Source organism: Vicia villosa, linkage group LG5, assembly GCF_029867415.1.
Source record: "Vicia villosa cultivar HV-30 ecotype Madison, WI linkage group LG5, Vvil1.0, whole genome shotgun sequence".
Taxonomy (NCBI): domain Eukaryota; kingdom Viridiplantae; phylum Streptophyta; class Magnoliopsida; order Fabales; family Fabaceae; genus Vicia; species Vicia villosa.
The window spans coordinates 152593974-152738152 of NC_081184.1; the positions used below are offsets into that span (position 1 = coordinate 152593974).

General features: G+C 34.2%; 3 protein-coding genes, 3 long non-coding RNA genes, 3 other non-coding genes and 2 pseudogenes across 18 annotated transcripts in view; 8 read left to right on the forward strand and 3 right to left on the reverse strand.

The window, feature by feature from the left end:
• The first annotated feature begins 36629 nt into the window (after nt 1-36629).
• Nucleotides 36630-37741, forward strand: LOC131607815 (E3 ubiquitin-protein ligase RING1-like). Its single transcript, XM_058879771.1, has one exon. The coding sequence runs from the start codon at nt 36812-36814 to the stop codon at nt 37619-37621; it is 810 nt and encodes a 269-aa protein (XP_058735754.1). The 5' UTR covers nt 36630-36811; the 3' UTR covers nt 37622-37741.
• Nucleotides 37742-37927: 186 nt separating this feature from the next.
• Nucleotides 37928-37999, forward strand: TRNAQ-UUG (transfer RNA glutamine (anticodon UUG)). Its single transcript has one exon. It is a non-coding gene; the product is annotated as a tRNA-Gln (tRNA).
• Nucleotides 38000-38086: 87 nt separating this feature from the next.
• Nucleotides 38087-38166, forward strand: TRNAL-CAG (transfer RNA leucine (anticodon CAG)). The gene has a single exon. It is a non-coding gene; the product is annotated as a tRNA-Leu (tRNA).
• A 161-nt stretch (nt 38167-38327) lies between these two features.
• Nucleotides 38328-43086, reverse strand: LOC131603260 (uncharacterized). The gene is made up of 7 exons (XM_058875562.1): nt 42734-43086; nt 42538-42654; nt 41839-42065; nt 41527-41738; nt 41301-41403; nt 40192-40562; nt 38328-40001 (listed from the first exon to the last, which is right to left on the reverse strand). The coding sequence occupies exons 1-7, from the start codon at nt 42897-42899 to the stop codon at nt 38366-38368; spliced, it is 2832 nt and encodes a 943-aa protein (XP_058731545.1). The 5' UTR covers nt 42900-43086; the 3' UTR covers nt 38328-38365.
• A 2377-nt stretch (nt 43087-45463) lies between these two features.
• Nucleotides 45464-46153, reverse strand: LOC131607816 (protein MIZU-KUSSEI 1-like; annotated as a pseudogene).
• Nucleotides 46154-56185: 10032 nt separating this feature from the next.
• LOC131607817 (uncharacterized) lies at nt 56186-56678 on the forward strand. Its single transcript, XR_009285419.1, has 3 exons — nt 56186-56313; nt 56394-56466; nt 56555-56678. It is a non-coding gene; the product is annotated as an uncharacterized LOC131607817 (long non-coding RNA).
• A 13873-nt stretch (nt 56679-70551) lies between these two features.
• LOC131605757 (uncharacterized) lies at nt 70552-76102 on the forward strand (annotated as a pseudogene).
• Nucleotides 76103-115397: 39295 nt separating this feature from the next.
• LOC131603261 (putative clathrin assembly protein At4g40080) lies at nt 115398-116554 on the forward strand. Its single transcript, XM_058875563.1, has one exon. The coding sequence runs from the start codon at nt 115503-115505 to the stop codon at nt 116508-116510; it is 1008 nt and encodes a 335-aa protein (XP_058731546.1). The 5' UTR covers nt 115398-115502; the 3' UTR covers nt 116511-116554.
• A 9971-nt stretch (nt 116555-126525) lies between these two features.
• On the forward strand, nt 126526-134992 carry LOC131603263 (uncharacterized). 3 transcript variants are annotated; one of them, XR_009284274.1, is made up of 3 exons: nt 126526-129166; nt 129376-130052; nt 130231-134992. It is a non-coding gene; the product is annotated as an uncharacterized LOC131603263 (long non-coding RNA). The 3 variants fall into 3 exon arrangements; XR_009284272.1 differs by lacking the exon at nt 130231-134992 and having other exon boundaries at nt 126526-127382; nt 129104-129166; nt 129376-129592; XR_009284273.1 differs by lacking the exon at nt 130231-134992 and having other exon boundaries at nt 126526-126917; nt 127267-129166; nt 129376-129592.
• Nucleotides 128787-128982, forward strand: LOC131608289 (U2 spliceosomal RNA). The gene has a single exon (XR_009285564.1). It is a non-coding gene; the product is annotated as a U2 spliceosomal RNA (small nuclear RNA).
• Nucleotides 134993-143011: 8019 nt separating the features above from the next.
• The window catches only part of LOC131603264 (uncharacterized), a 3269-nt gene continuing 2101 nt past the window's right edge, over nt 143012-144179 (reverse strand). For 4 of the 8 annotated variants that reach the window (XR_009284278.1, XR_009284276.1, XR_009284277.1 and 1 more), the window contains one exon: nt 143014-144179. This exon is cut by the window's right edge and continues 49 nt beyond it. This is a non-coding gene — a long non-coding RNA (uncharacterized LOC131603264). The other 4 variants (XR_009284279.1, XR_009284281.1, XR_009284282.1 and 1 more) reach the window with 3 other exon arrangements.

Below are 144179 nucleotides of genomic sequence, written 5' to 3' on the forward strand. Positions count from 1 at the left end.
GAACCTGCAAGGTGACGAACCATCATCCGACATCTTCTTCACACCGTACGTCCAAAACGACGATGAGTTAAAGGAAGGAGACAAGTTTCCTTCTAATGAGGCATGTCTTAGAACAATAAAAAAATGGCATATGGCGCACAACGTTGATTTTGAAGTAGATCGTTCAAACTTGGAACGGTATGTAATCACTTGTAAAAATCCAGAGTGTGGCTTCAGACTGTTGGCTTCTTATAGGAATAGAAGTAATGCATGGAAAATAGGGTCGATTACGCAACAACACACATGTGTCAACCCTAACACTTCCCAGGATCATACGAAACTCAGTGGCGTTCTCATCTGTCAGGAGATCTTGCCTCTCATAAGCTCTGATCCGTCTTTGAAGGTCAAAAATATTATCTCGCATATCGTTACAACCTTCAACTACACTCCATCTTACAGAAAGGCGTAGGTTGCAAAAACAAAGACAATTGAGATAGTCTACGGCAACTGGGAGGAGTCATACAAAATTCTTCCCCGCTACCTTACCGCGCTACAAAGTTACGCACCTGGCACTGTTACTATTCTAGAGACACTGCCTGCGCATGCCCTAGATGGAAACCCTGTCCAAGGAAACGGAATATTCCATCGGCTTTTTTGGGCGTTCAAACCTTGCGTACGAGGGTTTGCACATTGTAAACCCATACTTCAAATTGATGGAACATGGTTATACGGCAAATACAAAGGAACCATGCTTATGGCGGTTGCACAGGACGGGAACAACAACATTTTTCAAGTGGCGTTCGCAATTGTTGAAGGTGAAACTGCTGCGGCTTGGAGTTTCTTTCTAAGGAACCTCCGAGAACATGTTGCTCCTCAGCCGGACATCTGTTTAATCTCTGATAGGCACGCTTGATCAGTGCATATTTATGCACGTTCTCCTATATTTTTACTTAGGCATTTCTTTACTTTACCTTGGTTATTTTTCTATTTTAATGTGTTTTTATAAATTAGTTTATTTTTGCCTTTATTTGATTTTCGTACTTATTTTTCAGCTTTAGCAGTCTGCGCAAAAATGATCATAACTGGAGTTTCAGGAATCCGATTGAGGCGTTCTAATAATCGCCGGAAAGCTAAGAGAAAGAGCTACAACTTTTATGTTGGAGTCAAAGTCAGATTCGGAGCGCATATTTTCCAGATTTTCGTTTTAAGTTGCAGCCTTAGTTTATTTTAATTTTGGGTCATTAGTTTTGGGTCTGGGTTATGTTTGTTTGACCCAGTTGGGTTATGACCCGAATTCTTGTTTCTCTCTAGTACCTAGGTTTGGATGTACAATGGAGATTGACGATCACTATTCACGAAAAATATTGAAAGCTTTTGTACGATCATGTAATGGAGAACTAATCCTAAGGGCTAATCTGCCGAATTCGAATTCCACAAAACTTTGAGGTTATTATTACTTTCAATTTAATTCAGTTCCTTTTCAATTTGTTATATGATTTCGTTTGCTTAATTCGTTCTTATATAATATATTGGATTTAATTCGATTGATGCATGTTCCTTACTTTAATCGCGTTTAAACTTAGCTTATTCGTTAATTCGCGCTATCGATAACCGTTTGCTTAATTCGGTGAACCGTTTGCTTAATTCGGTGATTAGGAACATAACTCGTGTAGTATTGTCGACGCTTGTTTCATCAATATTGCAATCGAATAGGAATTGGTACCGCTTAGGGAATTGAAATTGTAATAATCAATGATAAGTTGGAAGTAGAACCGGTAGATTAACCTGTTATAATCACTTATTTCAAAACAACTTATTTTCAGAATCACTTATTTTTAGCGCTTTTTCTAAATCGAACCCAAACCAATCCCCCCAATTTCGACTTTGCTTTTAGTTAATAAAATCAAGAATCCTTTTGAGAACGATATTTCGAGTCAACTGTCGCTGTACTGCTTTTATACAAAATAACTCGTTTTTGACCAGCGCGCGACAGCGGATCAAATTGGCGCCGTTGCCGGGGATTCTTTTTATTATTAATCGTTTTTAGAGTCATAGGTTTAGTGTTCCCGCGTTTAGGCTGTAGTTTCCTCACGGTTTCAGCCAATTCGCGTTTAGAGTCGAAAAATTCAGTTTTTGAAAAAAATTGTGTTTGATTGTAAAAAGTTTTTACCTACTGGAAGTAGAAAAATCGTGCGATCAATACTCCCCTACTCTAGAAGAGTAATGGAAATCGACCCAAAATTGCCAAATTCCCCTTTTTTCTATTTTTAATAAATTATTTACTGTTTTGTCAGTTTTGAAAAAATCCAAAAAAATTCCCAAAATTCTTATTTGTCTTAATTAGTTTAAATTTTGTGTTTTAATATTTTTCTAAACTTATTTTAATCGTTTTACTTCTTTCTATCTCTTTCTGCCTATATGGGACATAATTGGTGTTTCTGTGTTTAATGAAACCATGGCTGAACAAAGAACTTTGACGCAGTTGGTTGTCCCTAATGTGAACTATAATGGTTTATGTATTGACTATCCTGCGGCCGATGCACCTTTTTAATTGGAATATGGTTTAACACATTTGTTGCCTAGGTTTAATGGTTTTGCAGGTGAGGATCCGCATAAGCATCTGAATGAATTTCAGGTTGTGTGCTCTGCACCTTCCGAATCTTCACTAGAGGATATTGTCAAACAAATGGCTGCAAATAATCTTCAGTATCAACAACAAATAGATTCTACTCTTCAGACTTTGCAAACACAAATCGGACAACTTGCCACTTTATTGAATGCCATGCAGCAAGCTCAAGGATCAAATCAACAACCCTTGGAAGAGCATTCTGTTTTTCAAATAGAGTTGCTTTATGAAACTGTTGATGATACTTGTACTGATTTGTTTGCATATGATTTTCCATCACTGTCTGATTTTGATGATGTTTACTCATGTTTTGATTGTACTGACACTAACATTTGTGTTGTATGTGCTGAGATTGATGCTGCCTTACAGGGTAACATATTTACTACAGGTGAAGTTCTTATCGATGAAGTTGTTCATGCAGCTGATACTCTTGACATCCCGACTGCCCCAAGCACTCCTTCCATTGAGCAGCCACCTTCCCCCGAGCTGAAGCAACTTCCTGAAAATTTGAAATACGCTTATTTAGAGAGTAATGAAAAACTCTCGGTTATAATTTCTTCTAACCTTGATTTTGATCAAGAAAATAAGCTTTTGCAGGTTTTGAAGAAGCAAAAGAAGGCAATTGGGTGGACATTGGCCGACATTTCCGATATTAGCCCGTCCATGATTTTGCATAGAGTCTCAATTGAAGGGGAAGATGAAACAAAAGTAGTGGGGCAGCCCCTCAATCTTTTGATCTCTGATGTTGTGGAAAAGAAGATCACGTGCTCATTCGACACTTTTACTTATCGAAGATTCTTCTTTGATCCTGGAATAAAAGGCGAAGGCACTAATAAAAATTTCAAGTTCAATGAACATTACCCAAAGCTACTCCATGAGAGCCCCACTTTGGAAGAAGAAAATGTAGAAGATATCTCTTTGAGAAAGGATGCTTATGTGATCACCTATCCTCCTTGACTACTCGGGTGTGTTCTTTCCTCTCTCTCCCCTCTTATATTTTATGTTTGTTTCTTTCATTGAGGATAATGCATGTTTTAAGTGTGGGGGAGGGAATCATTTATTTTTCTTTGTTTTTGTTCTTTGTTTTATTTTGTTTTTAGTTATTATATTAAAAAAATTCTTTGTTTTTGTTCTTTGTTTTATTTTGTTTTTAGTTATTATATTAAAAAATGCATCTTTTTGAAAGTTCTAAGCTATAGACTAATTTGAGATTAGTTTGCGGAAACTTGGTAAAAATTCACAAGATCGTTATCGTCTTAACACCGTAAGTCTCCTGCATGTGGAAATTGATTTGAATTTTTTATTATGTTTTAGCCTTAAATTCTCATCCTCTGACAACTCTTGAGTAGTTTATTTCAGCAGTCGGCACCATCTCTCACACACTTTACGCAGGGAAGCCGATGAATATAAGTGAATGTTCCGAAAAGAAAAAAAAAGAAAATAAAAAGGTAATACACCTTCTAAGTTTGGTGACCCTCACCCGGTCACTTAACCCAACGGTTGTGGAACCTTCAAAAGAAAAAGTTGAAAGCAAGATTCTTTGTTAGTTGGTTCAGCGGTTTCTGGTGCTGAACTTGGTAGGGAGGATTACGGTCCGATCCCCCGCAACTACAACTGAGTAAACAAAGGGTTATGCCACGTAAGTACCAGAACCCTATGCAAAAAAGGATCAGAGTCACTAACCGGTTTGCTTGCTATAAGTGTGTGGAGATAACGGGCTTAATGTGATTGCGCCTGAATGAAAAAGAGCAAAAAGGATGAGTAAGTTAGGCTATGGTATAATAATATGATTTGAATTGGTTTGTGTATTTCGGAGGCTTATATCTGCACAATTGTGGATTAGTGTTCCTACAATATCCTTAGTGTGCAAGATTAGTACCTATTGATGCAAACTTAACCGAAGAAGACTTTTAGCCTGGAACGAGTAACTCTTGATGTGTTTGTGCTTTCTTTGTTTTGATTTTATTTTGCTCGGAGTGCAAAAGTTCAAGTGTGGGGGAATTTGATCAGTGCATATTTATGCACGTTCTCCTATATTTTTACTTAGGCATTTCTTTACTTTACCTTGGTTATTTTTCTATTTTAATGTGTTTTTATAAATTAGTTTATTTTTGCCTTTATTTGATTTTCGTACTTATTTTTCAGCTTTAGCAGTCTGCGCAAAAATGATCATAACTGGAGTTTCAGGAATCCGATTGAGGCGTTCTAATAATCGCCGGAAAGCTAAGAGAAAGAGCTACAACTTTTGTGTTGGAGTCAAAGTCAGATTCGGAGCGCATATTTTCCAGATTTTCGTTTTAAGTTGCAGCCTTAGTTTATTTTAATTTTGGGTCATTAGTTTTGGGTCTGGGTTATGTTTGTTTGACCCAGTTGGGTTATGACCCGAATTCTTGTTTCTCTCTAGTACCTAGGTTTGGCCGTACAATGGAGATTGACGATCACTATTCACGAAAAATATTGAAAGCTTTTGTACGATCATGTAATGGAGAACTAATCCTAAGGGCTAATCTGCCGAATTCGAATTCCACAAAACTTTGAGGTTATTATTACTTTCAATTTAATTCAGTTCCTTTTCAATTTGTTATATGATTTCGTTTGCTTAATTCGTTCTTATATAATATATTGGATTTAATTCGATTGATGCATGTTCCTTACTTTAATCGCGTTTAAACTTAGCTTATTCGTTAATTCGCGCTATCGATAACCGTTTGCTTAATTCGGTGAACCGTTTGCTTAATTCGGTGATTAGGAACATAACTCGTGTAGTATTGTCGACGCTTGTTTCATCAATATTGCAATCGAATAGGAATTGGTACCGCTTAGGGAATTGAAATTGTAATAATCAATGATAAGTTGGAAGTAGAACTGGTAGATTAACATGTTATAATCACTTATTTCAAAACAACTTATTTTCAGAATCACTTATTTTTAGCTCTTTTTCTAAATCGAACCCAAACCAATCCCCCCAATTTCGACTTTGCTTTTAGTTAATAAAATCAAGAATCCTTTTGAGAACGGTATTTCGAGTCAACTGTCGCTGTACTGCTTTTATACAAAATAACTCGTTTTTGACCCACGCGCGACAGCGGATCAACGCTTCCATTGAGAGTGCTTATAATAATTCAGCAAACGGATGGCATGACCCGCCATCAAAACACGTCTATTGTATTCGCCACATCGCCCAGAACTTCATGCGGGAGATCAAGGACAGACATCTCAGGAAGGCCCTGGTCAATGCTGGTTATGCATTAACCCAACCCACATTCCAGCATTATCGGAGTGAGATTGTACTGACAAATCCAGATGCAGGAAGTTGGATAGATAACCTTTCTAGGCAGAAATGGACTAGGGCTTATGACAAAGGCGTGCGATGGGGCCATATGGCGACAAATCTGGTGGAATCAATGAATGGAGTTTTCAAAGACATTGGTAACCTTCCTATCACAACACTAGTGGAGGCAACCTACTTTAGGATGGCTTCGCTATTCTCAACGAGAGGCAGGAAATGGGGTGATGTTAGACAATCTGGTCAACTGTAAAGTGATAGTTGCATGAAATTTATGCAACAACAATCGGCAAAAGCAAACACTCATCAAGTAACTTCTTTCGACCGGTTCAACCGCACGTTCAGTGTGCGCGAAACAATTGACCACAATGAGGGTTTGCCAAGACAATAGTATAGGGTTCTGCTGGACGAAGATTGGTGCGACTGTGGAAGGTTTCAAGCTTTTCGTATGCCTTGCTCACATGTCATAGCTGCATGTGCGTTTGCGCACCGCGAAACAAAATCACTACTGTCTCCAATTTACAAGACTCAGACATTGCTCCGAGTTTACAGTGTTGCGTTTTCAATGTAGCCAAGGAGGATTACTGGCCTGAGTATGATGGGGAGGTAGTTTGGCATAACGATGCAATGCGGCGAAAGAAAAAGGGTCGTCCCAATAGTACGCGGATTAGAACCGAAATGGAGGTCCACGACAAAATGGAAAGAAAACGCAGCATTTGTCGTCGGGTGGGGCACAATAGAAAAAGATGCCCTAATCGTGGCTCAACCTCGTCGCAAGTTTAATCTACTCTGTATTTTATTTTACGACAATGTATCAATTTCGCTTACCACCTCTTGTTACCTTTCCTCAGTCTTTCATCAATAAATTGTGCTTTAGTGAATAACTGAAATCGCCAACGCAAACATTATTCAAGGTTACTACGCATTTTCTGAAATCGATTTATCAGACATTTTTCTGAAATTAATAGACCGGAATCAAAAATGGTGCGCGAAAATACACAAAGGGTGTTTTTTTTTTTTAAAATAATCCAACACATAGGAGCCAGATGAAATGGCGCCTATGTGTGGGATGTTGGCCTTATGCGCCATTTGAAATGGCTAAATTTTTTTTGCCCTAAATTTTCCATGTTTGCGCCATTGGGTTTGGCTAGTTCCTTAAGTATGCGCCATTTGGTTTGGCGCATCCACTTATAAGGGGTCCAAAACCTAGACATTTTGGTAAATACCCCGAAAACATGGTTTTTTTTGGTAATTTTTTTATTAAACGTGGTTATTTAAATTTTTTTCTCATTTTTGACTAAAAAATATTTCGATCATAAATATCATTTTTCGTATATAAAAAAAATATCAATAATAGATTTTTTTGTGGAATAAAGAAGTTAGAAAGTAATGAAAGCGAAAACAAAATAGAGAATAGAGAGAGATTTGATAAGTTTGATAAAATATAAGAGTCGTATTATTTTAATAATAAAATTAAGAACTTTATGGTGCAAAGACAAAAAAACCACAATTTTAACGTGGTAGATAAAAATTAAATAAGGGTATTTTTGACTTTTCCACAACTATTAATTTTGTTTTATCATAGATGCTGCATTTGCAGGCGACTGCCGCATCAACGATGTAAAGCTAATTATTGTCATAAATTTGCTTTTGGCAATTGTTTTTTTCTTTTCAATTTGCTACATTTAAATTTGTCAACTATGTTACGTAATTAGAATTTTTTACCAAGATAACATAGTTGAATGTGAACTAAAAATATTAAATATTTACACTGATATAAGTTTTTAGATGTACATTGTCAAATTATATCAATTCAATTATCTATCTTTGCACTTATTTCAAATTCAAATTTCTTTTTTTCCCTCTACACTCTTTATTACACTCTAAATAAAAAAAATTTAAGAGTCGGTTTTCCATAAAATAGAAAGAACGCATTGGAATATGATTGATTTTTGAGTTAATATTTTATAAGGAATTAGATAAGAATGTTTAAAAATTATCTGCAAAGTTTCATGATATTTAGAATAAGTCTCGATTTATTTTGATTTTTCAATCGAAACACATATATGTGTTTTGATCAAAAAATCAAAATAAATCGAGACTTATTCGAAATGCTATGAAACTTCACAGATACTTTATATATGTCATCCTATAACTCCCTACAAAATAATAGCTTAAAACTCAATCATATAATAACTTTTCCTTGTTTCCGTTTTATAGGAAATTGACTCTTAAAATAATTCATATTTAAAAGAGTGTCGCTAGCACAAGCCAAAGACCTCAAAGAACTAGAGTTCCTCCATCAATGCTTCAAGACTATGAAGTGACTGGTGATGATGAAGTCACACAAGATGGAGAATTAGTTCATATTGCTTTACTTGCAGGTGTTGAACTAATCAACTATAACGAGGCTTTAAAGAATAAATAATGGAAGTCAGCTATGGTGGAAGAGTTACAAACAATCAAATGAATCAACACATGAGAGTTAATCGAATTGCCAGCACATACAAAAGCTATCAAATTGAAGTGGGTGTTCAAACAAATTGTCGGATCTCTGAGGTATGTGTGCAACCATCGACCTGATATGGGTTTCTTAGTCATATTAGTGAGCAGATACATGAGTGAACCAAGAGTGTCACACATGAAGGCTGCAAGAAGAATCTTTAGATACTTAAGAGGATCGATAAATTGTAGAATTCTACTTCCAAGAAGTTCTGAAGGCAAAGAAGTTGTGATTAATTGTTATTCAAATGTCGATTGATTTGAACATAAGGAAGATCGAAGAAGCACAACTGATTATTTCTTTCAAGTATTTGGTGCCCCAATCTTATGGTGTTCGAGAAAGCAACATGTGGTGGCATTGTCATCGTGTGAGGCTGAATATATAGTAGGATCCTATGATGTGTGTCAAGCAATTTGGATTAGATCTGTGCTAAAAGAGATGGAGGTCGAAGTAAAGAAACCTCTGGTGCCGCAGATCGACGATAAGTCAGCCATAAATCTTGCAAAGAATTCAGTTCTACATTGAAGGAGTAAGCGCGTTGAGACCATGAAGAACTTGAAGTGCTACATTGCTTGAGTGAAGCACAATTGACCGATATTTTCATCAAAGGATTGAAGATCGACAGATTCTTGAATTTGAGAAAGAAATTAGGAATAGTTCAGATCGACTATGATTAGTTTGTCTTCGACAACTTGGATTATAGGGGGTGTGTTATGATATAATCCAAGTTGTGTAGCCAAACCTCGAGTTAGTTAGGGTTAGGATTTGTTACTTACTATAAAAATTAATTAGTTGTATATAAATAGACATATTGTAATTTAACTCTCTCTCTCTCTCTCTCTCTCTCTCTCTCTCTCTCTCTCTCTCTCTCTCTCTCTCTCTCTCTCTCTCTCTCTCTCTCTCTCTCTCTCTCTCTCTCTCTCTCTCTCTCCTCTCTCTCTCTCTCTCTCTCTCTCTCTCTCAAAAGTGCGAACTTTTAACATTAAACCTTTCTCATTGGATGACAGTTAAGTGCAAACTCTTAACCATTAAACTTTTCTTCTTGGATGACAGCTTAACTGGGATTGGGATCCTCTCCTGCTTCTTTCCTATAGCCAAGCATTCTGCTTAAATTTCAACCATTCATTGATAATTTTTCTCTCTCATACAAACTTTTTATTTTTATTTATTTCCTCCTTGTAAATTTCCAACCCTTAGATTAGCATAGGAGAGGCCGCAACACCATTTCCACAGCAGGTGATCTATTTCCGTTTAACCGAGAAAAAAAAAGACACACTTTTTATGACACATCCTCTTTACTTTACTCTATAAAAAAACTCTTTTTTAACCAAGAAAAAATCACTTCTTCATAACAGACTCACTCTAATTTTTTTTGAAGGTGATGTTGGAAGTTTTTTAATTCTATCACTTTATTATCATTGTAGGTGTCTATATTTTTTCCAATGAAATAATAAAACATAACATTCATGAATCATTGATATGCAATTTTAAACTCAAATGGAATAACAACTTGAACAATGTATATTATTGACTAAAAATGAAATATTTTAGTATATCATTGTTTTAACTTATAATATCGTCACCGGACAACAAGTTGAACAATCTATAGACACATTAAACATGGGGTAAATAGAATCGGAATATATTGCATCAGCAAATCCTCCCAAGTGCATGAGATCCGCACCAACTTTCCCTAAACATGTGGTATATATATGATATATGAATGCTGTCGTTTCCAGCTTCGACTTATGGACAAATCTACACATCATCTCCATTCCATTGTCTCCTATATTTATAGCCCACACAATTTCAAAGGAGTGACAGCCATGCATGGAATGGAGTGGGTGGGATGAGATTTGGAGCTTTCAACACAAAAGTATGTTTGGTCATTGTCAATGTGCCCTGCCGCCATGAATTAATTTAAAAATTCCAAATGCTCTAGTAGTCTTTAGCAACACGTGGGTTAGGTGGGCCAAAAATGTTGGTGATAACCTCTTGTGAAATGCTTAAACCTAATTGACATTGCGATTTGGTAAATTAAAACTAAATAATGTAGATCTTGGTAACATAACCTACATCCATCTGATCCACGTGAATCGGCCTCGGTTTTAATCTAGTGTAAATTCAAATAAGAAGAGTGATAGGAATATAATTTTTTTGACACTCTAACACTCATTCTTATCAAGTAAAACACATATTATTTTATTGAATAACACACTTGTGTGTAGGGGTGGAAATAGGCTAGGTTAGACTTTAGAAAGTCTGAGTCTGACCTACGATAAATTTAAAAGACTTAAGTCTGGCCTATAGTCTATCATAGGCTTAATTTTTGGTCTAACCTGACTTTTTTAAAAGTCTAGTCTAGCTTGAAAGCCTTTATAAAAGCCTGTATCTCATTAAAAATTTCAATTAATCCATATTACTTAAGAAACCTTATAGTTGATTAAAAGTTCTACTTGGGAGTGACTTGGTGAAAAGATCAGCAAGATTATTACATGAACAAATTTGTTGGATGTTTATATCACCATTGTTCTGAAGATCATGAGTGAGAATTTTTTTTGGAGAGATGTGTTTTGTTCGCTCTCCTTTAATGTAACTATCTCTCAATTGAGTGATGCATGCAGTATTATCTTCATATATGATCGTTGTATTTGTTTTTCCAGAAGACAAACCACAAGTATTTTGTATGTGCTGGATTAAGGATCTCAACCAAACGCATTCTCGACTTGCCTCATGTAGTGCTAAAAATTCTGAATGATTAGATGAAGTTGCTGCTACTGTTTATTTCACCGATCTCCATGAAATAACTGTACCACCACATGTAAATAAATAATTTGTTTGTGATCTACCATTGCGATGATCTGACAACTAACTTGCATCTGCATAACTTGTTAGTTCGAGTTTGGATACTTTGGTATAAAACAAACCCATGTTTGTATCAGATATACGACAAGGCACGAAAAGTGTTTGAACCTGTATCAGAATTGCATAGAAGCACAAAGTCTGTATCAAATACATATTCATGCAGGCTGTGTGCTTTAAGTCGTATCATAATAGCATAAATGCATTAAGTCTGTATCGGATACACAATGAGCTCAGAATATGCTAAAATTGTATCGGAATCGTAGAAGTGCATTTTTTCCGTATAGGAAACATATTCATCCATTTTGTTCTCGTTCTCCATTTCGAGATTTCTAGCAGAAATGGATAAAGAATTACACATCAAAGGAAGAAAGAGAGATGCCTACATATATACATATTTTCGTGTTACCAATCAATTGAAGTTTCATAAATAAATGAATAACCGATGGGTGTATAGCCCTCAGCGCTGACTTCGGTGTGGCCGGACGGGGTATGTAGCCTTTGGTTCTTGTCCTTCTCCCTTCGGGGTACTGGGTTGAAGGTGCTTTGAGCTTTGAAGTTTCTCCTTTGATTTGATGGAGTCATATGTACCCAACATTGCGTTTTTTGGCCGGTGTATGTAGTGTTTCCCAGGGATGTGGTTTGAGAGTGACCATAAAAGCTCCTGGCTTGTCGAATTACTCTGCCCACTACATTAGGGAGGCTCTTTTACTTGTCGAGACAGGCGAAACTCCCTAGGATGATAACTATCTGACTCAGGCCTTCCCTTCAAGCTAGTGAGTCTGAGCAACGGTCGAAAGGGGTCGTCTAGATCTGGGGTGCCTTTGCCAAGGACCCATGGCCGTCATATCCTTTCACTTTTGCTGATCTGCAAAGAAAATACTTACTCATCATTTTATCCAAGCCCTGATTGATATCGACATGAATGTTACTTTTACGTTCGGATATCCTTACTCTCTATCCTGTGCTCCTAGTCCGACTTTCATTGATATGACTGGGCCAAGAAATAAGAAGGTAACCGGGTTTGAATTGAGGCCAACTTGTTGAATGTTTGAAGGTCCTCTGGTTCCTTTGGAAGTCGCCCCTGACTCGATCTGCACCAGACATTAACAACAAACTTGCAGTATCTTCTAAGTAGCCACCATAACAATGTCAATTGGGATCAGAAAAACGAGTAGCGTCAAATTAAGTGGAAGAATGCAAGTTTTGAGGGTGACCTTTATGGACATAGATTTTGCTCCCCAGAATACTTCTAAGTCTGACTTTCAGATATCCTTCCTTTTGTCACCCTATGGAAATTTCAGGAAAATTGAAGATTCGGACCTCGGAGAATCGTGATTGAGAAGATGGCCCATCGAATCCGCAATGATATATATATATATATATATATATATATATATATATATATATATATATATTCAAGAAGTAGATATCAAAATTCGTTTCTCTCTTGAATTGGTAACCTATGAAGCTTACAAACTCTCAAATAGGAGATCTAGATATGAACTGCAAGAATCCATATTTGGAATCTCTGCATTTGTTCAAAGACTTTTGTAAAGCTAAGGCGATTTTCATGGGAATTTGCAGGACTCAAAATTCGTTCCCATATACGGCACCACTGTTTATCCAGAATTTTGGTAAACAGCCGTTAGTTTCTTATTAAAGTTTACTTTGCAGGATCAACTAGTAATTCCCAGAACTTCATTGTGCTATATTGTGTTTCTACTATTATTTGACTTGTGTTTAATGCATAAAAAGAGAATATTAAAAAGAACAACACAAAATTTAATGAAATGACAAGAGAAAAAGGTCAAAAGAAAACGACGGGAAATGAAAGTACCAAAAGCAATAAGAATGTCTGTAGAAAACAGAAGAAATCTATTACATAATAATTAAAATGGTACGCATACGTACCTTTCCAGAAAGTAACATTCGTTTCTCATTTTTTGCACAGAGATTTAGAGTATTCTTTTGTAACATAAAAATGCAGACCCTAAAACCTACAAACAACACTGCTTATATAGATTTCTGAAATAATAAATGTCCTAACGGTCGACTAAGCATTTTCCAACACGTGTCTCGATCATGCAGTCTCCGCCTACCAGACTTCCACATGTTCTAAAGAAACAACTGTCAGGTCTTTTCCATTACCTTTGACTTCGACTGATTCTAACAAACACCTGAATATTTCTAAGTCTTTTCTTTCCAAGCACAACACCCATGAAATTTACCCCTTTCGACTACGTACCCATTTTGTCGAAGATAGAGGACCAGATTCAAATGCCTCTAAATTTTATACAAAAATCAGGAGTCAAAATTCAGGGATAACAGCCACTGCCCCATTCAAGATGGATAGCTATTAATCATAGACATAAGCTTCAATCTCCTTTACAGTGACTCGAGGTGGACTTGCATGGTTAGCATTCTAACACCAAAATCAGCTCAAGGTTTTAGATGAGTACAACGAATTGGAGATCAGATATTGTGCCCCTTATCATAGCATGTGAACTTCTTTATATGTTAAGTCGAGTAGAGTGGGCTTGAGACAGATTGAACCTTAGTTAGTTGGGCCTTTGGAAGGTACAAAATAATATTATTAAACAGACTAATTATTCTAAGGACTTTAATTTATTATGTCATATGCAAATAACACAAAAAGTACAATACCTAATAAGTATATATATATATATATATATATATATATATATATATATATACACACACACACACACACACACACACACACACACACACACACACACACACACACACACACCAAGTTCATGATATAAAAGCAAATATAATCAATATTGATTGGCTATTAGGGCTTACTTCAACATTTTTTTATAACTTTTATGGATGATTTTTCACGTTGCACGTGGTTACTTTTAATGAAGAATATGTTTGAATTATTTTCTATTTTTGAAAAAATTTATCAAGAATTTAAAACTCAATTTAGAGTATATATTTGTGCCTTAAGAAGTGATAGTGTCTATAAATACTTAACACAACCACTTAAAAGTTTTATTCCGTCTAATGTAATTCTCCACCAAACATATTTCTGTCAAACACCTCTACCAGATTGGGTTTTCGAACGCAAAAACAACGTCATGTTAAAACCACTAGAAGCCAATTTCTCCATGGTAATGTTCCACTCTATTTTTGGGGGTATGTTATCCTAATGACATTTTAACTTATAAGTTGCATGCCCTCATTTATCCTTAATAATAATATCCCTCTTTAAATCATTTTTCTCATTCTCACATTCACCCAATTTCACCATATATCTCCAGCTCGTTATGTTTTGTTCAAAATCTCTCTCTCTCTCTCTCTCTCTCTCTCTCTCTCTCTCTCACACACACACACACACACACACACACACACACACTCTCTCTCTCTCTCTCTCTCTCATGGTATTGATAAACTAACACCTTGATTAATCACATGTATTTCTTAAGTGTCGTAAATACCAAAAAGTTATCATTACAATACAATGATATCACATATCGTAGATGTCACCTTTTTTAGCGTTTTCATATTATGAGTCCTGAAATCCTTCAACAAAACAACTCGACATCACCAGATCAGAAGTTATCATGAGGAATCCATTATCTACGAGATATCTCATAAGTGTTTTGTCAACAGTAGAGACTATCAAAACCACTGGTAGCTTCGTATTGGAGATCCTTCGTGTTATCTTATTTCTCGAGTATCCTAGTACGCCTCGTTCTCTGTTTCTTGAGTCGTTATCAATAAGCCGTCCGAAAGAGGTGTTTAGATCTTGGATCGCCGCTGGATTTCGCGATGTTGCGGATCTCAGTGATGACGATTGAATACGATAGAATAGAATTAGAATACCTAACAATCCGTATCACAACAATGTGTTATGTGATTCACGATGGTAATCACAATAATCATCAATAACTATGCGTTTGGGATTCCATTTACCTCATCGAGATCTAAGAATCATGGTACCAAACAATATTCGCTTACCATTTGGAGGTTATTCACCATATAGAGGAAGTACTCCAGTATTAGATCTATGTCGGAAGTTGCTATGGTGCGGATCTCACTGGTGACAGATAATTGAGGAGATATGAAATTGAAAGGTTGATCGAGGATCTTCAGTTTTATATTGGAGGTAACTTTCTTCATTTCTCGGTGATTCTGATAGGAATTTGTGTAATTTTTGCGAGAACTAGGAGTCAATTCCTACATACGCCTCCATTATTCCATTCTGAAACTAGAATTAGGTGTATGTTGATGATGAAGAATCCTGAACCGATAATGCTGATCTTTAATGCGGGACACGGGTGAACCTACTATGTTAACATTTTAATGTTCAATTAAATTTAAAATTCAAAATGAATGTAATAAAAAATGTATCTTGAATATCTATATTTCTTAGCATAATATAGGGTGGTATTTTAGCACACTATTCTTAAATTAACAATATTTTATTTACATGTCATTCTTTCTTATTCCCAACATTTTATTCTTAAATTAAGTAAAAATATCGGATGCCACTTTTTACAGAATAGTGTGTGAATTTCTTAATTTACCTCAAATTGTAAGCTCCCTCAAATTATTTCCATAAATAAAATTTAGTTATTTTATCCATACACTATCCTTTTATTGGACGACATTTTGAGTTTTAGCTAATAAATATCAAGTTCAATTTATTATTTATAAAATTCAAGTTTTAGGTGCTAAAAAATATATATATTTACATTTTATTTGATACGTAAACAATTTAAAATAGGCAGATCTAAAATAGGCAGATAAAAAGTAGAGGTGTTTGCGGACCGATTGGATTCAATTTTGAAAGAATCTGATATTTAAACTGATGAAAAATATATGAATTAGTTTGAATTGGATTTGTACATTTTTTCAATAAAACTCAAATCGAACCAAACCGAAAAATAAAAGATTGATTTGTGTTAGATTGGTCGGATACATTAGAAACAAATATACAAAAATATTTTTAATTTATATCAACTAAAATTTTCTATAATAATATAAAAATTTTAATTTTTTTGTTTTTCATATAGATTGTGAATGTCACAAAATGCCGTTCCATTTTTTTTAAAGTTGAATATCTTATATTAATTTCTATAATAATGATGATATAAAATATATGAATTAATATGGTTGGTTAGGGTAGAAGAACTCGCAGGTATAATTTTAAAAATTTGTTGTCCAAATCAATTAATATTGAGTTTCTTTGATTTGGTTTGATTTTTGTTTGAACTAAAAAAATCTCGAACCAAACACCATAATTTAGTTTAGATTCTGATTTGATTCGGATTTGGCCGAACCGATAAACATCTCAAATAAAAAGAATAATAGTAGTAGTAGTAAATATTGCCGTAATTAATCAAACCTCAAACAATATTCTCTATATCAATTGGCCTAAAAAAAATTGTAAAATAGAAATTCTGCTGCAAACAGCAAAACCAGACGAGAACATACACTGAAACAAGCTTGTCTCTTTTCAATTACGCGCAAGAAACACCTTCGTGTTGTGCTGTGGAATAAACAGTAATAATATTTGTATAAAAGACAAGAATCTGATTTGTGATTATTGTAATTAGAAAAATAGAATAGAGCAAAGATATTTATAGGGTTTATTGCATAATTTTCAACACTGAAAAGTCTATATTCACACAAGCAAAAATCCAAACATGATTGTTCTATAATAACACATATAGCTGATTAACATAGGACCCACAACCTTAATAACGCGTTTAAATCCTGTCTACCATATATTCTTTGTGTTTTATTATTTATTTTTGGATCTGGCTAACCAGTATCCTCAGGGCAACGGTTAAACATTCTAAAAAAAAATATATTTTATGAAAAATTTAATATTTTAATTTTTGAGACATTAAATATACATATTATTGAGATAAATTTACTATTTTTAAAGTCTTAAACATTACCCTGATGATACTGGTTAGCATTTTCCTTTATTTTTTAATAAGAAATAAATTGCAGGGTTATTATTACCACTTTTGTCTCTGTCATATAGACCATTTTTGGTTTATCTATTAGAATTTATTTATTTTTAAAAATAATAACATTGTCATTAGAAGATTCTCTTTATCGCACAATTTTATATATCCAACTTGTTCTTATAGATTGGAACTAAAGTGATTTTTCTCCATTCATCCGACACGCGTTTTGACCTCATAATTTCATTAAAGAGTTTGGTGAGTCACTCAATACTATATCTGCAAGAATTTTTCTCACTTCAATAGGTATGTTGTTTGTCCCAACTGCCTTACTGCTACTCATTATATTCAACGATTCCTTTACCTCTTGTTTATGAATTTGACGATAGTAATTATAGTTCTGATCCTCTTCTCTAATGTCGAGTCTGATAGAGTCCGGTGAGATATCATATCTTTCATTAAATAAGTTGTAGAAATACATCTTCCACCTATCTTTTATATCTTTTTTTTGAACTAAGACTTTTCCTTATTCATCCTTAACACACTTCACTTGATCTAAATCTCTAGTCTTTCTTTCTCTTCCCTTAGTAAGCCTATATATGGATTTTTCTTCCTCCTTGATTCCTAGAGATTGGTATAGTCCGTCAAAAACTTGGGTTCTAGCTCAGGGCCGGCCCAAACAATTTAGAGGCCCCGTTCTATTTTTAAATTAACTCTTTAATAGATAAATCACGACAAATTAAAAAAAAATCATACTTTGTTTAAATTGTAAATAAAATTAAATATATAAAGATAAAAATCATAGAGAAATATTTTATTGAAATTTGACTCATCGAAATTTTGATTTTTCATATTTTTCTACTCTTACCATCTTCGGTTTATAGAAAAGTTTATATTATTTAATGAAAGGAAATAATTCTTTAAACAATTTCTCCAATATTAATAACAAAATGTTTTATTTAATTTTGAAATTACAAATTTTTAAGTCTCACAACTACTACTCCAAATTTAATAATATGTTGATTCTGAATAATATAAAATATAAATATTTACAAATTTATATTTTAAAAATTTTCATACATCTATAAAATATAATAATAAAAGAAAAAATTGATTAAGTTAATTATATCATTAAATTTTAAATATAATAAAATTCATTTTATTTAGGTTGTAGGCTGAGAGATAAGATTTATTTTAATACATACTAAATCAATTGCAATATGACAACTTAAAAACGTATGTTTTAAAAACTAAGTTGCAGCGTTTTTTTCTAAAGAAATAGAAAATATACATGACATGAAAAAAGTAAGAATCGAACACGGGGCTAGCAGCTTCAAAATCTGTTTAGCTACCGCTACACTGGACAACAATATATGATAAAAAATGGATTTAAAGCTATATGTTATACATATTTAAATTTATATTAAGCCCATTTTTGAAATTTGAGGCCCTAAAATATTGGGGGCCCTGTGCGGTAGCACTCTTTGCACCCCCACAGGGCCGGCCCTGTTCTAGCTTCACTCACCGCCTTCTTGGTCTCATTCTTAGATTTCTTATACTTTTCTCAAGTTTCAGAATTTTTACTCCTACACTACTATCAAAGCTCTGGTAGCCATTGCTCTATTCTGTTTTCTCTTCTCCGCATACTGTTCCAGTTGCGTTTTTCTTCTTGATTGAATCTTCTTGATTCTTGGTTTCTTTGTCAATGGCCAACCAGAGCTACGCCGATTTTTCCACAAATTCTGCAAATCCTTTCTACCTTCATCCAAATGAAAATCCAGCAATCGTTCTTGTCACTCCTCTTCTCAACGACAAGAGCTATCACACTTGGGCTCGCTCTATGCAAATCTCGCTCATCTCCAAAAACAAGGAAAAGTTCGTTGATGGAACCTTAAAGAAACCTCCTGTTTCAGATCCACTTTACGCTCCATGGATTCGATGCAACACCATGGTTCTCGCGTGGATTCAGCGTTCGATTTCAGAGTTCATCGCCAAATCCGTTCTTTGGATCGATAGTGCAGTTGGTGTATGGTTGAATTTGCAGATTCATTTCTCTCACGGCGACATCTTCCGCATCTCTGACATTCAAGAGGATCTCTACAAGTTTCGCCAAGGTACTCTTGATGTGTCGAACTACTTTACTCAATTGAAGGTTATGTGGGATGAGTTAGAAACCTATCGTCCAGTTCCGGTATGTTCTTGTGCAATTCCATGTTCATGTGGTGCTACTGCCTCTGTTAAGATCTATAGAGAACAAGATTATGTAATTAGATTTCTAAAAGGCTTGAATGAAAAATTTGCTTCATCAAAAACACAAATTATGATGATGAGTCCATTGCCTAGCATTGATAGAGCTTTCTCCCTTGTTATTCAACAAGAACGCGAGATGGATAGTGCAAATTCTCATATAATTGCATCTACACCTTCCACTGATGAAGCACCTTCGATGCAAGCTCCCACTCAGGCACAGGTCAATTATTCTACTAAGAATGGTGGGAACAATTTTCGTTCTAAGCCTCCAAATCAGCAATCTCCAAGAGGTACCAATCGTATTTGCTCACATTGTGGTCGCACTAATCACACAGTTGACACTTGTTTTCAGAAACATGGATTTCCCCCAGGTTATAGAGGTAAACCTAAGATTCAAGGCAATGGCAACACTCCATCTACAACTTCTACGGCTAACAATGCCTCAGAGGCATCTCCTAAGGATTCTAACTCTACTTCATTTGGTTTTACTCAAGAACAGTATAATAGCATTCTAGCATTGCTCCAACAATCAAAGTCTACACCTGCTGTAAATTCTGTCACTACCTCACCTTTTATCCTCAATTCTCACTCCTCTACTGTGAATGGTAAGAATTCAAATCTTTGGATTCTAGATACTGGTGCAACTGATCATTTTTTCTTTCACATTGCATCATTTAGTGATTACAATCATATTGCGCCCATTCATGTTAGCTTGCCTAATGGTGCACAAGTCACTGCATCCATTTCTGGTACGGTAGTATTGTCCCCTAACCTCACTCTTCATAATGTATTATATGTTCCTTCATTTCATGTTAACCTCATATATGTTGCCAAACTTGTTGGTACAAATAGTTGTTCTATACAATTTGATTCTAATGAATGTCATATCCTGCAGAATCATACCAAGGACGTGATTGGTATAGCTAGCTTACGCGGAGGGATCTATGTTCTTGATTCCACACCTTCCCACTCTGCTCATAGTTCCAATAATCACTCTGCTTATAGTTCCAATACTCTTAATACTTGTAATCTGTGGCACTTAAGATTAGGCCACATCTCACACATAGGTTTACAAGTTGTTTCCAAATCCTTTCCTTTTATTAAATGTAATAATACTGAGAATGTACCATGTGATTCATGTCACTATGCTAAACAAAAGAAGTTACCCTTTCCTGTTAGTGTATCTACTTCTTCTTCTCCTTTTGCTATTTTACATGTTGACCTATGGGGTCCATTCTCTACCATCTCTATTTTAGGCTACAGGTATTTTTTGACCCTTGTAGATGACTACTCAAGGCATACTTGGGTCATCTTTCTTAAAACAAAAGATCAAACTAAAACTAGCCTCATTCAGTTTATTGCTTATATAGAAAATCAGTTTAACACAACTCTTAAATGCCTAAGGACTGATAATGGAACAGAATTCCTCACTCTTTCAGATTTCTTACTAGTCAAGGGCATCATTCACCAGAAAACTTGTGTGGAAACTCCACAACAAAATGGGGTGGTGGAGAGAAAGCATCAACACATTCTTAATGTGGCTAGATCTCTCTTTTTCCACTCAAAAATCCCTCTAAACATGTGGAACTTCTGTATCCATCATGCTGTGCATATAATCAACAGATTACCCTCCCCCTTACTTAACTCCAAATGCCCTTATGAACTCTTGTTCAATAGACCCCCTTATCTGTTGCATCTAAAGGTTTTTGGTTGTCTCTCATTTGCTACTTCTTTGCAAGCTCATAGAACAAAGTTTGGTTATAGGGCTAGAAAGTCTGTGTTTATAGGTTACAAAGATGATGTGATGGGCTATATGCTTTATGATCTTCTTACTCATCAAATTTTCATTTCCAGAAATGTGATCTTCTATGAAAATTCCTTCCCCTTTAAATCCAATATTATGTCTGATCACACCTCTGTTCCTGTTAGTACAATCAGTCATTTTTTGGATGATCATCCTTCTATGTCCTCTAATCCTGCTTCACAATCCAGCACTACAGATATCTCTTTTTCTGACATTTCTACTGATGACAGTGGAGCCCTTTCCTCTTTTCCCAATGGTAGCCCTACAAATTCTACTCCCTCTAGTCAGCCTAGTCATTCTGGCCAGCCCACTGATGTTGACATTGTCCATAGTCACACTCTTCCCATCAGTACTTTCCCTGAATTTCCTGATTCACCTTTTACTTTGCAGCCTCACAACTCTCCTTTACCCAATGGTTCATCTTCTTCTAATGACCAACATTACCCTACAGTTAATAACTTCTTACCTGAGCCTTCTCTTCAAAATCATGACATGTCTCAGGTCTCTCAGTCCTTACCCTCTAGACACTCTACTAGAAATTCTCATCCTCCCCATTACTTAAAAGACTATCATTGTTATTCATCTTCATCTCATACATCATCTAACATTTTGTACCCCTTAGCATCTGTTCTTACATATGAGCATTGTGCACCATCTTACAAAAATTTCTGTTTGTCTGTGTCTTCTAACCCTGAGCCTAAAACATTTACACAAGCTGTAAAATTTGCTTGTTGGAAAGATGCTATGAATGCTGAATTGCTTGCTCTTGAAGAAAATCACACATGGAGTATTGTTGAGCTTCCTCCAGGAAAGGTTCCTATTGGGTGCAGGTGGGTATATAAGATCAGATACAAGCCTGATGGTTCCATTGAACGTTAGAAGGCCAGATTAGTAGCTAAGGGCTACACACAAATGGAAGGCATAGACTATTTTGATACCTTCTCTCCTGTGGCTAAGATCACCACTGTTAGAGTCTTATTGGCTGTTGCTGCTATCAAGGGCTGGCACCTGGAGCAATTGGATGTTAACAATGCCTTTTTCCATGGGGATCTTGATGAAGAAGTCTACATGACTCTTCCCCCTGGTCTATCCACTTCTAATCCTTCTCATGTATGCAAGCTTCAGAAATCCTTGTATGGGCTTAAACAAGCAAGTAGACAATGGTACTCTAAGCTTTCATCTTTTTTAGTTTCCTTGGGCTATAATCAATCTCAGGCTGATCACTCCTTGTATGTGAAATCTCATAAAGATGTCAACTCTCACAAGGACTATTTTACTGCCATCTTGTTTATGTGGATGACATTGTTCTTGCTGGCAACTCCCTACATGAGATCCATCAGGTCAAACAGATTTTGGATCAGAAATTCAAAATTAAGGACCTTGGACAACTCGGATTCTTCCTAGGTTTTGAGATTGCTAGATCATCCAAGGGCATCTTCATGAACCAAAGGAAATACTCTCTTGAACTGCTTGAAGACACTGGTTTTTTGGCTGCAAAACCCTCCCCTGTTCCATTTGATCCTAATATCAAATTATCCCCTACTGATGGTACACCTATGGAAGATCCCACTTCCTATAGGAGACTTATGGGTCGACTGATATACTTGACTAATACTAGGCCTGACATTTCTTTTGCAGTGCAGCATCTTAGTCAATTTGTTTCCAAGCCCCTTGATTCACACTACCAGGCTGCCACCAAAGTCTTGAAGTACCTCAAATTTGATCCTGCTAGAGGTATCTTTTTCTCTGCTTTAAGTGCTCTTACTCTCTCTGCCTTTGCAGACTCTGATTGGGCCCGATGCCCTACTACAAGGAAGTCCATCACTGATTTTTGTGTCTTACTTGGATCTTCTCTTATTTGTTGGAAATCAAAGAAACAAAACACAGTGTCTCGTTCATCTACTGAGGCTGAATATAGAGCCTTAGCCTCTCTCACCTGTGAGTTACAGTGGCTGCAATATCTCTTTCATGATCTTATGATTTCCTTTTCCAAACCGGCTTCTGTTTACTGTGATAGCAAATCTGCTATCTACCTTGCTCACAATCCGGCTTTCCATGAACGCAGCAAACATATCGAGTTAGATTGCCATGTGATTCGTGAGAAAATTGGTTCTAAACTGATTCACCTGTTGCCAATCTCCACTACAGCTCAGATAGCTGATGCTTTTACAAAACCTCTTCATTCTCCGACCTTCACTTCCTTCATGGGCAAGTTAGGACTTTGTAGCCTCCATAGTCCAACTTGAGGGGGCATATTAGCTTATATTATTCACCTTTAGTTATTCCATTATCTTCACTTATCATTAGTCATGTAACTTAATAGCTGAGCTGGCATATGCTAATAGGATAGTCACTGCTTGTATATAAACCACACACTTGTAACGATTTCTGTTGAGTTGAATAGAATCTTTTTGCCATTCTCTTATCTGCTTCTTCTTGCATAGCTATGGAAGCTTTATGTTATGGCAGTTACATTCACTATTCAGCCATTGTTGACAACCTATCACAATAACAAAAATTATTTGAATGAACTTGTATTAAGAGTGAATTTTACTTTTAAGGGATGGGTCATAACTATTATAGAGAAATCACATGGCCTAACGATCTTTTAATATTTGGTATTTTTTTAATATCTTTACTATCAATAGGACTATTAACAATACCTTTTTTTAAAGAAAATATTAATAAGTTTCAAATTTATTTTACACTCTAATAGTGTTAGATAAAAATATGAATGGATAAGACGAATTTATATAAGAAAAATGACGAAATTGTTGAATGGTTAAATCTCCTATCACATATGAATGGATAAGACGAATTTATATAAGAAAAATGACTCACATACCTATTATATAAAAATATTTATTTATTTATATTTATTAAACAACCAATATATTTGTTCTATATACATATGATAAGAACACGAGGAAATATCAATTTTACTTATAAATTGAGACTTTTAAATTTTAATTACATATTAAAGGTTTCATAATTATACAATAATTTGTTGTCCCTAACACATCATAGCAGGAGACATGATTAGCCCTTTGTCCCATGTTCAAATTTGACATTTTCTACTTTGTAAAGAAAAAGTTACTTCTAAATTCAAATACTTATTGGTTTATTTTAGCTGCAATTGATCCATTTGGTTTCGGCTTTAATACTCATTTTCTCTATTCTTGGTTTGTTAGATTAATTAGGAATTAGCTATATTTTAAATATTTTTGGTTATCTTCAACCTATTCATATATAGGCATTGTACTGCCCTCATGATTGTAATACAGATGCTTGATCCATGATGAAGAATAGTTTCTTCCAATTTTACTCTCTTGCATATATTATCAACATGGTATCTAATCATACATGTTCTGATAGCCATTTTTTCCTTCATCTTCAACCATTTTTCTACTTTGTTTTCCCCATTTCTTCTTTATCCTTCAATGACAACTAGGATCTATTCTTATTTCTCTACTAAATCCGCAAACCACTGTTATCGTTATCCTAATGAAAACATGTTCTTTTTCTTGTTTCTCCTCATCTCGACGCCAAGAACTACCATATGTGGTTAAGATCGATGGAGATTACCTTACTAATAAAGAACATTTAATTGGTGGAATCCTACTAAAATCCCCTCCCTCTGATTAGTCGCACACTATATGGATTTAATGTAATACGTTGGTTCTCACTTTTTTTTTTTATCAATTTCTAAATCAATCACAATGTATGTGCTCTGGATTGACACTTCTGTTGGTGCTTGGTCAAACTTGCACACACTATTTTCTCATAGCGACGTATTTAAAATCTGATATTTAAGAAGATCTACACATGCTAGTTGTTTCCGATTATTTCACACAACTGGATGTTTGTGATGAATTGGAAGCATTTCACCCTATTACATCATGTTCTTGCTCAATCCCTTGCTCTAGTGAAGTTATTGTATCTTTCAAGCATTATATAGAGCAATACTATGTCACACGATTTCTCAAGGGTCTCAATGAAGAATTCTCATACACCAAGTCTCAAGTTATGATGATGCACCATTTGCGTGATATAGATCACATATTTTCTTTAGTTATACAACAAGAGAGACCTTTAAACCCACCACCTTCATATAAAAATGCCAATGTAAAATTAAAAATAATAATTAAATAAAATATCAAGCCACTTGGGCATTCACATCACCAACAAAAAAAAAAATGTCATGTAATTTTTGGAATTCGTCCCAAATAGCAGAATAAAAATGGTGTTTAACTCTAATTAATATTCATGGTTCAAGAATATAAAACATAATATTATTATTAATTCTAAGAAAAAACTTTACTTAAAATCGAAAACTTAATATTGTGAACTTCCTAAATCTCAAGTTTAAATATCTTCTTCCTCGATGTTAATAATTTTTGTATTGAATTAGTATATATATGTGATTTCAATTTTCTCAAAATAAACAATCGAGTTTTATTATATAAACAAATGATCATACGTTATCGTTTGAATTCTAAATTATTTTGAAGTATCAATAAATTAGAGTTTGACAAATTGAGTTCGATCGGTCATATATATCTTGTCAATTTTTTTTTTCCGGACTTTTACGAATGGAGAAATAATGCTTGTGACCCTACGATAAACTATAGATCATCCAAACCCTATTGAAACTTTCTCTTCTCACGCATAAAAACAAGAGTTCGCAAAAATCACAATTCCACCAAATCAAACCAATCACTTTAATTGCGCAATCACATGGCTTTCATTAAAGTGATTTTATTTAGTAGCTCTAGCTCTAGCTCCAATCCAATGCTTTAAGAAGTGGGAAAGAGAAAGACCTTTTTTTGTTATTTTGTTAGCTCTAACTCTTAGGACCTACAAGAATAGAATCCAACAAATACACACAACAAAGAGAGAAAAACAAACTAAGATCTTAAAATAAATAAAAAAGGAATTGATTAATTGAGAGTGTTTGTATGACAGTGCATAACACCTAGTGGTAGGCAGCATACTTTTTTTGTTATCTTTTCAAACTTTGTTAATGCTTTCCAAAGAATAACACCAACTTAAAGTGAAACAAACAGAATCTTGACTAAGACTTCTTTTTCATTTTCTATTATCATCATCATCATCATCATCATCATCATCATAACTATTTCTCTCTTTTTTCCCATTTGGATCAAGCTTGTTTACATGGATTAACAAATGATTATTCCAAACAACTTGTGATCCCAAATTTATTTTTCTTTTTTAGTATCATTGTCGTAAGACAAAAAAATTATGATATGATTATACCACATGAATAAAATAGAGAAGTGAGTTTTACACACTTTTGATATGATTATATATTTGACCACATGAACAAGAATGATTGTGCATTTTCTCATAACATGTTTCTTTTTTGGATCTATGCCACATCAATTATACTCAGTTATCGGGACAATACTACTATGTAAAATAGGTAAGTACAGTTTTTAGTGGTCTTTTCCCTAACACCATAATTAAAAGTAGATAAGTACATTGGACCACGAGTGACAATAACAAGTAAAACAATACATTAGTGGAGAGGAAAGTGACACATTTACAAGGATGTCATATAACTATTGTAAATTAAGTGACTAATTCACTTATGGAGGTAAAATAAGAGTGATGAAAATAGTTTGTTAATGAATGAAATTTCTTAAGATCTCTCAGCTTTACTTTCTCTAAAGTGAGAGAATTCTAAACATTAGTGATTTTGGCTGGAATTTGTTTGGTGATTACATCATGAAGGCAGACGAGTTTGCCATTTGCATTGTAAGGGTTGATCTAGAGCGATTTTTATCTTCAAGTAGATGTTATGGTGGTGATAATAAAGAACTTTAATATTGTGGTCCTTTATATGTTGTATTAGGCGATGAAGATATACTTGAAAAGACTCTTACTAACAAGTCAGTGACGACAGTAAGTGTGAGGTTTAAGGTTTAAATTTGTGTGTAACTCAAGTCATTGGTCAACCTTTATAGTTGGGGTATTTAGGTCTTATAACATTCTAGGACATGTTTCATAGTCACACGGTATACGGCTCGTTTTCAGAACATGGTACGAATTCGGATATGCAGTTTATAATTTTCAGAAAATTAGATATGTGAAGAGTATACATAGTCATATGCTATTTAAGTTTGTGATACGTTTAAATGTTTAAATGTAATAATCTGATTGTTTTTATTAAAAAAAATTGTTTACCTATAATCAAAATTGACTGGGAGAAACTTCATAGTCCCACATAGACTACTTTATTAACATTGCTTTGAAAAATCAATGATAAATAGCTAGTGTATACTAACCACTCTTTTATCGGCTCACTAAAATTTTAGTTTTAATTAGTATCACTACAAAAAATACTGTCTCCAGCGACATGATAAACACGCTACAAAAATCAATATCACGTCACCCCATTAAATTTGCGACGTGAGAGAATATGTCGCAGGGGGATAGGTGGTAAACTAGTAGTGACATGATTTTCACGTCACTATTTAGTGATATGCAAATCACGTCGCTACATACTACACAGATTCCACAGTCAACGAAGTCAGTTTGTGGCGTGTTTTTCATGTCACTAATTAGTGACGTGGGAATCATGCCACTGAAATACAAATATTTTTCTTATTTTTTGAACCTAGCGACGTGATTTACATATCACAAATGTAATGACATGTAAATCACGTCACTAAGCGTAATTCGTTTTAAAAAAAATTAAGTTAGCGACGTGATTTTCATGTCACTATATTTGTGACATGTAAACCACTTCACTAAACAAAATTCTTTTTAATTAAATATAACTCAAGACATATAATATTTTTTTCAAAAACTTATTTAATAAAATATTCTGTTTTTAATAACTTTTTAAGACATATAATATTCTGTTTTTAATAATTCTTTAAAAAAACTTATTTTTAATAACATTTATAATATATTTTTAATAATCTGTTTTTAATAATATATATCTATAACATATTATATTATATAACATATATAACAAATTACATATAACATATATAACAGACACCACCAAAAATTCATCCATCCATCATACCAATTATATCTTTCATTCATGGTTTCATCAAGCCAATTATATCTTTGTTCATTCAGTTAACAAATTGGACTCAGAATTCATGATTTATATAACATATATATAACATATTATATAATATATAAATATATATTATATATATATATATATATATATATATATATATATATATATATATATGTATATATAACAGATTTATATAACATTAAAGTGTATATAATAAAACAAATTATACCTACAAAAATAAAAAAACTATACCTAATAACACATTAAATAAAATATAAATGCTAAAATACCTCTATCTTCCTCTATAATTTCTTCAAATGTTCCTCTGGAAGCTCCTTTCAATGCAAAAAAAATATCTACAACAAACAGATTTTTGTTAGCAACACACAAATAATATTTTATTAAATGGAATAAGGAATTAAAATGGTTTGGAGATATACCTTAATTGAAATGGTGATGTTGGAAGAGATTGGAGAAGGAAATGGGTTTGAGAGAGTTGAAGAAGAAAATGGGTTTGAGAGAGTTGAAGAGGGAAGGAAATGAGAATGAAATGAAGAAAATGAAGAAGACTGTCTGGGAAGACGAAGCAGATTTGGGAGACTTATAAGATATTTAGCGACGTGATTTACACGTCGCCAGTTTCCCACATGCCAATCACGTCGCAAGCCACAACGGTCATATTTAATTGGAATTAATGCACCTCAACGTCATTAATTCCACGTCGCTAGATACACACGTGGGATTCACGTCGCTAGCATTACAACGGTCAATAAATGGTCTAATCATTGTCTGTTTGAGTCAGACAACTTTATTACTTTCCCAGCTTTATTATTAGCGACGTGGGATCAATGTCGCTAGTTTGAATTTTAAAATTTTCAAACTCCCCCCATTTGAAATCCACCGCCCATTTTAATTTAATTTTTTTTTTCAAATAGCGACGTGATCATAATGGCGCTAATTTTTTTTAAAAATAAATATGCTGACACACACAAATGTATTGTACTTTGTAATATTTTATTAATATAATATGTAGTGACGTGATTATCACGTCGGAACAGCCATAATTTTAACACATGATAATCACGTCACTATATTAAGCAGCTAGGGAGCTTGTTTCTTGTAGTGTATGTTCATTAATATTCACTATTTTCAAATTGATAGAGGCCTTATCACAATTAAAAAAATAGTTAAAAAGTTCTTTTTTAATTTCTAGTTTAATTGACAATTATTGTCTCGTGAAATTAATATTTGGTTTGTGAGTAAATCCTTTTACACGAATTTTAGATGAATTTGTGTGAACTAATGTCCGTGAGAAGTCATTCGTATTAGATCTTATATGTCTTTGGGGAGAGTTCACTCGTATTAGATCTTATGTCTTTTGGGAGAGTTCATAAATGATCTTAGGATTGTTTGCTCACTCCTCATAAATGATCTTAGGATCGCTTGATCTTATATGTCTTTTGGGAAAGTTCATAAATAATCTTAGGATTGTTTGCTCGCTCCTCATAAATGATCTTAGGATCGCTTGTTCACAAATGGATAGGAAATTGGCCTAATTCAAAACATTTATCCCTAAAGTAGGATTGCTTGCTCACAAATTGATAGGAATCTGGCCTGATTCAAAACAGTTATCCCTAAAGTTTTTGCCGATAAAGTTGGATTATAGTTTTATTTTGAGGTTCTTCTTGGTGATAGTCATATTTTTAACCCATTGTAGGATGCAACCTATGAGATATAGGTAGTTAGCCCCACAAAGAGTTCTGATACACATGTCATGGACGTCATATCTATCACTATGGAATTTCTAGACCGAACTTCTCGATAAAATCCAAGTGTTGTAACTACATATGTCTATTGTCACTAGATGATGAGGACTATATTTAAGAAAAAGTAAGTGTTTTTTACATTCCTTTTCATTTCTCATTCCCAATATTTCTAATTACTAAACTACTTATAGAAAAGAAAAAAGCACTATTGCAAACTAACTTAATTATTGGCTCATCAGAACTTCAGTACAAAGTGGTCTCTCTCTCTCTATCTCTCTCTCTCTCTCTCTCTCTCTCTCTCTCTCTCTCTCTCTCTCTCTCTCTCTCTCTCACTCTCTCTCTCTCTCTCTTAATTTTTATTTACTGGTGAGTTTATTTTTTTCTCTGCATTTTCTGCCTTATGCGCCATTTGTGCCTCTCTAACCCTAAGAAATTATTGTTTTGTTTGATTTCATGAACCAAAAGAGAGTTTTTTCTGCAATGGTGAAACTCATAAACCAAACAGAGACTCCTTAAGATAATCCACCAATACAAATAAGGTATTTTAACAAGTTTAGCTCATAATCAAAATATCAACTTCCTATGGAAGAATTATTTAAATAAGATAAAAATTCACTCGAGGTAAATTTACAATTTTCCCTCACCTAGAATAAATATCTTCACTTAGACTCAATAACATTCTTGAAGTACTATGGATAAAATATGTGAGAAAATATGAGAGAGTTAAAAAGGTGATGAGAAAAATAAAAAGTGAATTTTGTCACGGGATTTGAATGTAAAAAAATGATAGAGAAGCTCTATATTTATAGTCCAAGGTGTGGTATAAATTTGGAAACAATTCATGGGCTTATTCAATGTTCTAATTGATTAGGTACCTCAAATAATTGATTGTTGAGGCACAAAATGAAAGGTTTTGATATAGAGCCATTACATATCGTTAAGAGGTTGTCCAAATTAATTATAGACTCAACCAAGCATCATCCAATCGATTAGGTTTATGGTATAATCGGTTAAAAAGTTAGAAAAGCTCCTTAATTTATTGAACACTTCCTTAATCAATTGGATATGCCTCAAAAATAATTTTTCTGTGATTTAATTTAAAAAAGCGAGAGGCATATAAAGAGTTTTTAGTGTGTTTGTGATTTAGCCAAAATGTTTCTAGTAATATCCTAATAATTTTACAAGACAATAGTCACTCTGACGGATACGACAGACAAACTTTAACACTTCCTCTCTTTCACACTCTAATGCTTCAAGTCTTGACATCATTAACATTGGTTTTAGCATCATACAAGAACTTTGAGTTATCTTAATGAGACTTGAGATATCTTTATGTTGAATACCATCATCTGAGAATTTGAATGGTTAAACCATCAATGGTCTTTGAAGCCTAAGTCTTCACTAGAGAGTCGTTGCACTACAATGTTAACTTTAAATAAATGTATGTATCTTGATTCGAGAGGATAACTTGATCAACTATCTAGTGCATCTTTGACCACTTGAGCTATCTTCAGCAGTTGTTTGACCTCAAGTGTTGTCAATATCAAAACTAAGAAGCTACTAGTTGACTTGTATATTTGATGTCCATAGACTTTACCATCTTGGATCAATTCTTAACTATACATGCAAGCACATAGATCCACATAAAGAAAAAAAATTCAATTATTAAATAGGGTAAGACATGATGACCCACTTTCCCCTTTACTCCTCTCCATTGCAGTATATGTCCTTAGTAGAGGCCTTACTAAACTAGCTTTGAAGAATAAGATAAAGCTCATTAGCTACACAAGAAACCTGATGGTGACTTCTCACACTCTTTATGCCGATGAAAGAATGTTCTTCACCAAAGGCAATGCTTCATTAACTATGTTCATTCCAAATCATAAACCCTTCACAATACATAATATATTGGTCTAATGTCACACCAAAGACACATTCACATAATTAACTTGGCTTCAATGTTGATCATTTTACTATCCTTTACCTTGGAGAACCTATATCTAAAGAAAATCCTAAAGCAATATACTTCCATTTCATTATATATCAATTTGGCTACTTGGTAAGCATCCCTGTTGTCAACTGTAGGTAGAATCCAATTAGTTATAGCAGACATACATGGCATGCTAATGCATAGCCTTCTTATTTACTTATTGCCTACATATTTGATTAGTGACATAGAGAGATGGCCAAGAAATTTAATTTGGAGTAAGGATATTAACAAAAGAAACCTTGTCATAGTGGCATGGCATAAGTGCTTTTAGGACACATTTGGGGGGTGGCTTAAGCATAAGGTGCATCTCTATCTTCAACGAAGCCTTCAACCTACTACAATGCTATAACATAGGAAATATATCATTAAGCCATAATTCTCAAACGGAGAACCCTCAAGCATTGTGGATTGGTGGTCACATTAAACATTATTGACTCTTTAATATGGAGTGGCCTAAAAAGCTTTTTCTATGATTTTTCAACAAAACACTTCTTGGCTTATTGGAAATGGAAAGTGTGTTAACTTTTGACTTGATAATTGATGTGGAAAATCTTTGGACCATTTCATACGGATAACTCCCGGTCTCCACTACAACCTTAAATCCACTTTGAATTCCTTCATTCATAATCATAACTTGGTGATACCAGATCCTGCGATTATTGTTTTCCCTCAAATCACCAACAATATCATAGATGTTACAATTGTTTAGGAAATTTCAGAGGATAGAAGAATGTGGTATCCAAATGTAAGTGGTCAATTAACTCAACAATGCCAACACCTTTTAAGCCAACACCTCTCAAGTTAAGCACTAAGGAAAATTATTTTGGAAAATAGTCATCCCTCCTTTTAATACTAAAAATAAGTACTAAACTAACTCTTTTTAATATTTTTAATTTAATAAAAATTAGGGACCAATTTAATGGACTAACTGATAATTTTTAAAAAAATTATAGTGACTGATATGGGAAATTTAGAAATACAAAGACCAACTCATTAAATTTGCAAAATAAATAGAGATTGATGTGCAAAAACTTTTAACATATAAAAAAATATTTACATAATTAAAAAAAAAAAGGTTAAATACGTTTTTAGTCCTTATAAATATGCGACCCTGCAATTTTGGTCTCTGTAAAATTTTTCTTTGAATAATAGTCCCCGCAAACTTTTTCATCCACGATTTTGGTCCCTGCCACTGACGGTTCTATGGCCGAGCCAGCCCGGGCATGCGCCCGGGCTCAACCCCTATGTTCTTTGTACTCTTCCCAAATTAAAGACCAATTTTTAGATAAAATTAGGGGCAAAATTAATAAAAATAGAGTGTGAAAATTAAAACAGATGAATAACCAATGGTCCAGACCCAACCCACTTAATTATTTATGAATCAAAACAAAAATTAAAAAAAAAACTCTCTTAAAACTAAACAATGATTACAAAAGAGGTTCTTACTAACGAGCGTCCTCAGGGCACTCGTTAAGATACTCAATAAAGAATTTTTTTTTTATAAAAGTCAATATTTTAATTTCTAATACATTTTTTATGGATTAAATACACACATTTTTTAAAAAAATTTACCATTTTAATTACTTAAAGAGTGCTCTTGGAGCACTGGTTAATATTTTCCTAATATATAGGACTTGTCTTATATATTCCTTATATATTCCTACGTCAATATTATTTTTTATTATTAGTTATGACTATCATAAAAATAAACATATATGATAATTCTATAACATGAATGTATTGCTTTGTTAAAACATATATAAAAAAAGCCCAAAAAATATTTAATGCATATACTTAAATCCAAATAAATAAAAGCAAAAACAAGTCCCTTTTAGTTTATTAGAATTAATTTATTTAATCTTTTGTCTAATTTACTTAATTTATTTTAGTGTTAAAAATATTTTAAAAAACACAAAAAATGTTTTTTTTTATTATTATTAGATTATTTATTTTATTTAAAAAATAGAAAACATGTAATTTTATTTGATTAGATTTTTATTATTCAATAAATTTTTTATTTAATTTATTTTTGCTACTGTTTGTTTCTTTTTTTTAATTACTTAATTTCTAATAGTTTTATATCCCCTATATAAATTAATTGATAGAACAGTCTACTAAGGATATGAGGTTTGTAAGCTCTTCCTAAGTTAAACAGTTCATTAAGATAAGGTTTGTAAGCTCTCCTTGAGTTCTTTCTTAGTTAAGTTTATTATTAAATTTAAGACAATTAAATTCATTCATAAATTAAATAACTCAGAATCTTCTGAGAGTTCAGGTTCACATGCATTCCAACTGCATCAGTCTCTCCTTAAGTAATATATTAGTCTACAAATTTATTGAGTTCACTTTGATATTACCGGTGTCGACAACATCCGTTGAAAGAGTTTTTTCAGCAATGAGGATTATCAAGTCTAATTTGCTCAACAAAATCAACAATTTGTGGTTCAATGACTTGATGATATGTTACACCGAGCGGGATATATTCAAGTCAATTAAAGATGTTGATATTATTCGAACATTCACCGCAAAGAGGTCTTAGAGAGGGCACTTACCTCCTAATTTTATTTAGCACAATATTCGCATGTTAGGTTTCATCTCTCTTATGTTGCACACTTTATAACTATTTATATATTATGTCACATGTAATTTGCAATTAAATTTTTTGCCCCGGCTATCTAAAATTCCTGACTCCGCCACTGGTCCCTGCCGTCAAGTTTCATTGACGGAAGCTGACGTGGCACAAATGCGGGGGTTTTAAACCTCCGCTAAACTAACCCAGAAAAATATAAAAAAATTAGTCCTGAACTTTTAACAAACACCTTTCAAGCAAGTTTTGCAACAAATATTTTTGCATACTTTCCCATAACAAGTCTTGTCTCAACCATACCACCAATTATCAAATCCAATTCTGCTGATCTTGCTTAAGCCTCCCGTGGTTATGGTATTTGGAGCCCTAAAATGGCACACGAACAAGATCCTCAGGGTAGAAATAACAATTTGCATATGATCATTGTTTCTTTCATATTTTTTAGATGGACTCAAACAGTGAGAGAAAGTGGGATCACAACATAATATGAGGAATTAATTGTATTCTATAATCAGTTAAGCACAGTAGCAGATTTGTACACAAAGCAGAGATTTTGTCCACATGTGACTTCTCTTGCAGCGCATAGTAATGACACCATACTCAAATACATCTATTTTGGAGGAAATGAGGCTTCTCAATGTTTTGCATTCTCCAAATTCAATCCTACAAAGCAAAGGTCACGTCCACACGGTCTTGGCATGCATTTAAAAACTAGCCCTACTTTATTTTCTTATGCAAATTTGAATCATATCATGTTTCACTACTGGGAAAAATTAGCACCAGGTTTATAAACCAGGTCTAAGGTTAAGTTGTCAGACTCAGACGTACCTCCTTCTCTACAATTTTGTTCTATTTTTCAAAATTAATTTTAGAAAAAATGCAATTACAATAAAAAAATGCAAACATTAAAAAACATGTGAAACATGCTGCAATAAATAAGTTTAATATCCCCATGACAAGATTATAAATAAGAGATTATACCTTTTCCAGTTAGTAGCAAATAAAGTTACCACTATCTATTCCAAAACCACCCATTGCTTTCTAGTTATTTCACAATCTCGGTAGCTTAAAGAATGACACACATACTATGCCAATACCTCAATATAATGATAAGGTTTTCCAGCAGCTCTATGCAAAGCAACGAGCATGAATAAAAGCATCAACTTGTTTATGGCAAAACACTACCTTGTCCCTTACTTTCCATATTTGACACACACACAAGCATACCATATTATTGCCACCTCCAAATAATCAAGCAAATTGGATTAGATGGTCTCTGCTATCAATTGGCAGCACATCCAAGAGAGTTTTGAACAAATCAGAACGTGGGGAGATTTAGAGTGCTGAGTTATTGGGATTCCGTATTGATATAAAGTGTGGGGAGATGTTGTGATTCCATATTGATATAAAGTGTGGTGAGATCATGCTAATTCCAAGCAACGTGTTGGTATTTGCTGTCTACAACACACAACTTCATGAATAGGTTCTATTAAAAATTAATATTTTTCTAAAATATTATTTTACTCGTTTAGAGGAGGTTTAAAACCCCCGCAATTCGTTCCACGTCAACTTCTGTCAACAATTGTGGATGAGAAAATTTGCGAGAGCTATTATTCAAAGAAAATTTTTATAGGGACCAAAATTACATGGTCGCGTATTTATAGGGACCCAAGACATATATAACCAAAAAAAAAACTCTATAGAAGTGCATACTAAATTCATAATTTTCAGGCCGTATTTTTTTTTTTAACTTCGACAACATATTTCCTCAAAATCGTTTTCTTAAAATATATGATTCAACTAAAAAAGAAGTTACCTAAAACAATATCTTGAACGAAAAACACACCTTTGTTATTAATTGAAAACATTCATTCACACGTAAATCATAGCACTTTTAGCATAACGCCATAAACCACCCTTTAAAATTTCAACAAAATCACAACGTTGCCAAAAACTGAGGGCTCCACCACCATTAAAATAACGCGTAAACGCATAATCAAAATCAAAATCAAAATCAAAGTAAACTCGTAAGTTTCCTATATTGAATATGAAATTACCCTAAAATTCTAATCAGTGTATCATCACACGTATATCTTCAATGTTCCACTCTTATCACTAGAATTCTCTCAACCAAAATCTCAGCAATGGTTTTTCATCTCTATCATTGCAATGATGGTCCAAATCCTTCTCCTCAACAACCACCATCCTTCCAAACGGATCATCATCATTTCCTTAATATTCAATCTCTTCATATAGCTTTGATTGCCATGGCTTGCTTCGTTACGACGGTGATGCTTTTTTTAACATTTGTCATATTCCTAAGGAGACATAGCCATGATGATGATCACAGTGATAGAAGAAACGTGCCTGTATTGTTTGATGTACATGGTTATAGAGATTCAACTATTTCGGATGATGGTCCCGATGATGATGATGACGATGATGATGATGATGATGATGATGAGAGTGTTGTTGATCACCCGATATGGTTCATACGAACTATCGGCCTTCAACAATCTGTGATAGATTCTATTACGGTATTGAAATATAGAAAAAACGAAGGAGTTGTGGATGGGACGGAGTGTTCTGTTTGTCTTGGTGAGTTTCAAGAGGAAGAGAGTCTCAGGATTTTACCTAAGTGTATCCATGCTTTTCATATTTCTTGTATCGATAGGTGGCTTCGATCGCATCAGAATTGTCCGTTGTGTCGGGCACCTATAGTCAATGATGCTGCTGCAGAGGTGAGTGTTACAGTTACTGGAAGTGATCAGGTTGATTCAAATATTTCTGGAGAGAATCCGAACCAAGAAGGACGGAGAGAAAATTTTGATAATGTTGTTGAGGAAGGATTAGGATTAGGAGAATTTCAGGTTGTTAGAATTGATAATGATGATAATGAGAGTGATTCTGGTGTATCATCTAGTGAAAGATCATATAAAAATCATACTGTTTAGTATGTTAGGAAAAGAATTGGGACAGGAAATAAATCATGTGATGAGTTCTATTTTCAATGAATGGCGTTGTGCTCTAATGTATTTTTATGTTTTCCATTTACAAAAATTAGTCCATTTTTCTAGTTTGAGACTTTCATTATGCTTGTTTTTTTTATATATATTCAGTAGAAATATCGCAACACAATGCATATATAAAAGTTTGAGTCAATTGGTCACATTTGTGACATAATGATCATTAAAAGATACAAGAAAGAACAAACTAGAATAAGTTAATAATTAAAACTACACAAACGCCATTCGTTGCAAGGTTCTATGGTGTAGTGGTTAGCACTCTGGACTTTGAATCCAGCGACCTGGGTTCGACTCCCGGTAGGACCTTTTTTCTCATTCAAATTGTAAATTTAATCTTTTTTAGTAGAAAAATAACGATGATAAATATGTTTAGATGACAACACACAACAACAAGACAGTTTGGCCGAGTGGTCTAAGGCGCTGGAATCAGGCTCCAGTCCGAAAGGGCGTGGGTTCAAATCCCACAGCTGTCAATATTCTTATTTTTTATCATTTTTTTCACTTTACACACCAAATCACAAAGGTCTATTGCTATGTTCACTCTCATCAAACATAAAGTTTGTCTATTGCTATGTTCACTCTCATCAAACATAAAGTTTGTCTATGTATGATGATAACCATTTCAAAACAAACATCACATGAAAAGCATTAACTGTATTAAGAATTTGATATTCAAAGCCATCTCTTATAAACCAATATATAGAGTCTCTTTACAACCTGACCAAGTGTAAAATATCCTAGAAAAATAACAAGCAAAAATCCAAAATAGGAGAGGGGTAAAACTGTGAATCCCATAACCTTCCCAATAGGAGTTAATGGAATTGCAATTCCAATTGCAGATATAACAAGAGTAGAGAAAATCACTGGCCAAGATGCAATAGCTTGTACAAAAGGGATTTTTTCAGTTCTTATCAAATGAACAATCAGAGTCTGCATGAGAAGACCCTCAATGAACCAAGCTGTATGGAAAAATTTCTCATCGTCATAAGCTTTGTAATAGAACAAAAGAAACAAAAGTGTTGCAACATCACAGAAAGTGCAGACGGGTCCATTCCATAATATGAACATTGGTAAGCCTCGTTCCGACCATTTATGAGGAGTTTTCAAATATTCTTCGTCCATTTTGTCCCAGGGAATAACGATTTGTCCGAGACTGTAGATGAAATTCTGTGTAAGAAGCTGTCTAGTAGTTAAAGGTTCGTATTTAAGGAACAATGTTGCTATGAGAAGTGAAATGATACTTCCTAAGTTAGCAATAACTGACATCTTTACATATTTCATTGTGTTGCCGAACGTGAGACGGCCGTGCTCAACGCCCGCGACGAGCACGTTGAGATCTTTCTCTAGTAAGATTATGTCTGCCATGTCTTTGGCAATGGGTACACCCGAGTCCACAGAAATGCTTACATGGGCAGCATCCAATGCTAGTGAATCATTCACACCGTCTCCCAGGAATCCAACAACATGGTTTCCTATTGTCTGCAAAGATTGAACAACTCGGAGTTTCTGCGTTGGCGTGAGACGAGCTAGTACCGTTGCTCTTTTAACAGTTTCGTGGAAAGTGTCGTGATCAAGTTCTTCAAGCTCAGGTCCTGTTATAACATGAGTGGTACTTATGCCAACTTCTCTGCATATTCTTGTGGTTAATGAAAGTGAGTCACCTGTTAAAACCTTTGCTTTCACTCCCTTCTCGGCTAAACACCAAAGTGCTTGCTTTGCTGAGTCCTTAGGCGGGTCAAAAAATGTTATAACACCAAGGAGTGTCATGTCTCTTTCGAAGTCACTGTTGCCTCTCTTGCTTCCATTACTTGTTTCGCAAGTTTGCTCCATTTCCAGCTTCTTTATAGCAACTGCTATAACCCTTAACCCTTCATTGCTCAGTTCTTCTGATAGATTTAAAATCCTCTGATAATCATCTGAGGAGAATGTAGAGATTTCATCTTTATCAAAATTCTCAATAAAAGAACAAACTTTTATAACTTCCAACAACGCTCCTTTTGTTACCATGAACCTGCCAAAGAATTGTCTATCGTCTGTTTCTAACATGACAGATACTCTTCTTCTTATGAAGTCAAAAGGAATCTCATTGATCTTCTTCCACTTAGACGGCTGAAACTTGAATCCATTTGAATATACATGTGCTAGAATTGCATCATCTAGAGGATACTTTTGCTCAGTCTTGAAGTAAGAATTGAGGAAGGCATAGCGTAGAACTTTTTCTCGGGGTAAACCCCTACAGTCGAGATGATTAACCAAAATTGCATGATTCATTGTAAGGGTGCCTGTCTTGTCAATACAAAGGATATCCCTGCAAAAGAAAACAAACCTCTTATATTGCTTTCCAATTTTCGGATCTCTTGCTTTCATTCATTGTGTTGGTGTACAGATTCGAAGTATTGATAAACTTTAGTGCATTTGATTATAACTTGAGCAAGTGTCATATAAACTTGGCGTCTAAGTCATCAATCAGTTGATTTTAAATGTGAATTTACACTTACATTGATCCCATCTCGCGTATGGTTGTTAGACTTTTTACAATACATCTGTCTTTAGCCATAGCAAGTGCTCCTTTCGCAAGGCATGTGTTAATGATGAGGGGAAGCATCTGAGGATTAAGGGCAGATGCAACTGAGATGGCAAAGAGAATACTCTTGCTCAATTTCTTAGATGCAGTGTAATCTGTCACGAACATAATTGTAACAACTACTACCATAACAGAAATAAGCATGTAAAATATCCATCTTAGACCCTTTTCAAAGTCATCCGGTGGCTTCTTCTTCCCAATTTTTGAAAACATGGTGCTCATGTAAGTATTGGATCCAGTTGAAATAACTAAACCTGTTCCAGTACCTGATACAACATTTGTTCCCTGCAATGTTCACAATTAGTCACTTTTCAGAAGAAAATTTATTAAGCTGACAGCTCTGAGTGGAAATCAATACTTTTACTTAAAGTAAAACAATATCAGTGTATTAAAAAAATAGATTAAGCATGTGTTTGGAAATACGTTTATTATGCCATTCTTGCATCCCTAGGCAATTTTGATTTGGCTTTTTAGAAGCTATAAGTTGTAGCTTTTGGTTAAAACATAAGGTGGTCTTTTTTAAGATGAAAACGCAAACGTATGCTAAAGCTACTTTCTATTGCTAGTCATGTCTCTAAAATACTCGTACAACTCTTAGAAAAAAAATTTAGGGAAGAATGGAACCTCGGAGAGAGAGATATTGTTTAGAGTCTTAAGTAACTATGGTTTTCTTTTTTACATCTATTATCCTCTAGTTAGGGCTTTGTGAGATACACCTTTGAGTATCTTCGGTTCCACTTTTATAGGAGGCAAAGTTGATTTAAGAGGTGTTGAATCAATTTTGCCTCTGGAATTGATTACAGCTTGAAGCTAGAATTTGGAGCTTAGTCATAAATTTATTGTTCAACTCAGTTTTACTTTTACATGAACGTATACAAACATAATCACTTTACATTCAATTCAACATACTTTTAGACATGATCAATTCATTCAAAATCAACCATTGTCACTATAGAATTACACACTCTCTAAATCTATAACTACCATTGATACAAAATAGGGAGAAAGAGTTGCGTTACTAACCATAAAACAAATGTTCTTTAAATCTAGTAAAGGAGTGATGTGATCTTCTCTAACATCAGCAGTTTTATCAGTTGTTATAGATTCCCCAGTTAGTGAAGCCTGACTGTTAAGAAGGTAATGAAATCACTTTGTGATGATTAGACAGCAGAAAAGGAAATGGTAGGAAATATCTTTATAGAAGTCTCCGATCTATAAAATAAGTAAACTTCCTTTTTAACCGAAGTACCTTACAACAAGGTGTTTTGAAGATATCAGCCTGACATCTCCAGGAAAGAGGTCACCGGGTTCAAAAATCACAATGTCACCTGGAACTACATCCCTGTGATCAACTTGAACTGTCAATTCTTTCTGCTCAATTCTACCAGCACATCTTTGAACTCTTATAGGACATTTTAAAAATTCTGATAGCTTCATCGCTGCTTTTGAGCTTTTGTGTTCCTAAAATCCGCAACAAAGATGTAGGATTACTAAAAACAAAAATATAAGGAAGAGAACTACTCGCTCATTGAATTCGATCAACAAACTAATATAAAAGTACCAGACAGAAGCGGAGGATGACACTGATGAAAAGCAATATGAGCATGATGAACCCGTTTGGATAGTCTCGGGCAATGAATGACAATGAAGATAAAACAATCAGAATCATATTGAAAGGATGGAAAAGAGCATTCCATAGAAGATGCCACGAGCTTGGAAAAGAATACTCTAGTGGAACATTTGGTCCGTTTTCCTGCAGCCTCCTCTCAGCTTCAGTAAAACTTAAGCCTGCAAAAAATTCGAAAACACCTTTAATACAAAAGGGGGAAAATAACACAAAAACAAAAACTAGAAGGCAATGTTAAACAAAGAAAGGTTATTTGAATGACCAAATCTTATCCACTAACTCACTCCTAATGTTTTCATGTTCTTTAACTTATATATATCCAATATTTAAACAACAAGCATGTAATGTAAGTGCAGTTTGGATCACAACATCAAGATTTTCGATATCCCCATGACAACAAACTAGACTACATATTAGCTGCACATTTGACCTCAATTCTCTGCAATATCAATGATCACAACGGAAGCCGCAATTTAAAATCTTAGTTGTGCTCTAATACCATTCTTTTCCTTTCATATTTCTTTCATTGAGGAAATTTGTCAAACAGTTAAGGAGCAGCACATAAAACATGCAATCAAAGGCACATTGAAAAATTACTACTACTACAACTACTAGTAGAATCCAGATACTTGCCTCTTTCAGTTGACCTAACATACTCAAAGACCATGTTTTTCTCAGACTGAGCCAAGGTGTATAACCAAGAGTATACTTTCTCTTCTTCCTCTGTTCTTGATCCTCCATCAACTTTCCCTGCAAATGAACACAACCCAGATAAGCGAAACACCTAAAAAACAAAACTTTAGAATAACAAACAAGAATGGAAGCATACTTCCATAGATAAGGCGTTGAAAAAATTTGAAAAGTGATAAGGGAAAAGAATCTTTGTGTGAATTGGGTTTGTTTACAAGAGTTTGGTTAATGGTGTTGGAAAGAGGAAGAGGGTAGTGGTGGTTGTTATTGGAAGAGAAAAGGGTGGAAACTTTGGTTCTTCCCATAGGAGGATTGAATGGTAATGGAGGAGGAAGAGATTATGAATGTTATACATAAATGAGAATGGATATTTGAATGGAAGGTAAAGAAGAAAAATTAGAGTATGCATTTTTTGTGTTTGTTTGATGTTGAGTTAGTTACTTGCTTTCTTTGACGACTCTAACTACCATACCACTGACTGGCAGTTAAGGTGAGTCAACATGAATAATATAGGGTTATGCGGATTATGATTCAACTTATAAGATGATCAAATTGAATAATAAATAGATACATAAATAATAGTGTTAAGTTCTTGCTATTTCTTTCGCATATTAAAGGTTTCTTATTCCACTTCTTTGAAGTTGTAAGATCATTTCTCTTGATATATTAGGGGTGTGTAGGATAAAAAAAAATTAGTCCCGGGGTCACCGTGTCCTAACGACGATTAAAGTCACTTTCTATTTGGAATGTGATATAGTCGATAAACGAAGGAACCGAGGCCTCGGGAGTAAAAACAATAGGAGAAGTTGTGATGACCAAATTGGTTTCTCCTACGGTAGAAAAAGAGGTTTCTCTTGCGAGATTGAGAAGCCTAATCATCACTTTTGTGGTGACGTTAGGCCATCTCCAACACATGTAATGTACCATTCCGTCCGCCAGCTGTCCATTTTTTTCCAAACATGCAGTCCGCCACATATGCAGCAGGTGAAGTGCAATGCAACGGTCCTTTGCATTAAAATATTAATGAAAATATAGCTTCAAGATGATGTTCTTTTAAATTGTGGGACCCAATATGAGTTCTTTTAAATTATACCAATGAAGTGAAAAATGGAATAAGTTGCTTCAAGATGATGTGGACTAATGGGTCCCACAAAGAACCAAATAATAGATTGCACCATTGGAGATGCTCTTAGCATTACATTGAGCAGTTATCCGAGCATACTTAGACACCACCATAATTGGTATAAAGACGGTCAAAGATTTGAACTAAAAAAGATAGGTCAGTATGACGCAATGATTAAGAGATAGTGGATTTCCATGGAAATTTTTGGTAATCAGAACTTGATTCCCACAAACTATGTCATTGTTCTAGTCACAGAACGAAAGATTAGTGATTAGGATGAAGTGAGTTATTACGACATGGTGGTACGAGTCTCTAATGCGGCACAATAAAGTGGAGCTGCAAGATTAACACTCGATTTCACAAGTGAGTGAGGTCATAAATGTTGTAGTGGTATAATAGGAAGAGATCTTGAAGCGCGACGAACTAAATACTCTTAGTTATTCGTCCTTCCAAAGTTGTCATTTCATGGGTTTGAGATCCCCCATTTAGGATTGAGCGTCCCTTTTCCAGATGTGTGGCCTGAATCTATAGTCTCTCCATCCATAATGCACGATCGTGCATAAGCGTATATCGGATCAACATACGTTACATAGGAAGTCGTGGAACTTAACTACACCTCCTGGATTTCAAGGAATCAACCACCCATTCTAGGAGTGGTAGCTACATCCTAGGAATATTCGGTTCCAAACTACTATAAATACATCAAAATTGTGATATTTGAGAAGGACTAACAATTAAGAAAAAAAAAACATAGATACAATAGTTTCTCACCTCACATGAGCTAACTCTCAATCTGATAACAACCGTAAAGTCTCTAACAACCCTTGTCCACTAAAGGTTGTCAAGCATTTTGTACATAGCAAGTACAAAGGTGTATCTTGTAAGAGTGAAAATTAGATCATATATGTTATAGCGCATGGTAGGACTTATATGTGATAAAAAATTAAAATTATTTATGTTTGATTTAACGTAGAGCTGTCTGATAAGATGTCACGATTGATAATGGATATTTTGTTCAAATAAAGGTGAAATCCTTTTGGTAAGGTTTCATGTATTTATTAGTCTTTAGAGATTGATGTTTTGGATTATTTTGTAATATTGGAAATCCTTTTGGTAAGGTTTCACGTATTTATTGGTATGTAGAGATTGATGTTTTGAGTTATTTTATAATATTGGCCTAACATGCTTTGACCGGATGTTAAGATGTTTAGTTGGTATCTACCTAAGAAAATGATTCTAGCATCGAAACCGGTTATGAGCTAAAGCTATTATTTGTAGCTTCCATTATACCTTGGAATATGATAGTGATAGGTATATCTTATTATCTTTTCAAGTATATATTTGGTATAACCATACCCAAAAAGGATTTTAAATCAAGTTATCTAATCAAATAAATTGACTAAAAATGTTTTTTCTCATAATTAAACTTTATTTTACAAAATACATTTCATTAACATCAATTTTCGCTTAATTAAACACACACTTTATTTTAAAGTGCTAACTAAAGTTATTAAACATGGATACAATTCTCTCAAATAGCTTTTATTGCCAATAATAGTACTAACAAGAAGAACATTATGAGTTGTCATTTTACGCGTATAAATAATGCTTGGATCCCCCATTTATGGAGCATATACTATATGCTATAAATAATAATGCCCCATATTTATTTATTGTACATTAATAATAATGTCCCATATTCACCTTTAAAAAGAAAAGAAAAAAAAGTAAAAAATGAAAAGTCAAGGTAATTAATTAATTAATTGTCACCTTGACCTGAAAAAGAAAATACTAAGCTCTTGATGAATATTATGATCTTTCTCATGATCAATCAAATGAAAAGATTCACATTCAGAAGAACCACCACCAACCCTCTTAAAACTACCTCTCAGATACATAACTTCATCATCTTCTTCTCCATTCACTCTTTTCCTACACTTCATCACTCCAGTTCCAACTTCAACCGAACTCATCAAACCAAGAACTTCAAAATCAGTATTTGAAGGCCTTCTTTTAACAGCATAACCAACTTTTTTTTCCATTGCAGTACATAGTCCAAAAAGGCGTCGACAAAAGCGTTGAAGAACTTCCATTGTTGTCGCTACTCTCTAGCGCGATTCTCAGTGTTCCGCCTCGCATTTCTCTTGCTAAAGTACTTGTTGGTAGTGCTAGTTCTAAGAGGAGAATTGGGGTGGTGGAGTTTGAGTTTGATTGGATACAGAAACTTATTTTGCCTTTGCGGTATCCGAATATTGTGCCTGTGATTGTGGTGGATGTTGTGAATGAAATATAGTTGGAGTGTTGGTGAATTTTGTTTGAATCTTCATCAATGGTGGTACGGTTGCAAGTTGGGATTAGTAGTTGCATGAGAGAACGTAATAGTCTCCATGATCTAACTTGTTTGTGGCAGTCCACTGTTGTAATGCTAGTGGCCATATTGTTGCTAGTTCTTCAATTTGGAGTTGTGTGTAGCTATTTATAGTATTGTGTATGCTTTAGGATTTGATTTTATAATAGTAAAAACATGTTGAGTTTGCTTTTTTATAAGCAAAATGGTATTAACTAGTAGTTTTTTTTTTAAAGGCACATCCAAGTTATTCTCTTAGGCTATGTTTGGGAGTTTGGAGGGGAAGGGAGGGGAGGGCTTTAAAAAATAGGAAGATTTGGGTGAAAAGAGTAAAAAGATTTTGGGTAGGAGGGTTTTGGAGGGTTTGAGTTTATTCATAACACCAAAAACCCCATAAAATGGGGGAACTCAAAAATTGTATTGTAGGAGGGTTTTGGAGGGTTTTGAAGGGCTTATATAAATTTTCCAAATATGTTTTAGGTTGTTATAGTATTATGAAAATTAAAAATTTATTAATGATAATGACTCTTTTATCATTCTAAACAAAATCATTTTTACAAAAAATGTCAAATATTTTCCTATATTTTTTTAAAATTTTATTTTTGGAAGCCTTCCCCTCCCCTCCCCTCCAAACTCCCAAACATAGCCTTAATGTTATTTTTTTGTTTTGCTCCTTGATATGAATGATTTCTCCTTTAAACAAAATTAGATTTATAGTGTTTCACACAACTAAATAAGTTGAGAATTATATCATAAAGTCTAAATTTAGCGCATTGTTTTTATGAAAGAAATTCTTAAAATTGTAGAGATGATTGAACCGAGAGTGCTCCATCATAGAATATTTTTCTACTCAGTAAAGAATATATTTTCATAAATGTTTAACTTTAAGGCAAGAGAAGAAGAGATTATCGGAAGATTTCGGACATTCAAAGCAAAATACATAACTAAGTGAAAAGATATAAGTTAAAATATCTCTCTTTTGTAGAACCTCCTTTGTGGGTTTTTTGATTTAGAGAAGTCTCCAACTAAAGATATTAATTTTCGATGGGATTTCACATTTCCAAGATAGTATTTAGAGCTTCCAAAGAACTTGTTTCCACTAAAGTGTGATGATGGTTCTCCATGAAGGATGTATAGAATGATTTGACACTAAAACTTCAAAATTGGTTGGTTATCCAAATCCTCATATCAAGAACCCCTTATATAGGGGCATCATCGGACAAGAGAGTTTGAAGGTGTTATACTCCGTATCCTTCAGTAAAAGTTTTTAGTATGTTATTTGATTGCGACATTATCTAATCACCACATCAGAAAAGAAGGGTGATGTTGTGAAAATGTTGTTTAAGAAAGTTTCTTACACAAAAATATTTTGTACTTAAGTGATTTCAATTTGACTTCACTGCGCTTTCTTGAGAACTTATATGATACATTATTCACAATATGGATGTGGTTGCACTCACATGTTTTGAGTTGAAATTAGAGCTATAGAAAATTGATGAAAGAATTATTTTTACTTTTTAAAAAATTGAAGTTAAGTATGTGTTGACGAAAACCAGACTTTCACAAAGTGTTGATTAGTAGATAAGCATTGATTGACACTGATGCAAAATGTGATGCAAAATGTGTTGTAAGTTTTGTCAATGGTTGAATAATTTATTGCCAACATAAAAGTTGCACCATGAGTCTTTAGCTTGAGATTTGATATATGGATATTGTTGAAATGGTTTAACTTCAAATGTAAATAGTAATTTCACATGTGCGCGCACAGACACACACATACATGCACACATGAAAATTATAGTATACAGAAAAAATAACTTATAAATAATAGCATTCAACCAATTTAATTAATAATTCATAACCATCATTTCATAACTTAATAAGTTCAAAAGACAAAATCATCATTCTCAAATAAGTAGCTCAATATACATGATCCATGCAAATAATTCTAATAACCTAAGATGTTACCTACTCTCATATCATAATAATCATCGAGACAAAACCATAATTAGGGGAGAAGATGATCATTGATCAAAGTGTCAAAGGGAGAAGAGGATGTCATTATCATTATGGGAAGGGTTGAAGGCAACAAACATGGGAAGGAATGAAATATTGAAATTGTTAAGAAAATTCAAGAAAATGGAGCATGAAGTTGCAGAGAACAATTAAGGAATATGTATTCATTTTTCTTATGCCTTCATAGAATTTTCACACAATAATCATTGGACGACAATCATAATTTTTTTTATATTTATAGTTTCTATGATATATTTTGGTATTGTAATTTTTTACATCGGTTTTTTCTAACACCTTGTTATCACGTTCACTTAGAATTAAAAGCATTCACATGAGTTTTGACCTCTTCAAAATTAAATGAACATTCAAACATTAGATTAAAATTAGGGATGAAAAACGGACATGCATGCCTATTATACACGCCTATTTAGGTCCGTAATGAAAAAAAAAGGGACAAGACAACCATAATTAAGGGTGCATGCGTGAAAGTTTGACCCGTTCCATAATTAAAAAAGGGTGGGACAAAGTGGTTTATCATGCACTACACTTTTAAAGTTTAAATATTATAAAATTTTATTTTAATGTTTAAGAAGATGTAAGACTAAAATTTTGATCTGTCTAAAAAAATGTAGAAGAAACAAACCCAACATTTCAAATTCATTTTACAACTCTTAGTCAAAATTACCTATTCAAAATACAAAGACAATTTCTTTATAAACCTCCCAACTTTTTTGGACATCCGCAGCGAAATTCTTAAAATGTTCTTATATTTCGGAGATGCATCTCTGAAATTATTTTTTTTCTAAAAAAAATTGATTTCGAAAGTGCATTTCTGAAAACACCTTATTTTTTAGAAAATAAAAGATATTTTCGGAGATGCATTTCCGAAATCACATTTTTTTAAGAGAGGATGTCTTTGGAGATGCATATCTGAAATATTCTAATTTTTAGTCTTGGAATGTTTCGGATATGCATATCCGAAAAAATTCAATAATTCTTAAAAAATTAAAATCAAGGTGAATCAATACGATTAATAGTATAATTAAGTGTAATAATTAAAACATATTATTAAATATATATCATTATAATCAAAATATAATAATAATATTAATAATAAATATTTAAATTAACACCTTATTTTTATATATAAAATTAATAATAATAATAATAATAATATTTAAAATCATTTCATAAACTAATTTTCAAAAACAATTTTATTGTTAAAATTTATTTTATAAACAAAATTTCCTAAACAATTTTAAAATTAAAAATTATTTTACTAACTTATATAAATGAAAAATATTCTTATTATATTTCATAAGTAAATTTTGAATTATATAAAATTAAATATATAATTTATTCACTAAATAAAATTAAGAGAAAATCTTCTTATAATTTTTTTAAACTAAATAAAAAATGATTTTTTTATCATAATTAATTATTAAAATAATTTTTATATTTGTGATTTTTATTTATTATTTTGAAATACTATGCAATTCAAAATTTATATTAAAATATAAATAAAATAGTAAATAATTTTATCCTTGATCTCTTTTATTTTAAATTTTTGTTGAATAATTATTAATAATTGTTTGTGTATTAGTTATAGTTTTAGTAATTATTAATATGAAATTTATCAAGAAATAATTAAATTTTTTATGAGTTTTATTTTTTAATTGATAACTGAAATAGAATAGAAATATCAATTGTATAATTATCATTATTATTATTTATAGTTAATAAATTATATCAATTTTATGATATTCGAATTAATTAAAATTCTAATTTTTTTGTTGTTTTCGAAGATGCATCTCCGAATTAATTGAAATTTTAATTTTTTCGGAGTCTCGGAACAGGATTTTTAATTTTCCAGCAGGAATTTTCACCTTGAGATGAGTCTATAAAAAAATTGTCAATATAAAATCTAACCGCAATAACTACTCAATAACTAAGAGGCTAAAAATAAGGTTAAACATATTATATCAATTAATTTGAGTGATATTATGAGGTCACACCTAAAAAAGGTAAAGTCTCCAAACTATTCTTGTCCCTTCTTATGCTTTCTTTCTATTTTGTTTTTAATATTGTACGATTGACCTTACGTACACTTGTTCAAAAGAAATCCACAAGCTTATAAAAATAAAGGTAAATTCTTTGGTACCCATGTATTCAAGTTGGGTACCGGTACCTTTAGTGTTAACTATTATTAAATAATTATTTATTTTAAAATAAATTAAAATAAATAAGTGACATGGCATGAAATTATAGCATTTGATTGGTTGAGGGTACCGGTACCCATCTAAACTCAAGGGTACCGGAGTGTTCACCAAAAATAAATCCACAAATTTAGGGATCAGAAAGCCAAGTGTCGATTTGTTTGAGCTTAGCCAATCAGGTTCAACATTTTTGGGATGCCAACTAAAAGGTTTAATAATGCAATGTAAATATATTCCAGATTCTAAAACAACTCATACACACATTTTTTAGTAATCGATAGTTTTTAGCTCTTGCTTTTTTTCATTACTAATATAAATTATTCAAATATTCTCTTTTAGTTTCTGGAACTCTGGAAACAATAATTAATCATGCAAATAATTTAAATTAGTATTATTATATGTTTGATTTCTGCTAAACTAAGCAGAAATTTAAGATACAAAAAAGATTTCCGTACCACCATATATATGTCATAAACTCATAATTTATACCCATATAGTATTTGCCATCATCCAATGATTAGGCCACTAGATTTTGGACTAGCCTAAAATTCCGAATTCATATACAACTGTTTAACTCATAAAATCACACGAGCACCTTTTTTCTTTTTATGATAAGTCATGTCTAGTTAAAATAAAAGAGGAAAAAACAATATATGAATGTTGGGTTTAAAATTATAGGAGACCCACATAGCAGCACTAAGCCATAGTTTAATGGTTTTGCATAAAAGCATGTGGGACGAACTTAGGGGACAAAGCTTTTTTTGTGGGATGCTAGAAATAATTTGGATCTTTTTGCTTTCTAGCCTGGTTGCTTCACTTTTGTCAACCCCTTTTCTATTGCATGTATAATGTATTGTCAGTTTTCTAAGGAGGACATCTGGAAAATATATTTTATTTTGATATCTATGAATTTAAGCTGAGTAATGTATTTTAAGTGTCAATTGTAAATCTTTACTAACTAACAATTAAAAAAAAACTCAAATAATTGTCTTTTTAAATATATTCGCAAACTAACTATTTTTTAAATAAAAAAATTAGGTTTGTAGAGGAGCACTACTAACTACTATGTATAACGCATGCACTCTAATTTTCACTGAAGTACTATAGAAGATGGTGCATGCACCTATTTATATTACTTTTCAAAATTGATACTTTGGTGACTTACATGATAGATTAGATTGATTTTATTACATATGTGTATAGTTATTTGTCTTTAGGTTTTTCTATTAGTAAGTTCTTCAATGTTGAAAATTAATTTAAAAGTAATGCAAAGAAGACTTGTAAAACGAAATGCAGACAAGAAAAGGTAACTTCGACTTATAAGAAAAGGGTAACTTCGACTGAAACTTAAATTGAAACGAATATGACTTGAATGTAAATGAATAACGTTGAAATAAAAGATGGTGTTTTCATATGTACATATTTCTCTGAAATTCTTTCTCAATAACACTTAGATACTTTGAGTGAATGAGTTACGTATTATATGAACACCCAACAAATCTAATGCTAAGACCCCTATGTATACTACTTCGATAGTAATGGTAACGAACGGTCTCTTCTCCAAAGGATGACAGGTTCTCATCTACATGCGCTTCGCCTCTTCTAGGACTCCACACGTCTTTCAAAAGAACAGACAAGGCCAAGATACGGTTATCAGCCAATTTCGAATTTATCTTTTGTCAAACTTCAAGTCCGAATCACTTAAAAAACCTTCTAAGCTTCAGTGTAGTATCATTTCTCCAGTATGGCAACCTTTTCAACAACTCTTAGTCGAACTCCTCTAATTTCCGTCGAAATCAGCTTGTTTACCTTAAATATTTCCTTAAGTTTTTACTAGGTCATCTCACACCTTCTTGAGCGTCAAAATTACATCCAACAATATGTCATGCCATTGAACATGTCACATGTACTATAGCATTACGAGCATGCACCATACATACAAGTTCCTGTGTGATTTCGTTATTTTAACAAAAAAATAAAAAAAATTAAATAGAAAATACTAAATTATAATATTATTACAAAAAAAAATTACACAGCGATTGGAAATAATTATATTAACCCCTTGGACCCAAACGCCTACCATTTCCACAGTTTGACCCCCATGTTTGCCTCCGATGCCTCATTTGATTTCTTCAGGGTGTTTGGAATCTCCTAGTATTCGCCTGAGGTAGAGGTGCTTGGTGCCAGTGTCCTGGGATATTAGTTAACAAATTGTCGAACATATCTCTCTAATAAACGGCGTTGCCGTAATCGAGTTTGATGTCCATGTTGTCGTAGTTGGGTCGTATTGGTTGGATCATGTATAGGCGGTGTAACACCCCATTTCTACCCGGCAAATATTCAAGAATCAGAGTTTCAAAATTTCTCAACAAACAAATGAGGCGTCACATATTCATTTAACAATAAATCACTTCATCGCATTTAGCGGATACATAGCACTTTCTAAAACAGAATAACTTCTTTTATTAATAAAACATCGGAGTCATGATTCTCAATTTCCGAATCAAGTAACATCTTAACCACATAAACAACATCATATTAATAAAGCAACTTCATTTAACATATCATCCTAATAAACCAGGATAGTCACAATAAACAACAACATCCTAAACATTATAAATCGTCCCCCCGAGTGCTATGTATCAGAGCGACAACCGACTCGATTAACGGCAACTAAATCTTCATACTCGAACACCTGCACGTTACCAATATAAAGGCAACGGCGAACAAAAGAAAAGGGTGAGATATCAAATCATATAAGTGAGCGCATGATAAATTGTATATTAGGATTCAGGCATATATAGTTATCACATCGCAAGTATTAATATTGCCATACTCCTCATACCTTCACTAACTCACAAATCTCACATACTTTTCATCTGACTACAAGTCACAACACGTCATATTCACATCAGTTATAAATATATCTCATTCATTTACTTTGCAAGCCAATTCACGATACATCACATGTATGAATCACAATTCTAGTCCTAAAACATCACCGCATATAGGTCATACATATAGTCACAAAACATTACATATAAGTCACGCACCTAGTCACAAAATATCACATATAAATCACTTAAGACGTGTTCAGTTAAGCGCATTCCCAAGTATTAATATCCTTATACTATTCACAAAATCATCAATTCACATTTTCACATACATCCATCATTTAACAAGTCACGAAATACAACCACGACATAGTCACGAAACGTCACAACTATAAATCACATATGACACATGGGACATGACTCATGTATATGCATGTGGTACCAATCAGAGCTTCAGCCCCCGTCACCAATTTCCATTTAGGCCGTCATGTTTGCCATAGTTTTCAGGCCGTCATGTTTGCCATAGTTTTCAGACCGTCATAGAGTATGCATATGCAATGTGACTCGACAAACAAGACAACACAGCATACTCGTCAAAATCACATATCGTCACGAGGCATAAGCCTATATCACAATCACATTACCATTTATTCGAGGTAATTCACGTCACTATAATATTTCACCTTCATTTAGTCACAAAATTATCATCACAAATATATATAACATCACGTATTACAATTTATCACAAATATCGTCATGTTTCGACACATCGGCACAATTACTCCGTTTCACGAATTAACAAAGTCATCACAACAAATCGACACATTAAGCCAATTCAAGGATAGTCTCATAATTCTCTATAAATTAATCGATTTATTAACTCACTAACCCACTATCAACTAACCAAAATCATTCACCTAATATTCTCTAATTAATCGGATACATCACGCGTCACTACCGTTTATCTAATTTCCAGTTAAATCCTTAATATTCACGACTTTATGAGTCTTCGGGTTACACTTCCAAGTCACCAAAAACACAACTCAACCGGTTAATTCGGATACAATTCTATTCTTTACCGGTTATTTGATTCGTTCGGTTAAATTCTCAAGATATCGCTATTTACCGACAAACCGAATAATTAATCTAATTTCAAGTTTATTCCAATTAAATAGACTTATTAAAAATAATTCAACTATTAATTTAATCGACCGATTAATATCACAATTCCGACAAAACAACGCCACCACGTTAATGTACCGATTAAACTTAGCTACCACGTAAATTATCATCAAATTCCGGACAACTAATTATATCGCTTAATTCAGCTATTTCGGTCAAACGGGACTGTTTAGAATTACATTTGTTCTATAATTTCTATTGTTTTACTATTTATTTTCATTCAATAATTAAGGTTCTATTATATATTATAGTTTCATTTTCATTTTCTACATGCCATTATATAATTTCTTTAAATATTATATGAAACATGATACAGAGCATATATGTCAACAGTAGAGGAACAACCTTCAGCGCACAATTATTGAATGGAAAAGAAAACAAACTCACAGTAGCATGGAAATGAAAATGAAATATGGAGCTGAATGGGGTTCCATTTCTATATATATATATATATATATATATATATATATATATATATATATATATATATATATATATATATATATATATATATATATAGACACACATTACCTATATGCAATTAATGAAAACAAATGCTAGCACACCATGAAGTAGCAGGGGACAAAAATGTATGGCCTAAGTGGTGTTGTTCATTTCCCTCTCATGTTGATACTACTAAGTATCTATATTAATTAATAGTATGAAAATAATAAACAGGGCAATATATCTATTTTAATATATAAAAATGAATTACTACCAAATTGCCTTAATTACCCTAATGACAAACAATAAAACATGGTTTTGCATACCCCTGAGCGTAATTTTACATTTAATCATCATTACATTCCAACACTTTACTTAATGCAAAAGTTAATTATTGGAATATGTAAAAACGTGCACTGCATTCTATAATTTTACTGCATGTGGAACATACATATTTATGAAAGGCTACCTTTTCATTATTTCTCCCTATGTCTATATATTTTCGTATCAAGTCTAACCACTGCATGTGCAAACTTTTCCATCTCCCTATTCCCATTTTTCAAACAGCAGTGGAGCGGTAGGGTTTCTCTTCACCTTCACCATTTCCATTATTTTTTCTCCATTCAACCTTACTGATAGAGTTCTGTTTCTTCCACTACTTTTCTCAACAGAATATGAGCAGAAAGTTTTCCCCGATTAAGGATGTCAACGATTCAAAAGAAACATGGAGATTGGCCGTTCGAGTTGTTGATTTTTGGAGTGTTATCAACAGCAAGGGTAAGGAGCATCTGGAGATGGTTATAATGGACGTATCGGTAATGCTTCGTATTCTCTCAACAAGTTTATTAGGTTATTATATTTTTCAGTTATGATATTGTTGTTGTTTGTCATCGTCAGGGTGATAGGATACAAGTTTTGATTCGTTCTGACCACACACCAAAATGGAAAGCACGAATACGCGAAAACATGTCTTGCATAATCAACAATGGAACTGTTTATGAAAACGATTTTCAGTGGAAGCTTTGTGATCACGACAAGAAATTTGTGTTTATTGGTGGTACAACTGTTAAGGAAGTTGAAATTCAGAACCTTCCTCCCAAAAGATTTTTTTTCAAAGACTTTAATGATATTCTTGGAGGAAATTGTGAGATGAACCGACTTGAAGGTAAATATATTAGGTCATTTGATTTCTTCATACTACAATGTTGTTTATTATTACAGAAGTTGATTTTAACTTTCTCTTTCACTATGTTTTGTAGATATCATTGGTGTGGTTCAAGAAATCAACAATTTTCAATACAACAATTCTGGAAAAAAATCATTTGTTTCATTGAGTCTTAAAGACTTGAAGTAAATTATCTCAATTCAAATATTACAACTGTGTTCCATCATTATTATCTTATTGATATTTTTATGTTTATTTCTGCAGAGGAGTCATTGTTAACTGCACATTATGGGAGAGTTACGGAACAAAATTTTTGGACTTCTACCACGACGAAAAAAACAGTGGTGCTATTGTAATAATACTAACTCATGCAATGATAAAGGAATCACAAGGTTTGTATCAATAATCTCCTATTTTTCAAATACTATCCGCAGAGCAATAAATTTGATACTCTAATTTTGGTCTATTTCAGTCTCAAATGGATGGAGTGGATCTAAGTTGCTTATTAACGAAGACATTCCAGAGATAACTGAGTATTTATCAAAGTATACACAAATTGTTATATTCTTAAAGTATAATAAGCTCCCTTAAAATTTATCATCATTTACATTCATTTTTGGTTCAATGTTTCAGGTTACCGTCAAATGAGCAGACTGAAAAGCCTTCGCAGTCTTCGAAGGGAATGTCTCTTTGGTCTGGTGCCTCTCAATTCACCCCAGTCGAAAGTTTCGTTCATAAGGCCAAGTGTATTTCTCTCAGTGAACTTTGCAAGGTGAAACAGGTACATGGTTATGACAAATTTCAAATAGTAAGATCAATATTATTTTATACAGATGATTTTTGTTAGAGTGTTGCATTTTTTTATATTCAACTTATTGTATCTTACGACATGTTATGCGTTACTGTTGGAACAACTCAAAGATTTTTTGTCTCAAAACACGGTTGGTTTTATTATGGGTGTACTAAATGTTCTTTAAAGGCATCTGATGTGAACAATCCATACAAATGTTCATGTGGACAGAATGTAGAACATGCCATATGTTGAAAGAGTATTGTGGTGTACTTTTCGTTTATATCGTATCCACAGGGATTATTGCGATATCACCGCCGTTCTATAGCCTATTTTGTCTTGAGTTAATGTTACTTTAGTTTTAGGTTTGCAAAAGATCATTCAATTCTTTTAGTAGCAAAGAGTAAATTAATGAAAGTTCTAAGTTAAAGAAAATGTATCAAGATTCGATTTCATCGACCTAAATTTGTATGTTTCCTTATAAATAGATGCTTATGAACTTGCTAACGATCAATATAATTACGTGTCGACACCTATATCGTCCGTGTCCGCAACGATATAGTTAGATTTACCGTATTGTTTAACCGACGATTTCTCCACCGTTTAAACAATACAAATAACGTTTTAAGAACCGATACTTAGTAAACATCAAACTCTAAATCCATGTCTGCAACTTATAGTTTGAAAGATGATTAGTTAGGTCTAGATACAAACATTGATGTCTCAAACATTTATACCAAAGGAAAAGCTTTAATAAACAAACTAAACCATCTATATTGATCATCACTTGTTCATACACATATATTCACAAGAAAAACATACAAAAAGCTAGGAAGATTACATCTTATCTTGATACAAAAGGGATTTAGCTATCCATGAGAATGGTAGCTTGCACAAGAAGGTAAGGATGAAGATCAACAAGCATCAAATGGCGATTAATCGACGATCAAGGCTTCCAATCTTCAACTCTATATTTGCTACAGTGTATATTGCTCTTGTTTCTCTCTAAAATATCTCCAACTCCTTTCAAAAGTGATCTGGCCCATAAACAAATAAACAAAGTTTCGCAGACCGCGCTTAGCGCGGTGCAGCCCGCTAAGCGCGCTATCAATAATTGCTCAAACCGCCCAACCGCGCTAAGCGGGCTCCAGACCTCGCTTAGCGCGGAACTCTCTGCCAGAACTTCCTTCTTTTCTTCAAAAGCGCGCTTAGCGGGCTCAACCTCGCTTAGCGCGCTACCTCTTTTCAGCAATCCTTGGCTTTGGTCTTGGAACATCTTCAAAGTGCTTTTTCCATGGTCCAAGCTTCCAATTATCTATAAAAACTACAAAATCCAACATAGATTGCAAAGATAAGAACTATTCAACAATAATATAAATATAAGAATAAATATATACCAAATGACAATAAAATACTACTTATTAACCACAAAAAGACTTGAGAGTTACCAAAAATTACCTAAGATATTTACACAAATTGGTAACTAACAACTCTCCCCAACTAAACCTTTGTTTGTCCTCAAACGAAAACAAACACAAAAACAATCAACAAGCAAAACCAAGAGAGCACAAGCTAAGACAAGAACAAATGGGTGGTTCAAATTCCATAAGCACACAAGCAACATCTCACCCTTGCTCAAATAATACCATGCTTGAGATACTAATACTAAATACACAATTGATGTAAACAGCTCCTAAAACAAAATAAGTTCAAAATTGAATCACAACCTACACACTTCTCTAGTAAGAGACAAAATTGAGGACCTAACACTCACACAACAATGTCGCCAACATCCAGAATTAATTATGCAATCATCTACACAACATTTATATAAAAAGCGTAAAAGCAAGAATCACAAAGACTTAAGGGTTGAAACTTGGGTTGGTTAACAAGGAAGTGTCATTTCTCAAGGCCATTGAAACAAAAGGGGTCAATTCCTAAGAGAGCATTCAAATCATGATTATATCCACACATCCTTATCAACCGATCACACAATTTTATTGCTCAAGAGTTCATCTTTTTATTTTAAAAGAACTAGCTATATACAAAGCTCTTCTCTTTTCCTTTTTCTTTTTCTTTTTTCTTTTTCTTTTCTCTTTTTCTTTTTCTCTCTTGAGCAATTATTTATTTTCTTCTACACACCAATACAACCAAGATCAAAATTTTATTCTCCCCAACTTGAATATTACCACCACATAATCACGAATGCTCCCTATTCTAAGGCGAAAAGGAATCAATCCTAACCACATTTCATGGTACTTTTCAAGGTTCAAAGAAAGTCATCAAGATTCAAATCAAAAATCGGCAATTATAAGGCATGACATGATACCGATTGAATCTTGGCAAAATGGCTCAAAGTGGTTAGCAAATACTCACACACTCACCGGGTAGGTTATATTTGGAAGAGAAGTTATACTCGTAATGCGAAACAAAATGCTTTGATCACTTTCATGCTTTACACAATTAAAATAAAAAACGCAAGATTAAACATAATAAACACGAGTTAAACGCACATTGTTGGTAACCACAAAATAATATATATATGTACAATGGAAAGGCTCCTCACACTAGTTTTAGAACTAAAATGATTCATTATTGAACTATATTTGTTAAAGAAAATATGACATCTCAATTGTACAGTTACAAGCATCTCATTCATGGTATATTTAAAGGAACGGTAGAAATGTACCTTGCACGTACTAATTTCACACTATATCATCACCGCCCCAATTGGTTGTAAAAGCTTGCTTCATCAAAGGAAGCACTTTCACAAGAACAACAACAAAAATTTAAAAACACAATTGCATATGTATATAGAAATAAAAGCAATTAAACTAAAAACTTAATAAATTAAAAACAAACACCAACAGGTGTCAAAATATCCAAAAAGGCATAGCAATGCCTAAGGTTCAAAATACCTCATCCTATAAAAGGACGGAACAAAAACTACAAAGCTTAAGTCAAAAATAAAAAAAAACTAGCACTAAACATACTAACTAAACATACTAAGTATCAACTAAAAAGAACTACTCATCCTCATCATCATCTTCCACATTCTCATTCTCGCCACCATCTCCCTCCTCCTCAGGAAATGGACTGACCTCAGGCCAATTAGCATAATCCACCAAATCTTGGCGAGAACTCCACGGATGAGCCACATGGGGCTCCATCATCTGCAACCTCAGCTGAGACATAGCGTCATGCATAAACATGAATGCTCTCTGATGTGCCATATGAAATGCCAAGTTCTCCTCTCTATCAGGATCACTACGGCGGCGAGCAGGGCGAGCAGCAGCAACAGGAACAGCAGTTAACCTGGATAAACAATAACGCTCAATAAAAGTATCATCAATAAAAGTGTCAATGGACATAAGCCCCTCAGAAGGAATCTGCACTCTAGCTTTCCTGCACAGATTCATGATCAAACCCGGGAATATCAACTTGCAGGGAGCACGATCACCATGGCGAGTTCCACTCAAAGCAACCCTCTTCAGCTCATTCGCAATAATGCGAGTAATATCAATCGGCTCATGCTCAATCATACGAGCAACCAAGGCAGCAGACTCAGCAGGTAAAGAAGAAGTGTGACTCCTAGGCCTCAAATTATGAAGGACCACAGACATGAGAATCTGAGCATTAGTAGACAACGACTTCCTAGAGAATTTCTGGGGCTGCTGTGAAGGATTAAGATCATAAGATTGCCCAACCGAACACAAGACCTCCCTCAGATGCTCCCAATCGAAATTACCCCTTGCTAATTGCACATGATACCCACACAGCTCACCATCCTCAAAGGGTAATTGAGTTCCAAGAAACTCACGGATAGCCTGACGAGAAAAATCAATTTCCTTACCACGCACCCAAGTTTTGAACTCAAAGGGAACACCTTCAACCGGAAATTCTTCATTTGGAACGGCATTAGCATAGAACTCTCTTACAATCTCCAAATGAAACTTAGGTGCAGGCTCACAAAGTCTAAGCCAACCATACTCCTCAATGGTGCGATGACACCACCCATAGGTTCCCTCAGGATTGATCCTCACAATTCGCTCTGGCCACCATGTCCTAACCTCTAACTTCTTATACCTCGCCTCCTGAACATGACTCTTAAAACGGTTTTGATTAAACGGAATAGCCCTAGGTGCTTGAGAAGAACTGCCACCTTCGGTTCCGGTCTTTCTTTTCTTAGAGCCCAGGAATTTCGGTCCCATCTGAAATAATTAGGAACACGGCACCACAAAACCAACATGTTAACACAATACATAACAAAAATTAAACAGCCACAGCAAGAATTAAAACAAAAGATCACTCCTCCTGCATCAAACAAAAACAGGGAGAAGAGGGGATTTTTCTGAAATCCCCAGACCGCGCTAAGCGCGCCTACCGCGCTAAGCGGGCTCTGCGATTTGCAGAAAAAATCCCCTGCGAACCAGGGTTTCATCCACAAATTTCCAGCACCCAAATTCAATTAAACACAATAAAATGCACAGGAAACATGTTCTATCCTATGTTTTCAATACATAAAACCCTAACCACATGGATTTATTCCTAAATTAAATTTGAAAACTATATAATAGGAAGATAAAGTAAGAATGGAGAAGATGAAGATGCTTACCTTGAACAATAGAAGGAGATAACCTTGAGTGAAACCAAAAACAATAGCAAACAACAAGCAAAGGAAAAGAGGAGAATGATTTGAGAAGAAAGTGGTCAAAATGAGGCAAAGGCACTCATAACCCTAACTAAATCTCCTCACTCTCGTTCTGGGCCGGGTCTAACACAAAAGAGGCCCACGAAAAATTATTATATTATTTTTTTTTTTTTTGAAAACTGACCCGCGCTAAGCGGGCTTAGGAGCGCGCTAAGCGGGCTCCTCTCTGGAACTAAGGGTTCAAAAATCTTCAAAGCGCGCTAAGCGGGCTAGAGCGCGCTAAGCGGGATTGACAGAACACAGAAAAAAATTTCTTCTACCAGCAAGTGTAACTTTACCGGTAGACTGATTTTGGCTCGACCAGAACGCAAAAAACAAAAACGGTAAAAAACACATAAAACAAGCTGAATATTTACAAATTGGGGTGCCTCCCAATAAGCGCTTTGTTTAACGTCGGTCAGCTCGACGGTCAAAGGCAATCAAGGATCACCAAACGATAAAACACAAGTTTCACGATTAAAATCGCATCCTCGATAAACCTTCAACCTCTGACCATTAACTACCCATTCTTGCTTTGATTTTTGGTCCTCTATCACAATAGCCCCATGGCTTCTAACCTCTTTGACCAAAAACGGTCCGGACCATTTAGACTTCAACTTTCCCGGAAAAAGTCTTAACCGGGAATTGAAAAGTAAAACTAATTGCCCTACCTTAAAGTCCTTCATTCTAACCTTACTATCATGATAGAATTTGGTCTTTTCCTTGTAAATCGAATTAGACTTATAGGCATGCAATCTCATCTCTTCCAACTCATTAAGTTGGATTTTTCTTCTCTCTCCACACAACTTGTGGTCAAAATTCAAAAGCTTCAAGGCCCAATATGCCTTATGTTCTAGTTCTACGGGAAGGTGACAGCTTTTACCATACACCATTTGGAATGGTGTAAGACCGATCGGTGCTTTGAAAGCGGTCCGATACGCCCACAAGGTTTCATCAAGCTTCATTGACCAATCCTTCCTAGAACTAGACACAGTTTTCTCAAGAATTCTCTTAATCTCTCGATTGGTCCTCTCAACTTGCCCATTAGTTTGTGGATGATATGGAGTAGCTACCTTGTGCTTTACTCCATATTGCTCCAACACTTTTTCAAGCGGAGCATTACAGAAATGAGATCCACCATCACTAATTAATACTCTTGGCGAGCCAAACCGCGAAAATATATTTTTCTTCAAAAACTTTATCACGGTCTTACCATCCGCTTTGGGTGAAGCAATCGCTTCCACCCACTTAGACACGTAATCCACAGCTACCAAGATGTATTCATTTGACATTGAGGAAGGGAATGGTCCAACAAAGTCAATACCCCAACAATCAAATACCTCAACTTCTACAATACTTTGGAGGGGCATTTCCTCTCTTTTCCCTATTCCACCAGTTCTTTGACAACTGTCGCATGAGGCAACATGGTGGTAAGCATCTTTGAACAAAGTAGGCCACCAAAATCCCGATTGAAGGACTTTTGTGGCCGTACGCAAACCATTAAAATGACCACCATAAGGCGAATTGTGGCAATGCCACAAAATGCTTTTTGTCTCCTCATCTGCGACACATCTTCTCAAAAGATTGTCACTACTCAACTTAAACAAGTGAGGATCGTCCCAAACATAAAAATTAGCATCGTTTAAAAACTTTTTTCTTTGATTCCAAGTTAGATCCTCCGGTATCCAGCCAGATGCTTTGTGATTAGCCATATCTGCGAACCAGGGTCTAACTTCTTGTACCATGTACAGTTTTTCATCGGGGAATTCTTCCCTCACCTCTTTTTCATTGTTTGTCACCTCGGTATTCACTAACCGAGACAAATGATCCGCAATCAAATTTTCTGTACCTTTCTTATCTTTCACTTCAAGATCGAATTCTTGAAGCAAAAGAATCCACCGAATAAGCCTCTGTTTTGAATCAGGCTTGGTGAGAAGATATTTGATTGCGGCATGATCAGTATAACACACAACTTTAGAACCAATGAGGTAAGGACGAAACTTTTCCAATGCAAATACAATTGCGAGCAATTCTTTTTCTGTGGTGGCATAGTTAACCTGTGCCTCATTTAAAACTTTGCTCGCATAATGTATAGCATGGAATTGTTTGTTCTTCCTTTGGCCTAAGACCGCACCAACCGCATAGTCACTCGCATCGCACATGAGTTCAAACTCAAGCGACCAATTAGGAGCGACAATTATGGGTGTGGTGGTCAAATTTGCTTTAAGTTCTAGGAAAGCTTTTAGACATGATTCATCAAAATTAAATTCCATACCTTTGTTGAGCAAATTACTCAAAGGCTTTGCGACCTTGGAGAAATCCTTGATGAATCTTCTATAGAACCCAGCATGTCCCAAGAAGCTCCTTATGCCTTTAACATTCACCGGAGGGGGAAGCTTTTCAATAACCTCGATTTTTGCCGGATCAACCTCAAGCCCCTTTGAAGAAACCTTGTGGCCAAGAACAATCCCATCCGTCACCATGAAAGTGCATTTCTCCCAGTTGAGAACCAAATTTGTTTCAATGCATCTCTCCATCACCACATCAAGGTTCTTCAAGCACAAGTCAAATGATGACCCGTACACAGAAAAATCATCCATGAACACCTCAATGCTTTTTTCGATCAAATCTGAGAAGATAGCTTGCATGCACCTTTGAAATGTTGCAGGAGCATTACATAGTCCAAATGGCATTCTTCGGTATGCAAAAACGCCAAAAGGACATGTAAAAGCAGTTTTCTCGTGGTCCTCCGGATTCACTGATATTTGATTGTATCCCGAATAACCATCCAAGAAACAATAGAAATTTCTTCCGGCTAACCTCTCTAACATTTGATCCATAAAAGGTAATGGAAAGTGATCTTTTCTAGTTGCTTGGTTCAACCTCCTATAATCAATACACATTCGCCACCCGGTCACCGCTCTCGAAGGAATCAACTCGTTTTTCTCATTTCTCACAACTGTCAATCCACCCTTCTTAAGAACCACATGCACCGGGCTCACCCATTCGCTATCGGAGATGGGATAAATCATCCCCGCCTCTAATAACTTCACAACCTCTTTTCTAACAACTTCTTTCATGGTTGGATTCAATCGCCTTTGAGGTTGTGCCACGGGCCGAAAATCATCTTCTAACATAATCTTATGCATACAATAGGCCGGACTAATACCCTTCAAGTCGGATAAAACCCATCCTATTGCTTCTTGATTCTTCGTCAACACTTCCTTCAATCGATGCTCTTCCTTGTTAGACAAACCACTATTAATGATAACCGGCTTAGTAGAATTGTCACCGAGAAACACGTATTTCAAGTGAGATGGTAACACATTCAACTCCACCTTTTGCTCTTCAACTTTAGGTTCATCCTTCAACTCTTCAATTTGAGTTTCAAATGGATTCATCTCCTCACAAGCCTCTAAATTTCTCAAGCAATCTTCAATTTCCTTCTCTTGATCTTTGGTGAGAACTTCGAGAGCTTCCATTAAAGTCTTCTCAAGAGGATTCGACAAGTGCATTTGATTCTCCACTTTCATAATAGCCCTTTCGGTAGCATCGATTCTAAAACAATCATCCTCATCATTAGGATGCTTGATGGCTTCAAAGAGATCAAGACATAATTCTTCATCTTGGTACCTTAATTTCATTAAGCCATCATCAATATCGATCATCATTCGGGCCGTCTTCATAAAAGGCCTTCCTAAGATCAATGGAATCTCAGGATCTTCTTCCATGTCTATGACAATAAAATCAACAGGATACCAAAATTTGTCAACCTTGACAAGCAAGTCTTCCGCAACTCCATGAGGATGAGCTGTGGATTTATCTGCTAATGATAACGTCATTCTTGTCGGCTTCAAATCATTGATTCCTAATCTTCTCACCATAGACAATGGGATCAAATTAATGCTAGAACCGGTATCTACCAAACCTTTGCCTATGTGAACATTTCCAATAGACACCGGTAAGGTTACCCGCCCAGGATCATTCGATTTTATCGGAGTAGTGCGTTGAATTAACGCATTACAACAAGAGCTCACCGTTACTACCTCCGGATCCAAGAATCTTCTCTTCTTAGTGATGATGTCTTTGATGAATTTTGCATACATCGGCATTTGCTCTAATGCCTCGGAGAAAGGAACATTAATTTGCAACTTGCTAAAAATATCCAAGAACCGAGCATAGTGCTTTGCATCTTCTTTCTTTGACGGACCGGGAGGGTAAGGTAATTTCTTCACTTGTATAGAATCATCCACCTTCTTCTTTCCCTTCTCACTCACACTCAATTTTTTTCTCTCTTTTTCTACAACCTTCTCAAGAGTTTCTTTTTCCACTAATTCTTTCTCTTTCTCATTTTCAACTAAATCACCCTCAACATTTTTTTCTACTTCAATCACCCTATCTTTTTCACTCTCAACAATTTCCTCCTCAACTATTTCTCCTACACCCATATCAATATTTCTACCGCTACGAGTTAGAATTGACTTACAATGCTCACGAGGATTTTCTTGTGTAGTAGCCGGAAAAGGACCTTTGTTTTGATCGGCAAGTTGCTTTGACAATTGCCCGACTTGAGTTTCAAGGTTCTTAATTGCGGCATCCGTACTCTTTTGGCTTGCAATTTGCAATTGCATGAATTGGCTAAGAGTGTCCTCGATTGAAAGCTTTGTTTGTTGAGGTTGTTGATTGTAACCGCCTTGATAAGGATTTTGACGATTCGATGGGCCCGCTTCCGGCCTCCATCCTTGTTGATAACCTTGATTACCTCTTTGTTGGTAACCTTGGTTATTGTTGTAAGGTTGTTGTTGTTGTCTTCCACCATATCCTTGATTAGGATTAGACACATAATTCACCTCTTCACCCGGTGGAGGACAAAAACCTGTTTGATGGTCACCCCTACACAATTCACAACACATCACATGTTGATTTTTAGAAGGGCTCCCATTTATCTCTTTGATTTGTTGAGGGAGTTTTGACATTTGTTGAGTGGGCAATTCTACTTGTTGTGTCAATAACTTGTTTTGAGCAAGTATTGCATCACTAGTATTCAATTCAAGAACTCCCGGTTTTCTTTGCAATGCACTACGGTTGTGTTGCCCTTGATGATCATTCAAAGCCATTCTATCAATGATAGCAATCGCTTCTGCAGCAGTTTTTGACATCAACGAACCACCCGCGGTAGCATCTAAAAGAGTTTTTGGTTGAGGTTGGAGTCCATTTCTAAAGATATGGATTTGAGACAACTCATCAAACCCATGACCTTTGCACTTTCTAACCATGGACTTGAACCTCTCCCATGCTTCATTGAGAGATTCATTCGACCCTTGAGAGAACACCGCAATAGAAGTTTTCGCTTCCATGAACCTATTGTGAGGAAAGAACCGATCCAAGAACTTCTCTTCTAACTCGTTCCAATTTGTCATGACATTATTAGGTTGATCAAGGTACCATTCCTTAGCTTTTCCAATTAAGGAATGAGGAAAAAGTCTCCTGAACACCTGTTCTTCTTGGTCTTCCGGAGCACCAATTGTTCCGGCGATCTCGTAGAACTTTGTTAGATGCGTAAATGGATCCTCGTGATCTGCCCCTGTGAAAGGATTTTGGTATAATAATTGAAGTAACCCCGTCTTCATCTCGGAGTTTCTTCCATTGGCCTGATCACGAGCAAATTGTGCATTGAGTCGAGGGCTATTAACACAAGGCCCTCGAACTGGAACATTAGGAATCTCTCCTGCCATTTCTCCCTCAACTAAGTTTTCAACCGGAGTTGAAGAAGAAGATGCCTCTTGTTGTTGTCTTCTTTCCCTAGCTAGTTGTCTCCTCCTACGAGTTTTGCTATTCTCTCTACGAGCAGTCCTCTCAATCTCAGGATCAAAAAGGAGTTGATCTGCAGGTACACGTCCTCGCATAAACTGTAATCTGAAAAACTAACCAAGCAAATTAACAAACACAAGGAAAATAAATTTAGAAACAAGATATTAATTATAAGACTCAATACAAAACAAACTATTGCAATGCTTGCAATATCTAAACAACAATCCCCGGCAACGGCGCCATTTTGTTGAAAGAGTATTGTGGTGTACTTTTCGTTTATATCGTATCCACAGGGATTATTGCGATATCACCGCCGTTCTATAGCCTATTTTGTCTTGAGTTAATGTTACTTTAGTTTTAGGTTTGCAAAAGATCATTCAATTCTTTTAGTAGCAAAGAGTAAATTAATGAAAGTTCTAAGTTAAAGAAAATGTATCAAGATTCGATTTCATCGACCTAAATTTGTATGTTTCCTTATAAATAGATGCTTATGAACTTGCTAACGATCAATATAATTACGTATCGACACCTATATCGTCCGTGTCCGCAACGATATAGTTAGATTTACCGTATTGTTTAACCGACGATTTCTCCACCGTTTAAACAATACAAATAACGTTTTAAGAACCGATACTTAGTAAACATCAAACTCTAAATCCATGTCTGCAACTTATAGTTTGAAAGATGATTAGTTAGGTCTAGATACAAACATTGATGTCTCAAACATTTATACCAAAGGAAAAGCTTTAATAAACAAACTAAACCATCTATATTGATCATCACTTGTTCATACACATATATTCACAAGAAAAACATACAAAAAGCTAGGAAGATTACATCTTATCTTGATACAAAAGGGATTTAGCTATCCATGAGAATGGTAGCTTGCACAAGAAGGTAAGGATGAAGATCAACAAGCATCAAATGGCGATTAATCGACGATCAAGGCTTCCAATCTTCAACTCTATATTTGCTACAGTGTATATTGCTCTTGTTTCTCTCTAAAATATCTCCAACTCCTTTCAAAAGTGATCTGGCCCATAAACAAATAAACAAAGTTTCGCAGACCGCGCTTAGCGCGGTGCAGCCCGCTAAGCGCGCTATCAATAATTGCTCAAACCGCCCAACCGCGCTAAGCGGGCTCCAGACCTCGCTTAGCGCGGAACTCTCTGCCAGAACTTCCTTCTTTTCTTCAAAAGCGCGCTTAGCGGGCTCAACCTCGCTTAGCGCGCTACCTCTTTTCAGCAATCCTTGGCTTTGGTCTTGGAACATCTTCAAAGTGCTTTTTCCATGGTCCAAGCTTCCAATTATCTATAAAAACTACAAAATCCAACATAGATTGCAAAGATAAGAACTATTCAACAATAATATAAATATAAGAATAAATATATACCAAATGACAATAAAATACTACTTATTAACCACAAAAAGACTTGAGAGTTACCAAAAATTACCTAAGATATTTACACAAATTGGTAACTAACACCATACCAAGGTTGTATTTTTCAATTATTAATCAGATTAATTCATTTGCCATGTTTCAATATTTGTAGTGTTCTAATTGTATTTTCCTATGCATTTATGTAAAAAGGTATCGAGTTGACATATATGTAGTTGATGGTGATTCCAAATTTCGCTTTGTGTTTTGGGACTCTGACTGTGCCGACATTATTGGAAAGTCTGCTGATAGTATTTATAAAGCAATGCTTGAGGTTCATTTTAATTCATTACCTATTTTAATGTTTATTTGTATATGAATGAAGTACTTACATTAAATTTAATGTGCAGGAAGGTGACGACGACCCAATGATATATCCAGATGATCTTGACATGCTACTTGGTAAAAAGATGGCGTTTAGGGCTAAAGTTCAGCCAACATTTGGCCAAGCATCTGTTTGGAAACTTTCCTATGATGAAGAGTTTGTAAAGGAAATTGAGAAAGATTATATTACTGATGAAGTATGGAAATTTTTCTTTGAACATCTACATATGTCTATTTATCAATATTTGTATCTTAATCTTCATCTCAATATCTGATCTGCAGGGAGATAGCAAATCTTTAAACCAAAACCCAGTTGTTGATCGTGTTGATGAATCCATTGTATGTTAATGTTGACTAAACTTTAGCCTGTTAATTACAGTATTTTCTTTATACTTACTGTTAATTTGTTTTCTTCCAGGAGTCGTTGTCAGCATATGGAGAAAATGATCCTGATAAACAAGTGACCAATACTCCATCCAAAGGAAGTCCTGTTTATCTTGATGCTGTAGATTCTGAATTACAAGCGTATGGTACTACCCAGCTCTCAGGAACCAAGCCTGCAAAGAAAGTTAAGATTGAATCTGATGCATGAAGACTCCACCAGAACCATTTTAATTTCCATCATTATTGTTATTTTGTGATATTTTCTTGACAGTTGTTTTAATGTTTTGGTACAAGATACACGAGTTACGATCCATGGATTAAATATCAATTATCATTTTGTCATATGATATCAAATATCAATTATCATGTTGGTTTTCTTATAATTTCTCTGTAGCAATGGTGTATGGTATGTTGTTTGTGTTTAATATTGCATGATATATTGCCCGATTATACAATGCTAAATATATTAACTGTTGTTTGTGTTTAATATTGCGTGATATGTTGTCCGATTATACGATCCATATGAATTGGAAAAAAAAAATTAGTGGTAAACCATCCTACATGATATTTCTTCTTACCTGCAAGTGAAAATTAATTTTTGAATAATAAATTGTATATCAGAATCGTTTTGATTTGCACAGTATTTTTTCATTAAACCATAATTTTGTCAATGTTATTTACAGTAATGTCTTGCATTTTAAGTTAATTATTCACTTCTCAATTAACATAATTTTGGCAATGATATTTTCAGTAATTGCTTTTTCAACAGATTCCTCTCATGCAAAATTTTTTAATTCATTAACTTGATTTGAATACTGCATGCATTATTTAAATATAACCTCACGAAATGTGTTTTACAAATTTTTTAATGTCACTCTTGAAAACTGCACCAGCATTATGTCAACCATCATACCTACCTGACATATAAACTGTAGCTTGCACTACATTCTCATCTTATTTGTGCACGCTTCATGCAATTATGGTTGCTTGGTGCATTCATTTTTTGCTTATTTAATGATTAAGTCACAATATTTTTAACTGCATAAAATAGGGAGATGACATAAACTTTTCATATTCAGCTATTTCCCTCCATAAACAAATAGTTTGGAGGGAGTCTTTGTCTATATATTTCATGCTTCCCTGCATATTCAGCCATATTTTGCAGAATGATTGTATCTTCAAAGTAAAAAATCATGGAAAAGAAACAAAGCGATGAGCATGATCACTTCATGAATGTTATCAGAAGAAAAAGGCAATTTGATGCTAGACATCATAGAATGCGTGTTCTTCGAGCTAAGAGAGCCAAGGGATTGGCGGCAATGAACAAAGAAAATGCATGTCAAACTCAACCCCCTGCTGATACTATATCTTCGCATTTCAGATTACCACTATCTTCTATTTCTCCAAATATTCCAAGTTCCACCATAACTGATCGAAATACACAGCAGAAAACTCACAATATATCAACATTGAATACATTGCCAAGTTCATTAGCAAAAAAACGCCCAAGAGTTGTTTCTGTAAAGAACATTAACAATTTAGGAGTTAACCTCAGAAGGAGATTTGATAACCAGTTTATGAGCGGTGCGACAGCATCTTCAAGCCATACACCTAATCCAGATTCCAGCACCAACGAACTTTTCCAAGATGACAGTGAAGGGGATGAAGGTTCCGGTAATTCTTCAGATGGTTAGTAACTTTATTGTGATGGATTATTAACCGATTTTGAATGTTCTTACATTTAACCAAATATAATAACATAATATTTTCTAACTCATTTTTTACTATGCTGTTGTAGCCTGCAGTTCAGTTTCCAACTATTCAAACGACGAGCATGAAGTAGGTTTTGACACTGACATTGAAGAAGTAGATGTTCAAAGATCAGGTTGTATTTTATTTTATTGATATGTTTCTTTCTTTAAAAAATCATTATCTATTATGTTATTTTACCTGACAACTGTACATTTTTGTTTAGGAGAATACTACGATTTAGGTGACCCATCATGTGAGTGTCAGCAATGTGGTGCAAATATGTGGTATATGGAGAGGAAAAACAAGTCTCGACATTCTGCTAATCCTAAGTTCTCAATGTGTTGTGGAGAAGGAAAGGTTCAAATACCTTTGTTGAGACAACCTCCACCCGTATTGCAGAGCCTGTTGTTTGAACAAAACGAAAGTGAATCAAAAAGATTCCAACAACAAATTCGTCTTTACAATATGATGTTCGCATTTACTTCTCCGGGTGCTAAAATGGATAACAGATTTAATAATGGTAGAGGTCCCCCTAACTATCGTATTCAAGGTCAAACATGTCATCGTATAGGCAGCATGTTACCTTTGCCAGGTGAAAAGGCCCGTTTTGCCCAACTATATATATTCGATACTGAACATGAAGTTCAGAATAGATTTGATATTTTCAGGTTTTTACTTTATACATCTTTGTTTCAACACTGTATATTATTTTGTTGTTGCAATTCTCAACATTCTGAACTCTATATGTTGGATGTTTTGCAGAAAAAGGGACGGAGTTGATATTAATATAGTTGAAAAGTTGTCTTCAATGTTATATGAACATAATGTTCATGCTCAGTCATTTAAGATGGCAAGGGATAGACTTTCTGAAGGAAATGTTGCAGATCTAAAACTCCGTCTCATTTCTGATCGTCAAAATGATGGAAGAATATATAATCAACCAACAGTTTCAGAAGTTGCTGCTCTCATTGTTGGTGATGTTGATACTGCAGAAAAAAGGGATATTATAATGCAAAAACAATGTGGCCAACTTCAGAGAATAGATGAATATCACACTTCTTATTTGGGTTTTCAATATCCTTTACTTTTCCCTTACGGCGAAGATGGTTACAGACCAAACATACGGCATCGCAATAAAGGATCTACAACGGTCCGTAATGCAGAAACAACGACCACGGTATCGGAAATTGACGATGTTCCATGGGAGGATGCAACCAAGAGAAACAGACTTACAATCAGAGAGTGGTTCGCCTTTAGGATTCAGTCAAGAAAAAACGAGGCACAGACAATTCTCAGGTCAAGGAGGTTATTTCAACAGTTTTTGGTAGATGGTTTTACAATGATGGAATCTGAGAGACTTCGATGGTTAAGAAAGAATCAGTCAAAACTACGAGTAGGGAAGTATGATCATCTTGCAGATGCTAGGACAAATGGACATACACGTGGTGCAGCTACAGGGAAAAGAGTTGTCCTACCTTCGTCGTATGTTGGAAGCCGTAGATTTATGGATCAGTTATACTTCGATGGCATGGCAATTTGTAGTTATGTTGGATTTCCTGATTTGTTTATTACATTCACATGTAATCCCAATTGGCCAGAAATACAGCGCGTATTAAGTTCTACAAATCTGAAAGCGTCTGATCGTCCGGATCTCATAACAAGAATCTTCAAATTGAAATTTGATTCGTTACTGTCCGATTTGACTAAAAAGAGTATCATGGGAAAGGTTCTTGCGTGTAAGTAATTTGTAACTTTGATTAATTTAATTTCCTTATTCATTTTTTATGTCATGTTATAGACTAATATGTTAATTTTATATTTGTAGATATGTACACAATTGAGTTCCAAAAAAGAGGGTTGCCCCATGCGCACATATTAATTTTCCTTCATCCGTCGAGCAAGTACCCAACACCCGCTGACATTGATCGTATCATATCAGCAGAAATACCAAACAAAGACACCGACGAAGAGTTATATAACTTGGTCAAATCTCACATGATACACGGACCTTGCGGAAATGCTTTTCGTAATTCTACGTGTATGAAGGAAGGAAAATGTTCTAAATACTTCCCTAAAGATTTCAGACGTGATACGATCGTTGATCAAGTTGGATATCCGGTGTATAGACGAAGGGACAACGGACACACAGTTTCTAAGAATGGAATTGAGATTGATAACAGATTTGTTGTTCCTTACAATTCAAAGTTATTGTTGAAGTACAGAGCTCATATTAATATGGAATGGTGCAATCAAAGCACATCCGTCAAATATTTGTTTAAATACATCAATAAAGGATACGACAGAATAACTGCTGCAATTGTCATGAATGAAGATGGATCTGTTTCGCAACACGAAACCGTCGATGAAATAAAGCAGTATATTGACTGTAGGTACGTTTCTCCAAGTGAAGCTGCTTGGAGAATTTATGGTTTTTCCATTCATGGAAGAAAACCAGCTGTAGAAAGACTTCACTTTCATGGGGAGGGACAAAATTCTGTTTTTTATACTGATGTCAGTCCCATTACCAAAGTCCTTGATAAACCGAGCGTTACTGAGTCGATGTTTACTTCTTGGTTTGAAGCAAACAAGAAATACGACGAAGCGCGCCAACTAACGTATAGCAATTTTGTTTCAAAGTTTGTATACGTTAAGAAAAAAAGAGAGTGGAAACCCAGACAAAAGGGATACACAATTGGAAGACTAATTTGGGTTCCTCCAACTACTGGGGAGTTGTACTATCTAAGGATGATGCTAACACATGTCAAAGGGCCGAAAAGCTACGATGAAATAAAGACAGTAAACAATGTTAGGTACGATACTTTCCGTGATGCATGTTTTGCTATGGGATTTATTGGGGATGATCGAGAATTCATAGCTGCAATAACAGAAGCATTTCATTGGGGTTCTGGACATTATTTGAGATTACTTTTTGTTCACATGTTATTGTCAAGTAGCATTAATAGGCCTAAGCATGTATGGAGTAAAACTCAACATCTGTTATCTGATGGAATTCTGTATTCTCAGCAAAGGATTGCAAACAACAGAGGTATATTACAAAAATATGATCAGAGTAATTAATTACACATAATATTACTATGCTATTCCAATATTTACCAGCGATTTATTTATTTTGTTCATTTAACAGATCTGCGTCTAACAAATGAAGAAATTCTCAATCTGACGTTGATTGAAATTGAAAAACTTCTTCAACGCAGTAGAAAGAGTTTAAGTGATTTTCCTGGAATGCCAAAACCACATGGTTACATAAATGAGGAGCTTGGAAATAATTTAATTTACGAAGAGAGAAACTACGATCCTGCTGGACAACTTCAACAGTTTAATACGCTGTATAATAACCTCACAGGTGTAAATAGTAGTTAACATCAATTAGGCAGAAGAATTTCATATAAGTTAGAAACTTATATTTCTAATATGAAGCATCTAAATTATGTGTTGACTTTATTTCAGATGAACAAAGAGATGTGTTCAAACAAATCTTGACGGCTGTTGATACCCAGAACGGAGGGGTATTCTTTTTGTATGAATACGGCGGTACAGGGAAAACATACATGTGGAGAACATTAGCTTCCTACATAAGATCAAGAAGACAAATATGCTTGACAGTTGCCTCTTCAGGTATTGCATCCCTTTTGCTCCCCGGTGGTCGAACGGCACATTCGAAATTTAAAATTCCGATCCCCACACTTGAATCTTCGACATGCGACATTAACAAAGGTAGTGACAGGGGTAACATGCTAAAACTATCTAAATTGATAATTTGGGATGAAGCTCCCATGTGTCACAAATTTTGTTTTGAAGCTTTGGATAAAACACTCAGAGATATCATGGGTGGAACCAGGTCATCTGATAAAATATTTGGTGGGAAGGTAATTGTGTTTGGTGGGGATTTCAGACAGATTCTACCAGTTATTCCAAGAGGCAGCCGTTCAGATATAATTCATGCAACTATCAATTCATCATACATTTGGGATCATTGTAAGGTTTTGAAACTTACAAAAAACATGAGGCTTCAGCAATCTGGGACGACCATATCGGCATCCGAGTTAGAACGGTTTTCAAATTGGATATTAAAAGTTGGAGATGGAAAACTAGCAGAACCTAACGATGGCTATGCTGATATTGATATCCCAGCAGATATTTTGATATCTAATTTCGATGATCCCCTTCGAGCCATATTCGAAAACACTTATCCAAATTTTGAAGCTAAATTCAATAATGTAGCTTTTCTGCAGTCAAGGGCAATATTGGCTGGAACAATTGAGACAGTAGATGAAATAAATCACTATGTATTAGACAATCTTCCAGGTAATATTTAATTTTTTGTGAAAATTTATCCGACGATTTTTCATTTACATCTTTAAGAGATCATAATATAAAGGCACTGCATTTTCAGGGGATGAAAAAGAATACCTAAGCTCTGATTCAGTCGACACGCATGATGGTGATGGCAATGAATGTTTTGATGTTTTAACTCCTGAGTTTCTGAATGGACTGAGAACGTCGGGACTTCCTAATCATAGGATCAGATTGAAAGTAAATACTCCAATCATGCTGCTCAGGAATATTGATCAAGCAGAAGGCTTATGCAATGGAACACGTCTAATCGTTACAAGATTGGCTGATCATGTCATCGAAGCTAAAATCATTTCAGGCAAGAACATCGGCGGTATCATTTATATTGCCCGAATGGACATTACTCCAACGCAGACGCCATGGCCATTCAGGATGACACGAAGACAGTTTCCTATAACAGTCTGTTATGCTATGACTATTAATAAATCTCAAGGTCAGTCTTTGGATCATGTTGGCATATATTTACCGAGGAGCGTATTCAGCCATGGCCAGTTATATGTTGCAGTTTCAAGAGTAAAGAGCAGAAAAGGCCTTAAAATCTTGATCCATGATAAGGAGAAACTGCCATTGACCACCACAACAAATGTTGTCTTCAAAGAAGTGTTTGAAAATGTGTAGTCTATAAGTTTTTGCAATATTTATCGACCTGTTGTTATTGTTATATATTTTGTGCTCAGTTGGCTAAAATTACCTTACACCCTAAACAACTTATTAACTGTCATGAATGGAAGATTTGATATCACCTTTGCATACTGATAATTTATTTTCATCTGTATAACTGTATTAAAAACTTACGATGAATTATAGCTGCCATAATATCAATGATTGTAGAACATCAACAATTCAAAGCTTAGCATAGTAAAATATTCACGTTGATAACCATAATTTAAATCCATTACAGAGCCATCTGTGATTACAATCTAAGTACCATCAACAACAAATTTAAAGCTACAAGTAACATCTTTACATCCTAATCAGCTACTTTTTTCCCCAAGAACGCAAACATCAGATCTGAAAATGGAATCATGGAGAATTCTATGAAATCTCCAACTTGAAGATTTTTTGACTTTGCAAATTCGTACCAACCAACTCCAATATGTTTCTCATACTCATTCCTGCCAGCCTTAAGAATACGACAGTGATATCCCTTTCCGTCAATAAGATCTACCATCCTTATTGCATTTTGGTCTTTACGAAAACATGTCCTTGATATTTCCATTGGAATACTCTGCATTATAACTTTCTCCTTATTAACCCACGATATATATAGATCTATATACGGCAGTGGATTTAACTGGGTTTTGAACTTACCAGAGCATTTTGGCCTCGCATGTTCGCTTCTGTGATATTAGATTTCCACTTTACCTCCCCGGTGTGATCAGCCATGCACTCAGCTTCAGTAAGAAACCCATCTTTTATGAGTGTTTCAAACATCTTTTCCTGCTCTTGTTCAAACTCTTTGTTAATGTTATGAGCCCATTCAAGACTGTCTCTCTCAGGATCACTGAAACACAAATTGTAAAGAACAACACTGCTATTAAGCAAAGAAACGAGAAAACAGGGGAATCCATTTATTATATTACAACATGCATGCAAATTATACTTACCTGCTTGATGGAGAAGGGACGAATGGAACTCCCCACTTCACCATATCAGAATTAAATTTTATAAGGACCTCAATTCTGATGCATTATGACAAAAAATTCTATATATAGATAGATAGTGATAACCCTTATTTTTTGGGCCAGACAACACTGATGGGCCTACATTTTTTATATGTACAAATATCCAGCATGTTTGGTAAACGAGTTTTAACAACAAAAAATTAATTATTGCAATTTTTTTAGTAGTTAGTAGATGTTACAAATCAGACCTTTAAATATACATGACACTATATTTCCTTCCATACATTTAATAAATATGTTTGCCTACATAAATTGAAGTTGCTATATATATAAGCTGATTGTATAATATGTATTCTTTATAAAGTGTAATTTGGTTTTAACATGGTAAATTGTTTATCAAACAAAATTTCTTAAAAAAACATTTCATATATAATGCATGTAAATAAACTATTTTAACACACATGATCCAATCATGATGGCCAATGTAAAGGAGCAACCATGAAGTATGTAGAACACAAGGATTTGCAAAACATATAACCATTCAAAATTTAGCATGTGCCATAATAGTAGTCTTGATAAAGTCATTCAACATTAGAGCAAAAGTACCAACCCATAGGGGAAACAAAAAACATTGTTCAGATAAGTTATAAAAGTCACCACCAGATACAAAAAATTCAAAGACTTTGGTCTTTGAAACTACTTCAACAACAGACAAAAAAAGCAAAGTACTTCCACCACCTTTCAACAGCCCCATCACTTCTTCTTCATCGTAACATAAATGAAAGTGCCATGTCTCGCCAACTGACAAGTCAGTGTGTCGCCTTTCTTGAACCCCTTGGTCTTCGCATAGTCGTACCATCCTTTAGTCATGTATTTCTCAGCCGGACTCGGAGCCCCGTTGCGGTATGCCGTCTTCACAGTACACTTGAATTGTTGATACAAATCACAATCTCTAATAGTTACCTCCTTCTGATTACTTGCCAAGCAGTCTATTGCTATCTGCTTAGGGAAATGCTGCAACAACACAAATTTTCATTGAATAAACACTTGAGATCTGCAAAGTATTAAAATATGAGGTCGATTTTCAGTATGCTTACCTGGACATTATCCTTTTTTACTCTTGAATTCTTTATAGCAATATCCCAGCAGTATGTTGGCTTTCCTCCCCACATTCTTATCCTAACATTTGAAACATTTTTCCCCTTCTTCGCAAGTTTCATTGTGCTCCTCTCACTCCCATCTGTAACAGATCTTAAGTAGGCAGTCCTTCCAAGATTTTTGCTATTACTCCTCCTCTCAACTTCAGCTGCTTTCTTCCCAACTGTTTTATCAACAACAGTTTTGGACTTCTCAGTTTTTTTGTTAGTCTGTACATTATCGTTCGCAGAGACAAGGGGGACATCATCTTCTTCAAGCTTAACACTACTCATAGGAACAACAGTATTGTTGACATTTGGAACAAATGCAGGGACATTCTTGCAAGTTTCTGCAAATCTAACAGATTTCTTAGAATTTGCTTTACCCTTTCTAACCGACCTGACAGATGATTGTGAAGCTGAGCCATCTTCAACCTCAGCTACGAGTTTTTGAATTTCGTTCATTGCTGCCTCCTCACTGAAAGAAAAATTATAGTTGCATGAGCACATTATTAATCCCAAATACGGATTAACACCGCAACTATACCATGGACAGGGAATATTTGAAAGATTAACAACTTTAAAATATATATAACACCACACTATTGGCCCAGAATAAAACACATATGCTTCATAGATTAACACAATCAGGCAAACAAAAATTGCAATACAACTTGACCCCCCACAACGTTTCGAAGACCTGATCTGGGAAATATTAAACAGTAAACTCCATTCACATCATGATCTATTAATCAAACAAATCTATTTTAGCATGCATCAGAAATAAAAAAAACCCTAAAACCTAACTAGATCGCACATGAACTTTATGCCAAAAACAAATAAATTAAATAGGAATTCATGTATCTAACCTGATAACTTCTTCTTCCTCATCTGGAAACCACCCATACGCTGGCTTTCTTCCAAACCTCATCGTCGAAGACTGTTGCTATCTCCAGAAGTGATGTAAGTGTTTTGATAAAGACCGGAATGAGAACGAGAGAAGTTGTGTAATGTAAACAGTTCAAAATATATTATAACTCAACTTTGCACGTTTCCTTTTTCTTTTCCCTAGACTTATTCAGTAAATGACCCCTATCTCAATCAATCATGACTGTTACCTATGATCCCCCGTGTAACCAAAACATTTACTAATTAATTTGAAAACAACACTTTGTAGTCTAACGAAAAGAAAGCCATTTAATTTATCTCTATCTCTTAAATCCAAACATACATGCATTTACTTTTTTTAAACTTTACCTATTCCATGCAGTACACGTTTGTTTTATTTAGATTTCCTTTGTTTTTTTTATTACTTACCCCTTTCTTATTTTTCCTGTGTTTTAAAAAACATAACATTATATATTTTTTATTAAAATCCACTTTTTAGGAACAAAAAATAGTTTCTATCAATCCTTCTTTATTTCAAAAATTTATTTTTTTAAATCACATTTAATAAATCAAACCAATGTTATAATAATTAAAAATTTATGTAAATATTTGTAGATAAATATTCAATATATAATTATTGTCAAGATGTTGGTTTCAACTCACATATCTATTGTAAATTAATTACTAAATAGTTCAAGAAAATAATATTTTATAATATTACTTAGCTTATTCATCCCACTAATTTTAAAATCCTATGGAAATAAATTTCAACAACCTATTTTTATTATTTTTCAACACTTTGTGACATGTTAAAAAAACAATAGGAATTTATATATCTTTTCTTATACATAATTAACTCAGTTATAATTCATGTTACAATATTTTTTACACATATTGACATCCTTATGTGTGTTTATCAACATATATATTATTCATAATTTAAAATTTATGCAAATAATAGTTGATAAATAATCCATATATAATTCTTTTAAAAATATTAATTACACATAAGAATATCTTTTACTAACAAAAGTTGACAAGTTGGTTTTTGTCCCACTCGCCTAATAAATAAAAATTAATTATACAATATAATATGAAATTTAAAGTTTCTAATATTACTTTGCTTATTGATCCCACTAATTTTAATATTATACAAAACATTGTTATTATTATTCTTCAACACTTACTAATATGTTTCAAAAACATTGGGAATTTATATATATTTTTGTATACATACTTAACTAAACTATAATTCATCTTTCAAGATTTATTAGCCATACTGATATGCTTATGTGCATATTTCAATATATATATTTATATTCCCATTCTCCTATTAACTTGAAGTTTATGTTGAAAAATAAGTAAAATATTAAACATAACCAAATTATACTAACAGGAGTACATAAAGGATAATTTTAAACCATGCTCATCCATTTGATTTTCACACATTGTTGCAAAGCATATGACTATTATATTGCAATTATAAAGTAGCAAGGATAACATTAGCTGTTTCAATCCAAAGAAAACTGATGAATAACAAACACAAAAAGTCTTAAACATAACATTAATCCACATACAACTGAAATAGAAAAAAAAAAAGCCCAACAACATCATCCAAAACAATCTACTGTTCTTCCAAAACTCTGCACTTCTTCATTCACCATAGCCATCAATACCCAACAACACATATTCTTTAAACCTGCAATACAACAGAATGATAATTTTTCTGTTAACTTTCAGAAACATACAATGACATCAACAAATAATTTAACACGTAAAAGATATATCTAACCATTCTTTTCAGCTTCTCCACCAACTCTGTCCATATCATCCATTCTCTGTCATTTAAACAACATACACAGACTTAATGCTTAAATTTTAATTGAATTCATATAACCTAATAGCATGCCTTTTCGAAAAATCGGATAATAAGATTCTTATACCTTTCATTTTCAAAGAAAAACTTCCCAATATACACTGAGTTGGATATTTCTATCATTCTGGGGTTTATCTCCAGTCCAACACTTCCCAGAACATCAGTTAAAAATTCCACGTCTTCAAGTACAGCGAACCTCAAGCCACCCCTCAATTCCTGATGCTTCCCCGACCACCTGATTCCAAGCATCTCATCCTGCCACACCCCTGTTATGTTTTGAATCTTACTTCCCCTTTGCCAGGCGCATGCAACACCATCCATCACATGCAAAGCCCACTCAGTGCACAACTTGGTAATCCGCTCTTTCTTCGTCTTCAAACTCATCCGCAACATCTTCGATCTTTGCTTCATCCTCCTTTTAATCGCCAATCGTTTGACTGGGTCTTGAACAACAACAAATTTCATAGTTCTGCAAAATCAGAAAAAATCATGAACAAAAGTGACATTTCATAACAAACAAACGAAAAATTCAGATTCGATTACAGAAAAAAAAGGACGAAGAGTACCTGCAAGCCTTTGCAACTTGGGAGAACCTACCCATTTTGTGAAATCTCCAACTTACGGATTAGGTTTCAGGATTTGGTACTTGAAGAGTGGAAAAAAACTGTGTCCTTTCTACTATATATACTCAAACTCCCATTACCTGTTAGACTTCCTTTTAGTAGGTAAACGTGCACAAGTTTTTGGAAACTGTTGAAATGCCTTTTTCTGTACATGCAGAAGTAAATTTAATTATCTCTTTTTAATAGTAATAATTAATTTCACACCATAATATAAAAGTCAAATGATTTTATTGGGTGGGAAAATAATTGATTGATTTATATTTATTATATAATGTAATACAAATATTTAATTATTTCATTGCTTAGATTATTAAACATGTTAGTGCATCAAACATGACTTTATATTTATAGCAAAAAACAAATTAAAAATACCTATTTAAATTTATATTGAATTTATAATTATCATTGAATAAATTGTTTATCTTAATTAATATATTATTTTATATAATTCTTTAACCATAAATTTTTTTTTTTGATTGTTTATTTCTACCGACTTTACGTGACCCGCTATTTCACATTAGTACATCATTTATACAGTATCTAAATCTTTATTTATTTCATTGTTTTTTTTTTAAATAACTTCATATTTTCATTGTTACATTTGTAATCAACTATAATAATTATTTATTTATAATACTATGAACTTTTTTATCCAATTTTAATATCATATTGAAAACAAATACAAATTGATACATTAAATTAATATGGATATGCTAATCATTAATTAAGAATTTTTTTTTGTTTAATTATTATATCTTTTATTAGAATTCTTTAACCATAACCATATTAAATATATTTAATATTTATACCGACTTTACGTGACCCGTGCGAGCGCACGGGTCCTTTACTAGTTTGGAACAAGAAGACAACCAACGAAACAACACACTGAATTGCAACCATTTTTTTTTTCAAATCCAATTTCTATTCCACACAGCATTTCAACATTATTTCCCAATTTCAATTGTCTATGAACAACAACAAGATAATGCAATAAATCTACACACCCAAATTCCCACATACAATGGTTCATAAGCTCTATTATAGGAAGAGAACCTCACCCTTACCTTATCAATGGAAGCACTCAATGTGTCTCTAATTGCATCTTCAATTGACACCATGGATGAAAAATCTTCAAGCCCCTTCTTCTTCTCCATAGTCTTGCCTCTTTCTCCTCTATTCTTGTTTTCTTCATTATGACCAGGGCCGTCTTTGAGGGCGTGCAAGGCGGGCTACTGCACAGGGCCTCAAATTTTTTAGAGTTAAACTATAGGTAAATAGGGCCTCAAAAAATATTTGTCAGGTTAAATCGCAATTAAATAGGGCCTCTATTTATTTTCTCATAGGTAAACTATAGCTAACCTACACAGGGCCTCCAAAAACTTGAGACGGCTCTGATTATGACCACTCTCCTCTTTCCAATTCTCTAAAACCCTATTATAAAATCCAATTTGGGCTTAGTGGTTAACAACTCTTCTTTATTTAATATCCTCCAAAATCAATTTAGGCCCAATAAGATAAATAGCTCCAATTAAATCAAAATATCATTTTTATTAATATTCCAACAATATAATAAATTCCGGCTTGTAAATAATATTATTCTTCGACCGTCCGACTAAAATCCGACTTTTAGCTTAATAAATTCAAATACGCTTCTTAAAATAACACCGACAATTCAAATTCGACCAATATATCATATTTTCGGTCCAATAATATTTCTAATAGTGAAAATATCAAAACTCTTGATTAAATATCAATCCGCTATCCCGAACTAATACCGACTAAATCGTCTCAAAATACGAAAACTTCACTAAACACTCCGAACGTCTAGATTAAGCGAATAATTGAATTTCTGGGCGTTACAGGCGTAGTGGTTGGATCGGGTCATTTTGGAAATAAAGCAATGGTTTTTGTGGTGTGTGAAAGACATGTGTTGGTTGGATGTTTTGACGGTGTCATGTTTGATTGTACATTGGTTGGATGCTATGGTAGGATGTGGTGGTATCATATGTGACATTAGTGTTGTGGTATGATATGGTGGAAGCATTTTGTTGGTGCCGGTATGGGTCACACTCTAGGGGTGTTCGCGGTGCGATTTGGGCGGTTTTGACACAAAAAATCATCTTAACCGCAAGAGAATAAAATGTGTGGTTTAGTTTGATTCAGTTGGTTTTTGGAAGTAAAACCAAACTAACCCAAACCAAACAAATGCAGTTTGGTTTGGTTCAGTTGGTTTTTAGAAATAAAATCGAACCAACTCAAACCAAACTAATACAGTTTGGTTTAGTTTGGTTTGATTTGTTCGATTTTTTTCAAAAAATTTATTGAATCATACATACACATATAGATGAAAACATAAATTTGTATTTAGTCATTTATACAACATAAATTTGTATTTAGTCATTTATACACTACTAAATAAAAATAAAACTTATCATATTCGGACTACAACTTTCTATTTAATATGTAGAAATCTTACTCACATTCCAGATTCCAGATTCTAAAACAACTCATACACTTTTTTTTTTTTTTTTTTTTTTTTAGTAATCGATAGTTTTTAGCTCTTGCTTTTTTCATTACTAATATAATTTATTCAAATATTCTCTTTTAGTTTCTGGAACTTTGGAAACACTAATTAATCATGCAAATAATTTAAACTTAAAAGTTAGTATTATTATATGTTTGATTTCTGCTAAACTAAGCAGAAATTTAAGATACAAAAAGATTTCCGTACCACCATATATATGTCATAAACTCATAATTTATACCCATAAATTTGCCATCATCCAATGATTAGGCCACTAGATTTTGGATTCGCCTAAAATTCCAAATTCATACTCATACAACTGTTTAACTCATACAATCACACGATCACCTTTTCTTTTGGATGATAAGTCATGTCTAGTTAACATAAAAGAGGAAAAAACAATATATGGATGTTGGGTTTAAAATTAGAGTAGACCCACATAGCAGCACTAAGCCATAGTTTAATGGTTTTGCATACAAGCATGTGGGACGAACTTAGGGGACAAAGCATTTTTTGTGGGATGCTAAAAATAATTTGGATCTTTTTGCTTTCTAGCCTGGTTGCTTCACTTTTGTCAACCCCTTTTCTATTGCATGTATTGTCAGTTTTCGAAGGAGGACAATTGGAAAATATATTTTATTTTGGTATTCATGAATTATAGATGAGTAGTATAATTTGGTGGTGAACATAATTGATTTTAGTAGAATTGAATTTGGTATAATTCATTTTAATAAAATTGAGTTTAACATGATTGATTTATGTTTAAATACATTTATGTAAAAGTGAGTGAAACAATAAATTTTGAATGTAAAAATCATCCAGAATCAATTCTGGAAGTAAAAAGTTACAAATTTTAACTTCAAGTAGAATCAATTCTGGAAGCATAATTAATTATATTTTTTAATAAAACAAACACCTCAAAATTATTCAGAATAAATTCTACACCTATAAAATTAATCATAGGTCTTCCAAAAGTCAATCCAAACAAACTATTAGTGTAAATTCTGAATTTTTTTTAAGTAACCATTTTCTAAAAATATATTAATAATTATCTTTTTTAATATTATTATCAAGCTAATTATATTTTAAATTAAAAAAATGAACTTGCATAGAGGCCGCCACTATGCACAACGCATGCACTTTAATTTTCACTGTGACACCACAAAAGATGGTGTATGCACCTATGTCATGGTAATGAGCATGACATGTACACTATAGCATTAAGAGCATGCGTCACATGTGTTGTCTTCCGTGTAATTTTGTTTTTTAATTTATTTTTTAAAAATAAATATATTAAATAGAAAATACTAAATTATAACATTATTACAAAAAAATCAACGATTAAAGATAATTTTATTGACCCCCTTGACCCGAACGCCTTCTGATTTCACAGTTCGTCTCTTGTGTTTGCCTTCAAGACCTCACTTGATTTCTATGGGGTGTTTGGAGTCTCTTAGTATTCGACTGAACAAGAGGTGCTTGGTGGGAGGGTCTTGGGATATTAATGATATCTAACAAATTGTTGATCATATCACCCTAATAAGCGGCGCTACAATAATCAAGTTTGGTGCCCATGTTGTCGTAGTAGGGTGGTGTTGGTGGGTTACGTATGGGCGGAGTGGTTGGTTGAATTGGGACATTGAATTATTTGGAAACGAAGCAATCGTTCTAGTGGTGTTTGAAAGACATGTGTTGGTTGGGTGTTTTGACAGTGGGATGTTTGGTTGTACATTGATTGAGTTCTATGGTAGGATGTGGTGGTATCATATGTGTCATCGGTATTGTGGTAAGATGCGGTGGCAGCATATGGTTGGTGGCGGTATGAGTCATGCTCTGGGTTTTGTGTTTGGGTGTGTGGCATGAATTAGTCGTGAGTTAGGGTGGATGTGGTTTCATAAGGTTGTTGGGTTTAGTTGGGTTAACATTGTTAATAGGTTTGGTAATATTATGGGGTTGGTTGTTGGGCGTATGATGACAAAGCTCCTTGGCCTGGGTCGATCGAATATGTCGGGTGAGACAGAAACAAATTTGTTGAAACTAGTGTATACCAATTCATATAATTTCGAGTTGGTATAACATCTTGTTGCATGATTGACGACACACATCCCTTGCAAAGTCTATCAAATCTCTATATCTCTATTGGTCATATAGACTCTGAATTGATGTCATTCTCCCAAACACTTCGGGGATCTGGCAGTGGCTCAAGATGGCAACCGTAATATTTTCCAATTGTGTTCGCTCTGGTTGAAGGAGAGACTGTTGGTGGGTGTTTATTGGTAATTTTGGTAAACAATGACAAGTTTGATTTCACATAAGAGATTAAACTTGAAAATATCCTAGGACGAACTGTGCAAAAATTGTTGGTTTAAAACACATTTGACAAAGAATTTCAAAATGAAAGGTAATTGTAGTAAATGAAAACAATGAAAGTAAAAAAAGAAACTTGAATTTATAAATGAAATGCAAATGCATACATTGATTTCAATCACTTGTTTCTCACTAACACTTGGATACTTTGAGTATAAATAATTTGTGTAAAACTGCATATCCATAATCCTACAAACATGAACTTCTTATATACTTAGTTCTAACATAACCGTCAACAATAGTCAATTTACTAAAGTTTGGCATGTTTCCATTGCCATGCAATTTTTCGCCTTTGACAAGTCTACTTATGATCTTAAATAACTGTTTTATCTTATCACTTTATACATTGCTTCAACAAAGGTTTGTATTTGTAGTAGTAGTGAAACTGAAAAAAGTCTCCAAATTTCACTAAGTCCCAAAAACTTGAAACTATCTCATCTTCGACTCAACCCTTGTTGATTTTCTCATATCGACCAAAGTTTCAAGCATCCCTCGACTAAACAGATTTTGAGATAACCTGTTTTAAACCTTATGATCGAAAATAACCTTTTCGACTGGGACAATTCCCAAGTCGATTCATTACGTGACTACAAGATCATAATTAATCCTCCATTCGTCTTTGTGTCAAAAATATGAGGTAAAACCAATCTAATCAAACAAATCTACATAAATGCAATGCTAAAAGATAGCACAAATTTACAACAAATTTGATTAAAACAACAAGAAAATAACGCGCAGAACAACTGCATCATTGGTCTGCTAACAAGGGTCAAATGTTGCACACGTGCTGAGACATCTGTTCTCACATGTGTTATTTCTTCACAAAAACAACTTGAACATTCCATGTTGTTTTGCATAATACACTCAACCCAAATGGACCAACAAAAATATTACAAGTTTTTTTAAATTTGTTTTTAATGAATTAAAAGACTAATTTTGACATCCTATAACATAAATATACATTATTGAAGATTAAAACATTGTCAAAATTATAGTTTTTTCAACAAAAAAAATGCATCTAAAAAATAATCTTTATAAAAATTATTTGAAATAACTTCAAATTTTTATAATTTTTTAAGATTTTGATATCTAAAAAAATTATAATAATAGAATGAAATATTTAAAATAACATTTAAAGAATTTAAAGAATAACTAATGAAATCAATTTTCATTTGAAATTTTAAAAAAAAACTTCTTGATAAAACTTTTTAACTAAAAATCTATAACACTATGAAAAACTAATTAAACCAATTTTCTTCACGGGTTGACGGTCCTTTTGCAGGATACTCACTTGTGTGCTGCTGTGTCGGATGTTGTTATTTGGCCGTTCGACTCTTCTAAAGTCTTCACGGTTAAGTCCTGTTATGCATTGATGTTACAAGATCAAGGTGAATTTGTTTTGGAGGAAGGAAGGAAACAAGGGCTTAATTGGATTTGGGGAGCTCATGTTCCATCGAAATTGAAAGTTTTTGGTTGGCGGCTGTTGTTGGATGGACTACCTACAAGAAATAACCTCCTCCATAGAGGAATCATTGCTTCAAACCAGTGTGCTTTGTGTGCTTTCTGTCTTGTGCAGGTTGATGACAACACACACGTGTTCCTGCAGTGCACAAAATTGAGGTCTTTTTGGAATAGAGTTTTTTCTTGGCTGGATTTAGACATTATTTCTGGCGTCGACTGTTGTGACAATCTCAACTCTTGCATAAGCGTCCTGTCGAGGAAGATGTCTTGTGGTAGAGGGGCGACTATCTGGTTGACTGTCTGCTGGTGTATTTGGAAGACTATGAACGATGTGATATTTAATAATGCCAAGTTAGATACCGAGGAGCTTTTTTATCTCATGTTGTGGTATTCTTGGTGGTGGCTTGCATTTGTTGCTGAGGATAGGCTGACATGTAATTTTTACGAGTGGTTTAAAAACCCTTTTTTGCGCATTTGATTGTTTGTAGGCTGGTGTATTATCTTAGTCGATTTTCTCTTGTAAGGGTTTGAGTATCCCTAGTACTCAACTTATATTACATGAGTTGCTTATGAAAAAAAAACCCTGTTTCTGTTGCGGATTTTACAGACTTTGTTGATGCAAGGTGTTTTGATGATGGCCAGACGACATGGGGATGCATGGTTAAACGGAGTACGGGAAAGATTGAGCTTCAAGCCTGTAAAAAGTAGTGAGTGAAGTTTTCTCTGTGTGTGGAAGAGACCATTGGTGTCAGGTGGGTCTTGCAATTTGAGTTGAACTTGAATTGGAAAAGTCTGGAAATTCTGACTGATACCAAGGTGGTGGCGGACTGCATTAACAGAAAGTGCAGGATGGCAGAAACCACTCCAATTATTGAGGATTGTTTCAATTTCATGGTTGAGCCTGAGTTAAATTTCATAGTTTATTTTTTGTGATAATTTCATGGTTGTTAACTTCATTAGTAGAGAAAAAAATTGTGAGGCTCGTTGTCTTATTGGTTTAGCCAATCATTATGGCTCTAGATCTTGGTTGGGAAGCAACCAAAAGTGTATCTCTCCTCCTTTGGTTTAATGAATTTTCTTTCCATAAAAAAAGGGACCAAGTCTATGAAAAATCCATTTCTCGCTCCGGTGGTAAGGATGTGGTATCCTCTGAAAATACACCTTGAAATTCATTAGTTATTGATATTAAGTTAATTTTCGTCTCAATTCCTAAATTCTTCGTGAGCATCCGGAGGAAACTCATTCCTTTAAAGAATAAACACTAAATCATTTGGAGAGCATTGTCCAATAGTGTTGAAAGGATCTCTTCCTTATTTCAATTCTTGAGAAGAATTAAGATAATCTTTTTCTTACAACTTATATACACAGAGTTGGCAAAAATCCAATTCTTGAGAAGAATTAAGATAATATTTTCCTTACAACTTATATACACAGGGTTGGCAAAAATCCAATTCATACTCAAAACAACATTTCATCTCTTTAAAGGAGGGCAAACAAGATCTATAATAAATATTCGTCCAGAAACGATGAAATGTTAATTTCATAAACTAGGACAACTTTTACGGATTGGGTTTGGGTGACTTTAGGGAGGAAAAGTCACAATGACTTTCTCTCTATCTCTCTCCTAAATCACTCTCACTCGTCTACTTTCCCTCCATTTTTTTTTATTTCTCTCACCTATAATACAACCAAAGTCACCTAATTCATTCCCCAACTTTCACACTACCATCAGTAGATGTGGTAACTATCATAGAAATAGGTAGTAATGATAGTTATAATCTCTGTCACCGAATATAATTAAAAGAAATAAAATAATGTGTAACCCTACAATTAAAAAGTACAAATGCATGTGCTTTTTTTTATAAGCAAATGGATTAAATTAAAAAGCACGAGGAGTGCTTAATTCAAGGTTAAAAAAGAAGCAAAGACGGGAAGGAAACCCCCGCCTGAAACAACCAACAAAAACCATCTAAGAATCACCAAAAATAAACTCTTGGATCGACACACCAATCTGACAACAAAAAATTAACCCTAACTCTGAAAAACAAAATGAACCACTCCCACTGAAGCAACTTAATGAACCCCACCCCATCTAAATTAGACAAAGAAATTCCTTTAAAAATGATCTCATTCCAACATTTCCAATGACCCAACAAGTAATCAAACCAAATAACCAACTCGTATCCAACACAAAAGATGACTTACATGACATCTCCAACGAGAGAAAACAATCCAAAATAGAACGCGACGAAGTAGCATCTTCAACCTGAAGCCAAAGGAAACTTTGCTCCACCACAACTTAAAGGCGGGATACGCACAAAAGAGATGATCTAAATCCTCCTCAACCCTAAAACACATAGGACAAACTAAGCAATGAGCCCCCACCAAAGCCCTTCGCTTTGACAACTCCTTCTTCGTAGGAAGCCTATTCCAAATCAATCTTCAACCAAAGATTAAAATTCTACTAGGCATATTAGTTTTTCACAAACTAACCAAAGCCAAAGAATATTGAGCATCCACCTCCCAATACCGTGAATCATCTTTCACAATACAATCATAGCAATTACTAACTGTAAAATCGTTAGAATTCCTCCACCAAACAAAACAATTCACGAGCGAACAAAGAGACTGCGGCGAATGCAGTAGCAGCAATAGATCTCGCAGTTGTACAACTGCTTCCCCAACCGTCGGCCTATCCCGTAATCATACAGACCAGACCCAAGCCCCATCAAACTAGTCACCCATGTCTGACACCTTCAAAAACAGTGATGATCTGAAAACATACTGCACAACGACATTGGGCTAATCCAACAGTCACACCAAAAATCAATAAAAATACCATCGCCAAGTTGACAAGTAATTAAGGAGGTGAACCAATTAACAAGCTAGCCCGATTCCACTCTACCAACCGCACAAAGATCCCCCCACCAAAGAGACACTTTGCTTCTCGAATGGATAATCAAATCACCAAGCATCACTCTATTGATATCACCATACTTGCAAGAGAGAAGGTTAGCTCATAAAGAGTTATCCTCGTTCAAAATACGCCATTTCCACTTGCTAAGAAGAGCAAGATTGAACTTCCCATAATGCTTTACACCAAGCCCTCATCTTTCTTCGATAAACAAATCTTATCCCAACCAATCAAACTAATCTTCTTCTTCCCTTCATCTCCTCCCCAAAGGAAAGTCCTTTTGTGAGATATTGGATCGAACTCTAGTATTGTCGAAGGGTAGCTTCTTGGCTCGACAGTTCGACAGAGTTAAGCATGAAGTCGAAGGATTGTTCACATGCTGGTGTCGAAGTGTGCATGTTGTAGTCGAAGATGGGTCTAGCATGCAGATGTCGAAGATGCTAGGGTTGTTAGCATGTTAAATTAGGTTTTAGTGTTTAAACCCTAATTTGTTAAGTTAGCTTGTTTATTAAGTTGGCTTGTGTAATGGGCCTTGCTGAAAAAGCCCATTAGTTAGTATGTTAGGTTTTATTATAAATAGCATACTAGTCTCTCATCATTGCTAAGCTGCAAATCCTAATTTAGGGTGAGAGAGGTTATTTGTTATTCTTGTAAACTTGTAATCTTGTTTTAAGAGAAAGTGAAAGAATAGCAGTTATAACCAATTATTGTGTTCCTCTTCTTCCTTGTCCTTTATTCTTCCTTGTTTTATACTTTGTTCTTGGCATTGAATTCACAACAAATTGGTGCGGTGAGCGTGGAGAAGATGCCTTCAACAAAGTATGAGATTGAAAAGTTCACCGGAGTGAATGATTTCGGTCTGTGGCGCTTGAAGATGAAAGCCCTACTGGTTCAGCAGGGTTGTTTGGAAGCGTTGAAGGGAGAGGCAGCCATGAATGCAGAATTGACGGCAGCGGAGAAGACGAATATGATCGAGAAAGCACACAACGCAATTTTGTTGAGCCTTGGTGATAAGGTTCTCCGGCAGGTATCAAAGGAGACGACGGCATCAGGGTTATGGGTGAAACTTGAAAGTTTGTATATGACCAAATCGCTGGTAAATCGACTCTACCTGAAGCAAGCTTTGTATTCATTCAAGATGATTGAAGACAAAGTATTGGCTGAGCAGTTGGATATGTTCAACAAGCTGATTCTTGATCTTGAAAATATTGATGTGAAGATCGATGATGAAGATCAAGCGCTGTTACTATTATGTTCTTTGCCTCGATCACATGCTCACTTCAAAGAAACTCTCTTGTATGGAAGGGAGTCCCTGACGTTTGAAGAAGTTCAATCAGCCTTGTACTCTAAGGACTTGAATGAACGAAAGGAGCATAAACCTTCGACTGTTGGCGAAGGTTTGGCCGTTAAAGGAAAACTCTTACGAAAGGATGGTAAGTTCGACAAGAAGAAAGGCAAAAGCCAGTCGAAGACTTACAGTGGCGAAGCATCTGGCATTCGGTGCTACCATTGTAAGAAGGAGGGTCACACAAGAAAGGTGTGCCCTGAACGCTTGAAATATCATGGAGGTAAGGATAATGGCAACGCTGCCATTGTTCAAGATGATTTCGAATCATCTGATGTTCTTGTGGTTTCAAGCAGTGACTCTAAGAAGGAGTGGATTATGGATTCAGGTTGCACTTGGCACATGACTCCAAACAAAGACTTGTTCGAGGAATTATGTGATCAAGATGGTGGATCAGTATTGCTGGGAAACAACAAGGCTTGCAAGATTGCAGGTGTTGGATCTGTAAGATTCAAGCTCCATGATGAGTCAATAAGGTTGTTGACTGAAGTCAGGTATGTTCCTGATTTGAAGAGAAATCTGCTTTCTCTTGGTGAATTCGACAAGAAAGGATATGTTTTCCAAGGAGAGAAAAGTATCCTAAGAGTCATGAAGGGTTCGAAGGAAGTCTTGAGAGGCGTGAAGAAACAAGGCTTGTATACTCTTGAGGCTGAAGTTGTAAGTGGTTCGACAAATGTTGCATCCACGAAACCTTTGTCGAAAACAGAAATCTGGCACATGAGATTGGGCCATGTCAGTGAAAGGGGTCTGGTCGAATTAGGGAAACAAAATCTGCTTGGTGGAGACAAAGTCGAAAAGCTGAAGTTTTGTGAACCCTGTGTACTTGGAAAATCTTGCAGAGTGAAGTTCAACAAAGGCAAACAAAGAACACATGGATCCCTTGATTACATCCATGCTGATCTTTGGGGGCCTGCAAGGTGTGCATCACATTCAGGAGCAAGGTATTTTCTATCCATAGTAGATGATTATTCCAGAAAATTATGGGTATTCATCCAGAAGACTAAGGATGAAACTTTTGAGAATTTCAAAAGTTGGAAGACTCTGGTTGAAAATCAGACTGGCAGGAAGGTCAAGAGGTTGAGAACCGACAATGGCCTTGAATTTTGCAATGAGGCATTCGACAGTTTTTGTGCTGCCTTTGGTATTGTAAGGCACGGAACTACTGCAGGTACTCCACAGCAAAATGGTTTGGCTGAAAGATTTAATCGAACTATTTTGGAGAGAGTCAGATGCATGTTGACTAGTGCGGGGTTAAAGAAGGTGTTCTGGGCTGAGGCTGTTTCGACAGCAACATATCTGATAAACAGATGTCCTTCGACAGCGTTAGATATGAAGACACCTGAAGAAGTTTGGTCGGGACATCCACCAGATCTCGACAAACTGAGAGTATTTGACTGCGTAGCCTATGCTCACATTAGGCAAGACAAGGTCGAACCTAGAGCTCTGAAATGCATGTTCATGGGATACCCTGATGGAGTCAAAGCTTATAGGCTATGGTGCCTAGAGCCAGGTCACAGGAGGTGTATCACCAGTCGAGATGTAGTTTTCAATGAAGTTGAAATGGCTTTTAAGAAAACTGATGATGTTGGTCGAAGTACAGAAACATCTGACGAAGAGCTGGAACAGGTAGAGATTCCTGTTGAGGTGGAGCATGTTGATAATGAATTGCATATCCCAGATGAAGTCGAAGAAGAAGCAGAAGATGCTGAAGTTGAGGAAACTGACGATGACTACCTATTGTCGAGAGATAGGTCGAGAAGAGTCATCAAGCCACCTCAGAGACTTGGATATGCAGATCTTATAGTTTATGCCTTAATCTCTGCAAGTGAGGTTCTAGACGAAGAACCTAGAGACTATAAGGAAGTTATGAGGAGTCGAAATAAGACTGAATGGCTGAAGGCCATGGATGATGAGATGAAATCTCTTCATGATAATCATACTTGGGAACTGATCAAGAAACCTGTTGGGGCAAGGTTAGTCAGCTGTAAATGGATTTTCAAAGTTAAGGAAGGAATTGAAGGAGTGACGTCGAAAAGATACAAGGCAAGGTTAGTTGCAAGGGGTTTCACTCAGAAAGAAGGTGTCGACTTCAATGATGTGTTTTCTCCTGTTGTGAAGCATAGGTCCATTCGAATGTTGCTTGCCATGGTGGCACAGTTCGATCTTGAACTGGAACAGATGGATGTGAAGACTGCGTTCTTGTATGGTGATCTAGATGAAACGATCCTGATGAGGCAACCTGAAGGGTATGTCGAAAAGGGGAAGGAAGATTATGTGTGCAAGTTAAAGAGATCTTTGTATGGGCTGAAACAATCTCCTCGACAGTGGAATAGGAGATTCGACAATTTCATGGCACGCATAAGTTTCATTAGAAGTCAGTTCGACCACTGCGTTTACTTCAGATTTCGACCTGGTAATTCATTTGTTATTTTGTTGCTTTATGTGGATGATATTCTCATAGCAAGCAACAATGTTGAAGATGTGACGAGGGTGAAGGCTGAACTCAATAAGGAGTTCGATATGAAGGATCTGGGAGCTGCTTCCAGGATTCTTGGAATTGACATTCGAAGAGATAGAAAGAAGTCGAAGTTATGCCTATCTCAAGAGGCATATCTACGGAAGATTCTTGAAAAGTTTGGTATGTCGAATTCGAAGCCAGTTGTGACTCCAACAAACCCTCAATTCAAGCTGAGTATTGATCAATGTCCCAGTACTGATGTCGAAAGAGCCTATATGAATAGCATTCCGTATGCTAATATAGTTGGTTCTTTGATGTATGCTATGGTTTGTACTAGACCCGACATAGCTTACGCAGTCAGTCTTGTAAGCAGGTACATGGCGAATCCTGGAAAAGCTCACTGGCAAGCATTGAAGTGGATTTTAAGGTACATAAATGGGTCTCTGAATAGAGTCCTAATTTATGGTGGAGCCTTGGGTGAAAATAGTAAAGCAGTAATAGAAGGATATGTCGACTCTGATTATGCAGGTTGTATGGATTCCAGAAAATCTATTTCTGGATACGTTTTCACTATGTTTGGCACTGCAATTAGTTGGAAAGCAACACTTCAGAAGGTTGTTGCTCTATCAACCACTGAAGCGGAGTATATTGCCCTAACTGAAGCTGTGAAAGAAGCATTGTGGCTTGAAGGTTTTGCGAAGGAGCTGAAACTTCAAGGTCGAGGTATCACTGTTAAATGTGATAGTCAAAGTGCAATACACCTGTCGAAGAATTCAGCCTATCATGAGCGAACTAAGCACATTGATGTGAGGCTGCATTTCGTCAGAGGAGTAATCGAGCGTGGAGAAGTCCAAGTGCTGAAGGTTTCGACTGAAGACAATGCTGCTGACATGATCACCAAGACATTGCCGAGTTGCAAGTTTTTCCACTGTATGCAGTTGATAAAGCTGCATGAAGAAAGCTAGTTTGTTCCTTGACGTTGTAGAGTTAGGTCCAAGGTGGAGATTTGTGAGATATTGGATCGAACTCTAGTATTGTCGAAGGGTAGCTTCTTGGTTCGACAGTTCGACAGAGTTAAGCATGAAGTCGAAGGATTGTTCACATGCTGGTGTCGAAGTGTGCATGTTGTAGTCGAAGATGGGTCTAGCATGCAGATGTCGAAGATGCTAGGGTTGTTAGCATGTTAAATTAGGTTTTAGTGTTTAAACCCTAATTTGTTAAGTTAGCTTGTTTATTAAGTTGGCTTGTGTAATGGGCCTTGCTGAAAAAGCCCATTAGTTAGTATGTTAGGTTTTATTATAAATAGCATACTAGTCTCTCATCATTGCTAAGCTGCAAATCCTAATTTAGGGTGAGAGAGGTTATTTGTTATTCTTGTAAACTTGTAATCTTGTTTTAAGAGAAAGTGAAAGAATAGCAGTTATAACCAATTATTGTGTTCCTCTTCTTCCTTGTCCTTTATTCTTCCTTGTTTTATACTTTGTTCTTGGCATTGAATTCACAACACCTTTGAAGCATGATGATCTCCACGATAATAGCTTTAGAGCGCCTTGTAGAAAGAGAAGAAAAATATTGGAATACTAGACAAAATAAAATTCAAAAGCACCACCATCCCATCAATTGATAAATGCTTATTTTTCCAATCACCTAGTCTTCTTCTTAATCTCGATACAATTGGCTTCCACACATATCCCGACCAGAATGCCAAGAAACACGAAGAAAAAAAAAGAAGAGCTTATCTCAAAGTTAAGAAAAGAGGACGTCGCTTCAACGAAATCCGGGTCCAAATTAACACTCAAAAGCCTACTCTTGTTCAAATTTATCCAAAGCCTGGAAGCAAGCTCAAAACCACGAAGAATGGCCTTAAAACTCCAAAGATTACTCCAAAAATCTTCTCCAATCAAAATAGTGTCATCGACAAATTGGAGAATATCAAAGTGAGATTGTTCATTAATACAAAAACTCTTGAAATCTCCCACAGTAGACGTCATATTCATCATCCCCGCTAAATCTTCCACAACCAAAAAAATAAAAAAAAGGGCAAAATGAATCTCTTTGGCGCAATCCTCTAAAAACCGTAAAATCTCTGGATGTATATAACATATACCAACAATCAGTTCGTTGTTGCTTATGATCTTAATGTACACTTGCTTCGTTTGTTGTTGTTACGAAAATTTCATCTTTTTTCTATGTACCATGCCCAATATTAAGCTTATCATACTCAACATGAGATGATGCAAGAACATATAGCTGAAGGTCAAATGACCCGGCATTTTTATCTAATTTTAATTACTCAATGCAAGATCTAAACCAACCTAGTTTGATACCAACTATAACATCCGAATAAAATTATCTAGAATATCTTTAGAATGTCACTTAACCAATATATATGGATAAATAAAATCACATGCGTTAAAATATTGACATATAACATTAAGTATTCCTCAAAATTTAAAATTTTAAGCATTTATCTAAGGACCAGTTTATTTTGGCTTTTTTTAAAAATGATTTTTATAGTGTTACCTAATTTTATAAAAAAAAAGTTTTACAAAATTTTTTTTATATAATTTTCAAATGAAAATTTTATTTGAATAGTTATTTTTGAAATACAATTTTAGGTATTTCATCTATTTATGGGGAAAAAATTTAGATATCAAAATTTTAAAAAATCACTTAATTTTGAAGCTATTTTAATTAGATTTTCTTAAAAATCATTTTTGAAATATAACTTTTTACAAAAATTGCGATTTTAACTAAGTTTTGGTCTTCAATAATGTATGTTTATGTTATAGGATGTCAAAATTAGTGTTTCATTTTAAAAAAAACCAATATAAAAAACTTGTAATATTTTGAAAAATAATTTTCAAAAATTTATTTTCAAAAATATAAAGAAAAAAAATCTATTTTTTAAAGCTGAAACAAACAGGTATTCATTGAGTAGCTTCTTAATACTTAGTTCAATTACACAAAGTAAAAAAAAATAAGAATATAACATATCACACTAATACTACTTAAGTTGTTAAACCACTTCATATCTTATCGTAATAAGTACATCAATAGTCCTGTAGCATGAAGTGCAACATCCAACTCAAGTAGCCGCTTCTTTACCTTATCTACAAAAAAGATGAATGGGATGAGACTAGTTCTTAGTGAAGTAACTTCTAAAATCATAGGAGCTCCCTCAGCTAAATGACTTTCATGAACTTGAAATTCTTTTTAGCTATTAACATTATAACATGGTATTCAAAATACATCATACTAACTCATTCAACAAAAAAATAAAGTATAACACGAATAATATCTTTGTCATTTTTAATTTTTGCAAACACTACTGAACGTGAATGTATCCAATAGTATTCCTACACCGATCAATTATCATATATAAGTTCTCTCATTTTATCGACTCTACCTCACAATTTTTATAGCTAATAATATTGTATTGTATGACTAGTGATCATAGTGCCCCTAAATTCAGTATTATAATCATTACCATACATTTCATAAAGTTTGAATAAGCAATCACTAATTATTAAACGCCCATAAATAGGGGTGGTAAAATGGGCCACCCATAAAACGCCTTATGTCCGCCAAAAAACGAGCGGGGCGGGCATGCCCGCCAAGTAAAATAGGCATAAAAGTCATGTCCGCCCCGCCAAGACGGCGGGTTGGCGGACGGCGGGTTTACCCGCCTATTTTTATTTGTATTTTTTTAATAGATTAATAGTTTTTTTTACCTTTTAACTAAACTTTTCACTTATTTTTTAAAACAATTTTTTATAAAAGCAACTTTTTAACAAATTTACTTAAAAAAATATTATATATATTTATAAATAAATATATAAAATAAACCATCAAGAATTATAATTATTAGAATAAACTAAAAAAAGAGTGAGCTTTGGAGGAGGGGCGGACTTTGGCGGGCGACGGGCTTTGGCGGGGCGGGTATGGCGGGCAGCAGGTTTTGGCGGGGCGGACTCAAGCGAGCGGCAGACCTAAAATCCAAACCCAACCCGCCATTTTTTTGACGGGTGCGCGGGCGGCCCGACGGGCCACGACCCGTTTTGCCACCCCTACTCATAAAGATACTTTACATTTAACTACTAACTCATAAAAATCATAATTTCAAAGTATTTGTCACAATCAATTAATTTCCAACATAGTTTATTTAAAATTGAATTCAAAATCCATAAGATGTCTTCGTTATATAAGAATGTGAGAATGAATCTGAACCATTAAATTTTAAAATAAATGTTGGAGAATATGTGTGAATTTTTCTCTCTCCTACATTATTTATTTTAATAATGGAGGAGAAATAATAAAAGATTCACACATAATCTCCACCATTTATTTTAAAATCTAATGATTCAGATTCATTATCAAATTCTCGAACGATATGTCATTTTAAGGTACTTATACCTAACTACATATCACAAAAAATCAAAAAAAAAATCAATAAGTTTCCAAAAATTAAGTCATTCACTTTGGGATTTTGAGTTTGACAGCATTAATATAAATTATTCATTCTAAAATCTGAACAAGTTTTATACCCAACCAATAGTCACTAATCATAATAAAAATTATTGACCTTATCTAAGTGAATTCTAGCCTAATTAGGAAACTCTCCTTCTTTGATCAAAGTCAAATTTCAGCCTATAGCAATTCAATCAAATAATTTTTTATCAAGAAAACTTCATGTGTAACAATCTTCATAGCGAGGGAAAAAGGAAATCTCAACTTATCTTATTCGTGAATGAATCCAATGAGATAGGTTGAGAAAAAATAAAGTTTGGATTAACAAAAGAATGAAGAAAATGGGTATGAATATGGAGGGTGGGGGAATGTTTTAGTTGTAAAAGAAGAAAAATGAGAAATGACTTATTTCATGTTATTTCATTTGTACCCTTTTGATCTCCCTTACTTAGATATCTACTAGTTTGTCTTCTGCCATATAAATTGTTGTGTTTTTTTTTTAATATTTTGTGAGATTTTGGATTGAACTCTAATATCTCGACAGAGATAGTTTTTTTGTTTGACAAGAGATTGAGCATGTTGTCGAAGTCATGTATGCTGTAGTTGAATTGTGTTCTAGCATGCAGTAGTTGATAATGCTAGGTTTGTTAACATGTTGAATTGAGTTTGTTTGTTTAGCCCAATTGTTTAATATAGCTTCTAGCCTAAGTTAGCTTAGTAGTCTATAAATAGACTAGTTCTCCCAATTTGTTGAGAGAGGACTGTTGCACCCCAAAATTTGCCCATCTGATTTCACTTAATTGGCTTACACATCTCATAATTTCATTCATTAAGTCATCTAACACACATACGTCATTAATCAATAAATTTGGTTTAGGATCGGGATGTTGGTAATTAGAGCTTCTATGGTCAGATTGTCAAGCTACAACAACATTTTATCAAGATTTCTCTAAAACATCGAGTGCATATGATTTTACCAGGGATTCAAATAGATATACTTGGTTTAAAGCTTTTATTCCTTCCCTACTTCAATTTTTATCTTCTTCAAGGACTTCTTCAATACATTATTGTGGTGGTAGGTTGAAATATGAGTGTGACGGTATAGAGGATCGACTTCTTCATTTTGATTAATGCAATTTTTGGTATTATACTTGTTACTTCAAAGGCGATTTAATTTGGGAGTTCATTGGGAAGTGAGGATTGACTGAGACAAGATACTGGAAGCATTTTATTCAAGGCAAAGTCAAAATTCATAGAGAAATCAAATAAGTTTGTTTCTTCCTTAACTAGTTCATCCATGGATTTTGAGATTTAGAGTCTCCTACAAAGAGTCATTTAAAGGATTCAAAGGAGTCCAATTTAAAAATGAAGAGAAACGTCCTCGTGAATTATTAGAATCATAAGTCACTACAAATATGTCCAAGGTACATCCAAGTTTGAATTACACATATATATTTCTTCAACCTTCACTACAAACCCATTTGAAGAAAAGGCCATACACCAAAATTCCAAAAAAAAATATAATATTTAAATACTCACTGAACCTCCATATCAGCAATATTCAACAAAACAGAATTGTTACAAAAAACAGAGTTGGTACATAAAAGGAAACCGCCTTGCACTTAACGCAGTCCGAAACTATAAGCCTACATGCTTCAAACCACAACCTCGCTGCAAACTAAAAGGACTCGCCGTTCACACTCTGCACATGAAAAAGAAACGGTCCTTCGAGCCAAAACGTGACGAAGCCAAACTCCATTCAATGCACTTCTCAAGCCTGCACAATGCCAATAGTTTCATCATAACTGATGTTCCAAACCTGCAGCATTCAACAACAAAAAGAACTCAGCATACAATTCAAAACACATACATCCCTGCCAAATACACATTCAATAGAAAACCATAAACAGCATGCCATATCCAGCCATCCATTAACCCATACATAAGCCTCATTTTTGGACCTAGCATACAACATACAGTTTCACAATCCTATCACTACATATTTAACAGTTTCAGCCCACCATGTAAACCAACTTAACTATAAAAGAGTTAACAAACTTCTAACCATTTCCCACCCCTGTTATTTGTAACTGTTTCAACCACATCCTAACAGAATTTTAAACCTAACTAACTTCATTCTGTTATAACCAAAACCAATCTATAACCAACTTTATAACTACCCTAACAGAATTCAACAACCTAGTATTAACCACTAACCAATTCCCATTCTAATTCCTAACCTCTAACTGAATTCATAACAAACTTTCAACACTCATAACAGAAAATCAGAAGTGAGTAACAGAAAAATCCAGAGGAACTAACCTTGAGAAACCCCTATATAACTCATCCTTCATCTTCATCATTCACTTCTCATTCTTCACCATTCTCCATCTTCATTCTCTCTGAAACTTCTCATTCTTCACCATTCTCCATCTTCATTCTCTCTGAAACTTCTCATTCTTCTCCATCTTCATTCTCTCTGAAACTTCTCATTCTTCACCATTCTCCATCTTCATTCTCTCTGAAACTTCTCAATCTTCACCACACTTCAAGTCCTCACACCATGGCTCCTTCAATAACATTCAAACCTTCAGCTATTCTCCAATCTTCAATCTTCCTCTTCTAATTCGATAATCATCATCACTGATCTATTGTTCTTCATCTTCAAAAAGTCTGCAAAATAACAACCATAGCAAACTCAGAAGCATCAACAATACAACAACAAGATCCATCGCTCACCATTAATCTGCATCGACAACGAGTCAATCCGATTGAACTCAAACAAGTCAGAAATAGAAGATTAAGGAGAAGAAGAATCAATAACAAGAAAGAGCTCAGAGCACACATACCGGATGGATTCGTCGTCATCTTCGCATCGGCTTCAAATCAAGGTTGATCGAGGAAACGAGAAGCTTCGGAGATGAGGTATTTGCGTTTGACGGCGATGGCGAAGTGATGAAGCCACCGGAGCAGGTCCACCGCCGCGTCAACGAGTAGAGACCGAGAGAACTCGAGACAAGATCGGAACTGAGGGAGTGGCCGGAGTACTCATCGAAGAAGATAGTGACGCCGTCGCGTCGTTGACCGAGGGAGATCGCGCCGCCAGCGTTTCGCGAAGGAGATGAGGGTTTCTCTTGAAGCTGAAGCTGAATCTGAAAGGTCACATTAAACGAACCTAATTCCTCTTTCTATTTCGTTTTTATTAATTTTATTTAATTGAATTTTGTTAATTAGTCTGAAAAATAATCATGGATCATTTAGTTCCTTGGGCCGAATTACTAGGTTCACCCCCCTCTGGCCCATGTTCTCTTAAGTTAGAAGAAGAACAATAACAAAAAATGTTTGGGCTATAGTGCTAACCTCACCCCCATGAGACCCATACACACCATTTTTGGTGTGCTGAATAAACATGAACAAAAAACAAACTCTGTTGGGCTATCCTGGTTGGGCCCTACGCCCAGCTACTCTTCACAATCTCATTTTCACTGTTCACCCCCCTGTTTATATCTTTTACTTAGGTTTAATTAGTTTTTTTTCACCAATTTCTTTTAGGTGATAAAATACTATTTTCTCCTACTAATTTTAGACTTTAGTACTAATTTTTTACATATAAAAATGACCACTAAAAAAATATTAGTTTAGGCTTGTATTTTAATTCTTTTGCTTGATTAGAATTCTTGTTCTTTGTCATATAAAAATCAATAAAAATAATAGTCCTTTAATTCACTTTTGGTACTATATTTTGCATTATTGCTTCCATGTTTTGTACCATATTTCAAGTCATTCTTTTTAATTCAATTGTTGCACTAATTTTGTATCATTGTTTACTTGTAATTTTGATCTTTGCTTGTGCTTGTAATTTCGTTCATTTACTCCTAACTTTAGGTAGAGACCATGATAACATTAGGATCTAGAAATCCCCTTTTAAACACTTAGGCTAGTTACTTCATTTTAGGCTAGTTTTCTTTCCCTTTTCCTTTTTCGACTTTAAAGTACTTAATAAAGGAAGAGGCGAATCACATTAAAAGTGGGAGAGAAACGAGTGGGATTTATTCCCTAATCTGTTTCTCAAACACTTAGTGAGAGAGAAATGAGTGGGATCCATTCCCTAATCTGTTTCTCGATCACCACAAAGAGAAATGAGTGGGATTCATTCCCTAATCTGTTTCTCGATTATTAGAGAAATGAGTGGGATTCATTCCCTAATCTGTTTCTCTATCCATGTAGAGAAATGAGTGGGATTCATTCCCTAATCTGTTTCTTTGACATCATACATTCTATGTGATTCAACTCGCAGATTAAAATCCCTTAAAAATCACCAACCAAAAACGTCTAAAACATCTAATAAAGGCTCAGACCTAAATCAAAGTAATGAAGTGGTGCGGAACCTTGTATTGGGTTCTGTTCATCACGGAATTACCCTAAAAAATACAAACCAATCATCTCTTCTCTCTCTTGCCTCCGAGGCATTCTCTCTCCTGCCTTCAGGGCATTCTTTCTCCTAATCGGACACGTTATTTCCGCTCCATTCCCAGCTTAAGACTCCAGAGGTCGAGCAGCGGAGTGCGAATGTAACTGTTCAACTAAAAAACACAAAAACAAACAGAAATTAAAGAGCCGAACTACGGCGCTCTGATTCCTGAAAAGGATACGTAGGCATTGGGTCGCGGGGCCTAAGCGAGCACAACTATTTATCAACCTTATTTTCCCCGTGTTTCTTTTCTTTCATTTGCATGCATTCCCTTAGTGATTAAGCTTTAGATTTATACACCCTTTAGATAGCAACAAACATAGGTGGATACCATCGAGTACGATGGGCGTGAGGGGTGCTAGCACCTTCCCCTTGCGTAACCGACTCCCGTACCCTATCTCTGGTCGAAAGACCTCGTTCTTATCCATCTTAGGTTTTCTGATATTCCTTTCCCTCCTTGGGATAAATATATTGGTGGCGACTCTGTCTGATTTTCGCGAGCGTGCGACAGCTGGCGACTCTGCTGGGGATTCTAGCTTAGTCGATCCTAGCTTTTGTTTGTTTCCTTTCTTTGGGTGTTTATTTATTACTTTATTGCTTTATTGCTCTACTGTTTTATTGCTTTATTTCTTTATGCCTTGCATTTTATTTTCATATACTATGATTATTATTATGCTATTCTGTTGGGATGGGATGTTACTGATTTGAGGTAAAAGGCCCAATACCCAGGCCAGAGTGATACTTAGGCTACCTAGGACAGAGTGGATAGTCATGACGCCAACAGAATGTCAGGTTCTGTTGATTGCGATCATGAGACCCACGACCAGTTGAGGTTCAAATGGGGTACCATTGTTGGCATGTATTTGCAACAATGATGGTGTCTCAGGAGAACTGTTAACGCTGGAGACCTTTTGACCTACCTTGTACTAGATCATACCTGTGAGAGGGGTTGGGAAATTTTGTTTTGCAGGAAAACATACCTCCATCCCACCCTATGCCCATTCAGACTATCTATCATAATCAACGTCGAACCTCTGAATCTGGAAGGTTCGACCTTATTTGACTTATGCAAAGGTTATCTATCCTGAATCAACGTCGAACCTCTGAATCTGGAGGATTCGACCATCTTTGACTTATACAGAAGTTCTACATCAGTTATCTATCAGAATCAATCAACGTCGAACCTCTGAATCTGGAGGGTTCGACCATCTTTGACTTATGCACCGCCTAGTTATCAAGAATGCAACATCGAACCTCTGAATTTAGAGGATTCGACCACATCTTATTGACCATGAGAAGTTATTATCACAAGAGGCCTTGATCCTTGATCCTGATTCCTACTGCATTTGCATCATCATTAACATTTTTGCATTCATGCATATGCATCCATGGTTACCAAGACTCCTACATTCTTCCTCTCCATCAGATCAGTCAAGACGATTCCTCAACACCGATATCTGACAAGAGCTCACAGAAAAAGAATCATGGGGAATTACAAACAAGATCAAGCTACTATCAAAGAACCCCATGCCTCCTCATGGGGCACCTTCCACCATTGGAGCCTGAAGACTTTATGTTTGTCAGAGAACATTTCATTTGCATCAGAATAAGGCCAAGCTTGCCATTGTATAGATTCTCTAGTATTTTCAATTGTATTACTTTTGTTGTTATCAAGTACTATTCATTGTAAGAAACTCATTCTGTTTGAATAAATAAAAATAATGCAATATACATGTTTTTCTCAAATCATTTCATCTTTGTCGTTATGTTCATTGATATTCAACTCATTTGTCTTAAGCAACTAAAATAGGAGAATGATGAAAAATCAAAAAACACATGAATCACTAGTTGTATGCTTTTGGAACAAGATCCTGCTGAGGATGTACAGGCATTGTTTCAATTCCCAAACACCGGAGTTATAAGGGAGTGAAACCTTCGTCAACCCCTTTGAGCCTAAGGAGTAGTAGTTTCTTTTCAAAAAATACAACGAAACCCTCAATCTTAACCGGGGGCAGGGTAGACTTCAGTTAGTGCGACCGAGCGCTCAACTTTCAGGTATTCCATCAGAGGATCAATCCTATCTCATCTCTCACAACGAAAGAAGAAGAGCACTATCCACAATGGAAGTCTCTCATTCACTAAGAAGAAGGCAGTCACAACCTTTTCATCAAGTCAATCACCAAAGTCATACAACTTGTTCCCGAACGAGACAAAAAAAAGAGTGAAAAGAAAGTATTGAATCATGATAAAAAAAAAAGAAACAATAGCCCGCTAAGTCAAAAAGAAAGGAAAAGCTTTGAAGCAAATGACTTAGGCAAAAATTAGGGCATATCCCGCTGGACAACGAACACCAATATCAAAAGAAACTTTTTGTCCAGGCAAAAGTTAGGGAAAGCAAAAGGCAAAGCAAAAGAAAGAAATCCTCTAAGGTACAAGTTGTTGTGACCATCAACAAAAAGCACCAAAGGGTGGCTGCCACCTCCATCAAAGTCACAAAGGATCCTCATCCATCACAATCCTTCCTGAAAGGTGAACACTCGTGTCAAACTAACTGAACGTAGGACTGGAGAACATCACGAAGAGGGGTGGGTTAAGTAGAACTTGAGCCTTTATCCTTTGTTTCTTAAACCGTGAACCCGACCACGTTACAACCCTTAAAAGTCCTAATTGAAGCAGGGTTCGTTCTGAAAGCATACAAACTGTGAAATCATGTCAAAACTGACTCCTAATGTTGCTTGTCACTTGTGTTAGTATCAGTACAACATTTTGACAAATAAAACTTTTCTTTGAGATTAACATGTGCATTGCATTCTCATTATCCTTTTCAAAACAGAATTGTCTCCAACTTGAAAGTAAGTACTTGATACCAAGGAAAGTTCAACATCGAAATTCCGTCGAGTAATCTTACAAAGGCAAAGGTTGGTCATCCGCAAAGCAAATACCTGAAGCATCCATCTGGTGGAAGAGTTCCTTTCAATCTGGGGCATTCATTCCATGATCAACACTGGGGCAGACCATTGCAATTTCCATGATTCAAGCATCATCAGAATTCTATCTCAAAAGAGATCATGCAAGCTGGGGCAAGCTAGTAACAATTCTTTTCTTCATCTTCAATCAAGTGTCAGATATCGAGACAAGTATCGAGGGGTCAAGCCAAACACCTCACCTTCACCAACAATTTCACAAGCAATGACTTTTCCGCAAGGGAACACTCCATTCACTCCTTGTATCCCGAAAGCAATCATTCCATTCATAATCATACATACATCATGCATAATCATTGCATTTTCATTATCATTTCACCCGCATGATCCAATCATCAATAATCCAGGGGCATCCACCCTATCTCGAATCAAGCAGAGTTTCTGAACTCCATCCAATCTATTCCCCCCACAAAGCAGAAACCCTGATCAATCAGTACACTGCATATAGAAATCATTGCATCGCATCTTCAGAAGTGCACTAAATAAATCAAACATTTGCATTTGAAGCATAAGCCAAGTTACTCATCAGATGAGGCCCCTACAAGTACAAATTGATATTCTACTGGATCACTCAGAGTTACCATTGTGGTGTCATCTCCCAAAGTCAATCATGTTCATCTTTCTTCAACCCAGAGTTGATGTTTTTGTGTTAAACCCAGAGTTGACTCTCCTTTAATCTTTTAATCCCGAGTTAATTATCTCTTCCCACTCAACTCAGAGTTGACGGTTATGTCTTATTGATTTCTTTTTCCCACTCAACCCAGAGTTGACGGTTATGTCTTATTGTTTTCTTTTTCCCACTCAACCCAGAGTTGACGGTTGTCCTTTGTTCAATCCAGAATTGATTCTTTTTTCCTCAACCCAGAGTTGATGGTCACCTTTTATTCAATCCAGAATTGATTAGTTCTTTTTTCCCACTCAACCCAGAGTTGACGGTTGTCCTTTGTTCAATCCAGAATTGATTCTTTTTTTCCTCAACCCAGAGTTGATGGTTACCTTTTATTCAATCCAGAATTGATTAGTTCCTTTTTCCCACTCAACCCAGAGTTGACGGTTGTCCTTTGTTCAATCCAGAATTGATTCTTTTTTCCTCAACCCAGAGTTGATGGTTACCTTTTATTCAATCCAGAATTGATTAGTTCCTTTTTCCCACTCAACCCAGAGTTGACGGTTATCTTTTCTCCTTCCCCGCTCAACCTAGAGTTGACGGTTATGTCTTATTGATTTCTTTTTCCCATTTAACCCAGAGTTGACAGTTATCTTTTATCCTTTTCCCACTCAACCCAGAGTTGACGGTAATCTTTTATTCGACCCAGAGTTGATTCTTCTCCTTTCCCACTCAACCCAGAGTTGACGGTCGCCTTTTATTCTTCCCACTCAACCCAGAGTTGACGGTCACCTGTTATTCTTCCCACTCAACCCAGAGTTGACGGTTATTTCAAATTGTTCATCTATCCACTTTCAACCCATAGTCATTATTCAATTACTTTCTCTCAACCCAGAGTTGATATTCTTTCTTTCTCAACCCCAAATTGATTTCCCTTTATTCTTCGACCCAGAGTCGACCCACTCCTCTTTTTCAACCCAGAGTTGATATGTATTTCATTTCTAACCCAGAGTTAATTTGTTCAATCTAGAGTTGATACAATCTTCCTCAGCGGAGTTGACACCATGTCTTCCCTAGTGGATTTTATCTCTCATCAGGCAAATTTTAAGGTTCTCCTGATATTTAATCTTCTTCTACCTTGAATGATCGAAAGGCTAGCGCCAATCTCACCTTCAGGTCTAAGACGATTAAATAGGGGCAGCTGTTGCACCCCAAAATTTGCCCATCTGATTTCACTTAATTGGCTTACACATCTCATAATTTCATTCATTAAGTCATCTAACACACATACGTCATTAATCAATAAATTTGGTTTAGGATCGGGATGTTGGTAATTAGAGCTTCTATGGTCAGATTGTCAAGCTACAACAACATTTTATCAAGATTTCTCTAAAACATCGAGTGCATATGATTTTACCAGGGATTCAAATAGATATACTTGGTTTAAAGCTTTTATTCCTTCCCTACTTCAATTTTTATCTTCTTCAAGGACTTCTTCAATACATTATTGTGGTGGTAGGTTGAAATATGAGTGTGACGGTATAGAGGATCGACTTCTTCATTTTGATTAATGCAATTTTTGGTATTATACTTGTTACTTCAAAGGCGATTTAATTTGGGAGTTCATTGGGAAGTGAGGATTGACTGAGACAAGATACTGGAAGCATTTTATTCAAGGCAAAGTCAAAATTCATAGAGAAATCAAATAAGTTTGTTTCTTCCTTAACTAGTTCATCCATGGATTTTGAGATTTAGAGTCTCCTACAAAGAGTCATTTAAAGGATTCAAAGGAGTCCAATTTAAAAATGAAGAGAAACGTCCTCGTGAATTATTAGAATCATAAGTCACTACAAATATGTCCAAGGTACATCCAAGTTTGAATTACACATATATATTTCTTCAACCTTCACTACAAACCCATTTGAAGAAAAGGCCATACACCAAAATTCCAAAAAAAAATATAATATTTAAATACTCACTGAACCTCCATATCAGCAATATTCAACAAAACAGAATTGTTACAAAAAACAGAGTTGGTACATAAAAGGAAACCGCCTTGCACTTAACGCAGTCCGAAACTATAAGCCTACATGCTTCAAACCACAACCTCGCTGCAAACTAAAAGGACTCGCCGTTCACACTCTGCACATGAAAAAGAAACGGTCCTTCGAGCCAAAACGTGACGAAGCCAAACTCCATTCAATGCACTTCTCAAGCCTGCACAATGCCAATAGTTTCATCATAACTGATGTTCCAAACCTGCAGCATTCAACAACAAAAAGAACTCAGCATACAATTCAAAACACATACATCCCTGCCAAATACACATTCAATAGAAAACCATAAACAGCATGCCATATCCAGCCATCCATTAACCCATACATAAGCCTCATTTTTGGACCTAGCATACAACATACAGTTTCACAATCCTATCACTACATATTTAACAGTTTCAGCCCACCATGTAAACCAACTTAACTATAAAAGAGTTAACAAACTTCTAACCATTTCCCACCCCTGTTATTTGTAACTGTTTCAACCACATCCTAACAGAATTTTAAACCTAACTAACTTCATTCTGTTATAACCAAAACCAATCTATAACCAACTTTATAACTACCCTAACAGAATTCAACAACCTAGTATTAACCACTAACCAATTCCCATTCTAATTCCTAACCTCTAACTGAATTCATAACAAACTTTCAACACTCATAACAGAAAATCAGAAGTGAGTAACAGAAAAATCCAGAGGAACTAACCTTGAGAAACCCCTATATAACTCATCCTTCATCTTCATCATTCACTTCTCATTCTTCACCATTCTCCATCTTCATTCTCTCTGAAACTTCTCATTCTTCACCATTCTCCATCTTCATTCTCTCTGAAACTTCTCATTCTTCTCCATCTTCATTCTCTCTGAAACTTCTCATTCTTCACCATTCTCCATCTTCATTCTCTCTGAAACTTCTCAATCTTCACCACACTTCAAGTCCTCACACCATGGCTCCTTCAATAACATTCAAACCTTCAGCTATTCTCCAATCTTCAATCTTCCTCTTCTAATTCGATAATCATCATCACTGATCTATTGTTCTTCATCTTCAAAAAGTCTGCAAAATAACAACCATAGCAAACTCAGAAGCATCAACAATACAACAACAAGATCCATCGCTCACCATTAATCTGCATCGACAACGAGTCAATCCGATTGAACTCAAACAAGTCAGAAATAGAAGATTAAGGAGAAGAAGAATCAATAACAAGAAAGAGCTCAGAGCACACATACCGGATGGATTCGTCGTCATCTTCGCATCGGCTTCAAATCAAGGTTGATCGAGGAAACGAGAAGCTTCGGAGATGAGGTATTTGCGTTTGACGGCGATGGCGAAGTGATGAAGCCACCGGAGCAGGTCCACCGCCGCGTCAACGAGTAGAGACCGAGAGAACTCGAGACAAGATCGGAACTGAGGGAGTGGCCGGAGTACTCATCGAAGAAGATAGTGACGCCGTCGCGTCGTTGACCGAGGGAGATCGCGCCGCCAGCGTTTCGCGAAGGAGATGAGGGTTTCTCTTGAAGCTGAAGCTGAATCTGAAAGGTCACATTAAACGAACCTAATTCCTCTTTCTATTTCGTTTTTATTAATTTTATTTAATTGAATTTTGTTAATTAGTCTGAAAAATAATCATGGATCATTTAGTTCCTTGGGCCGAATTACTAGGTTCACCCCCCTCTGGCCCATGTTCTCTTAAGTTAGAAGAAGAACAATAACAAAAAATGTTTGGGCTATAGTGCTAACCTCACCCCCATGAGACCCATACACACCATTTTTGGTGTGCTGAATAAACATGAACAAAAAACAAACTCTGTTGGGCTATCCTGGTTGGGCCCTACGCCCAGCTACTCTTCACAATCTCATTTTCACTGTTCACCCCCCTGTTTATATCTTTTACTTAGGTTTAATTAGTTTTTTTTCACCAATTTCTTTTAGGTGATAAAATACTATTTTCTCCTACTAATTTTAGACTTTAGTACTAATTTTTTACATATAAAAATGACCACTAAAAAAATATTAGTTTAGGCTTGTATTTTAATTCTTTTGCTTGATTAGAATTCTTGTTCTTTGTCATATAAAAATCAATAAAAATAATAGTCCTTTAATTCACTTTTGGTACTATATTTTGCATTATTGCTTCCATGTTTTGTACCATATTTCAAGTCATTCTTTTTAATTCAATTGTTGCACTAATTTTGTATCATTGTTTACTTGTAATTTTGATCTTTGCTTGTGCTTGTAATTTCGTTCATTTACTCCTAACTTTAGGTAGAGACCATGATAACATTAGGATCTAGAAATCCCCTTTTAAACACTTAGGCTAGTTACTTCATTTTAGGCTAGTTTTCTTTCCCTTTTCCTTTTTCGACTTTAAAGTACTTAATAAAGGAAGAGGCGAATCACATTAAAAGTGGGAGAGAAACGAGTGGGATTTATTCCCTAATCTGTTTCTCAAACACTTAGTGAGAGAGAAATGAGTGGGATCCATTCCCTAATCTGTTTCTCGATCACCACAAAGAGAAATGAGTGGGATTCATTCCCTAATCTGTTTCTCGATTATTAGAGAAATGAGTGGGATTCATTCCCTAATCTGTTTCTCTATCCATGTAGAGAAATGAGTGGAATTCATTCCCTAATCTGTTTCTTTGACATCATACATTCTATGTGATTCAACTCGCAGATTAAAATCCCTTAAAAATCACCAACCAAAAACGTCTAAAACATCTAATAAAGGCTCAGACCTAAATCAAAGTAATGAAGTGGTGCGGAACCTTGTATTGGGTTCTGTTCATCACGGAATTACCCTAAAAAATACAAACCAATCATCTCTTCTCTCTCTTGCCTCCGAGGCATTCTCTCTCCTGCCTTCAGGGCATTCTTTCTCCTAATCGGACACGTTATTTCCGCTCCATTCCCAGCTTAAGACTCCAGAGGTCGAGCAGCGGAGTGCGAATGTAACTGTTCAACTAAAAAACACAAAAACAAACAGAAATTAAAGAGCCGAACTACGGCGCTCTGATTCCTGAAAAGGATACGTAGGCATTGGGTCGCGGGGCCTAAGCGAGCACAACTATTTATCAACCTTATTTTCCCCGTGTTTCTTTTCTTTCATTTGCATGCATTCCCTTAGTGATTAAGCTTTAGATTTATACACCCTTTAGATAGCAACAAACATAGGTGGATACCATCGAGTACGATGGGCGTGAGGGGTGCTAGCACCTTCCCCTTGCGTAACCGACTCCCGTACCCTATCTCTGGTCGAAAGACCTCGTTCTTATCCATCTTAGGTTTTCTGATATTCCTTTCCCTCCTTGGGATAAATATATTGGTGGCGACTCTGTCTGATTTTCGCGAGCGTGCGACAAGGACGATTGTTGTTATTCACTTGTAATCTGAAACCCTAATAGAAAAAGTGCATAGAAAAACAGCTGCAACCAATCCTAACTTTTCTTCTCCTTCTCTTTTCTCTCTCCTTCGTGAAACCTAATAGGGTTTCTTGTGTTTGTTCAAGAAACTCAATCTTTCTCATAGTTTAGTTTGTTCTTGGCGGCACTCCATTACAACAAACTAGTGCAGTGGGCGTGGAGAAAATGTTGTCAACAAAGTTTGAGATTGAGAAATTCACCAGTGTGAATATTTCAGTTTATGGTGCTTGAAGATGCAAACCCTTCTTGTTCAACAGGGTTTGTTATAAACATTAAAAAGATCGGAGAAAATGAATGTTTCCCTAACGGAGAAGGAGAAGGCAACGATGATAGAGAAATCCCACAACGCTGTCGCTTTGAGCCTTGGTGATAAGGTTCTCTGACAAGTGTCGAAGGAGAAGACGGTGACGGGGGTGTGGACGAAACTCGAAGGTTTGTACATGACCAAATCGTTGGTCAATCGTCGTTACTTAAAGCAAGCTTTGTATTTATTCAAGATGAGTGAATACAAACTCTTGAGCGAACCACTGGATATGTTCAACAAGTTGATTCTTCATTTGTAGAACCTTAAGGCTACCATCAGTGATGAAGATCAAGTGTTGCTGATGTAGTGTGCTTTACCAAGATCTCATGCTCACTTCAAAGAAACTTTCTTGTAAGAAAGAGAGTCCCTAACCTTTGAAGAAGTTCAATCAGTCTTATACTCTAAGGATTTGAACGAACGAAATGAGCAAAAACCATTGTCTTTTGGTGAAGGTTTGTCCGTTAAGAGGAAATTCTAAAAGAAAGATGACAGGTTTGAGAACAAGAAGGTAAAGGTCGGCAGAAATCTTATGGTGGTGATACTTTTGAAATTAAGTGTTATCATTGTAAAAGGGAGGGTCACACACGAAAGGAGTTCCCTAATCGACAAAATAATCATGGTGTAAAGGACAATGTTAATGCAGTCATTGTGCAAGATGACTCTGAATCATCTTATGTACTTGTAGTTTCAAGAAATAATTCTTGCATGGAATGAATTATTGATTTAGGTTGTTTTTGGCACATGACTCCAAACAAAGGTTTGTTTGAGGAACTATGTGATCAAGATAGTGGATCAGTATTGGTGGGAAACAATAAAGTCTGCAAAATTATAGGAATTGAATCTGTAAGATTCAAGCTCCGTGATGAGTCAACAAACTGGTGTCAGGTATGTACCTGATCTGAAGAGAAATTTGATTTCTCTTGGTGAATTCGACAAGAAAGGATATGTTTTCAAAGGAGAGTAAGGTATCCTAAGGATAATGAAGGGGTTGATGGAAGTCTTGATAGGCATAAAAAGGCATGGCTTGTATATCTTTGATGTTGAGGTTGTAAGTTGTTCAGCAGATGTGTTGTCCATAAAACATTTGTCTAAAAATAAGTTATGGCACATGAGATTTAGCCTTGTCAGTGAAAAAGGCCTGATCGAATTATCGAAACAAAATTTGTTATGTGGTGACAAGGTCGAAAAGCTGGAGTTTTGCGAACCTTATGTATTTAGTAAATCCTATAGTGTGAAGTTTAACAAAGATAAACAAAGAACACATGGATCCCTTGATTATATTCATGCAGATAATTGAGGGCTTGCAAGGTGTCCTTCATATTTAGGTGTAAGGTATTTTCTATCCATAGTTGATGACTATTCTAAAAAATTATGGGTATTCATTCAGAAAGTTAAGGATGAAAATTCAAAAGTTGGAAGACTCTGGTCGAAAACCAAATTGGCAAGAAAGTCAAGAGGTTAAGAGCAGACAATGGTCTTGAATTTTACAATGATATGTTCGACAACTATTGTGTTGTGTCTAGTATTCAAGACACGGAACTACTGCATGTACTCCTTAGCAATGTTTGGCTGAGAGGTTCAATCAAACAATCCTTGAAAGAGTAAGATGCATGTTAGTTAGTGCTGAATTGAATACGGTGTTTTGGGTTGAGGCTGTTTCGTCAACATCATATATAATAAATAGATGTCCCTCGACTGTCTTGGAGATGAAAACACTTGAAGAAGTCTGGTCGGGACATTCATTTAATCTCGACAAACTTAGAGTACTTGATGTGTAGCCTATGCTCATGTTAGGCAAGACAAAATCCAACCTAAAGCTCTGAGATGCATATTTATGAGATATCTTAAAAGAGATCAGACATAGCATACGAAATGAGTCTGCATAGCTTGCGCTAGTAATATTGTATTGATGTACTTTCATGAATAGAGTATTAAAACAAAATTATAAAATACTCAATTTTATTTGTATATAATGTATTTATATAAAGCAATACAATAAATATTGCTTAAAAGATAAAAATAAAATTACTTATGGTCCCTTAAATGTTTTTATTCATGTTTTAGAAAAGAAGCTATTTTTGTTATATCTCATAGTAACATCTATTCCTTCCCGCTCAATTTTATCCACTTTCTTTCATTACAAACAATCAAAAAATCATTTTACAACTATCTACCTTTCATTTTCATTTATTTTAACATTCTTTTCTTTTACTACTACTAGTATTTTTTATCTTTTCACTAATCCAAACTTAACATTAAAGAAAAATAATCAAATGAATGACTATACTTAGACTTGATCATACACTATTATAGTATAGCTGATGTGACCATTGAAAGTGAGCTGTACAATACATAGCAATAAACATATAATCGGTGACATTAATCAATAATTGTACGCAATGTCTCTCAGAAAAACACTATACTTCCTCTGTCTCTTATGATTTGTTTATCTTCAAAGCTGAGAGAAACAAACAACAACAAAAATGACAAAACTCACAGTTACAACGTTAATAGGCATAATCAAAGACAAAGCCTCTCAAAGCAAAGCTGTGTTACTCTCCAAACCCACAACTCTCTCCCTCTTACGCGTCACGACTCACAACTCCTTCTACCCTCCAACTCACAAACATATCTCCACGCTCCTCTCTTCCACCGACGGCTCACGCGCCACCGCATCAGCTTTTTTAGAGCTCCTCATCGACCGTCTTCACAACACCAACGACGCTGCTGTCGCACTCAAATCCCTCATCGTCGTTCATCACATCATCAGTCAAGGAAGCTTCATCCTCCAAGATCAACTCTCGGTTTACCCTTACACCGGTGGGAGAAACTACCTCAACCTCTCGAATTTCCGACGGAACACAAATCCGACATCATGGGAGCTTTCTTCCTGGGTTCGATGGTTTGCTCAACATATAGAGAATCTTCTATGTACTTCACGAATCTTGGGTTTCTTCTTTCTTAGAAACTGTTCATCGGATGGTGAAGAGAGGGTTTCGGGGATTACTAATACTGATTTGTTGAAGGAGTTTGATTCGTTGGTGACTCTAGTTGAGGGAATTTGCAAGAGACCAGATCGTGCTTTTGATTCCAACGAGAACAAGAGAAGGAACACAAACAAGTTAGTTGATGAGATAGTGAATTTGGTGGGTGAAGATTGGGTGGTGATAGAAACTATGGTGGTTGTTGAAGTGAGAGAGTTTAAGGAGAGATTGGGGTGTTTGGAATTTGGAGAAGCTGTTGAGTTGGTTTGTTGTTTGAAGAGATTGGAAGAGTGTAGAGAGAGGGTGGTGGTGATTTTGGAGTTCAAACAAGGGTTTTGGGATTTGGTGAGAGATTTGAAGGAGAAAGTTGGAGTGGAGGTGTATAAGGAAAAGGGTAAGGTGCAGAAAGAAGGAAGAAGGTTGAGGTTTAGTGAGTCGGATCGGTTTTCTGATCGAGTTGTTAGTTCTCGTGATTTCATTCGGTTTCCATCTGGAAGGTTCTTGTAATGTAATGTATTTGATACAATCTCAAAAGCTTAGTTATTTTGTTATGTATAATGTAATGTTATATGATTATGATTACAAGTATAGGGGTTAGAGATATAATTTATTTTTCTGATTAATTGGATATGGTTAATTTGAGTTGTTATTAATTAGGAAGAAGAAAAAGAGAATTGTTGTTTGTCGTTGTTAAGAATGTACGGGAAATGAAAAGTTGAGAATCTTGGACTTTAGAAAAGCACTAGAAAGGTGGAAGAAGGTTTCTGCAACTCCTAGTGGTGCCAACTCGTGTGATAAAGTGGTTATTGGAAGGTGGGAAGATGATAGTTAGATGAGTGGTGATTTGAGTGTCTACGTTACGAATATGCTAAAAGCATATGATTCGGCTTTAGCAGTGGCCCGCAAGAGTAAAATATTAACATGATAAGTACTTGCCAATTTAATTGTAATGTCTACATGTTTCTTTTCTTGACCCAAGCAACTGAAATTTGATTAAATGTATTATGTGCTATTCTATGGTGTCATCCAATTACATAATGCTATGTTTGGCATAGTGAAGAAAGTTAGAAGAGAGAAAAAAATAAGAGGTTGTAAAGAGAAATAGGTGAGAAATAAATTAGATTTTGTAGAAGTTATAATTCAATATCTTGTATGCAATATATTATTCAACCATTAAAGAGTTCGATTGTGTTGAAATAGTGTGTTGAAGAAGTTGTAGTTAATATAGTTGTATTTTGTACTTGGTGGTTTGGATTTTGTGTTTTGTTTGTTTTGGGTCTAGGCTTTAGTTGCCTATATAAATGCATTGCATGATGTAAATAATAACACATTCAATATAAATCCTAATTTAACTATTTAATTTTCATATTTTCTCTTTTCTTCTTCTTCTCTCATCTTTCTTGAAAAATCCTAATTGTTCCAACAAATTGGTATCAAGAAGTCTGAGTTGTAATTTAGAGAGAATCTGTAATGGCAAACGGAACAACATTCGTCTGTGTTGGCTCTCTCCTTTAACACTTGAGCAACATCAAGTTTCTTTTCAAAATCAAAACCAATTCAAAATCATTTCATCACCTAAGAGAGATTTTTTCTGACACTCGTCTGTGTTGGCTCTCTCATCCAACACTCGTTCGTGTTGATCCTTTTGCTTGTACACAGACATTTTCAAACCTAACATACTTTCAACCTAAGAACTATGTAAGCTCTGATTTTTTTCATTATACTTGGGAATACGTAGGCACAAGATTTTGAAATCTTGTCAAGCACAATAATAAAAATCTAAAAAAAAATATTCTTTTTCTTTCTTTCTTTCACATAATAAGTAGAAGATCACACGTAAACATAAGAAAACATTTTTTCGCAAGACTAACTAAATGGGTCCTGTTGAGTACAATGGATGTGACGGGTGCTAGTACATTCCCCTTACATAACCGACTCCCTAATCCTAATTTGGTTGCGATGACCATCTTATCCTTCGTTCTTTTGCATGTGTTATCAATATTTTCCTTTCCTTTTGGAATAAATAAATTTCGATGGCGACTCTATTGTATTTCGAGTATGCGATGCGCTCAATTTTTTCTTGCGCTGCGACACTTAGATGCAATCAGGATGCTGAGACGACTCTACACTGCCTGAGAGATTGTGAATTTGCTATTTGCTTTTGAAAATCTATTGACTTCTTGGATCATTATTCTTCCAAGGGGATAGTTTATATGATTAGATTAGACATGACATCAATGTTGACTCTCTCTTTTTTGCCGCTTGCTGGTGGTTGTGGTGCGTTAGGAACAAACTGTATCTTGCGAATGAAGTGGTACCTTGTTATACTTTAAAATCCATCATATTGAATTATGCTAATCTATTAGCTAAATGTTTTCTCAAGCATAATATGTCTCATTCAACGAGAACGATCATGTGAAATTCATGCAAATATAGTAATATGATTTTGAATCTTGATGGCAATAACCTCTGTAACTCTGACGTCTCGAGTTTTGGTGGATTGATTCGAAATGTTGATGGTGTTTGGATTCACGATTTTGTGGGTAATATTGGTTATTCCAACATCCTTCATGTTGAGTTGATGACAGTATACCATGATTTACGTATGACCTGCAAACTTGGCATCAAAGACCTGATATGTTATTCTGATTCCAACTCTCTTATCAAACTTATCTTAGAGTTTATTAATACTTGACATCACTATGTCGCAATTTTTTACAATATTAAAGTGTTTCTCTAGGGAATGACGAGTTCAAATATTTCATACTCTTAAGGAGGAGAATGTTTATGTTGATTATCTAATAAAATATGAAGTTAGTAATGATGTGACATATTGGTCTTTAATAGAATTTTTGGTTGAAATTATCACTTTTCTGTTATAATAATTAAATAAATTATTATTATATTATTTAGAAATATTTATTCAAATTGTCAAACTTAAAGTAGTAATGATAAATTATTGGTGACATATAATTTGTCAATGATAGAATAGTAATACCAATTATTTATTAAGTATACTAGTAATATTTCCACTAGTATAAATACTCCCCTTTGGTTCATGTAAATACACATCCTTTTTCACTTCGAAAGACATAAGTTATCACTCCACTTTCTTCTTCATTTTTTCTTAGTATGATATTATAACTTGATTAGTAAATAATATCATCATATTAGTTCACAAATATTAATTAAGTTAGATTCAAATATTCAACTTTTCTCAACACATTATCAGCACGATCATTTCTATCATAAGTGTTTACTACACTAGATATAATCATGTCAAATCTTAAGCATCAATTTATAATTCTAAGCATAACTGAGGACAACTTCATAACCTGGAACAACAATTTAATAGAGTACCTCACATGTGAGGGACTTAACAAAATTCTTGAAGGAGACAATTCTGGAAAATCGACAGACGACCTAGATGAAATGGAAAAAGGAAAGTCAAAAGTGAACAGAATAATCAGGCATCATCTTGATGATGGATTGCAAACAGAATATTCAAATGCTAAAGATTCCAAAATTTTATGAGACAAAATTAAAGCAAGATTTGGATATCAGAAGAAATTCCTGTTACCCTCATTAATGGATCAGTGGAACAAGTTAAGGTTCCAAGATTACAAAACTGTCATTGCATATAATTCTACTATGCACCAGATTATAGCACAACTAGAATTTTGTGGCAAAATAATAAATGAAAAAAAAGTTGAATTTTTTTCAACTTTCCATGCATCTCAGGTATTATTGTAACAACAATATAGAATGGGGAAATACACTGAGCATTCTGATTTATTTGCAGTCATTCTAGTGGCAGGACATAATAACGAGCTCCTCATAAAAAACCACAAGTCACGGCCCACAGGAACAATGCCATATCCAAAAATTAATGCCACGACCTTTAATCATGGGCGTGGTGGCTTTAATCATCTTAAGAGATGTGGTGGTCATGTTTGTTTTGATGGTAATAACGTTCATGCTCGTTTTGATGGTCATAATCGAGGATGATATCATGGTCGAAACCTTTTCCACGGTCGAAACCATTTTCATGGTAGAGGACGTGAACGAGGTGATGTGAATAATTATAGATTCCTCAGATATGACCAAAATAATTGGAATCTCAAAGGAAAGGATAAATATATCCAATAAGGTCCCTCAAGGAATTATGAGGATATATGTTACAGATGCGGAAAGAAAGACCACTGGTCTAAGGTGTGTAGAACACCAGGACATTTGTGTAAAAGAAAAATGACATATGTTGAAGATAAAGGAAAATAAGTGAATTTTAATGAGATTGAACCCAAAAATAATAATACCTATTTTGAGAGTGCTGATTTTGCTGGAGGTGAAACAGATTAAGTAACTATTTAAAAGTATGTATTTGAATAATGTTTGGTGTGCTTGTTTTAAATTTGAAATACGTATCAACTTAAGAATTTGTATGTTGTTAAGGTGTATCTTATGTTTGCATGAAATAATAATGTTAAATATGTTGTTAGTTTACTCTATTTAATCTTATTTCTATTTCAAGAAGGTTAGACATGGAACATGTCAAAGACATTTGCATTCGGGACAGTGGAACTACACACACAATCCTCAAAAGTAAGAAATATTTTACTGGAATAAATATCACTAAAGGTATAATAAATACAATCTCTGGTCCTGCAGATTTGATTGAAGGAACAGGTAATGCTATGTTTATATTACCAAATGAGACAAAGTTTATCATTAATAATGCTTTATACTCTCCAAAATCAAAGAGAAATTTGTTGAGTTTTAATGACATATATCGTCAAGGGTATGATACTGAAACAACAACTGAAGGTAATATGAAATCAGTTAATATTACTTCTAATGTTTTGGGAAAGAAGAAAACTTTAGAAAAACTACCAAAATTACCTTCTGATTACATTAGACATATATACATGAAATTGAATGCAATTTAGTAATAAAAGAAGATCCCAAAATTGTGACTTTATGGCATATGACCGTTTAGGTCCCCCTGGTTCAACAATGAAGCGTAAAATAGTTGAAAGTACACATGGCCATCCATTGAAAAGTTTAAAACTTACAAAAGAAGATAGACCATGTGAAGCTTGCTCTCTTGGCAAACTAATAACAAAGCATTCACTGGGAAAGATTCATACAGAATCATATGTATTTCTTAAAAGAATTCAAAGAGATGTGGAACTATCCATCCACCGTCAGAAACATTCAGGTATTTTATGGTATTGACTTATGCATCTAGTAGATGGTCATATGTATGTTTACTGTCAAGTCGTGATATGGCATTTGCAAAATTTCTTGCACAAATAATTAAACTTAGAGCTCAATTTCCTGATTATACTATAAAGAAAATTAGACTTGACAATGCCACTGAATTTTATATCTTAATAATTTAATAATAATTGCATGTCAATTGGTATTACTGTTGAACATCCTGATCCTCATGTACATACATAAAATGGTTTCATTGAGTCATTAATCAAACGTCTTCAATATATTGCTATACCTTTAGTAATGAGAACTAAGCTACCAGTTACTGTTTGGGGTCATACAATTTTACATGTTGCAACACTCATCCTTCTAAGGTCAAGTGCTTATCATAAACATACTCCTTATCAACTTGCAATTGGTAAGGAACCAAATATTTCTCATTTAAAGATATTTGATTGTGCAGTATATGTCCCGATATCACCACCACAAAGAAAAAAGATGGGACCTCAAAGGAGGTTAGATATATATGTGAGGTATGAATCACCATCTATTATTAGATATATTGAAACTGAAAATAAGAATGATCTCAAGATTTCAATTAATTATGTTGATACGTAAATTTTGTGGAACCGAAAAGGTATGAATATAGATGAAATATCTTCATTCTCCATTACATGTGAAGTTATAAATGAAAATGATGATCCAGAGCCAAGAACTATGAGTGAATGTCAAAATAGACATGACTGAAAAAATTGGAAGGATGCAATAGATACTGAGTTAAATTTTCTTAAAAATTGAAAAATATTTGGCCTATTATGTCTATACCAAAAGATGTGAAACCGATCGGGTATAAATGATTTTTCGTAAGAAAACAAAATGAGAAAAATGAGATTGTCAAATACAAAGCTCATTTCGTTGCACAAGGTTTTTACCAAATACCGGGAATTGGTTATGATGTAACATATTATCCCGTTATGGATGCCATTACTTTTTCGTTATTTAACTGGTTTATCAGTATTTAACAATCTTGATATGTATCTTATGGATGTTGTTATTGCTTATTTATATGAATCACTTGATACTGATATATACATGAAAATCTCATAAGGATTTAAAATGCATGAGACATTAAAACCTAGAGAATTGTATGCAATTAAGTTGCAGAGATCATTGTATGGGTTAAAACAATCCGGGTGCATGTGGTACAATAGGCTAAGTGAATATTTACTTAAAGAAAGCTATGAGAATAATCCTATTTGCCCTTGTGTTTTTCTAAGAAAAACAATATCCAAATTTGTAATAATTGATGTTTATGTTGATGATTTAAATATCATTAGGATTAATAAAAAATCAGAGAAGCGAGAAATTATTTAAAGAAAGAATTTGAAATGAAAGATCTGGGAAAAACCAGATTTTTCCTTGGTTTATAGATTGAGTATACTAAAAATGGTATATTAGTACACCAATCAAATTATATAGAAAGGGTATTGAAAAAGTTCAACATGGACAAGGAAAATCCTTTGAGTAGTCCAATGACGGGTAGAACACTTAATATTGAAAATGATCCTTTTAGGACTAAGGAAAGTAATAAAGAGGATCTTGGCTCAGAAGTACCATACCTTAGTGACATTGAGGAACTCATGTATCTTGCTAACTATACAAGACCCGGTTTAGCTTTTGCAGTGAATTTACTAGCAAGATTCAGTTCATGTCCTACAAAAAGACATTGGAAAGAAATAAAGCATATATTTCTATATCTTCGAGGTACATTTGATATTGGTTTATTTTATTCTTACAATACAAAACCAGTTTTGCTTGGTTATGCAGATGCATGATATTTGTCAGATCCACATAATGCTAAATCATAAATTGGATATATATTTACATACGATAACACTGGAATATCGTGGAGATCGCAAAAGCAAACACTTGTAGCAACTTCTTCAAATCATGCTGAAGTAATTTCCCTTCATGAAGCAAGCAAAGAGTGTAGATGGTTACGATCGGTAACTCGACATATCCAAGGAGCATCTGGTTTACCAATTGATAATAATCCAACAACTTTGTATGAAGATAATGTTGCATGTGTTAACCAGATGAAAGAAGGTTACATAAAAAGTGGCAGAACCAAACATATCCCTCTGATGTTTTTCTCATTAACACAAGAACTTTTGAAAGAAACAAAGAGGTTGATATTCAGTATATTCGCTCAAGTGATAATGTGACAGATCTCTTTACAAAGGAACTTCCTACATCAGTTTTCAAGAAGCATGTACAAAATATTGGAATGCGTCACCTTCGAGATCTTTAAAGAATAACTATATGTGTTCTGTTGAGGGGGAACATAATGTTGTACTCTTTTTTTCTTATTGAGGTTTTTATCCCAATGAGTTTTTCTTAATAAGATTTTTAACGAGACAACTTATGTTCCCATAGAATTCTCCTCAACAAGACTTCAATGAGAGTGTTATAATAATTAAATAAATTATTATTATATTATTTAGAAATATCTATTCAAATTGTCAAACTTAAAATAGTAACAATAAATTATTGATGACATATAATTTGTCAAAGATAGAATAGTAATATCAATTATTTACTTAGTATAATAATAATAATAATATTTCTACTAGTATAAATACCTCATTTGATTAATGTAAATACAACAGTGACGGAACCAGAATAAATTTTTTGGAGTGGCCACCAAATTAAACTATAATTTATAAATCAAATATTCATACCATAATGTATAAAAAATATCTAAATTGTAATAAACACAAAGTTGAACATGAAATGATTAAAGAGTATTGCATAAAAATACCTTAAAGTAATGCTCTACGATTTTTGAGTAGCTTGAAATCATCAACAATAATCTCGAAATCAATACTTGTAGCAATTTCTCTTTCGATGTTAACTGTCATGCTATCTCCTAGAAAATCAGCTTCCATTTTGTTTCTCAATCTTGTCTTGATAATTTTCATTGCCGAAAAAGATCTTTCTGTAGTAGCTGTAGATACCGGGAGAGTCGTGATAAGGTGAAGCAGTCTATCAATCAAATGATAAATTTCCCGCTTTTCACTTGCAACCAAAGATGAACATAATTCTTGAATAGTTGACAGATTATTCAAACTCGATGCTTGACGAGCGTCGAGAATAAAATGCCGAAGTTGAAATTTCAAATTAATATTCTCTTGCTTAAACGACCAAATCTTGTTGTTGAACAAAAAAGAGAAATTGTTCTGCTGAAAAAGGAAAATATCAAATGGTTAAGGATTGTTTGGTTGATAGTGTAATGGCAAAATTGTATTTTTTATTATAAGTAGGGGCACTTTAGTATTTTCACTATATGAACAAAATTAAAAAAAAAAGTTTGGGGTGGTCGTGGCACCCCCTAATCATCACTATGTTTTGCCAGAATACACACCATTTTTAATTTTGAAAGACATGAGTTATCAGATTTTTTTTTAAATAACCAATTTTTTTTTTAAATTTTCCGAAATAACCAACATTTCAAATTAATTACGTAAATAGCCATTTTTTTGCTAAATATACACGTTGTCGCCGGGGGTGTGGCGACAACACTTACCTTTCAATGATGTCGTCAATGGGCCTGACGAAGATGTGTAAAAAATGGGTGTTGTCGCCATCCCCCTGAGTGTTTGGACGGCAAAATCACCTATCATACGGTTCACCACTATGGAGATGCACCAAAGTGACCGTGTCAAGCTCCAATTCGGCATGCATCAAAATATCCCTGACCCCCCTGAGTGTTTGGAACTTTGGCATCTGCAAAAGGTCAGCTAACAGTGGTACACGAAAAATTGGAAGTCATTCGCTAAAGAGCACCGTAAAATATAGGCTCGTCGTTCCACCACTGTCCTACATTTTCCTGTGGCGCCGACCGAAATGAAACCAACGGCTGAATATGTCGACTGGTACAGAACGGTCACAAATCCTGAAATGTTTGTGTCTGACCCTTTCTATTTGGCAGACCTGCGAGCACAACAACCGTATTTCCAACAACAACCACAAATTTTCCAACAACAACAAAATTTCCAACAACAACAACCACCACCAAATTTCCAACAAAATCACCAACAACAATATTACCCACAACAACAACCACCAAATTACCAACAACAACCAATAAACCAACAACAACCTATTTACCATCAACAACAACACCAACAACAATTCCAACAATACCACCAACAACAATTCCAACAATACCACCAACAACAATCATTTCAAACTCAACCACAAACTCGACCCCACCACCTACGCTTCCAAGATCTCAATGTGGCGGGCTCTTCCAGATCACCACCACTTACCCCCGACATAGGCATACATGAAGAATACCCGCCATACAACTCATTCGACCAACAAACATCACAATACCCCAACCAACCATTGAACTTCAACACACCACCACAACCAATGGATTTTGACCAACCCGATTCCACCACCAACTACCAAAGACCAAACTTCGAGGCCGCACCCACCAGGAGAAATTTCGTCCCACCAAGATAAAGCTTTGAAGGCGTCGCAGGCATCCGCCTTTCCTATAGCGGGAATTCTAGAGGTCAAAGACGGCTCACAGATTTTGTAGACCCGGAGTGCATTGAGGGGTCGTCGACCCAAACAGAAGAGGAACCAAATAGAGGGGGGCGTCGTAGAAATAGGGGAACACTACCAACTCGTGAGTCTTCTACACGAGTTATTAGATATCCTGCGTGCGGATCGTACCAGGGTCCGCGTTAAGTCACTAGAAATTTTATTATTAAGATTAATGTAATTGTACTTTTTTTTAATTTTAATATAAATTACTTGTTTTTTAATTTTAATATAAATTAATTGTTTTTTGTTTATATTATTTTTCTAACAACAAATTAAAATCAATAAATATAATGCACAAAATAGTAAAAAATAATAGGTAAAAGAAATTATATAAAAAAGTTTGAAAAAAAAATATAAAGGAGGTGTTGTCGCCGGGGGTGGCGACAACATCCTTTTTTTACACATCTTCGCTAGGACCATTGGCGACATCATTGAAAGGTAAGTGTTGTCGCCACCCCCAGGCGACAACGTGTATATTTAGCAAAAAAAAAATGGCTATTTGCGTAATCAATTTGAAATGTTGGTTATTTTTAAAATTATTTTTAAAAAAATTGATTATTTAAAAAAAAAATGGAGTTATCACCCCACTCTCTTTTTCATTTTCTCTTAATAATTAAGTTATATTTAAATATTCGACTTTTCAACATTTTCTATGTTTTCAAATAATTTCCGTGTTTTTCTTTTTTTCTTTTTCTTTTTCCAATGTAAAAAAAAACATTAAACACCGTGTCTTCTTCGAGTTCAAGGTATCAGGCATCAGGATCGTCTCCTGCGTTTTGTGTTCAGCTGCCTCTCATATTGTGAATCCAATGGATAGAAAATGATGAAAAACAAATAAATAAGTAAAATTAATTTTAAAGTAACAGGTATCAGCTTCATCTTCATCTTCTTTTCAAGCTCTCATATTTGACTGCGACCGTGTCATCTTGGAATCCGAGCACACCGTCAAACTTATACCGATGCTTTTACTCACTTCAATGTTTGTTCTCCCTCTTCTTTACCTCAACCACTCAATTGGGATATCCACTTCTATGATCAACTCCAGAACAAAATCGGTGGCGGCATACCCAAAATGCAATGGTTCTTTTCCACTTTCTTTTTATTCTACCATCTTTCCTTCTTACTGTTATCTTATGCTATCTTATGTTTGTCATTGAGCTTTTCTTTTTTGCGAGATTTTTAAGGGACTTTAAGGAACAAGGTTGGCCCAAAGGGCTTTAGGCCTCAAAAGTTTGTGCCTAAAAAAAACCTCAAATTTTTTCATTTAGTTATAAAAATAGATAATGACGTTTGAGTTACATATATTATTGTAGTTGAGTTAGTAAAATTTAGGTCTCTTTTCTTTTATATCTTGGGTTCAACTCTTAGCAACCTCCAAATTATTATTTTAAAATATATTTTAAAGACCTCATTTTAAAATTTGCTTTAGGCCTTCATAGGAGTTAGGTCGGCACTTGTTAAGGAACATGGGTGACCTTCATCAAAGTTGTCCAAACTCCTCCAACTAAAGACGAGGAACGAGCCAAGTTAATTGACACTCTTCAGGTCTTTTATGTTTTTCTTATTTTCACTTTTCTGTCAATTCTAGACTTTGTTCACTATGCGCTCACACAGGATAAGACTTGGAAGCTGCTATCAAAACATAAATTGTATAGTAATTTAGTACCTAGGACTTAGGAACTTCACTATTTTGTAACTATGTTTTCCATTGCTCATAGGATAGGACTTCGATTGGAAAATATGCAGGTCATTTAATCTAATTAACTTGCTTCTTCTTTCTGGTTTCTATTTTAGAGGGGGAAATTGAACTATAGATGTTCCTTGATGCCCGACCCATTTTTCCACCCCTATCTATTACTCCTCCAAACTTGAAATTAGCAATATTACTCCTCCAAAATTGAAATTAGCAATAGTATACACAAGATCATATAATACTTACCATGCAGCAACATTTACCATGTAAGCGATTATATCAAAAGCCATAGTATACAAAAGGGGTGTCATTCATAGCAAGCTTTCAAGAGGTTTTTTTTTGTCCAAGTGAAGTATGAGTTTTCCAACAACCACAACATCTAAAACTCTTGTGTTTTACTAGTGACTCTGAACTAACAAATTGAAATCCAAATCGAAAGAAAACGTATACTTGCCAGATTCTAGAAACTTGGCAAAAACAAGTTTTGGGTCAAGAACTGCGAAGATGAAACACAAGCAAGAGGGACTTTATAGGTACAAAAATACTTGTTTTGAAAAAGGATGCGAATTAAGATGGCAAATGAGGTTGTGGAATAATTCATGTTTTTGTTTACAGTTATTATTTGGATTGTATGCTAGTTTGGACTTTGAGCTCTTGCACTGTAACTACATAATTATCAATGAGCATTATCTCCTTATAAAATAAACAATAAACTTTATATATCTTCACTCTTCAGTCAAACTATCTATTTAAAAATCTTGAGGACTAATTTAAGTTATAAGATACATACTTAAAGAGATCCACAACATAACAAACCAATGTTCAAATCTCGGTCGAAACAGACTGTCATATTTAATGTCCGAAATGTCTGGAATATATCTGTGCTATTGATGGTAGAGGTTAGCGTTTGGTTTACAGGTATATTTTTCTCATGTTATCTATACTCTATAAACGTGCTCATTTAATCTCTTTATATTCTGTGAAAAAAGAAAATGAAAAGAAAACTAACTATCTTAGCCTGTGTTAGAAAATTAGAGGTCAGGGAAAGTCTTGATGTGTTCTCCCGATTTTGTTAAGTGGTGAAATACATTCATTATCTATGGTTTGAAGACATAATTTCTAGACTTTGATGTTTGCTGCATTGGACTTTAGAAAGAGAAAAATATAATACTACTTCTTTGTCCCACATTGGTTAGAAATAATAACAAGTATTTATGTTTTTGATATAAAATAAGAGTTCATTGACTAACCAAATCATACCTTTCTCGGCCTTTTGGCTAAGATCAAGTGTAGTATCTGTTCTTATCAGTTTAATATCTGATATGTGAGCCAATGGCTCACACGATATTAAATCTATTTCTTGAGGGGGAGAGTACATCACAATAGCTTGCTATTAGGTCTCTCAAGTGTCGCTTCTGTGTTGCACTATTGCATTGGCCAGACGCACCCCACCAATAAAGTCTAAATATATTTTTTTGACTATGTTTCTTATTATCTTTCATAACTGTATTTGATTATACTATCTAACTAAAAATCATGCTCAAACTATAATGTAAATTTATAAACCCTACAGGCAGCAACAAAAGCAGGGATGTCCTGTGTGGTTGGTTACCTACACATCTCCACGGCTGATCAGGTTAGGACCCTTCAAATTAATTTAACAACAAAATATTAACCGATTTGATATCGGAAAAAATCTATCCGCATGATTACTTAACTAGTTGTTTCGGATCTTATGTAGGATTAGTAACATAAGATAAAAAAAACATCGCCGAATGCATAAATATATATATAGATATTTTCAATTTAGACTCGGCTACTAAAATATTATGGTCGTTTATGCAGTTTGAAAGATTTGGAGTTCACAAGGTTAAGATCCTGTCTTCTTTTTTTTTTCCGTTCTTTTGTGTTTTGATGTATTCACTGTATGCAGATGTATACATGGAGATAATGTGTATTCAATTCATTGCGAAGTGTAATAAAATTTATAATCTATTTACATTTTGAATGCTTCCCTGAGATTTTGTTTCACGGTTTATCAGATTGACTGTATGAAAGTTGAGATGTTTTTATTTTATCAGTTTTTTCATATGATTTTTTCTTTCCTTAAGGTGCTTAAGATTGAGCATAATCAGCAATGAACTTTATAATTCTATAGTCAAATTAAGCTGCGAAATACATATATAGAGACTAACTTATTCGATTAAATGTATATTCTTTTGAACTGGTGATTAAATATAATATTTAAGAACATCAAATTTCATTTTCATCAACAAAGAACTAACAAGGCTAATCTTTATCCAATTAATCTAAAAAAGCTCTAAACTCAGTCAGGCTAAGTCAGCTATCCTACACAACATACTCTCAATAATTCACAGCAATTCACACATCATGAGAAACCTCTGGAATTCATGCCAATACATATTTACCCGTATGATATAAATGTCACCAACTGTTATGATTTTCCTTCGAGATTGAAGATGAAGGTTTTTTCACAACTTGTTCATCATGGAGCTTATCAGGTCTCTCTTTCTCCTTTCCCCAACTTCTATTTCCTCATTATCTGAAGCTCAGTTTTTCTCTATATATAAAAACAAGCAAGTTTATCTTAGTTATGAGTTCCTATCAGCCTTCACCTCTAAGATATGGAAATGTCGGAATGATGTGGTGTTTAATAAAGCTACTTTTGATCGATTCCAGAATTCATTGGTGAATTTAATGAAGCAAACCCTCAAAACCTTAGATCAGGTTGTGCTAATCCAGCTGGTGCGTGGATCCTCCCAGTCTGACATTTGATGCTGGATGCTTTGATGGAGACAAAACAGCGTGGAGCCTGCTGGCCATAAACTATGAAGGTAATGTCAATTTTTCTGCTTCAAAACTGGAGCATGTAGCAGTCTCACCTAGCTTGGCAAAGGTAATGGCACTAAGATGGGTTTAGAGTGGGCTAAAAGTCAAGGTATGGCAAGTTTATTGTTGAGTTAGATGCTGAAGTTGTTGTGCACTGTCTTTGTAACAAATTAAAGTTAATTGAATTAGATCATGTAGTTCTAGACTGTTTGGATTTGTTGCCTCGAATGATTAATACTAGTGTGGTTTACGTTAGGAGAAGTAAGAACGTTGTTGTGCAAGCCTTAGTTGGTGTAGCTAGTGATAGGGTCTAGAAGTTGGATTGGAAATGTTCCATCCTCAGTTTCTCTCATTACTTGTAAGGAATCTAATTTCATTCAATGAATTAGAAGCTATTGTCAGAAACAAATACTACGTTATTTGAAACTTGTTAGGATGTAGAATAGTGGTTAATTCAAGTAGTTAAGAGTTGTTATAGAAGTTAGTTAGTTGGCTGGTTAGTTGAGGTTGTTATATGGCTATTTGTATAAATAGGAGAATGCATATATAGAGTTGAGAATCTGATAGGTGAGGAATTGTCGGAGCATGGAGGAAAATAACTGGCTTCACGATGACATAATTGGTTCTGCTACTTCACGATAAAGGTATATAATTGTAATAAGTAATAACACATTGCTGGAAACTTCTTATATTAGGTATTCTCAATATAGACGCAGTTACTAAAATTTTGTGAACTATCATACAGCTTGAGTGATTTGGAATTGCTACTTCACGATATTGTAGCTACAAAATAGGAGAATTGTTTATGACTTGGAAATGTTACTATATAAGTTGCCCTGAATGTGTTTCTTTAAGGAAAACTGGTTGAAAGTTTGAGGTTTATCACAAGGCGAAGATCCTTTTGCTTTTACACGTTTTTCTATGCATTCATTGACAGACGATGTATACATTAGCTGTATATGTAGCCTCATGAGGCAATCTATGCGCACTACATTAGTTGCCTCCTAGAAAACTCTCCTGGAGTTTGAACCGAGCTATGGATTTTGCTCTCAGGTTGTTAAACCGGTCCACCACAATCTTACTAGAATCTTATTCGAATTTAATACTATCAGCATTCAAATCCATCCTCAAAGAAAGCTGCATCCACGTTACAATTAGCTTACCTGTTGGGGATTTTCTCCATCCAATCTGTCGAGATCTATCAATTGCAGGTTTCCTGGGCATGTTGTGGTTTCCTGCAAGCCACTGCTACAGAAAGACACTGTCCCTATGACTTACCGCAGCGATGTCCTTGGATCCTTTTAATAAATGAAAATTTTGACTATGCCACCGGCTCCCCAGCAGAGAGCAACAGGCATTGCACTGAATATGCGTCAAAGTTTCTGCATTAAGAAAGAATCACTGAAATCTGCTGTATTGGAAATATAATTTATTAGTTGGTGTTTGTTACTGATTAGTTAGTGTCTATAATAGACTCGGGGTAGTCAATTACTCAATTGTTCTTAACTTTATAATTTGTAATATTTTAGTCTTATAAATACACTAGAGTTTAAATCTTTCCTCTTTCTTCTTCCATGGATTCCATGTTACATAACAGACGCACACATACTCTTCCTACTGCTCGCACCAACGACACGATAATGGACATTGAACTTCTTTTCCTACTGCTCGCACCAACGACACGATAATGGACATTGAACTTCTTTGTTTCTAAGTTGTGCTCTGATAGGTATTTAACTAAGCGATTGCTCGAGTAAATAATTATTAAACCACCTGTACATTTTGGCAAAGGTTAAACCTAGACCAGGAGTTTTGAGAGTGATTGCTGAGGCCAGAGATGCTGTAAGATAACATTGTTTACCGGTAGTGGACAGTGTATCGGAGAAAAACTGCTTGGTGGTAAAGGACAATGTTATTGGTTTACAGGTACATCTTTTCATGTGATTGACCAATTTCTTTATATGTTGTGCAGAAGGAAAATAAGAAACAAAACTTATCAGTTTAGCTTGTGTTAGAAAGGTAGAGGATACGGAATTGTTTTGATTTGTTGTTTGATGTAATAGTAATAGTTGGCTTAAATAAATGAAATTTAAATTTACATATCTTTATTTTATTTGTTGTCAAATGTTTTTTTGTTAGCTGTTTTTTTCCGGATGATATAGTACTTTTTGGAGAATCGAAGGAGAATTTAAATTAAAGGTTGGAAGCTTGGAGACTAGTTTTAGAAACACATGATTTTCGCCGAAGCAGAAGTAAGACAGAGTATATGGAATGTAAGTTCAACAAAAGAAGTGTTTCTAACCTAAAGGTGAAAGTTGGAGACCATAATATCATTTAAAAATCTTGGGTCAATGATGGAGAAATAGAAGGGGATGTAAACCATCGAATTCAAGCTGGATGGTTAAAATGGAGAAAGACATCAAGTGTCTTATGTGATGCAAAGGTAGGTACCGCTCAAGATGAAGGAAAAATTTATCGGACTGTAGCAAGACTTGCGATTTCGTATGGGACAAAATGTTGGACTGTCAAAAATCAACACGAGAATAAAGTAAGCGTAACAGAGGTGAGGATGTTGCGGTGAATGTGGGGTAAGATTCGACAGGATAAAATTAACAATGAAATTATTAGAGCTAATAACTGTTGGGAAGATATAATGCAATGATTTTATATCAGTTATTCATAAGGTATTCAATGTTAAGAATGTTTTGTTTCTTTAAAATCATTATATATTTGAGATCTTATATAGAGTTGAAAAAACAATACAAAATGATATAATTTTGGGTAGCAATATCACACTAGAGATAAAAAAATTCTTACGAGTTCTGTATTTTCAATTTTTGAAAAGAGTCTATTAAATCCTGAGAGATTAGTATAATACGCGGAAAATTTTTGAGGACAGTGCATCCAACACGTCTCATACTATCTTATCAGTTTTTTGTTTTGCAGGTCTTCATAGCAATAACAACAACAGTCGATACCACCTAGTAAGACAAGACTTAGTTGTTGTTGATCAAATGTTTTTAAGTCAGATCTCTCTTAAATTTATGTGATATAAGAATGACGCAATTTTATTTTTTTTGAACTATTTAATCCCAAATTTGAAGTTATCACTAAGATACGTTGCATTCCTATTTCATGCTCCCAGCAACCATCGTGGTATTACACTCATTTCTCCTTCTCTCACTAGCAACAATTATCATGCTTGATTTTGCTCCATGCTTGTTGCTTTTGGATCCAACGATTCTCAGAATAGTAACTGTGTATGTTTCATCGTACCTTATTTGCAGTTAGAAATTTGGTACTTAGCAGCTTCACTATTTAGTTACCATGTTTCCCCAATTTTTCACATATTTAGACTTGGACTGGAAATATGCATGTTGGTCATTCCATCTACTAAACTTGCTTCTCCTGGTTACTATTTATTTAGAGGGGAAAATTGGAAATGATTTTCTTTGTCCTCTTCAGTCATACAGTATGAATGAAGCTGACATTTATTAAGATTGTAGTTTCCTTGTTTGGCTAAAAATTTTGCAAATTCAAGATTGTGATCTAGAGATGTTTCTCAATACTTTTCAATTTATTTTAAGTGGGTCAACCGATTTTAAGTATTTTGATTAGAATGGCCTAGCCTTAAGTGCCTACTAAGGGACAAAATGTCAAGAGGCATACTTGAGGAGTTACAAATTGGAGAGTTAATAGTGTTGTGAGAAACTAAACAAAAGCCATTACTTGAGGACTGCGACTTAAGATTTGAAAACTCATCGAGACCATCAGATTCTACTGAACCTTCTAATAAGACAACATCATTGGTATGAGATTTAAGGACTCAGTGATCTGAGTCGGTGGTTCAGATAAGAGACTAATCCCTTATATCAGAAGTCTTCTTTATAAAGTGGTGGTCTGGCGCCATGTCCTATTGAAGTGTCTGTAACATAGTAAGGGTGTCAATAACAATACAAATTTATATGGATGAAAGAGATTTCGCTTGAGGAGTATTTTATTTATGTAATAATCTTCTAATTCTCTGTATATCTTTTTGCTTTATTTGCTTTGGATTATTTTATGTGTTTGTTGTATTTATGAGCTTAGAGTCTATTTTTATTTATCTTTTTTTTTTAATCTTGTCAAAGAGGGAAAAGTAGTAATGAGTCCAATGTATTGATTTATGTCGTTTGATGCAAATTTAGAACGTGAAATGTTTCAAAGGGAGCATAAAGGAAAGCCTTGATCACACTTCACTTGATGCTCAAGTTGAATAAATTTTAATGCAAATTTGTAAGTTGCAAAGCATAAAAAAAAGGGACATTGAAGTTGTTCTTCCTAATAGAGATTTGGTTATGCTGCATGTCCTGTTTATCAGTTATCGTTTTATTAATTGAGTTTTCTCTAAGTTATTGAGTGCAATGCATTAAATCATGTCTGTGTGCATTAAATCTAACCCCTAAGTAAAAGTTGATGCAAAGTGGTTCAAGTCAAGTTAGTAAAATCAGAGTTTTCTTTGACTCGAACCATTGATTCGAATCAAATTGTCAAATTATGAATTTTAAATCCTTGATTCAAATCATTTCCTGATTTGACTCGAATCATACCCACTGCTTTTGACTCGAATCAAATGATGTTTTTTACTTATTTTTTGGACTCTATCTCAAACACATATATAAACTAGGGGTGGCAAAATGGATGGATTGGATGGATATGGATTGGATCCTTAATGGATGGATCAAACCAATCCATTAATCCATTACAATCCATTAAACTCTCTAAATCAAAATCCAATCCAATCCATCCATTAAGGAATAAAATCCATCCAATCCATCCATTAACAAATTTCTAATGGATGGATATCCATCCATCCAAAAGATAATTTGAATTTTTGTTTTTTTCGAAAAAAACTCGATTTTTTTGTTTTTCTGAAGAAAAAAAACTCGATTTTTCATTTTTCTAAAAAAAACTTGATTTTTCATTTTTTCGAAAAAACTTAATTTTTTCATTTTTCTAAAAAAAACTCGATTTTTTGTTTTTTCGAAAAACACTCGATTTTTTTGTTTTCCCAAAAAAAACTCGACTTTTTTCGTTTTTCCGAAAAAAAAGTCGATTTTTTTGTTTTTCGAAAAAAAACTCGACTTTTTTTGTTTTTCCGGAAAAAAAACTCGATTTTTTCATTTTCCCAAAAAAATCGAATTTTTTTCGTTTTTCCAAAAAACTCAATTTTTTTCGTTTTTCGAAAAAAACTCGACTTTTTTCGTTTTTCGAAAAAAACTCGATTTTTTGTTTTTCGAAAAAAATATCGATTTTTTCGTTTTACCAAAAAAAACTCGACTTTTTTGTTTTCCGAAAAAAAACTCGACTTTTATCGTTTTTTCCGAAAAAAAACTCGATTTTTTCGCTTTCCCAAAAAAATCTCGACTTTTTTCGTTTTTCCGAAAAAAAAACTCGATTTTTTCGCTTTCCCCAAAAAATCTCGACTTTTTTCATTTTTTCGAAAAAACTCGATTTTTTCGTTTTCTGAAAAAAAAACTCTGCTTTTTTCGTTTTCCCCAAAAAAACTCGACTTTTTTCGTTTTTCTGAAAAAAAAACTTGATTTTTTTGTTTTTCGGAAAAAAAAACTCGACCTTTTTTCGTTTTTCTGAAAAAAAAACTTGATTTTTTTGTTTTTCGGAAAAAAAAAACTCGACTTGATTGTTCTTCTGGAAAAACCTGATTTTTTTTTCGTTTTTTCGGAAAAACACGATTTTCCATTTTTCGGAAAAAACTCGATTTTTTCGTTTTTCTGAAAAACTCGATTTTTCATTATCCGAAAAAACACGATTTTTCGTTTATTCGAAAAAACTCGATTTTTTTGTTTTCCCGAAAAAACTGGATTTTTCGTTTTTCGTAAAAACATGATTTTTCGTTTTTTTCGGAAAAAACTCGATTTTTCAATTTTCTGAACAAACTCGATTTTTTGTATTTTCATATTTTATTATTTTAAAAAAAAATAATTTAAACCATTTAAAGTATAAAATAAAAATAATCCATTGGATTATCAAAATGTGTTGGATGGATTGGATCCATCCATGTATATAAATGGATGGATTTAATCCATCCATTAACTTTTTTTTTTATTTGGTGGATGGATTGGATGGATTTTTTAGTGGATGGATTGGATGGATTTTAGCTTAATGGATCCAATTGCCACCCCTAATATAAACCATTTGTGTCATTTTTACAACATATGATCATAATATTATAACTGAAATTTATTCAAAATAAAGCTTTATTTTTCAAGATTATTATAAGTTGGTGGCTTCTCAATTTTAGGGAGTGTGAGATCTGTCATAGAGGAGGTTCATTCTTTGTTGATGTTTGTGAAGTTTTTGAGTTGTAGATCAAGAATTCTATTACTTGGTGTTGCTGGGGTTGACAGTCCAACAGAAGAAAAAAATGATCTCTTCTCCACTTAATACTTCGGTAGTCCCAAGAGAAAGTAGATGTAGTTGGGAGTTTTTGTCATATCAGATAGGCAAAGATCTCATACAAGGTACCATTAGGATCAAGTAGATATCGATGCGGAATTCTTGGATCTTAATAAGAGGATATTCAAAAATGAGTGAAGGGCTTGGAGATTACAGTTGTGTGGGCTGTGTATAACAGACGAAGAAAAAATTCAGATTGAAGATTTTAATTTTGTGTTAAATTTCAGTATCTAATTCCTTAATTGTATAAAATGTACGTTGTAAAAATAGTAGAAGGCTACAAATCTTCAATAGCTTGCAATTAGAGACTAACTTATGTACAAAGTAAAGAAAACGCGGTGAATTAGTATAAACGCGGGTGCACTCTTCCTTTTTCTTATTTCAGTTTAATTTTCCATATAAAATTGCATGTTGTAAGGGTTTAGTTTCCTGATAAATATTTGTTGTATAACTTATGTTTAGTGTTGATTAAGTCATTTGAATAATCTTGCTTGTGATAAAATTTGTGTGTAAATTGTAATAATAAATTGGTTCATGATTAATAAAACATCGATTTAAACATATTGTTTAAATTTAATCCATTGACCAAGACTCTCATTATTTAAATTTCATTCTATCGTCCAGTGTTTTAAAAATCGGACCGGTCGAACCGGGAACCGGCGAGGTAACCGGTCTGGTTTAATAGTCGGATCGGGTATGCCATCAAACTGGTGGGAACCGGTGAAAACCGGCGGTTTAATTGTTTTTTTTTTTTTAACTTATTTTAATTTTTTTTTTAACATTTCTTTTAAACTTTTTTTTTAATATATTTAGTAGTGTATTACTTAAATAGCATTCTCACATAGTTTTTTTCGTTAGTGACAAATAAAAAACTTTATTGTCTATTTATTATCTTTGCTAATAAATTTTCTTAAATAGCATAAACATATTGAATTTTATTTGATTTTCTTTTTAGGAGGATCATATTTTGAGTTAAATTTGATACACATTGGAGTTATTTTGTTATAAACTATTCAATTAGATTATGTTGTAATTAGACTTTGTTTACAATTAGACTTTGTAATTTTTTACTATTTTGTTATGTGTGATACCTTTGTTTAAAATTTGAATTTAAGTTATGAAATTGTGAATTTATGATATGATATTTTTAAAAAATTTAAAAGCTAGTTATATTTTTTTTAGAGACTGAATCATCCGGTTCGACCGATTTTTTACCTATATAATAACAAGTCTATTCAACCGAGTTATCCGGTTTAATCCGGTTTGGTCGTGCGGTTCTACCAGTGACCCAGTGGTTTGACCGATAAACCAGTGACCCAATATCCTCATCGATCCGGTTTTTAAAACACTGCTATCGTCTAAGAGTAACTCGTATTATCAATTCAACACAAATACAATTATTTTCTCTATTCAATTTTGTCAAAAACTTTGATTTTGAGAAAAAACGTTTTTGAAAAATATTTTTAGAGTAAGGTTTATCAACACACACTCTCTTCTACACCTTTCTCATTCATATTCTCCCCAACATTACTCACTGTTACCCCAACACTATCTCCTATATGAAAAATGGTATTAGCTAATATCTCTATGAATATATCTAAAAATAGGAATTTTGTATATGTGAGGCATTGACCTTTATAGATTCATAATCTTCAACAACAATAAACTCTATCAAAAATATTAACATCTTGAAATTCAGTCATATTAATGAGTTGCACTACTTGTCTCATACCCTCATTTGAAAAGTCAAATATGTCACAAAATTTCTCCAAATTCATAACATGTTTATTATTAAACAACCTAAATAAAAAAATTATGAGAAAACTGATGATGCACAGTGTAAAAATTTTTACACTATCAACCAATTATCACTTATGTATTCAATTAAACCATTTTTTTTAATGACATAACACATTTATGATTTTCTATTGGATGATAGGGTAAAACTATTTTAATACCTTTTAACTCAAAAATTATAATTTTATATATATATATATATATATATATATATATATATATATATATATATATATATATATATATATATAATTGGGTTATAATTTCAATCAAAAGAAGTTTCTTGTGTTATAATTTACTTCTCTATTTTTAGCAATCGGAAAATATAAGATATAACTAGAAAAATAAAGAAAACCATGATATCTTTTTTAAAATTTTTGGTATCCGGTCTTGCGATCGACTAATTTAAAGAGACCAATCTCACCGTCCACTAGCGGATGCTCCATTTAAAGTCAGAGCAAAACTCTATATGGACTAATACAATACATAGATTGTTTGCTCCTGGCAGAATTTGAACTTGGGACCTTAAGGCTATGTTTGGGAGTTTGGAGGGCAACGGAGGGGAGGGCTTTGAAAAATTAGAAGAATTTGGTGAAAAAGATAAAAAGATTCTGGGTAGGAGGGTTTTGGAGGGTTTGAGTTTATTCATAACACCAAAAACCCCATAAAATGGGGGGACTCAAAAATTGTATTGAATGAGGATTTTGGAGAGTTTTGAATGACTTACATAAATTTTCCAAATATCTTTTAGGTTGTTATTGTATTGTGAAAAATTAAAAATTTAGTAATGATAATAACTCTTTTATCATTCTAAACAAACTCATTTTTTCAAAAAATGTCAAATATTTTTCTATATTTTTTTAAAATTTTATTTTTGAAAGTCTTCTCCTCCCTTCCTCTCCAAACTCCCAAACATGACCTAAGAGGAGCACACACTTACAACCTAAGCTTCAATTCAACCATATTCAAACTAGGGCTCTTGATACATGTCAAATTGAATATTAACTTGATTTTTTTATCATTATTTATTTCTACATAAATAGAACAAGATCAATAACTACAATGAATAATATAATCACCACTATTGATTACAAATATATTAATTTGAATTCAAAATATATAGAATTAATAATTTTTTAATTGTATAAAATATAATTAAAAAACTTAAAATAACATATTCTCATATTGAATAATAATGTATCTATAGAGAATGTAATAGTATGAAAAAAGAAATATAGGTGGGATATATTCATTATTCATTTGTTGTCTTTTTATGCATCAAACATGATAAAGACTATAATGTAAATGTCATAAGTATTGACTTGTCAATAAAGTAAATGTGTTATATTTCAACTATCAATTATTGAGATATTTTGTTTTTATGTTTGAAATTCAAAATTGAAGAAAATGGAATAATAAACTTTATAGCTAAATCAACACAAACTAAATTATAAAATGGCACAATGATAATTTTTTATTTAAAAAAAAAAAATCATAAACATACAAAACAAACTTTTTCGTTAACTTACATTTTTTATGACATATACAAAGTTGCATATATGAACACTTCAAAATTGAAATGAAAAATATCTTTATCTCTATATTCATTCATCATTAAAATGTGTCTCCGTCAACTTCCAATGTTAGAACTCTTTTTTGGTTGATTTTTCAGAACGTTGAATAAATTTCTTGGAGTTATTCAATCTAGTATAATCTCCAATTGATATCATGTAGCTACTAGGAAGATACTACTATGAAGCAAAAATGTGAAACTCTATGTAGCTACTAGGAAGATACTACTATGAAGCAAAAATGTGAAACTCTATGAAACATTGACTTGGCTAAAATTGTGTATGTGGAGGGAAATTGCAAATGAGTGTGGCTCACAAATAAGTCCATTATACTATTTCTGACCCAAATAAATCATGGGTAGAAAAACTCCTTTGAAAATTAAGTACCAATCCAAATCGGATATAAGCCTCTTTCATTAATAAATTTGTGTTCATTATTAAAACAAATAAATCAACCTCAACAAGATGATAAAGTCATGACACACATCATAGTGAATTTTAAAATTTCAAATTTGTGTCACATAATCTTGTGAAATGAAAATAATATATATATATATATATATATATATATATATATATATATATATATATATATATATATATATATATACACACACATACATATATTCATTTTGCATGAAAAGTTAGGCATGGGAAGCATTAAGTTTCTTAGAAGAGTCAAAATATATGACTATATTGTGTGTTTTGGAAACAAAAGGTCCATATATTGTCAATTCTAATCTCATAATCAAAATCGTCTTAGATTTTTGAAAAAATCATATAAATTAGATAGGGTTTAACTATTGAAGAATAAATAAGATTTTTTGTTAAATTTTAAATTATGTTCGATAATTCGATTTGCACACTTTTATAAATAACTGTGTTAATAATTATAAGATATATTTTTGTATTTAAAAAATTTGTTCATTTTTTAAAATGATCAAAATAATTTTATTAAGATAAATGAAATGACTTGATTAACAAATTTTGGCTTAATAACTTTACAACTTTAAAATAAATAAATAAAATATAGTGAATTCAAACATAGGATAAATAGGTTAGGTCGAGTTAGGTTTTAACAAGTCTGAGTTTGGTTAGTTAAAAAAAATTAAAGAATAAATTTAATATGTAATATATCATATAGGTCGTATTTTAGACATGAGTTTGACCTTTTTGAAAGATTGACCGACCTATTAACTTACTTGAGAATCTATTTCATTTAAATATTTATTAAAAAAACAATTCGATTAATATTTAAATAGACTAACAAATTAAAACATTTAATGAGGCTAAATATTTATTTGCATTACCATATTCGAATTTACCTAATAACATAAATTTTAATGATATTATTTATTTGAAAGAACTTATGAAAATAACATACAATATTATTAATATTATTCTTAGGAGTTTTTCATTTTATTTTCATAATTTATTTAAAATAAGTAAGCTCTATTTTAATATTTTAATTTAAAATATAAAAGATAATATAAAAAATAAAATTAATTTATATTAATTTAAATAGACCGATATGATAAATTAATAAAAAAATTATAGTATGTGACTTAATTTTTTAATTAAATTATATTTATAAAAAAATATAAGTTTTTTCTATTTAAAAAAATCTAATCTAATAATCTACACCTAGACTGGATTGTAGACCACTATTATAGACATGTGGTATTTTCACCTCTACTCACAGCTCTCAAGTCAGACATTCTTAATGAGATTGAAGTTTAGATAATTTGAAGTTTAGATAATTTGAACAAGTTGATAGATAACATTTAATAGTTGATTTAGAGAGTATAGTTGACACATATGATTTTTATATTATTGACTTAGTACATTCCCCGTCAATGGGTGGTGGTAGTAAGAAAGAATCAGGGCCATTTGAAAAACGTCAGTTAAGTAACTTCATCTTGGTTGGCACTTCGAGTTTCAGGCCCACATGAGTCGACAACCTCGTGGTGGGGGCCCATTCAACCGCCAGCTTTCTCATGGGCCCACTCACAACGTGTTCCTTCTTAACCCTATTTCGTAAAAACGTTAACCTAATTTAACTAATATATTCACGAATATTCCTATAAGAATGTTGTTAAACCAAGTTAACTTTAAAAAGAAAATGTTGAATAATTATTATTATTTTGAAAGCTTCGTGCCAATATTTGTTGGACTCTTTCAGTTCGTAAAGATAAGAGACGACCTTGACTTAGATTACAATGTTGTTGATGAAACGACGACGTCATCTACGTTTTAAGGTAACTTATCTTAATACACCTTCCTTCTTCTCTGGACTGGACCCATTCATTCATAGTAGTCATTTAAATAAAAACTTAGCCTAAAATGATAAACAAGAACTAGTAAAAAACCCGTGCGTTCGCACGGGTTCTGGTCTGGTACGCGTATTTCTTTATATAATATATTTATTTTAAATTAAAAATAAAAAATAAATTAAAGGATATAAGAAAAAGATAATATATTTTATTTTTAAAAATATAAAAGGAATTAAAATAAAAAATTTATAGTTTTATTAAAAAAAGAAATTGAAATAAATTATATAATATACAGTATAAACTCTTTATATTAATACTCGGTAAATTAATAAACTCTCTAAAATAATAAATTTGTCCGGCCCCGACTTTGGCCAATGTAAAAAATTGAAAAATTCGATAAAATAATAAGATAATAATTTTTCGGGAGGAAGAAAAATTATCTCATATTTGGATTATAAATACAATTTTTCATATATAAAAATATTTAGATCAAATAATAAGCTTTTTCCCGTTAACAAATATTATTTTTGCGTAGGTATCATTTACAAAAATAGTTGGATCAATAGTAATTTTTCTCATATATAAAAATATCGCTGTTTATAAAAATACATAAATCAATAATATATATTTTTCTCGTATAATGAAACATTTTAGATCAGTAATATATTTTTTTTATAGACATCATTTATAAAAATATTTACATCAACAATCAAATTTGACTTGACCCATAAGAAACATTTGACACAAAAAGCCTCCTAAAGGCTCCTAAATAATCTTTTGAATAACAAAAGGAATTCAACAACGTTTAATTCATCAACAATTTGCATTTTTTCTCAGTTTAAAAAATTGTCAGTTTCTTTTCAAGAGGAAGAAAAGTGGACTTGAGATATTGCTACCTATTAGATGAAAAGAAAAAAAACCACCAGGTTTCTTGGCAAGGAGAACCCTCAATAATATGAAATCTATTCTTTAAAATGATAAGCAACAGTCGAACCTCATTTCCTGCAAGCCATTACCTTTTCTCCAATTCTCTATTTACTGTCCCTCCTACCTCAGGATGAATTAACCACAGACCTTGTTTTCACTTTACCCGCCATCGATAATAATATGTACACAGTAAGTGACTTGTCTAAACTTTCACTTATTTTTATTAAACTTCTTACCCTTTCTTTGCCATGCCACTATATACACATAGTCTCTCATTATAGCCACTTCAATCCCAAAATCAATCCCCCTCTTAACAAAAATTGTATTTAGCATGACAGTTAGTTCAAATACAATTGCATTTGGATTCTTAATGAACGCTCATTTCATAACAAAGTATAAAAATTATAAAAGACGTGGCTTGTCTTTTTCTACAAGCAAGAAATGTCAACAAAAAAAAAAGGAAATACTTATTCAATAGAACCTCAAGCTTTAAAATTAATGGACACACTACTGCTTCTATATGCCGACCATTACGGCTTCCACCGATAATATATAATTTGCCATAAACTATTACCGCTGCATGCTCATGAGCTTTGTGAGACAAAAGCTTCTAGATCCAGCCGTAAACTGCTACTACATAGCGGGGATGAAATGTTATTAAAAAATTGTATGTTGACTGCTTTGTAGATTGCTTTTGTGGCTAAATTCCTTTGAGACAGTACAGTAAAAATAACATCACACCCAAAGTCATGATCAACATGCCTCCTTTCCACTT

Bases quoted from the DNA above. Each gene is read 5' to 3' on its own strand.
- LOC131607815 (XM_058879771.1), top strand. From the start codon at position 36,812: ATGGTTTTTCATCTCTATCATTGCAATGATGGTCCAAATCCTTCTCCT.
- LOC131603261 (XM_058875563.1), top strand. From the start codon at position 115,503: ATGACAAAACTCACAGTTACAACGTTAATAGGCATAATCAAAGACAAA.
- LOC131603260 (XM_058875562.1), bottom strand. From the start codon at position 42,899: ATGGGAAGAACCAAAGTTTCCACCCTTTTCTCTTCCAATAACAACCAC. The intron at 40,563-41,300 runs GTTAGTAACGCA...TGAACATTGCAG, and splicing joins TAAAGAACATTTGTTTTATG to GGAACAAATGTTGTATCAGG. The intron at 40,002-40,191 runs GTAAGTGTAAAT...TTTCTTTTGCAG, and splicing joins ATACGCGAGATGGGATCAAT to GGATATCCTTTGTATTGACA.